The sequence below is a fragment of the Anabrus simplex genome, chromosome 13 (assembly GCF_040414725.1).
Source record: "Anabrus simplex isolate iqAnaSimp1 chromosome 13, ASM4041472v1, whole genome shotgun sequence".
Lineage (NCBI taxonomy): Eukaryota > Metazoa > Arthropoda > Insecta > Orthoptera > Tettigoniidae > Anabrus > Anabrus simplex.
In genome coordinates this window covers 69,972,824-70,117,002 of record NC_090277.1, presented here as the reverse complement: position 1 = coordinate 70,117,002, position 144,179 = coordinate 69,972,824, and the positions used below count along the sequence as shown (strand labels likewise).

Below are 144,179 nucleotides of genomic sequence, written 5' to 3'. Positions count from 1 at the left end.
CTGACATTCTGTGGCCGTATTCAAAGAAGGGACATTGAAAGAACTTACTAAAAAGATATTTAATTATGCCCCCTCATTTAGAGTCAAGAATAATTGGATAATCGAAATTGAAAAATACCTTGAAGAAGACAGTATAAGAGGTGACAGGTGTAGCTTTAGAGCGTTGGTGAACAAACAAGTAGAGATCCACCACTACACAGCGAGAGAATGAACAGATTCTGGGGAGAAAAGAAAGCAAATTTATGTGCTGAATAAGTTCATCGCGCTGCTTAGACTAATGATATCCAGGAGAAATTATTCAAGCAGTAGGGATAAATCAGACAGAACAGCTAAACTGCAAAGAACTTACAAAATCACCTCGAATGAAAACGAAGAAGCTATAATGGCCGAAAGAGCCAAAACAACACACCACTCCCACAAATTTTATCAAATGAGTTAGCAATGAAACTCTTCAAATACAAAATAGTCCCAGTATCCACATAGTTTGGGAGCATCACAAAGAAAATCAAATGACCATAAATTTGTCCGCCAGTCATGGCCACCCTTTATCTCCTCACTCCTGCCATTGTTCTCACCTCATTCTCATTGCTCACTATTACTTCTAACTTATGAATACGATATCCTGAGTACACCTAGCTTTCATTCAGATCGGTGTAAAGATAGTTTCGTCCGGGAGCTGACTTCCTTCTTACACAACACTGCATTAGCTTTACTGAACTTGATTCATTTTCGCTTACAATATTACTATCCTGGGAGAACTCACACCCTAAATACTGTTCCAGCTTTGTATCAGTTCTGTTAGGTTTATTCCCTTTGGTCCTGCCATTGTTCCTATCTGTTTATACCACCAATCATTGTCGCTACTTTCATGTCTGTTACTTCTAACTTATGAATAAGATATCGTGAGTCCATCCAAATTTCACCACCATAAAGCAAAGTTGGTCTGAAAACAGACCGATGTAAAGATAGTTTCGGCCGGGAGCTGACTTCCTTCTTACAGAACACTGTTGATCGCAACTGCGAGCTCACTGCATTAGCTTTACTGAACCTTGATTCAATCTCACTTACTATATTACCATCCTGGGAGAACACACAACCTAAATACTTGAAATGATGTACCTGTTTCAGCTTTATATTCCCAACCTGACATTCATATTTCTTAGGTTTCTTACCTACTGACATCAATTTAGTCTTCGAAAGGCTAATTTTCATACCATACTCATTGCACCTATTTTCAAATTCCTAGATATTAGACTGCAGGCTTTCAGCACAATCTGCCATTAAGACCAACTCGTCAGCATAGGCCAGACTTATTACTACATTTCCACCTAACTGAATACCTCCCTGCCATTTTATACCTTTCAGCAGATGATCCATGTAAACTACGAACAGCAAAGGTGAAAGATTACAGCCATGTCTAACCAAGAACTCATTCTGCCATCAATTCTCACTTAAGCCCAATTGTCAACATAAATGCCTTTGAGTGATTTTAATAATCTACCTTTAATTCCATATTCCCCCAGTACAGCGAACATCTTTTCCCTCGATACCCTGTCATATGCTTTCTCTTGATATGCGAAACAAAACTACCTATTCCTCTCGTAGCATTTTTCAATCACCTGGTGCATACTGAAAATCTGATCCTGACAGCCCCTCTGCGGTCTGACACCACACTGGTTTTTATCCAACTACCTCTTAACCACTGATCGCACCCTCCCTTCCAAGATGCCAGTGAATACTTTGCCTGGTATCCTAATCAATGAGATACCTACCGGTACCTCGATAGTAGCTGCAATCCTTCCTGTTCTCTTGCTAACAGATAGGTGCAATTACTGCTTTTGTCCAATCTGAAGGTACCTTACCCACACTCCACGCTAATCTTATTACTCTGTGAAGCCATTTCATCCCTGCCTTCCAACTATACTTCACCATTTCAGGTCTAATTTTATCTATTCCTGCTGCCTTATGACAATGGAGTTTATTTACCATCCTTTTCACTTCCTCAATCTTAATTTCACCAACATCATCTTCCTCCTCCCCATGAGCTTGGCTGTTTGCAACACCACCAGGAAGATTTCCTTTTACGTTGAAAAGATTTTCAAAACATTCCCTCCACCTCTCCGGTGATTCCCTGGGATCTATTATTTCACCTGAATTACTCAAAACACTGTTCATTTCCCCTTTCCCTCCCTTCCTAACATTCTTTATTACTGTTCAGGAAGGGTTCCCTGCTGCTTGACCTAGCCTTTCCAGGTTGTTACCAAAATCTTCCCACGACTTCTTTTTGAATTCACCAACTATTTGTTTCACTCGGTTTTTTCATCTACGTACCAATCCCTGTCTGCCTCGGCCCTTGTTTGGAGCCATTTCTGATAAGCCTTCTTTTTACGTTTACAGGCTGCTCTCACTTCATCATTCCACCAAGATGTTAGCTTTTTCCCATCTTTAACACAGTTGTTCCTAGGCATTCCCTTGCTGTTTCTACTACAGCATCCTTGTATGCCACCCATTCACTTTCTATATCCTGAACCTGCTTACTGTCTACTGTTCGAAACTTCTCACTAATCATATCCATGTACTTCTGTCTAATTTCCTCGTCCTGGAGATTTTCTACCCTTATTCGTTTGCAGACAGATTTCACTTTCTCTACCCTAGGCCTAGTGATACTTAGTGCACTACAGATCAGATAGTGGTCTGTATCATCGAACAGTCCGCGAAAAACTCGTACATCCCTAACAGATTTCCTGAATTCAAAGTCTGTTAAGATATAGTCTATTATGGATCTGGTACCCCTAGCCTCCCATGTGTAGCGGTGAATAGCCTTATGCTTGAAGAATGTATTCGTAACAGCTAAACTCATACTAGCACAGAAGTCCAGCAAACGCTTCCCATTCCCATTAGCTTCCATATCTTCCCCACATTTACCAATCACCCTTTCGTATCCTTCAGTTCTATTCCCAACTCTCGCATTGAAATCACCCATTACGACTATTCTATCCTTGCTGTTCACCCTGACCACGATGTCACTCAATGCTTCATAAAACTTGTCCACTTCATCCTCATCTGCACCCTCACATGGTGAATACACGGACACAATTCTTGTCCTAATTCCTCCAACTGCCAAATCTACCCACATCATTCGCTCATTTACTCATTACCATGTTGCGTGGAATGATATTCCTGATAAACAGCCCTACCCCTTCCCTTTCTAACACTCGTCAAGTACACTTTATAATGTCCTATCTCTTCCTCGTTATCTCCCCTTACCCGAATAGCACTTACTCCTAGCACATCCAGATGCATCCTCTTTGCTGACTCAGCTAGTTTTTTCTTTCTTTCTTTCTTTCTTTCTTTCTTTCTTTCTTTCTTTCTTTCTTTCTTTTTCTTTCCTCCATCTTCTTCTTCTTATTTTCTTACAGATTTTCCCGCACCGGAGGGGTCGCGGGTGCGAACTGCGTCGCACATGTGGATTTGGCCCTGTTTGACGGCCGGATGCCCTTGCTAACGCCAACCCTATATGGAGGGATGTAATCACTCTTGCGTGTTTTCTGTAGTGTTTGGTAGTGTGTTATGTTGTCTGAATATGAAGAGGAAAGTGTTGGGACGGACACAAACACACAACTACCCAGTCCCCGCGCCACAAGAATTAATCAGAAGCGATTATAATCTCCGACCCGGCTGGGAATCGAACCCGCGACCCTCTGAACCGAAGGCCAGTACGCTGGCCATTCAGCCAACGAGTCAGACTACTTTCTTTCTTCCATAAGCCCCATTAATATTGTTATCTCCCCATCGAATTCCATTTCGTTCGCCAAGTTGTTTCCAAGGAGTCCTTCGCCTGTCTAATGGGAGTGGACTCCGTTACTCCCACAGGTCCGAGGCTTGCTTAAAGTGTTCTGAGCTCGGTAAATTCATGAAGCAGGATGCTGCCCTACTTGCACATAGTCCCTCTCCTCTAACGGGATAGGGGCCAACGGTGGATCGTATAGTCCTAGCCGCCTGAGCACAAGGAGGGCCATGTCCGAGATGCCCACTCCCATTCCGTAGCAACTGGTATCCCGACTCTCAGGACCACTCACTAGGCCACATGGTTAACGAACTAGGACGTGACTCACACCATGATCCAACCAAATTTATCCAAATTTATGACAAATATAAAAAGTGCTCCAGAATTTATAATAACAGGAATTGGTGGAATGAGGAAGGTAATTAAATTCAAATATCTGGGAGAAACAATTCAGAAAATGGTTTAGAATAATCCGCTGTAGAAGAAAGGATAGAGCAAACAGTATTACAACACTCAAACACAGTAGTAAAACCGGAATGCCTATACGCGACTGAATGTGTAGTACTGATTTACAAGCTGAATAAGAAGAAATACACGGAAAATTCTCGGTTCGCTAAAAACTACAGAACTGTAGAATTCAAGAAGTAATGATGAAGTATACTGGAACATAGAAAACATAACAGATACAATGCGAACAGGCGATTGACATTTTTTGAACATTTATACAGAATAGATGACAACAAGATAACCAAACAGATTTTCAACTATTTTTGGAACAAGAAGTCAACAACAACACCGGTTCATGAAGTGAAGAAAGAAACAACACAAGAGAAGACGACAGAGACTTTAGAAAGAAAGTGTTCAAAAGGGAAGGATTCCAAGGTCGCCAGGGAAAGGAAACAGGCTGAAAATGGTCCGAGGAGTGGGAAAGGAGGCTTAGTGAGCAGATGAAGGAGTGTTGGAGGAGGAAGAAGGAGCAATAAAGTATGAAGCATTGAAATTGTCTCGTGGTTCCTAGAAGACACTAACGGAGTGATAATAATAAACCTCATTTAAAGTGCTCGATTTTACTCCCAATGTGGAATCATCACTCCAGACTGACAGGATTCGAGCAACCTTAAATGCCAATCCACTGAGTCAGAATTCATTCTCTCTGCCTTAAGTATAAGAAAACATGCTCTTGAAATCCAGTGCTGCTTCTTTTTCATATTTTTGTAGTTAAGACGAAAAGGAGAGCGTTGTGAAAGTTGCTGAACTTCCTGTTCGTGCCAGAAGTTTCTCACGTACGGTCGGACTCCCACTCGCACCTGTGTCGCCTTGCCAGAACAATATTACTGCCAAGTTACTGTGTTATTGACATTAAACTCCAGGTTGTACCTCAAGGAGCGGGGATAGGCCCACTCGCACCTGTGTCGCCTTGCCAGAACAATATTACTGCCAAGTTAGTCTGTTATTGACATTAAACTCCAGGTTGTACCTCAAGGAGACGGGATGGGCCCATTCGATTTCTACCACACGCAGTATGCAAGCACGGAACGTAGTCCTTACGACATATTAATGAAGTAATCATTTTCCGGCTGGTCGAAGACTTTTAGTCCTTATCTTGAAACCAGAAGAGCGTCCATGGCTCAGGCGGCAGCGCGCCGGCCTCTCACGCTGGGTTTTGTCGTTCAAATCCCGGTCACTCCATGTGAGATTTGTGTTGGACAAAGCAGAGGTGGAACAGGTTTTTTCTCCGGGAACTCCGGTTTTTCATGCCATCTTTCATTCCAGCAACACTCTCCAATATCATCTGTCAGTCATTAATCATTGCCACACAGGAGTGCAACAGCCTTCGGCAGCCGGCACGCTGCTAGATGGGTGCTTCACTCATTCCATCCGTGACCCGGTCGAGTGACAGGCTGTGGATTTTTATTTTCATCTGGAGACTGGAACATGTGCCATTAGATCAATAGAGGTGCTCCATTATTTGATGTGCAGAGAAACCGATTTTTAAGACTACACAGTTCGACTGAGATGCCATGATGGGGTTGGTTAGTGTGTGAATTTCAGATCGATTGGCAGACTAATATGTAATAGCAACAAATGGTTGGATGAGGAAAGGAACGGGAAACTATTCGGCACCTCATTTTCCTAGTACGCCTCTTTAGTGACTCCCAAGCCATGTATGGCAGGCGATGATGTAGCTATTGAGGACCCAATCAGCCTTCGAGGTGAGTACTCGTGATTCGTACAAACCGTAAATGGGAACATGCTGTAATCAATGGCAGTGTGGGTTTACTCTGCTATAACATTCACCTCAAACAACATCTAAACTCTTAAAGGAACTGGATAGCTTTCAACTAAAAATAATAACCATTTTATCGGTGAGAACCATCTTACAGTGCTAAACACTAGCTTCTCATAGACCGTTTGTCAATACATTATGAACGTAATAGGCCAAAGCTCTTACAGGGCAAGTTCATTAACAAATTAGCACTGCCATTTTCTCACAGCGGGCCGCATATTTTGCTGTTGCTCTGAATCTCTCTTACCTTGTGTTGATGTGAACAACCGGCGCGGTAGTATAACATTTCTAATCTCATTCCCAAAGCGTCAATTCAATTCCAAACCTCTCGGAAGAGAGGGCATATGAAGCTATTCGTCCGTCGGATGGAGAAGTTAAGCCTTGGTGTTACTGGACAGGCCTCTGCACCTATTCAGAAATATAGCTATTTTCATACTGATAGCTTGTATTTGCGGACTTGAAATAAACACAATCTGTTGCATCGTTCTTTGTGACATTACTACATGTTACCACCTTTCCCCTTCTTTAATGCTTCAACACCTTTCTCCCCCACTTTTTACCTGGATTTTACACGGTTAAACAGGATATGTTTTCTCTTCAACACTTCTTGGGCGAAGACTTTGATAAAATCGAATACTTGATTTGTGCCCTAGTCTCAACGAACGCGGAAGACATCAAAGAGGCCCAACAACAAAGACTATGCACGGTATGGCTACAAGTATTTGCCTGATGTGATTCAGAGTTTGGAAGAACCTTGATAGATTTGGTAAAGACAAATTCGAATTAAATTTGAACAAACTCCCTTTGCGAGTTTTGACATGATATCAAGCGCAGCTTCTCTCTCTCTATAAGAATGAATCGAGCTAAAAGCACCAACGACTTACTGTCAAAAACATTGAAATGTTGCGTGCAATCCAAAATAACAAGTTTATTAATGATGAGAACCCAGTAAATGGGATAAGGAAAGTTCATGTTCACCTTAATAACGTGATTTCACCAACACCTTTACGGACAATATCTTCCACCCGAAAATCATCATCATCTCACCAGGCGATCCGTCCTTTTCCTCCAACACTCTCAGCACTAACATTTGTTTTGTTGTAAAAATTCCACGTGTTGACGTTTAGTAGTTATTTCTATGTTGGTCCAGCCAAGCTCTGGCGTTGTCGTTTCGTAGTAAGACGCGAAAAGGATATCCGCAACACTCAACGAAGTGTGCGTGTTGTAATATTCGACGGCGCAGAGAGTACTGTGACGTCATAGTCCCACCGTAGTAACCCCTGCCCTACAGAACGGTGTGGTCCAAAATAAAACTACGTCTGCTAGATTTCAACCCTTGATCTTGGGGTGTGCAGTCCAGCATTCTATCACTGATTCATAGAGTGAGCTACCGTATAGTTGATGTTATCAACGCGGAGGTTGGTTGGATCCTCAAAAAGGCAAACCTTAAACACCGTAAGTCATTTTTATGCAACATCTGTCATTTCTAAAGAAAAACGTTCTAAACGCAGAATCATTCGCGAGGCGATAGAAATGGATAAACGCCCGAATCATGCTGTATGGCTACCGTCCATAGTTAAAGCCCTGTAATGAACAGCGTCTCTCTATCTTGAGTCTGGTCACTGTCGCCATTGCGTTATTTGTTACTGGTGTGGTCGCGACCTAATATCCCCGAAATAACATAATGTCATTGAGTGGTGGTGAAGCTTTCTCCTCCAAACATTCTACTTGTAGCGATACTCATGAGTCAGCTGCCGTTTGAGCTGTGGTCGGTCCGGTTAATGTCGCCAGACCGGTGCCAGTCCATCTCCCAAGTCATGCAAGCACCACTTGGGAACACCGCCGCCGTCAGAGGTAATAGACGGGTCTATAGTGCAGCTTATCACTTCACGTCAGAAGGCCGCGTTTGGACTTTCCAAGTATGGAAGAAAGGTCAAATGACTCGAGTTGCACCCGGCACATAAGACATTGTTCTCGAATGGTGACAGTGTCCTCCTCCTGTAGGAAGAAAATGTACCACTTCAGCGATTGGTTCAACTGACACTCTACAGGTCACACCCGACCTCAGCGCTATCGAGAGAGGGACCCCCGAGATTGTGGGGCTCCCTACAGCCACAAGGTCCTTGTCACCGCCATCGTCAATCGCTCAGGTCGCAGAACATTTACAAAGAACTTGGAAATTTATCGAACATTTTCATTGTTAATTTATTCCATTCCCCACTCCTCGAGCTATATATAAACGAATATTTGTCGAAATTTGTTCTCTTGAATTCCAACTTTGTCTTTCTTACTTTTAAAATATCCTCTCAAACTTATTCGTCTACTGATGTCATTACACGCCATCCCTCCACTGAAAGCTCGAAACATACCGCTTAGTCCAGCAGCTCGTCTCCTTATTCTCAAACCTTCCCAGCCCAAAGTTGGAACATTTTAGTAACACTGCCATTTTGCCGGAATTCACCGAGTAGAAATCGTGATGCTTTCCTTCGGATCTTTTCCAATTCTCCTATCAAGTAGTCCGGTGAGGGTCCACACACTGGAGCCTTACTGCGGTCTTACCACAGACTTTACGCCCTCTTCTTTGCATACTTTCTACAACCCTTAAAATACCCTCATAGCCATGTACAGAGATCTGTAAACTTTCTTAGGAACCTCGTTAATATGATTACCCCAAAGAAGACCATATTATCTCTATACTCTGTACTTACAGTGTTCCCATCACCCCGCTAATTAAAACTGAGAGCACTCTTCTTCTTGGCGAAACTGATAACTGACATTTTCATCATCGAGGCGAAACTGAGCCCTACACGCTACTAGCCAGAGTTGCTGATCGTAGCCTGCAGATGATAAACAGGATACTTCTTCAAACACTTCAAATCTTCAGACTCTCAGCAATAGTTGGATTGTTCTCCAGCAGTTCCCCGCTTTCCGGCACAAACAAGGACGTGAGGGACGGTTCAAGTTTTGTTGCAATGATGGCAACGGACTTCTTAGCTCCTGTCGTGGACACTGGAGACTGTGGATCTGTAACCAGTGATAGCTTGGATTTACAACAGTAGAAAGCTTCTTGAAAGCCGCACGACGGTCCTTAGTTGTATAAATATTAGGGCCACGGCCCTTAAAATACCCTCACATTTACGGAACCTTTCCTACTGAACTTGCGTGCACGTTGAAATCTAACCAATTGCTGCATGGAAATCAGTTCCATAATGATGACATTACAGTTAATTTCTATAGCAATCACCCATTGAGTTAAGCGATGTCCTACCGTGGTGGAAATGTAGTTATTTGATTGCAGCCAGTCTGGCGAAGATGTTTAGGCAGTAACAAGCAGAATGCAAACAGTCCGCTCTTCCGTCATGTAGCGAGAGTAACATAATTTCTAGCGGTTGTCATGGGCCGTATTTATGCAAATGCCATAGCACAACTGTTGCACAGGATAGACTACTTGTTACTTGCTTCAGGAAGTTTGTATTCTAAGCTATCACTGTCTCCGCTCTGGCGATATTCCTCCACCACGGTGCGGTGAGGTTTTCCGCGCCTCAGAGAAGTAGAGCCCGGATGTTCGAGTAATAAGCATGCGGTAACGTGCACAACAGTTACGCTATGAGCTTTGCATAAACATAAGGGTGCGAGCCACCAGAACGCCTAGAATGTATGTTACTCTCGCTGTGTTACTGAAGAATGGGCTAGTCAACACCTCGTTATAGCCAAATTTATTTGGATTCTAACCTATTATTGCCTGAACATCCGTGCTCCAACCATCATAAAGAGGAGAGTTTCCACGTTCTTTTTCCGCCTTTTCTCAATAGATACAACATTAAATTCATTATCGTGTTCATACACAATAAAGAGGGTGACTAAATTTTGGATTTGACCTGTAGCCTAAAATAGTATACCACATGAAGGATCTTCCTGTAACGTCATTGTAGTATGACGTCATTGGCCCCCTCAGTGACAGCCGGTCCTTCCTTTCACTGGTCACCTTGACCTAGGCCTTGAACCATTCCCCAGCCACGCCTAGAGGTCCAGTCCACTCGGGCAGTTTCCGCGGACAAACAGGATGTCTGAAGGCCGATTGGAGGATGTAGAATATCGCTCACTGTGCTGACAAGAGAGCGTGAGAACATGATCAGCCCGTGTTCCAACCTGAGAGCAAGACAACCATTTTCTAGGTTCATGACCTCCAAACTTCCTTCACAGTCCATAATGATCTGCACTTAGGACTGTGGCAGAATCCCTATCACTGGTTTACTTAGCCTCTTCTTAAATGTTTTACGAGAACTTCGACATTTATTGAACCTTTCCCTTGATAAATTATTCCAGTCTCATTCTATAATTAAATATTTGCCCCAATTTGTCCTCTTGAATTCCAACTTTATCTTCATTTTATGATCTTTCCTACTTCTGGAAGCTCTGCTGAAGCTTATTCGTCTACTAATGTCATTCCACGCTCTCTCTCCATCGACAGCGTGGAACATTCCACATAGTCGTGCAGCTCGCCTCCTTACTGCCAAGTCTTCGCATCCCACAGTTTGCAACATTTTTGTAACACTACTCTCTGTCGGATATCTTCCGCAAACCATCCACTACTTCTATTGCAGTTCTCGCATCAAGCAGTCCTGTTGTGGGAACTTACACGCCCTCTCCTTTACTCTCACAACCATGTGAAGAGATCTGTAGCCTCGTTAATATGATTATCCCAATGTCACCAGATATCAACTATCTATCTCAATTAGTGCACCAACAGGAATGGAAGAAGCAACAAATGACATTGTAAAATTCAAATTTGTATCACTATTTTAGATAAGGTACGACAGATCCTGAATTTTACTAGTTCAAATGTGATCAAGGGAAAAATCAAGATATCTCATTCTAATTTTGGCGGAGTTTTAATGATTGGGCACCTCAACTGTTTCTTTAGCGGGTGTGAACTGAAGCCCTGTTTTACGGCCGGATAACCTTCCTGACGCTGTGTTTCTGTGGTGATTGGTAGTGTGTTGTGTTGTCTGAATATCACTGTTGGGATAAACACAAACACCCAGTCCCCGAGTCAAAAGAATTAATTAGACGCTATTAAATCCCAGACCCCGGCAGAAATCGAACTCGGAACACTATGAACCTCAACGCTAAGCATTCAGTTATGTTCGCCCAGTTTCCTTCATTTTCTTGCTGAACTCTTTTTCGCGTTCCTCCGGTCATTGCTGGTGTCCTTGTGGTTTGCTTCGGTAAGGCTCTGGTTTTCATACTTACTTCTGTCGATAACATTTCCGGCCTACTTACTATTTTTACGGTTTTCAGAGACGGCCAGGTACGCGAATTTTTTCCTACAGGAGTTATTTTACGTGCCAGTAAATGTACCGACATGAGGCTAAAGTACTGGTCTGAGCCACTCAGCTCGACTCACTTCTGTTAGTTCTGCGAGATCCTTCTCTACCTGCAGTGCAGCCTCTGAGGATCTGTGGCAGTGAGGAGTTCTTGGTGCTGGTACAGTTGTACCATCGCTTCGTCCTGGTATCTTAGTGTACGCCATAGCCCGTGTTCAGCTGACATGAACTTACAGCCGGATGCCCTTCCCGACGACAGCCTCAGTTGAGGAAGTAATGAACAGATGAAGGAGGTGGAAGGAATCAGGTGTGGCCTACGCATAGGAACTGCGCCGGCATTTGCCTCAAAATGGGAAACCATTTTGAGAACCGCGGACGATGGGACTCGAACCCATCCTTACTATGTGCGGTGACTTCATTCCATGGTCCTGCTCTCTTATTGATTTCATTAATTACAACTTAATATTAACCGACATGTGATGGCTATTTAATGCATTAGCATGTGGAGTGTCTCTGTACTTGGTCTGAAATAGCAAAGAGATGACGGAGTAACTCTACTTTACGCAGAGTTAAGTTTTTTTTAACGTACGCTATGGAATACACTAATTTAAACGCGTATTCCCCGAGTCTGGTTCCCTGAATCAGTCTGCAGGGCTGCGTGGCTCAGACGGCCTTCTGAGCCTAACTTGGCAGGTTCGATCCTGGCTCAGTCCGGTGGTATTTCAAGGTGCTCAAATACGTGAGCGTCGTGTCGGTAGAGCCTTCTCCATTACTGAAGGTAGGCCCCAATCACAGCGAAGTCTGTCCTGTCCAATCCCGCGACCTCTGCGTCCACCCTGTATTCTTCATAATATGGCCAAGGTAGGCCGATTGTACACTCGTCACGCGTCTGAGCACGGCAGCATTGGAGACATGGTCAGTAACATCCTTCGGCAGATTTAGTGGCACATAAAAGAACTCCTACGGGACAGACTTGTGACACCTCGGCGCCTTCGAAAACCTTCAAAAGGTAGTTAAGGGACTTAAACATAATAAAAGTATTACTGAGTAAGTGCGGATGTCAATAATTTGAAAAATAATATGAATAAATAAACCATCAAAGAGATGTGGGGTAAGTGTAAACTATTGTACAGTATATCCTTCCCCCTGCGCCTGTAGGCCACACTTATCCCAGGTGGTTAATGGCACTAGAGGAAACATTGACAAATTATACAGCAATATTAAATTATGCCAATTAATACTTTCACGGCCGCAGGTCGAAATAAGCGTTCTGGTTTATCAGCGCAGGGTGTACCAGTAGAGCTCGGCATCGCATCCACAAGCTTATCTCGTACATGTCGCAAAGTACAGGAGCCCGCAATGTCAGCAAAGCGAGACACGCCTAAAAGCACTCACTGGTCACGCAGAGAAGTTCATTATAAAACTCAGTAACACAAAAACTGTGAGCAAGGCGTGTCAGTGCTTGAAACAATAACGGATCGGGTTTTTCCTTCGATTGTCTTTTACAGGCAAAACAAATCGAAACACAACAAAACAGAATAAAACTAAGTAAAGAAGAACAAAACAAAACAAAAAACAAAAAATAGGCCAAGTAAGAAAAAGAACTAAATGCAAAGCATTCCAAAAGAAAGTGAAAAACTGAAACTAATAACTAAAATAAAAACAAAATAAAAACATAACACCGAAGCAAAACAAATTAAATTAAAAACTAAGGAAGAAACACACACCAGAAAACAAAAGAATACTAACAGACAAAATAAATCAAGTATTAAAAGCTAAGAGAAAAGAAGGACAGAGCCTGAAAGCAAAACACAAACATAGGTAAAACATTAAACAAAATTAAATAAGACGAAACAAGTGTAAATGTGGTGAAATGGAATCGTGCAGAAAGGAGACTCCCTAGAACACGGCCGTCTGCATTTCTGATCAGGCTTTAAGATGTTTCCCATGAAGTTGTTTACCTTTCAGCAAATGATCCACACGTGCAACCCCTCTAACTAATTTGAACAATAAACTCATTAATTATGAATTAATTAATTCTCACGGCCTTTTCGTAATTTAATTCGTTAGAGCGATCTAAAGTCCTACTTAAGAGCTCCTCGCACGATTTTACGTCTATCTATTGTAATAATTGCCATACTTGGGACCGTCTTATTTGCTATGGTAACTTCATCAGTTCCGGAAAGGATCTTCCTCTGGCCAGGCGCCACCCTCGTCAAGGCGTTTCACATTAGACATAATTATGTGAGGGGATTTTCGTGATAACGTCGAACCCAAGTGTGACTGGACACGTCGTTAGACAGTCAATACAATACAGTGTTATTTCGAGAGACAGTGGTGGTGGTGTTTATTGTTTTAAGAGGACGCACAACTCGGAAGCATCCTCCATTAATACTACTCAGAAGAAAAAATGGAAGGGGCCCGACACTTCGGAAACTGAAGTTATCGGCTATAGAAAGATAAGGGTCACGAAAGACTCCCTCGGCGCTGACACCTAATATCACCACTACTGAGTGATATCTGCTGCACTTTCACTGTTATCTAGATAAACAGAAGAACAAGTTAGATCGTACAGCTGTTTAAGAAACTGGGACAAGTCTCAGCGAGAGAGTTGGCGGTGCGCAGGTGTGAGCTTGTATTCGGGAGTGGTGGGTTTCAACCCCACTGTAGGCAGCCCTTAAGATGATTTTCCCTAGTTTCCTATTTTCATACCAGGAAAATGCTGGGTCTCTACCTTCATTAAGGGCACGGCCAATTCCTTCGCACTGCTAGGCCTTTCCTATCCCATCGTCGCTGAAGACCTGTCTGTGTGGATGTGACGTAAATAAAGTCGAGACAATTTAAAATAATCTAACACTTGTGTCATATTTCTAAACGTTATTCTTATCAGATCCTCAGCAGCCAGGATATACATTTCCTCCGTGCCACTACCTTCTCTATCTTTCTGGTTATAAATTTTGCTTTTGCGTTCTTCCATCCGAATTACTTTCTTTCAGGAAAGATTCAAGTGCATTTTCACCCTATTTTTGTTTTACGTCGTAAGCACGCGTGGACAGCGTTCAAGTCGGGATATTTCTTCATATTCCTAATTCAATCAAGACTCTTATAACCGCCCAGGCGATGCAAGCAGAAGAGAGGCGAACGGGATAGAGAACGGCGGAAACGGAACGTGAGTAAACATATGATTAAGAGTGACATTCCACGCTGTTTATTGCCTAACTTGAGCCAGAACACAGAAAAATGTTATATCTGCTGTATATATAAAATACGAGTTTCGTCTGTACATTCCTCAGAATTTAAAAAGAATGGTATTTCTGTATCGGTCATGTCCACAGTAACCAGGACATGCACTTTTTAATTCTCCGTAATTTCTGTCTGTCTGTCTGCCTGTACACACATTACGAAAAACAGCTGAAGAGAATTTAATAAAAATAGGTATGCAAAGACGGAGAATAAATCGCTACAGTCTAGGCCATAAATAATTTCATCCACGCTGAGGGAAATGGTAGTTTAGGTGAAGGCCGACAGTTTATTTCTCAAATATTTGTTAATAGTGGTTCTATCGATAAATACTACAAAACTAAAGTTATATAGTATTACATTTCCGATCATTTATTCTTACGCATTGTCACCGTACCGGCTATGAGCACAGAGATATTGATGAATTTGTATTTTTGTTACTAAGTCCACATCAGCGCCGAGTCACGAGAAAATGGGTAAACAGAATTTAATGAAAGTCGGTACGCAAAGTGGGAGAATATGGAACTACAGTCTACGCTATAAATAATTTTATAAGACGCCCTAATATTGCAAAGTCGAAAGAAAACTAAATGTGAAGGGCTACAATATAGGAAGCTCATCAAACTGATCAACAATAACATTACATTGACCATTGCTTGTTGTGATGTGCTTTGTGTCTCTGATGCCACTCTTCTCCGATAGATAGGATTTCTGCTGCGTACCGGGTATTTTTAAAAATTTGGTTTACGTCGCACCGAAACAGATAGGTCTTATGGCGACGATGGGATAGTAAGGGCTGGGATTGTGAAGAAAGCGGCCTTGGCCTTAATTAAGGCACAACCCCAGCATTTGCCTGGTGTGAAAAAATGGGAAATCACGGAATATCATCTCCAGGGTTGCCGACAGTGGGGTTCGAATCCTCTATCTCCCCGATGCAAGCACACAGCTGCTCATCCCTAACCACACGGCCAACTCGTCCAGTCGTACCGAGTGTAACAGCCCTCCTGAATATTGGCGGGGAGTTAGTAACTTTTATTCTTTAGCATGCCATTCCTCTGGTTCATACACTTTCTGATATTACTGGTACGTAACACACTGGTTTACCATAGCATTCGATCTATTCAATCCCTACTCTGAGGCACTGATTGGAATGAGCAGTGTGCATATTTAACGGAATAATGGCAGATGAGTGTTCACGGCTGTCTGCGGCCTGGCCATTCCAGTTCTGGAACTTTGGACTGTTAGATCGGTAGCGTAGTACTGTTCGTTAAAAGTGAGAAAATGTGCAGTTTTTCATTTGATCGAGTATTTTATATCATAACATTGCTTTTAATCGCTACTTTCGTACTGACGTTTTTGTAATGACCTATGTTGACTTCAGTAACGAACACCACAAAGTCGGTCTTTCTGAGAATCGCATAGCGAAGTACAGGTTTTTTTTTTTGCTAGTTGCTTTACGTCGCACCGACACAGAGAGGTCTTATGGCGACGATGGGACAGGAAGGGGCTAGGAGTGGGAAGGAAGCGGCCGTGGCCTTAATTAAGGTACAGCCCCAGCATTTGCCTGGTGTGAAAATGGGAAACCACGGAAAACCATCTTCAGGTCTGCCGACAGTGGGGTTCGAACCTACTATCTCCCGAATACTGGATACTGGCCGCACTTAAGCGACTGTAGCTATCGCGCTCGGAAGCACAGGCTCATCAGCTAGTATATATATATTGTAGCAGGAAGGCATAGGCCCTGACACATACGAGTTACAAATTTAATTAATGGGCGTAGAGTTAAGTTCCGATGCACGAACAGAATGTTCTCGTTCTCACTGCGCTGCGCGAGGGAGACCGCATGTCGCGCAAGGGCAAGTGACGTCACCACTGCCTGTAGCTTACCTCCCCTCAGAATTCTCTCGAAATTATTTTATGAACTTTTTAACGCCTGGATCAGTTAACATGAGACCAATGCTAAATTGTAACCAATATTCTGGAAGTGAAATCCTGCAAATTTGAGATCAATCCGTCCAGTGGTTTCCAAAATATAACAAGTTAAAGTTTGGAAAATATTATCACCCCTTCATCACCTGATTCCGAGCGCTGCTCGCAGGCAGGTATAAATAGGTCAGTGAACCAAGGTTATAGTCAGTGTGTGCAGTGTGTGTTCTGAACTTATGACAGAAGGACAGTATGCTCCGTCGCGATCCGCGAGGACGTAGAGGTCACACTCGGACACTTTGAAATAGTACGAAGACGTCGCAAGTCAAGTTTCTGCCGCGCCGCGACGAAGGAAATATTCTAAAAGTTTCTCCGACTAAATCGTCGTTAGATAATACTTAGAAGTGTGTTAACCGAGTGAAGCTATAATAGAAATTGTGAATTAAAGTGTCAAGTCTTTCATTTATCAGTATACGACATTTTCACGTAATTCTGACCTGTATCATTGACGGGACAATATTCTAAGACATTGCGTATGGTGAGACCATTTTTAATAGTTATGAGACGTATTTCTCCTACAATAGTACAATTGTGAACTGTGTGAGACACTATTACACTAGAAATTCATCTAATAACAGGGGTAGAATTGACTTTTTTGTGTGCATTTTCTCGATCATTCGATCGCTACTACGAGAAACTAAATGAACATTAAGAATTTTTTATGACAATATTAAGTAGTACAGACTCGTGTGTTGCAAATCCAGTCATAAAATCGTCTTAATCTATGAACAGTATTATTTCACAGACTGTTGTTAATGACATTTTTTTAAGTGCTTATGAACTGTGATTATTATTATACGGTCGAACCTCAGACATAATTAGTGACTATTATGAACTGTAACAGTGTTAAACCTTAATCCCATAAACTGTGTGTATACAAAAACTGTGTTTTCCGTAGTGAAAACGATTGTAAGTCCTTACTCCATTAACTTGACTTACAAATCATACGGTAGCAAGGACTGTGATATTCTAAATCACACATTCAACATGAGAATAGAACTGTGCATAGAGACTTGTGTTGGTGTATAATATCAATCTTAGTGCCAATTGAACTTTCCGTGTTCCGACATTACCTCAAAGAACAACGGAAATCTTGGTAAAGTGTTCTGAGATCCTGCTGCATCGAATGTGGGATTAACGTGGTTTCTTCAATTATGGTACCCATCGAGGGACGTCGACGAGGGAGATTAACGCGGTATCTTCACTGACCGGACTTGTCACGTCGCCGGTGCTGAGTTCGAGCCTTGGCTGCACGCTGCGGAATGTTCCAGGCACCAAGCCGCCGTACAGCAACACTTGTAAGCAGATCCCAGGTGATACTCTGAGTGAGTAATCCAACTGACCACAAAGCACTCAATTAATTATAGTGCTCCAACAAGTGCTTCTAGTACATTTCAGCTTGTAATTTATAATACTTCAAGAAAGGTTCATATTTTGCTTTCGAACTGTAAGTTCCTTTTTAAAATCATTCATAACTTGAAATAATACACAGAGATGAACTTTAGGATTGCAAGCGTTCAACTTGAACTGTAGAAGCAAGTGATCAAATATGTTTATTTTGAACTATCAACTTATTCATGACAGTGTGTGTTAATTTTATGTTCAAAACATTAGAAAGACTGTAGGTCTGCACCATAAGTGATGAACTTGATGAAATTTAAGGTGCAAAGTGATATTTTGGTATTTGATTCCATATTAGATGAACTGTAGGGTGTATATGATATCTAAAAGAGTGATATTTACTTTGGACATTCTTAAGCAAATAGACGTCTCAGAAGATAACAGCATCGATTTTTATTTTGCATCTTTTTGAAAATATTGGCTGGAAATTTGAGTTTGAAATTTCAACTGCAGGATGATTTTCTATGAATAATTTTAATAAATACCATCAAAAATATTTTACCATCTATTATTCGCTCTGCGATACTATCCATCTCTGTACCTGCTCCAATAAGAAACCAAACACTACCTGAGATCCTTCCCATACTCTGGCCCCACAATCATTTCCTGCTGCAATACATTTTCTAAGATGACGTCAGTTCATTAATTGTGAGTGACCATGAGGATACTGAATTCTAAATGAAAGCCAAAGATACATACTATACAATAAAATGACACGCAATAATATTGTGAATAACACAAATCATTATGAGTAAAATGCCGTGAATAATGTGTAACAGAAATGGTAATTTAGGATACTGAGTGAGTTTTATGATATTTACTATGATTTCTCCATCGCTCGATGATGTATACCCAACTCCTTCATGTGTACTTGGTCACAGTGTCTCTGCAACCGAATAGCCCATCTGTCTGGAGATGTGTTCAAGTGTTCTGTTCAATAATAAAACGCTCGTTTCCTTACCTTCAAAAAACTACTAGTCTCATTATTGTAGATATGGGTGCACACAAGCAAGAGAATTCTTTGGTCGAATACTGTCCCATCAAGTGAAATAATTGCTGAAATTTTGGGACACTCACCCTAAAATATTGAATTAATTTGTCTTTATTGTACGAAATGAAATCAAAGAGCTCTGCAAATTTGTTTTAGTCCCCCTTCTATTTTGTGTGTTTTGTTTTCCATTTTGCTTTACGTCGCACCGAAACAGACGGTGGGATAGGTGGGAAGGAAGCGACCGTGGACTTGGCATTTGCCTAGTGTGGAAATGGGAAACCACGGAAAACAATATTCAGGGCTGCCGTACAGTGCCGAATGCAAGCTCACAGCCACTTGCTCTGTGGTATCCCTTCTTCACAGTACCATATCAGGTTGGTGATCACTGTGGGGAACGTTGTGCGATTTCTTGGTAGATGAAGAAGTCTTTGAACACTGCGGATTCCAGTCCATTCTTTGATGTTTCCAATCCGTGGCGTTCGCCTCCAGCTTGTAATATCAGGTAACAGTCATTTCTGAGGAAGAGTCTTGCGGCGCTTTACTGTTCGAATGAGTTCCCGAGTTGCCCTTCTGAGTACTTCTTGGTTCGTTAGTGAAGCACGCTCCGGTGGATGCACATGCTCTTTAGGGTCCATGTTTCCACTGATCATATAGCACTTAACAATCCCTTGTCTAAGATTTAAAATTAGGCAGTCATTGCAAAAGAAAGATTTCATTTTTGTTCGTGCTGTTGCTATCCTCTGTTTCAATTCTTTCTTCAGGATCAATTTGTTCAGTGACAATGGCAGCGAGATATTTGAAAGTATCCCTCGTTAAAGAAATAATAATGTTATTTGCTTTACGTCCCACTAACTACTTTGACGGTTTTCTGAGACGCCGAAGTGCCGGAATTTAATCCCGCAGGAGTTCTTTTACGTGCCAGTAAATCTACCGACACGAGGCTGTCGTATTTGAGCACCTTCAAATACCACCGGACTGAGCCAGAATCGAACCTGCCAAGTTGAGGTAAGAGGGCCAGCGCCTCAACCGTTTGAGCCACTCAGCCCGGCGTTAAAGAAATATCCTCAGTACAAAATGTGTCTCTTGTTTCGGTACGACCTCTGTAGGACCATGCCTACTTTGTCATGCTTTGGGTTTTCTTCTTCTGCTTCCTTATTTCCCGTCCTTCAGCATCCTCTTCTGTTCTCTCCCCCACTGGTGCTTGTTTCTGCACCTTTCTCTGTCATTGAGCTCCAGTTCTTTGTCCCCATCTCAGTCCAGACAACTCACTTGTTTCCTCTCGTCCTGATCACATGTCCACAGTTTGTCCCTTGATCTTCATTCCCGTCTTTCACCTCCTCTGTTTTGCTCTGCCTTCCCAGTGTCATTGTCTCGTAGTGTCTGAGTTGTTGTTCTTGTTTGATGTATGTTACCCTATCCTATCTTTTCATTTCTACAGAACTGCTACATCGTACGTCTGCTCTAATCTGCTTGTCATACTCACACCTTGCTCTACGCCTAAATTTCCCCCCAAAACAACCTGACACGTTCTGCGTGTCTTAAAATGGGCCTTATTATTCTCTCTCTTCTTCTCGTCAAATTTAGTCAAATCGATCTCTTGTCACCAATTCCATTCAGTATTTCTTAGTTGGTGATTCGATCTATCCATCTGACCTTCGCGTCTGTTGATATGTTTCTCTTATAGTGTACTTCTCTGATTTTTCACGTAAATACTTTAAGACTATGAAGTGATGCATTACGTCCACTTCGTTTCTCTTTCCTCCACTTCAGATAAGTGGGGGTCGGCCTCCTGCTTCTCATATATTAAATTATTAGGACTGGGAAGTGTCACATTCTCACCTCAAATGGTAGTTTTTGCAGTTTTCATGATGTTCCACAGAGAGCAGGTGTGTGACTGTTTCGCACGCATTACAGCTGATACTCATTAAGAATATTGTTATTGAAATGAAGCGCCAAGAGAAAAGTGTAACACACAGAGAAAGTGACTTTCAGTTGGCGGTAAGTTCAGGGACAAGAGACTTACTTTCGCTCCGTCACGCATCACACAACGGGCCACAAACACGCGGAAATGTCACGGCTGCAGTCGCTTAAATGCGGCCAATATCCAGTATTCGGGAGATAGTGGGTTCGAACCCCACGGTCGGAGTCTTGAGGATGGTTTTCCGTGGTTTCCCATTTTTACACCAGACAAACGCCGCAACTGTACCTTATTAAAGCCACAGTTGCTTCCTTTCCACTCCTAGCCCTTTCCTGTTCCATCGTCGCCATAAGCCCTAACTGCGTCTGTGCGACGTAAAGTCAATAGCAAAAAAGTAAACAAATTAATTTATTTGACGTAAGACGGTCAAATAACGCAGAGAAAGTAAAGTTGTAAAAGAGTTAAAACATGTGAGCTATAGCTCACAGCTTCTTCAGCCATTCAACGATCTCAGAATTTGCCTGCCTAACACCGGATAGGACATTCATATGTGAAAGGGCTGTCATTTCTGCAATCACATGCTTGAACTCCCACTTCACTGCCGATGCAGCACGATTAGTTCGTAGTCCAATAAGATGAGCCAAAGATGATGACGATGATAATAATAATAATAATGGTCAAAAACCGACAACCCTCGGGTTCAGTGGCTCAGACGGTTGAATGCTGGCCTTCCGATCCCAACGTGGTAGGTTCGATCCTGGCTCAGTCCGGTGGTATTGGAAAGTGCTCAAATATGTCAGCCTAGTGTCGGTAAATTTATTGGCACGTAAAAGAACACCTGCGGGACTACATTTTGGCACCTCGGAGTCTCCGAAAACCGAAAAAGTAGTTATTGGGACGTAAAGCAAATAATATTATTATTAAAGCGACAACTCTGAAGTTTGGAACTGAAAGAACGAATGATCCTGAGAAAAATCATGGGCCCCATTAAGAGGGAGGCCAATACAGTATCAGGCATAACAACGAGCTTTATCAACATTTATACATCAGCCATGAGGAAGAGGAGACTTGTCACATAGAGATTGACTAACACCACTTCTAGTGGGAAGGGAACAAATGTTATTTGGGCGAAACTAGTTCGAAAAGAGCTAGAGTTCTTAGAAATTGATCCCAAGGATATTTTCGACAGGGATAAATTTAGAACGCTGATCCGACACTACCCAGTCTCTGATAGGTGAAGTGGGAGTGAAGCGGACTCAGGAAAGGAAAGCAAAGATGAAGGAACCTCACCAGAGTTAGGAACCACGAGGAAAAATGGGCCTCCACGAAATAATAATAATAATAATAATAATAATAATAATAATAATAATAATAATAATAATAATAATAATAATAATAATAATAATAATAACCGTACCCAGAGAGTTAGTAAGCGTGAGGAATTAGCTGCGAACTGAGTAAGAGCTGCGTGAGACACTGGGGTGGGGCACCTCAACCCCGACACGGCGCGTCCCAATGGCTGATAGCGGAAGCTCCTGTAGATATGCAGGACAGGTGTGAACAAGGCTTAGCCAAATAAGCACTCGCGGATCAACTGAGGCAAAGAGGAAAATGGTCAACGGCCTCGACGACAGAAGAGGGATAATCCCAATGGCAGAGAGGGCGGAAGAACCGATTCAAAACCACTTAGCGTCTGACTTGTAGCAAGTGGTTAGCGTTTGTTCACGAGAGGTGCGACTGAAAACATGCTCCAGGAACTAACAATCCCTAGTACTACACCACTAGCGAAAGCTAGAAGATTGATTACAAGCAATCATGGCTCGTATAAGTAAAGACAGCATTACCTCAGGTGGGCGATCCACCCACGATAAAGTGGCAACCAAGCATTCGGATTCTGTGGAGCTTGGACTTCTGCGAGAGAGCAAGTCGGAGTGCTCTGGTAAACTTCCACACACTTACATTGACACTTTCAGAATTCAGACAGATTCAACCAGGAAAAGTATTCAATCTCACAACAGAACTCATCTGGCCCTGCAAGAAACACGTTTCACAGACTTTAATAATTACAGAATATTCAAAAGTGGAACAAACAAACAAATTGGCAAAGCAGCAGCGCTATTTGGCATGGCCTTCATTGTAGACAACGAAGTTTTAGAATCCGTAAACGCGGTGAAACCCATCAACAACAGACTTATGACTTTAAGAATCAAACACACCTACAAAAGCTACAGTATACCTTTGTTAATGTCCATGCACCAACAATTGATGAAATAAAAAGAGCCAGAAAAAAACGGAAAGATTCTGGGAAGAACTTGAAACAAAGATGGCCAAAATCTCAAAAGATAATGTGAACATTCTACTCGGTGATTTGAATGCAAAAATTGGCAGGGAAGGCAAATACAGGAAGACAGTGGGAGACTTGCCCGCACACAGCTTCACCAATAAATTGCACACGTCTCATTGGGTTGTGCCAACAAAACAACTTGATAATTATGTCAACTTCACTCCAGAAAAATCCCGAAAAACAAGAGACATGGCGATCACCATTGAGGAGAATCATGCGGCAATATCGTAAGGAAAGTGCGCAGATTATTTAACCAGGATCAAAATTACATTCACACCCAAAAGAACATTTTAAAGGAAAACGCCGGTGATCCTTAAATTTGATCTACACAAAGAGTCCAAAATATCAGAAGAATGGGAAGAACAAGCAGCAGAGAATTGGGAGAAATTTCAAACTCAGATCATCAAAACGGCGAAAGATCTCATCCTTCTTCACAAGAAACCAAATCACCCTTGGTGGAATCAAGAATGTGAGAGCGTGAATGTGAAGGCATTTCAAAAGTAAAATTGCAATACATCAGAAGAAACCTTTCGAAGTTCGGAAACAAACATCTAAGTTTCTAAGACAAAATAAACAGAAATACGTCAACGATCAACTGAAGTCAACTGAAGACGATTTCAAAAATTACAACACACCCCATTTATACAAGACCTACGCGAAACATGAACCTATGCTTTCGGAAACAAGATGATAAACTGGCCTTAACAAATAAAGAAAATTGCCAAGAACTAGCCACGTATTTTTGACAGTTTTTAAACTGTCCAGAATCTACCGAGAGATTCCCGAAAATACAGCCACAAATCAAATTAGAAAATTCGTCACCGCCAACACAAGAAGAAATTTCTTCGCTCACCATAAGACTTAAAAACAACAAAGCATCAGGCGAGGATGGAATTATAGATGAACGTTTGAAAAATTTAGGCCCATATTCACTCAAAGAAATTACACAAATAATTCAAAACATTTGGCAAACTGAAAAGCTCTCGGATGATTGGAAAATTGTTCTAATCCATCCACTCATAAGAAAAAGGTGACAAATCAGATGTAAATAATTATAGAGGGATCTCTCTCTTGTATCTGTCACATACAAAATTTTATCAGCATGTCTCTTGCAAAGAACACAAAAGCAATTAGAACACAAATTAGCTGAATATCAAGCAGGATTCAGACCAAATAGGTCATGCCCCGAACAACATTTTAAACCTCAAAACCATACTCAGAATGCGCGCTCTCAGACAAAGACCCCTCGTTTGCACATTTGGAGATTTTAAAAAGGCTTATGATTCGATCGACACGCCCTCATTGTTCCAAATTATAGACGACAGAGGACTAGATTCCAAAACTCGAGAAGTTATGATGGACTCTCTCCTATTCTGTTCAAGGTCGTCCTAGACAAGGTTATGAAAGAATGGGAGAAAGAACTCAAGAAATGTGAGTCTTGGAAGCCAATCCGACTGGGCTTTCCCAAAGATAACCTCTACATTCCATACCTCGCTTTTGCAGATAATCTGGCGATACTGACAGAGGATGAGGAGACTGCCGTTAAACAGCTCTAGATACTTAATGGCAGTGTAGGAAAGGTGGGACTACAGATATCATTCGAGAAAACTATTTTTTTAATATTCAAAGTCAGGTATCAAGTGTCTAAGAACAAAATATGGTACAAATGACAGAGTCCCTTACTTTAAATACCTCGGAGAATTTAGCGAACCGACAGGCCTTGAAAAGATCTCACAACAAACTCGTCTCAAAAAAATTAAAATAGCGTTAGGGTTAGTCCAAAACTTCTACAACAAAAAATCCATGTCAAGTCAAACAAACATTCGGCATTACAACACAGCAACAGTGTTTTATGCAAGTGGCACTCAACAGAAAGCAAGAACTTGAATAAATCAGAAAAGAAGAGAGGAGGATCATTAGGAAAATCTTAGGAGCAAGATACACCCAATCAATCAAAACAAACGAAAAGTTCTCAGACATCGAAATTGACAGTAGGAAAAGACGAATGAAATTCTTCGGCCATCTGACTAGATTACCAGAAAATCGATTGACAAAAAAGGATAGTAGATTATGTAACCTCGCTTAAGAAGTGAACGCCGTGGCTTAACGAACTTTCATAGGACCTCAAAAACGCAGACATAAGTTCAATAGACATCCTAGAAAGAGACATTTTTATACACAAAGTAAACAGCTGGAAAGTTACGGCAGAGCAGCCACAACAAAAACAGACCAACCTGGTAAACAAGCCTTATGGAAAGAATGAAAGCCTATTGGAAAAACAAGAAGAAATGATTTGAGTTATTTGCTTAAAGTCTTCCAATATTGGGAGAATTAGCTAATAATAATAATAATAATAATAATAATAATAATAATAATAATAATAATAATAATAATAATAATAATAATAATAATACTGTAGATTAGAGAGTTCAGAAGATATTAGTGAAATGGTTGCTCTGGAACAGCGGAGAATTGCACACCACGCCTGCAGAAAACTGTACTCCTCAAGCTAGGACATTATAATGAAATAGTCGCATCGTCAATCCTCTACGCAGCCTATCTGAGGACCCCACTAAGAGCCCTCTAAGTACAAGAAAACAAGTTCTGAAAAAGGACGGTAAGACCAATGATCCTCTCAGAAGATAGGGGATGGTGAACTCTACCAATAGCCGACATTTTAGCTGCAAATAATATTAATTTCATGTGCTTAGTAAATTAAATATGTTTGAATACATCTAAAACAAATTCAATCAATCAATCAATCAATCAATCAATCAATCAATCAATCAATCAATCAATCAATCAATCAATCAATCAATCAATCAATCAATCAATCAATCAATCAATCAATCAATCAATCAATCAATCAATCAATCAATCAATCAATCAATCAATCAATCAATCAATCAATCAATCAATCAATCAATCCAATCAATCAATCAATCAATCAATCTTGTGGTGCAGCAGATGGACGAAGCAATATGGCAGAGGTTGACTGATGTCAGGGGCGTGAGATGCATGGGGACTGTATGGGACATTAAGCGATCTGCAAAATGTTGTTACAGAAGGGCAAGTGCCCTCCTCACGCTGAGCGGTGACATTCAGTATTGTTTATTATATCTTATGGCCGGTCGTCAGCTGAGAATATTCGTCACGAAATTAGCGGTAAAAATGTGAGACGCGATGTTACCTAGCAACCGTGCTGGCTGTGATGTGAAGTACTGATGGATGGCCATGACTGAGAGACATATTATCAAAGAGGCCTCATTCCCAAACTAAGGTCCGATAATCCAAAGGGTCCCCAATAATAATATGAGTTGTAAATACTTAAAGAGCGAAATGTTATTGTACACTTAGTATATCTTCACTGTTGTAATTGTTGGCCGGTAAATGGTGCAAGTTGTGAAGACTACTCCACATCTCTGATCGACCTCATCCACTATATCCTAGACAGGAAATACTGCGCTTGACAACGTACCTTTTATGCACGCGCGCGCACACGCACACACACACACACACACACACACACACACACACACACACACACACACACACACACACACACACACACACACACACACACACACACACACACACACACACACACACACACACACACACACACACACACACACACACACACACACACACACACACACACACACACACACACACACACACACAAAAGGAACTAATCTTCGGTTCGAGTGACTACGCTTGGTCTCTGGATAACAGCACCATCCGTCCCACTGATCCAACAACAGTACCAGGTGAATTTTCGCGAGTAAGTTTCCAGATCCAGACTGTGGTAATTATTAGCCAAGTGTTTTATCATTTCTATGCATATATAAAGCTTCTTTGGGTAAATGAAGTTCTTTTTACATACATACATACATACATACATACATACATACATACATACATACATGCATCATTATAGGCCGTTATGCCTTTCAGCATTCAGTCTGCAAGCCTCTGTGAATTTACTGAACGTCGCCACAAGACTCTATTTGCAACTAGTGCTGTGGTCTCACTGAGTTCTATACCTCTTATCTTTAAATCGTTAGCAAATGAGTTTAACCATCGCCGTCTTGGTCTCCCTCTACTTCTCTTACCCTCCATAACAGAGTCCATTATTCTCTTAGGTAACACATCCTTCTCCATTTGCCTCACATGACCCCACCACCGAAGCCGGTTTATGCGTATCATTTAAATTTGAAGGAAAGTAAATATTAGTCCTAGGAATAAAATCAAACATGGTAACATTGTGTTTACTGAATGCAGTGGCTAAGAGGTGCTCAGGGGAAACCCTGCTCTAGAGACCTCTGGATCCTACTCTAGTTGACGTCTCTTATAAACGATACGTTAGAGGCTAATAAATTACTCATTATCAATTTGAGTTTCGTTCATTGAAATGCATATCTTTGATTATTCGATTTTCCCGAAGTGACAGGAGTTTTATGTGCATGCTGTTCAAAGCACTTGAATAATGTCCAAACATAGCCAGCTTCCATCCTACTTCTATTCGTGAGTAGAAAATTGTTGCCCTGTTGGAGCAATAATCATTGCCATCACCACCAGCACTTCTCTTCTTGTGTGTCATTGGCGGTGTTTCTAATTATCCCCAGTGTAGATTTGTGTCTGAGGAAATCCGACTGGCCGCTATTCTTAGTTTTCTAGACTTCAACTGTTGTTCTCACGTAGGGTGAGAGCCAGCCCTCAGATTCAGGTAAAATGCCTGACCTGGCCGGGAATCGAACGCGAAGCCCCCAAGTAACCACTTACGAATTATTCCTAAGATACAGCCCACGCGCTTCCGTGCCACATGTCCGTCAAGGTCTGTACGAACCAGATCTTTGTTCCAGTTCCTGTTTAACGCGGCAATTGCCGCCGATCGTTGCTCGAAGCAATGGAATTGGTACAGCTTGCCTTGCTTAACGCTCTATAAGGTCAAAGTGCCAGTCACATTCACGACATGTATCTACTCTCCTCAATATTAACACAAGTACAAAGTGAACAAAACCGTGTACAACAGACAGGTCGTACAAATGTAACGATTAGAAGGAAGCTTGCTGTTGTACGTGACTCGTCATAGCCAGAGCATTTCCAGTAAAATACCCACCGCAGTCTCACTGATGAGATAGTCACTTAGCTTGCAAATAATAATAATAATAATAATAATAATAATAATAATAATAATAATAATAATAATAATAATAATAATAATAATAATAATAATAATAATAATAATAATAATAATCTATATATATATATGTAATAAGAGTTTTGTCTGTACATTACTCAGAATTTGAAAAGAATGATATTCCTGTATCGGTCATGTCCACAGTAACAAGGAAATGCACTTTTTACTTTCCGTAATTTCTGTCTGTCTGTCTATTTGTCTGTCTGTATGTACACGCATCACGAGAAAACGGCTGAAGAGAATTTAATGAAAATCGGTGTGTAAAGTCGGGGGGGGGGGGGGTGAGCCGCTACAATCTAGGCTATAGATTATTTCATTCACGCCGAGTAAAATGGTTGTTTAGGGGAATGCCCAAAATGTAATTTTCAAATATTTATATTATTAGTGGTCTTATCGATAAATACTGCATAACTAAAGTTATATATAATTAAATTTCCGATCATTTATCTCATGCATTTTTACCGTACCGGCTATAATAACACAGATATTCATGAATTTGTATTTTTGTTGCTAAGTCCATATCAACGCCGAGCCACGAGAAAATGGGTAAACAGAATTGAATGAAAGTCGGTATATAGAGTCGGGGATAAGAAACTAAAGTTTAAGTTATAAACAATTTGATTCACCTGTATGAAATTGCAGTTTAGGGGAAGGCACCTAAAATTTAATTTTTAAATCCCTATGTTATTGGTCCTATCGAAAAGTGCTACATAACAAAAGTTATAGAGAGTACAATTTCCGATCATTTATGTTTTATTCAGTTTTGCTTTACCGACTATGATAAGGTTGGAAATTCCAGAGTCTGAAGAAAACTAAATGTGGAGGTGTACAATATAGAAAGCGCTTAACACTGGTCAACAATAACATTACATTGGCCAATGTTTCTTGTGATGTTCTCTGTCTCTTATTCTGCCGCTCAACTCCGATGGATAGGACTACTGCTGCGTACCAAGTATAACAGCCTGCGTGAATATTGACGGGAAATAGCCAGGCAGTTAGATAACATTCTCCGTTAGCATGTCATTCCTTTGGTTCATACATATTCCGATACTGCGGGCACGTAACACACTGGTTCATCATGGTATTCAAGCTATTCGATCCCTACTCTGTCCCACTGTTTTGAAGGAGCAGTGTGCACACTTAGGCTCACTTAGTAATAGCAGTATGACCTGGTCTACAATTACAATTTAGCTCTATTCCAAATTATAGCGCCACAATTCACTAAATAACTCAAAATTCGACCCTAAAAAGAGCCGTTTCTTAAGGAAAGCTTCTTCCTCTTCACTTTCATTATATTCTACATTCATTTTATTCCAAATTAGCAGTGAAGAGGGGGTTTTCCTTTGGCTTGGAAGAAAAATTTCCCTAAGTCAGATAGATTTTCCGCCGACAGTGTACTGAATTTAGATTTTCCGACTCATCGGGTACTCCTAGGAAACTGATTAGTAAAAGGGCATAGTTTTTGCCCTGGGGATCTCCACTATTCGAGCCTCCCACCCCCGCCGAAAAAAGAGGAAGAGTGTTCACGAATCACGGCTGTCTGCGGCCTGGTCATTCCAGCTCTGCAAGTTCAGACTGCCAGATGGGCGGCGTAGTACTGTTCGTTAAAAGTGAGAAAATGCGTGGTTTTTGATTTGATCCAGTAGTTCATATGAAAGCATTGCTTTTAATCGCACCATTCTTACTGACGTCCCTATGTTCATTTCAGTTGGGAAGACCACTAAGACAGTCTTTCTGAGGATGTAAAAAGGACAGGTGGAGACTGCGTGTCTGCCATTATTATGTAAACTCCCCAACGTGACCGTGACTGATGGTAGGTAAGCGGGCCTACCATTACGATGAAAATTCCCTAACCCAGTCTTCATATGAGAAAAGACGTTTGGCGACTTCCCCGTCGCGTTTCTAGGGTAACGTTAAGAGCTAAGCGATCTTACTCACTTAACCTAGAATCCTGTATACAGTGTAGAATTCCGTAGCGAAGCACGGGTACTTCAGTTAATAATAATAATAATAATAATAATAATAATAATAATAATAATAATAATAATAATAATATTTGACCCTTTTGAAGTACACACGGATGTTCGACAAGAAAACGGATTCTCTCCTCTTTTGTTTAACTTAGTTTTCGAAAGTCATGAGAGAGTGGGAAAAGGATATCACAGGCATAAATATTGGCGGTGGTGGGAACAAAGTCAAAGTGAAATGCTTCGCTTTCGTAGATGACCTCAGGATCGTCACTAAGAAGATGGAGGAAACTATCGAGTCGTTACACAGAATAGCATCATTCGAGAAAACCAAGTATATGCAGAATATGCAATATCCAATTGAAACGGCATATGGGACAACTTCACGCCAATACAGAAAGGGCCTCAAGACTTCAGAGGGCATTTAGATTTACAATAAGCGAGTAATGCTGAACACTCATCTTACCGGAAGCTCTATATACATCAGAAACCTCAACTTAAGAGGTCATTCAAATATTGCAGATATTGAGAAACAAGAATGTGAAATTCTTACAGGATTTTTCGGCCTCACACAATAAAATGCAATTTGGAAGGAAAGGCGAACTACACACCTGTATATTCATCAATACTGTACGGAGGCGAACTTAGAATATTTTGGACACATTTTAGGACGGATATTAATAGAACCACAAATAAATTATTCAATGTAATAAATTCCCAAAACAGGAGAATAAATTGGCTGGAGAAAACAAGAGGGGACCTGAATGAATTGAACATCGGGAAGTTATCATGATAAATCGCAAACTCTTGAGGACCTCAGTAAATGAACACAGGTGAACACTGGCAGCAGAACAAGTTCGAAGGTGCTCTAGCAATGGGCATAATGAAACACTACTACTAAAGCAACCGGGCGAGTTGGCCGTGCGGTTGGGGACGCGCAACTCTGAGCTTGCATCCGGGAGATACTGGGTTCGAACTGCACTGTCGTCACCCCTGAAGATAGTTGTCCGTGGTTTCCCATCATCACAGCAGGCAAATGCTGGGGCTGTACCTTAATTAAGGTCACGGCCGCTTCCTTCCCACTCTAGCTGTTTTCTATCCCATCGTCGCTATAAGACCTGTCTGTGCCGTTGCGACGTAAAACAAATTTAAAAAATCACGAATTCATTGCTGGTCATCATTTTCCTGCTCCTTTCCCTTATCTTGATACTGCGGGGTCGGGGTATTTATGGCACTCCTCCACTTTCCTCTCTCCTTCCACCATTCCTCTTCCATCATTATGTCCCTGTGCACGTTTCTTCTTGCACTCGTCTTTATTGAATCGATCCACCTTGTTCTAGGTCTTTCACTCTTTTTCTCTAGAACTTCATCTCCGTTATCTGTCTTGGCAATGTTTCCTCATCTATACGTGTCCAAACCGTCTTAGTTTCTCCTATCAATTCTGTTCTCTCATTGAGGTTTTCCTTTCTAATATCTTTGTTTCTTAACCTGTCTTTCCTATCATACTTCTTGGGTATTTCATTTCGTAGAATTCAGTTCTACTCTCCTCCCTACTCGTAATTATCCACATTCTCTACTCAATATCGGTGTATATGTCTTCCCGAGCGGACAAGAACATCCTTGGCTTTGACAACATGAAAGTGACCGAGGTGTGTAACGGCCGTCCCTGTTATGAATGTTGCTCATAGGGTCGGTTGGTGCAGGCATTTCAGTGGCCTTGGAAGTCTGATATGTAATAGCAACTTGTGGATCGGAGAGGAGAGAAACGGGAAACTACCTCACTCCTCATCACGTCTTTTACGTCTAATTATGACACCGTTATAGCCAGGGCGCGTATCTTTAGGGATTTATACAGTAGAATGCAAACGTTCTGAACCGAGTGACAAGTATATTCTACCCAGGACAACAGTTCTGGTATGCGATTTGCGTGAATATTATAGGCCGGCTATCAGAACCCCTGCAAATTATGTTACTCCCGCTACAGCACAGAAGAGCGGGCTAGTCGACACTTCCTACAAGCCAAATTAATTTGTATTTTAACATGTTACTGCCTAAACATCTGCGTTTTAGTTATGTTATAACTTTTGGTGCCCGAAGATTTGACGAACAGATAGAAACAAACATAATGCTGGCATAGGAATTCATCTGTACATATTATTATTATTATTATTATTATTATTATTATTATTATTATTATTATTCTAACGAACATAATAAATAACCATCTCTTTTAAACATCAATCAGACGGGGAATGGGAAGTGTTCCAGCCCTTTGAAGTATTTGTTCTTGCGCAACCTTTTCACAATTAACTGGGCCCAGGTTTTATGTGGATTGACCCTACGATTTTGGCCGGAACCTCTGCCTGATACTAACCCTATGAGGGGGAGGATGTAATCATTAGGTTGGTAGTGTGATGTGTTGGATGCAGATGAACGTGTGTTTTAATACAAGTATCCAGCCTCCAAGTTAGAAGAAGTAACCAACAATTAAAATGCATGACTCGGCCGGGAATCGAACTTTGGAAAAATCCATTCTTATCATTTAATAGATTAGCGCATTCCTCTTACTATAGTGTCTTACTTTTAAGATATTTATAATACATGGCCACTTTAGTTTAACGAACAGGACCATTGACCCGTATACCCTCGAGCGTAGCCGTTGTGCTGAATGAAAGTAGGCAGTTTTTTGCTGTTTGCTTTACGTCGCACTGACACAGATGTACCTTATGGCGACGATGGGGAAGGAAAGGGCTTGCAGTGGGAAGGAAGCATCCGTGGCCTCAATTAAGGTACAGCCCCAGCATTAGGTTGGTGTCAAAATGGGAAACCACGGAAAACCATCTTCAGGCCTGCCGACAGTGGGGGTTCGAACCCACTATCTCCCGAATACTGGATACTGGCCGCGCTTAAGCGACTGCAGCTATCGAGCTCTGTGTTGAAAGTAGGGAGGATGGGGCTTCGATACCCGGGTTTGTTTTTCCGAAGCTCTTCATCCATAACATTTCCAACCGATGATATATTTGTGAAGCAGGTTTTTGTACTTAGTGCTCTGTCGAGGCCTGGGACAGGTACAGTACAATGTGTTTGTAAAGTACCCCGCTTCTCTTTCTGCACGTGTCGATGACAGGGCTTGGGAATGACCGATTAACAATCTCATATGTTACTTCATGCGTATATTTTGCAGAGATTAGAGACAAGGAGTGGAACAGGCTCCTCACTAGAGCTCTAACTGTGAGGCGTGTTCTAGTTTCAACAGACCTCCAAACGGAACTTGCATGACCATTAGAAAGGACTTCCCTCTGGTGAACTTGTGAACAGAGACCTTGAGAAACTACAAGCTACATTCTGTTGTCGTCTGGCGGACATCTGTATAAATAGTCTCCATACTTCAATTCTTTACTTCCAACTTCGTATTTACCACGGATTTGGGAAGCAAGAGTTGACAGTGGATTGAGTTGTTGTTGTTGTTGTTGTTGCTAATTGCTTTACGTTGCATGACACAGACCGGTCTTATGTGGTGACTGGATAGCACAAGGCTAGGATTAATAACGGAGTGACCGTGGTTTAACCAAGGTACAGTCTCGTGTGAAAATCAATCTTCAGATTTGCCGACGGCAGGGTTCGAACCGGATATCTCCTGAGTGCAAGCTGGTAGTTCAATTTTTGTATTGGCATCAGAGGAATCGACTTGAACAGACACTCAGTATTTCATAGCCGCAGCGGCATTTGGCCAGGCATTACAACATTCGGTCCTCTATCGCGAATTCCCTCAGAAAGACAAGTTATAGGGGTCTCCGGACTCGCCGATAGGAGACTTGACACCGTAGCCTACAAGGATTCAGAGGCTGTGGGAGCGAGAAGATGCTGATCTGTGAACCGACCATCATTTATTATGAAGATAAATTTGGATTGATGACAAGAGCTCGAGGGACTATTCATCGATCCATTGTGAATTTTTGGAAGCAGTTTAATTTAGAGGTTCCGGAACTACAAACTATGTCCTTGTTAGCTTTACGAGATTCAGTTTCATTACTGAGGAATCATTGCTACTCTTATAGTTTACGGGAATAATGTAAACAACAGAATTATTGTAAACCTAAATTATAATTTCACTTGTTTTGTTATACTTTGTCCATTATGGCAACCTTCTACTCAGGGGACTATTGAAACCAACAAGTTTAGTATAAAGCAGTGGTTCTTAAACTGGGGTTCGCGAGCAGCATTTACGGAAAAATGAAGAGAAATTTAAATATGGAAATAAACAAGAAGGAAGTTCAATATGTGGATATGGAGCTCTGGTGCACTTGAAAGTTTCACCTGGACTACGACACATCTGTGTCGCGCCCATCGTTCTCAATGTCTGAATTCGAGAATGATATTTCAGTCAGTCAGTCAGTCAGTCAGTCAGTCAGTCAGTCAGTCAGTCAGTCAGTCAGTCAGTCAGTCAGTCAGTCAGTCAGTCAGTCAGTCAGTCAGTCAGTCAGTCAGTCAGTCAGTCAGTCAGTCAGTCAGTCAGTCAGTCAGTCAGTCAGTCAGTCAGTCAGTCAGTCAGTCAGTCAGTCAGTCAGTCAGTCAGTCAGTCAGTCAGTCAGTCAGTCAGTCAGTCAGTCAGTCAGTCAGTCAGTCAGTCAGTCAGTCAGTCAGTCAGTCAGTCAGTCAGTCAGTCAGTCAGTCAGTCAGTCAGTCAGTCAGTCAGTCAGTCAGTCAGTCAGTCAGTCAGTCAGTCAGTCAGTCAGTCAGTCAGTCAGTCAGTCAGTCAGTCAGTCAGTCAGTCAGTCAGTCAGTCAGTCAGTCAGTCAGTCAGTCAGTCAGTCAGTCAGTCAGTCAGTCAGTCAGTCAGTCAGTCAGTCAGTCAGTCAGTCAGTCAGTCAGTCAGTCAGTCAGTCAGTCAGTCAGTCAGTCAGTCAGTCAGTCAGTCAGTCAGTCAGTCAGTCAGTCAGTCAGTCAGTCAGTCAGTCAGTCAGTCAGTCAGTCAGTCAGTCAGTCAGTCAGTCAGTCAGTCAGTCAGTCAGTCAGTCAGTCAGTCAGTCAGTCAGTCAGTCAGTCAGTCAGTCAGTCAGTCAGTCAGTCAGTCAGTCAGTCAGTCAGTCAGTCAGTCAGTCAGTCAGTCAGTCAGTCAGTCAGTCAGTCAGTCAGTCAGTCAGTCAGTCAGTCAGTCAGTCAGTCAGTCAGTCAGTCAGTCAGTCAGTCAGTCAGTCAGTCAGTCAGTCAGTCAGTCAGTCAGTCAGTCAGTCAGTCAGTCAGTCAGTCAGTCAGTCAGTCAGTCAGTCAGTCAGTCAGTCAGTCAGTCAGTCAGTCAGTCAGTCAGTCAGTCAGTCAGTCAGTCAGTCAGTCAGTCAGTCAGTCAGTCAGTCAGTCAGTCAGTCAGTCAGTCAGTCAGTCAGTCAGTCAGTCAGTCAGTCAGTCAGTCAGTCAGTCAGTCAGTCAGTCAGTCAGTCAGTCAGTCAGTCAGTCAGTCAGTCAGTCAGTCAGTCAGTCAGTCAGTCAGTCAGTCAGTCAGTCAGTCAGTCAGTCAGTCAGTCAGTCAGTCAGTCAGTCAGTCAGTCAGTCAGTCAGTCAGTCAGTCAGTCAGTCAGTCAGTCAGTCAGTCAGTCAGTCAGTCAGTCAGTCAGTCAGTCAGTCAGTCAGTCAGTCAGTCAGTCAGTCAGTCAGTCAGTCAGTCAGTCAGTCAGTCAGTCAGTCAGGACATGTTATACTATATTTTACAATCAATTAAAATGCCTCCGGTACTCATAAATCAGGTACTCATATTTTTAAACCTACCATTTAGGGTTTTCGTGGAGGTACATTGAACTTTTAGCCATGAGTGACGGGTACCATCTCATAATAGTTTGAGAACCATCGGTATAAAGTATTATTGAGGTGGAAAAACAAGAAACGTAATATTAATGGACAGTCAGGAAAGTACAAATTTGTCAGTCAATCCACAGCTGTCTATCGCCCACAATTTTATCGCTTTCTTATTATCACATTAATTTTATCGCACGTACGTGCGCTTATTGTTATGTAAATTATTCACAATATAATATGGCAGATATTCGCGGTTATTATGGACTGTATCGCGATTGACCTGTCTAAAGCATTTGATAGGGTGGATCATGGGAGACTACTGGCAAAAATGACTGCTACTGGACTAGACAAAAGAGTGACTGAATGGGTGGCTATATTTCTAGAAAATAGAACTCAGAGAATTAGAGTAGGCGAAGCTTCAACTGACCCTGTAATAATTAAGAGGGGAATTCCTCAAGGCAGTATTATCGGACCTTTATGTTTTCTTATATATATATATACACTGACTGACAGAGCAAATGCAACACCAAGAAGGAGTGGTCAGAACTTTATGCCAATTGCAGGGTAGACTTACGTCACTGAGGTATGCTCATGATGTGAAATGCGCCGCTGTGCTGCGCACGTAGCGAACGATAAATGGGACACGGCGTTGGCGAATGGACCACTTCGTACCGTGATTTCTCAGCCGACAGTCATTGTAGAACGTGTTGTCGTGTGCCACAGGACACGTGTATAGCTAAGAATGCCAGGCCGCCGTCAACGGAGGCATTTCCAGCAGATAGACGACTTTACGAGGGGTATGGTGATCGGGCTGAGAAGGGCAGGTTGGTCGCTTCGTCAAATCGCAGCCGATACCCATAGCGATGTGTCCACGGTGCAGCGCCTGTGGCGAAGATGGTTGGCGCAGGGACATGTGGCACGTGCGAGGGGTCCAGGCGCAGCCCGAGTGACGTCAGCACGCGAGGATCGGCGCATCCGCCGCCAAGCGGTGGCAGCCCCGCACGCCACGTCAACCGCCATTCTTCAGCATGTGCAAGACACCCTGGCTGTTCCAATATCGACCAGAACAATTTCCCGTCGATTGGTTGAAGGAGGCCTGCACACCCGGCGTCCGCTCAGAAGACTACCATTGACTCCACAGCATAGACGTGCACGCCTGGCATGGTGCCGGGCTAGAGCGACTTGGATGAGGGAATGGCGGAACGTCGTGTTCTCCGATGAGTCACGCTTCTGTTCTGTCAGTGATAGTCACCGCAGACGAGTGTGGCGTCGGCGTGGAGAAAGGTCAAATCCGGCAGTAACTGTGGAGCGCCCTACCGCTAGACAACGCGGCATCATGGTTTGGGGCGCTATTGCGTATGATTCCACGTCACCTCTAGTGCGTATTCAAGGCACGTTAAATGCCCACCGCTACGTGCAGCATGTGCTGCGGCCGGTGGCACTCCCGTACCTTCAGGGCCTGCCCAATGCTCTGTTTCAGCAGGATAATGCCCGCCCACACACTGCTCGCATCTCCCAACAGGCTCTACGAGGTGTACAGATGCTTCCGTGGCCAGCGTACTCTCCGGATCTCTCACCAATCGAACACGTGTGGGATCTCATTGGACGCCGTTTGCAAACTCTGCCCCAGCCTCGTACGGACGACCAACTGTGGCAAATGGTTGACAGAGAATGGAGAACCATCCCCCAGGACACCATCCGCACTCTTATTGACTCTGTACCTCGACGTGTTTCTGCGTGCATCGCCGCTCGCGGTGGTCCTACAACCTACTGAGTCGATGCCGTGCGCATTGTGTAACCTGCATATCGGTTTGAAATAAACATCAATTATTCGTCCGTGCAGTCTCTGTTTTTTCCCCAACTTTCATTCCCTTTCGAACCACTCCTCCTTGGTGTTGCATTGTCACTGTCAGTCAGTGTATATACACTGGTCTGCCACAAGAACAAAATTTTACTACGTCAAAGAACGTAACAAAATTAAATCTGCTCATATAATGTTAAAAATAATCTGTTAAATACGTTTAAACATATCAAAGACTAACACCACATGTTTGGAGGAGAAGATGCCAAATACTAAATACATGTTACATAAATTATTTTATTTGTACTGGTGACCAACTAAGGTTTAGATTTAGGTGATGCTGGCGATATCAAGAACATATTAAGGGGTTAGTTAGTTAGTTAGTTAGTTAGTTAGTTAGTTAGTTAGTTAGTAATGTTTTATTTTACCTGGCATGGTTAGGCCTTCAGAGCTTCTGTTCCATTTGAGCAGGCACTGAAATATTGCATTACATCAATTAAATTAAATAGAAATTAAATTAACAATAATACAAACTTGATGAGGGATGAAATTACATTACGTTGAAATTAATTAAATATATTAAAAGAAAAAATTCTTAAAACTAACATCATATGTGTATAAAAATGTAGTGCATAAAATTTAACAATATTTGAAAAATAGAACGATTACGAATTTTAAACTAATATTTTACCAGGGCATCTATGACAGTAGAATAGTTGTGTGTAACAGCATCAGGTTTACGCATGTTCCTTACTGGTGCGTAGAATGTCTCCAAAGTGCTTCTTTGAAAGTGCGAATAGCGCTTAACCCTCATCGGGAAGGAGGTTCCACCCGCGGCAGGCAATTACTCTGAATGACGTATCGTAGATGGAGTTCTATGGGTAGGTAAAGCGAGGATGGAATTATTAGTAGATCTGTTTTAAGACTGTGATAGGATGAGACGTATGGGTATGTGGGTATTGCATGGGGTAATGGAGTGTGGGGTATTGAAGTAGATAGAAACATACTAGATTTAATACGTAATACATTCTGAAAAATAATTATTATTCTTCCAGAATGTACAATACCGGACTTAGAAGACTGTGTGAAGTATAAAATCAGATACGGTATAGTTAGAAAAGTAATAAAATACTGGTTGAGATTAAGAAGGGGAGAACCAACACCAGATGAAACATTTAAATGATGATTACTGGCTAATGAAAGTTAAAAGGATGCTTGACAGAATAGGAATGGGAGAATACTTGGGTAAAGAGGTTTAGAACAAAGATAAATTGTTCAAGAAAGCGACGATTAGAGTGAAGCATATTGAGAAGAAGATTCTTATGGCAGAATGGAAGACTAATAGAACATAATCGGAATTCTGTAAAATTATCCAAAACACATCATGAACGAAATAAATGCCTACAAACAGACACGTAACAGGTGTGGCTAATGGGCAGAATAAATCATTGTTTATTTTGCGGAGAAATGATGGAAGTGGCGCATCTATTGAGAGTATGCAGGAGAACGGACGCATTTAGAGTTAAATATTTGGGTAACGAATATAAAACAAAAAATAGACAGAGAGAGAATGAGAGACAATTCTTAAATTCTTAAACAAAGAACGGATAACCCCGGGAAGAAGAGCAAAATACTGTTGTACTTAAAATAATATGTGGTAAAAGGAAATGAGAAAGAAAAGCAGAAACTAAAAGGTTGAATCTTAGGACACATGTTTGTTCTAGAATATGTGTAACTGTACTACATCTAGGGATAAACAAAAAATGGGATGATAATTTGTGCAATGAATATAAATGTGTAGTAGTAGTAATTTAATGTAGAAACTGTAAGAAGGACAATGTAATGCATGAACCAAACAAATGGCTTGCAATCCCAATCCGGAGCTAGGGGATGGGAGTATTGTATTGTATTCTATAATTTGATAATACTATCGAAATGGGAACAATGTTGTGAAGGAAGCTTCACTGGAGGAACGAAGAAAAAATATATCATGAAGACTGGGGGAAGAGGGAGCTTAAAGACCATAATATCGCCAAGCGGGAAGTGTCATGGCTTGCAATGTCCTAAGATCCTAAAACTTGTCAACAAGTACCAACCGCAAACAAACGAGTCCTATGCAGAATTCCGAGGAAAGGGTTCCAGAAACAGGCATTCTACTGCAGAGCAATAATGTGCTAAATTATTTAATGAAATAATATCTGAAGACATTTCTCACCAAAGCACTGACAACAACAGTAGAAGTGAATGTTGTTCCTGCAGCACACAAGAGAAGAGGAATGAGTATGGTCTCTTGGGTAAGTGGTCAGAGCGTACTGGACTTCGGTTCAGAGCACCCTTCGTTCGAATCCCGGCCAGGCCGAGGATTTCAACTGCATATAGCTCGTGGCTGCGTTTCCATGTTCGTATTAAAGCACCTTTCTTCTTCTACATACAACACACACATACAATATTGAATACATCCCTGTACAAAGGTTTGCATCGGAAAGGGCATCCGGCTGTGAAAGTGAACCAAGTTAGTATGAAGTGTCGAACCCAATAAATCGGGGAAAAAGGCTATCAATAAGAGAAGAACAAAATTATCATCGCTGTTTTGGTCCTCCTAATATCACTGCCCTGTGACCTGTATTACGATCTTGTTGGAAGGGTTGCATAACGGTTCCTACACAGTCCCGCGAACGCAGATTTATTTTACACCGACAAAGTTAGGTCTTAAGGCAACGATGGGATAGGAAATGCCTAGGGGTGGGAAGAAAACGGCCGTGGTCTTAATTAAGGTACAGTATTTGCCTGTTGTAAAAATGGGAAACCATCTTCAGGGCTGCGTACATTGCGGATTGAACCCACTACCTCTCCAATGCAAGCTCACAGCTCACAGCAGCAACCCTGACCGCACGGTTCAGAGGAATTAAGCAATGAAGGTTAATATCCCCTAGACGTTCGGTAATCGATTCGAGGACTCCTTGGATTGAAGACCAGCATGAAACGCAGCCGGACAAATCCTCCACTGATAAATGTTTTCACATTACCCATTTTTTCTAAACAGAGTCCTTTGCCAGTTTCCTCTGTGCTCCTGATCTTATCGTCATTTCGGCTCCGTCGTGCAGATGTTGTTGATATGATTTATTCTTGACTTTTAGTATAAGGTCACAGGTTTTGTTCTAACCATACATTATGTTTAAGATCTGGGACATACGACTTGGAAATGTCACGCTTCGTAAATATAGTTTGCCATTTATGTTCGATTAAGAAATGTTACAGCAGTAACACTCTCCTGTCCTGGGGGAGTATACGAGTACTTCGGTCCAAGACGAGGGCGAGAGAAGATAGCTCCCTTGTCAGTGCTTCAAACCCAGAAGTGCTAGTCAGAATGACGAAAACAAGTCCACTCCGCATTCCATGTACACTCATGTTCATAAACAACAGAACACCTTGAAAGACTAGAGATTGGAATTTCATATTCACAGGACATGCTCACTAGTATGTTAAGCAGAAACGATTAGCATTTCAGTCACCTAGGTTCAGCATGTGTCCTATTGCCTAGTAGGCACTGGGTCCTCCGTGGGCACTGATAACTTGTTCCATGCGTGATGGCATCAACGCGCATACGGTGCGAATGGCGTCCTGGGGTATAGTCATCCATGCTGTATTCACCTGGTTCCACACTTAACATTTGGTGGTTGGTTGGGAAACAACGCCGCACCCGTCGTTTCACCATATCCCACACATTTTCGATTGGCGACAAGTCCGGTGATCGGGTGGGCCAGGGCAACAGTCCGACATCCTGTGTCAACAAGAAGGCACGCGTTCGTGCAGCAACATGTGGTCACGCATTGTCCTGCTGAGATATGGCGTCTGAGGTGTCATACAGGAAGGATAAGCTATGGGGTTGCAGGATGCCATTCACGTAAGTCAAACTGGTCACAGTGCCCTGGACACGCACCAGCTGTGATTCGTGGTTGTACCCGATAGCACCCCACACCATAAGGCCTTGAGTTGGCGCTGTATGTCTTGTGCGAATGCAGTGTGTGTGAGGCCTCTCTCCCTGTCTGCGGCGAACCAAAATGCGGCCATCATTTTCAAACAGAACCGGGATTTGTCCAAAACAATATCTGCTGCCATTTATATCCCTCCATACACCATTGCAGTCTAGCATGTTTATGCACATTAGTCAAAGGCAGGCCGGTAACCCAGACCGTAATAAACGGCGACGGACAGTGTACGATGTGTTACACTGTTGCGCCAGAGCCGAGGAGGACGCAGATCTGTCCTGCAATACCATGCGGATGAGGTGTCGATCTTCTCGGGGGTGGTCAGGGTGGTGCGACCAGACTCATCTCGTTGTGTTCTACGGCCTTCTGTGAACCATTCTGTACACACCCGTTGCACTGCCGACACAATTCGTCCCACACGAGCAGCAATTTCCTGGACGGTTGCATCACGTTCCCTCATGCCAATAATGCGCCCTCTTTCAAACTCGCTCATTTGACGGTGCGATTCTCGCATACGTCTGCGAGGCATCCTGCTCGTCTGTTCAAGTCTCACTGATCCATTACCTTCGGTTTATAGCGACAAGGAGAGCCGCAGACACATTTCACCAGTCGGTGGTGGTGCGCCGAGATATCGATGTGTACCTTGAACCTGAGGGCGACATGCTTCAAATGCTAATCATTTCTTCACAACATACTAATGCACATGTTCTGTGAATATGAACTTCCTATCTCTAGTCCTTCAAGGTGTTATGGTTTTTATGAACATGAGTGTAGTACGATTTTGGCATGTGAGAGACCTCTGGCGATACACTCCGTCTTCAGCCACAAAAAAGAAAAAGTCGTAGTTCATCAAAGAGCACTCTGGTTTCTTTGCCAGCTTGTAGAGTGAAGCGGGACATCGAAATTATTATTATTATTATTATTATTATTATTATTATTACTACTACTACTAATAATCATTATCATCATCCAGAACAGGACTCTATATCTCATACTAGAAAACCTACTACATGGAAGGATCTTTTCGGTACCTAGATGGGCAGCCAATGAAAATCCATTATGGAAAAATCTCAAGTGTCCAAACTGAAATACCTGCGGGAAGTCATCGAACCTTCAGGTCTGAATCGAGAAGAAAAGAAAGAAAGGATCTCTAACTAGGAAGTGCGTGCTCTCTCACTTGGAACATCCATATTCCGTGTGCATTAGAGCACCGTAATGAAGCATGTGAAACACTCACCGTTGATTAAAGAGGTAGAAAAACAAGAAAGGAACTTTTGGACCAGCCTGTACAGGGGGAATTTGGATGATATGGAAGTTTTATGACTTACATCAACACTCAGAGAAAACTGGAGTCACACTTAGAAAAAAAATGAAATTTTGAGGGATATATTGTCAGAATGAGCAATCAGAGATTGAGCAAAAGAATTAGGAACTTTGCCCTATCAAGGAAAGTAAAGAACAAGCGGCTGCTCGATGGTGTTGTGTAAGACAATCACCACCAATAAGTCCTGGTCACAAGTTCGCAAGGAGAGCCACAGCGAGAAGATGAAGAGATTTTGGGAGAAGGCAACGACATTAGCTAAAGAAGTCCAAGCGAGCTTCTAACAGAATTATTATTATTATTATTAGGACTAGTTTTACTTTTTACGGAGACACTGAGATGTCGGAATTTTGTCCCGTAGGAGTTCTTTGGAATGCCCAACCGCATTATTTCTAAGGATGAGAAATATTCTTTGTTATTAACCCTTAAGTTTAAAGTCCGGCTCGTCGGCCGAATGGCCTGCGCAGTGACCGTCGCTTCAGTGGGTCAAAGGTTCGATTCGCAGTCGGGTCGAGGCTGTGTCTTCGTGCTCGTCTCAATACACACCATTTACTGAAACACACAACAGTGAATACACATGGGGCTTGCGTTAGGAAGGGCATGCGGCAGGAAAATTGGGCTAAGTCCATACAACGTAACCCATTCCAGAAAATTGGGAACAGGGCAGGACTTGACATTTCCTTTGAAATAACCAAATATATGGCCAGTATCAAATCAGCCTCTCGTCAATTGAAGACAGAGCATGGTAAGGAAAAGAGGTTGACAGCTTCAAGTACCTCGGAGAAGTCGTAGAGCTGAAAACTAGTGCGAGAAGATGGCCGCTGCTTTTCGTACGACACTTGCTCTATACAAGAGAAAAGCCATCTCAAGGCGACACTACAATACAGTAATCAAAACAGAGTTATATGCTAGCGAGCGCGTTCGATTGACGGGAATGTCGAGACTAAGAGGAGGAGGGGAATATCGTGAATGGCCTGCATAGGTTACGATAGGTCGATAAATATACAAAGAAAGTGAAAGATTGATTGAGTCAATGAAGAAAAGAAGATTCAAATTTTATGGACATATGTTCAGAAAGGACGACAAGAGGCTGACAAAACAGATTTTTAAAACACTTGACAGTGGACCTAAAGTTTGCGACAAATAGTTCAGGGAGGTAAGAAAGGATCTTGAGCAGCCTGGATTAAATCGGGAAACCATCCTAAACCGAAAAGAGTACAGATCAGTGATCGACAGCTTCAGAGGCTTCCATGACGAACAGAAAATGGACAGGGGATGGACAACAGGCTGCCAGGGAAAGAATGCAACGATGTTGGGCTGCAAAGAAGGCTTCCAGTAACGTGGTCTCAAATGACCGTAAACGAATATAATAATAATAATAATAATAATAATAATAATAATAATAATAATAATAATAATAATAATAATAATAAGACACTTTAAGCTTAAAACACAACATTTTTTGCAATTTGTTTTATGTCGCACCGACACAGATAGGTCTTATGGCGATATTGGGATAGGAAAGGCCTAGGAGTGGGAAGGAAGCGGTCGGGGCCTTAATTAAGCTACAGGTCCAGAATTTGCCTGGCGTGAAAATGGGAAACCACGGAAAACCAACTTCAGGGCTGTCGACAGTGGGGCTCGAACGCACCATCTCCCGGATGCAAGCTCACGGCAGCACTGCCAACTCGCCCGGTCTTAAAATTCAAAATCAGGCTTATCAGATGTTACATCTTCTTCAGAATTTCTTACTGAGTGAAGAGCTGGTTCTTGACAGATGCTTGAGCTTTGAAATGCGAGTTTCCAGACACATACTGCTCATATCATGAGAAATATCAGGCTGCACGAAGTGTGCAGTGAAAAGAAAATGGTATCAGACTTGCCGATGGGAAAATCAAATGATCATGTCTTATGGCTCCTGATTTCAGATGACACAGCCTGCACCGTTGCTAGGTTACATTCCCTTCACACTTTTTCCGATGACTTCCTGCTTTGCCGAGAAACACATCCGGGATAACGAATCTGAAGGTTGCTTGCTTGCTGCTTGTTCTTTAAAGGGGCCTAACATCTAGGTCATCGGCCCCTAATGTACGAAATGAGACGAAACAAAATGACAAATTAAAAACCAAAAACCCTCCACTGACCACAATTCAAAACGTGAAGACGAAGAATGAATGGATAGATGGATATGAATTAAAAACGATCAGTAACCAACTCACAGTGCCTCACATGCACAGAAGCTGACATAAAACAATAGTATGACTGACCAAGGGACTGCTTCTATAGCACGATACTGAACCGATGATGCTTGTAGTCGAAAGGAGTCCAAAATCTAAGTCTTCGGGCCCTCATAATGGTGCTTGTCGCTAGAAGTCATGTCGCGGTACTAATCAAAAGTAGCGTAGACTCGCGCTATTCCACACATTATGGTACTACTCACAGGTAATGTAATGCGCACATGTATTACAGACCTACTGTGTTTCGAACATTGCGGCGCCATTGACAGGCAACGCAAACCTATGGTGTTCATCACCTAAGTGTACTAACCACAGGGACTCACACTATCCCGTGGTGTTCCTCATATAGTGGATATTAATCATAGGCACGCCAGAACCATAGGTTCCCTCGTACCATGGTGTCGCTCATATGGTGCTACTAATCACAAACCTATTTGGTACCTAACATGGTGGTGCTAATCACAAGGAGTTTAATGGTTCTAATATAATCATCCCTTGGTTGCCCCTTTTAGTCGCAGGGGATACCGTGGGTATATTCTTCGTCTGCGTCCCCCACCCACAGGGGGTGAATCTGAAGGACGGGTATGTAAAATCTACCGTCGAACTGTTTCGAGTAGCAGTCGATAAACAACAATCACCTTCATGATGAACAACTGTCACAAAGGGGACACGGCACATTAATAATAATAATAATAATAATAATAATAATAATAATAATAATAATAATAATAATAATAATAATAATAATCATCATCATCATCGATGACAATAGACTAACTAAACGAATCTTCAAGTACCTTTAGGAAAATAAATCAACTACCACCTGGATTCAAGAAGTCAAGAAAGACCTGGAAAGGATCAACATACGAGAAGAAGAATTATTGGAAAGAAAGATTTTTAGGAAGAAAGTCTTACAAATGGAAGGATTCCAAGGGAGGAAGGGAAAGAAAACAGGCACAAAGTGGACTGAAGACAGGAAAAAGATGCACAGCGAAACAATGAAAGAATACTGGAAGAAAAGGAAAGAACAACTAAGGAGGAAGAATTGAAATTGTAACGTGGTCCTTAGAAGGCCGGAACGCAATAATAATAATAATAATAATAATAATAATAATAATAATAATAATAATAATAATAATAATAATAATAATAATAATAATAATAATAATAATAATAATAAAAAATTAATAAATAATAATTATTATTCTCTCTCTTTTCTGACTTAAATGTCATAAAGTTTCGGTACATACGAATTTCTCGTTGGAACATGAGACAAGATATGTAAAATGTTGTATAAGATGAATATCATTAGTACCAAGTTGATCATCAGAAGTTGAAGTCGTTCACAAAGTCTTTTTAGAGGATCTGGCAGATTTCTTTAACTACAAGAAAGAAATGCCACACCACAGACCTACTTGTAGACGCTTTATATTCAGTCTGCGTTGCAAGGAGCAGGAAAGATCTACTTTCTCCGGTATTATAATAGAATGAAAGGCAATACGTTTACTTCGATAGAGCAGATCTGAGATTAGGATTACTCAGTGAATGAAAGTGACGCAATCACCGAGGTGCATGTTTAAGATCCGTTGAGTAAGGGATTGCCTGTGTAACGCTGTTACTTGACATAAGTACGTCACTGGAAACCAGAGAATGATTGCCTAGTTGTACTTCGTCTTAAAACAACAAGCACCACCCCACCGGTCACCCGAAAATTTCTGTAACATGACGCGTCAAAATGTGTGATGGAAATGTAACCATAGCAACCGTGCAAGCTGTGATGCAAGGTATTGTTACCTAGCAACCCAACAGGCTATGTCTTGCACTGGATGTCATCAGGGCGATCTGCTTCTTGCTCTTAACAACTCGCAAAAGAATGCGGGTGTTCTCTTAGACTCCTTAGCCCCTATTTCACCTTCCTTCAATTTTATCTTGTAAGATAAGCTGAAGGAGTGTATATTTCATCACTTCGAATGATATGGCGAAAGTACTCAAGTTGTTGATGATGGGCGTTGGAGTAATTCAATATTCTGTCAATCCATGATGTTCTGAACAGGCGTCGTTAGCACCACATGTCAAAGGTTCTGGTGGTGTTCTCTGTTAGGGCACCACAAAGTACGACATAACACGGAGACGGAGATTGATCTTGTTACAGACAAGTTTGCAGTCCTTGGACCGAATTTCAACAGAATGGTTCCAGTTCGCTGCTCCAGTGATGTGCCAGCTATTGTCAAGTAAACAGGTTTGCTTATGACCATTTCTTTGGTCTATTTTGTGTTTAAACGCAGACCTGCTGCAGCACTTGTTGCAAGCAGAACAGTATCATCGGAAATTAGCGGCCACGATCGAGGGATACATTTATGATCATTTGAAAACATTTTCCTACGTCGATATCTTACATAAGCTCTGAGGCTTCATAACTGTTCATACAGTAAATGTTTTGTGATAAAATCTTACGATGCACTTTTTGGGGTCGAATTCCGACCTTTTCCATTCAAGACATCATCATCATCATCATCATCATCATCATCATCATCTCATCATCAATTTCCGCGCCGGGTTAGGATGTTTATGGCACCTTTCCCCTTCCTCTATCCAACCACCAATGTATTGCAGTCTCTAATTACATCATTCTTGATCGCTTCCAACCCTCTTAGTCTGGATCTCCCTCTTGCCCTTCTATCTGGAACCAAAACCAAACCCCATGGCGCAACAGCCCCGAAGGCCTGCAGATTACGAGGTGTCGTGTGGTCAGCACGACGAATCCTCACGGCCATTATTCTTGGCTCTTTAGACCCGCTACCTCACCGTCAGATAGCTCCTCAATTGTAATCACGTAGACTGAGTGGACCTCGAACCAGCCCTCAGGTCCAGGTAAAATTCCATGACCTGGCCGAGAATCAAACCCGGGGCCTCCAGGTAAGAGACAGGCACGCCATCCTTACACCACGGGGCCGGCGCCCATCTATCTGGGTCACCATTAACTGCTTCAGCATCCTTCCCCGTTCCATTCTCTTAATATGTCCAGACCATCCCATTCTGTCTCACTCACATTTCTTACACTGCCCGTTGTGTTTCCTATTTAAAATTGTCATTTCAATATTTTATTCTCCTCTTTTCTTTTTAATTGTCCAACTTTCTGCTGCATATGTCATTGGGGCTTCCTCCCTCCGCACCGGACTCCCTGCTGAACCTCATGTCCAGTACTCGAGGCTCGTAAGTTGGCCGTCGCGAGAATTATTACTGAAGCAAGCAGTTGGAACAGTCTTCGGCGGTGAAGAATAATTGACCTCGCCACCGAGGATAACACAAGAAGAGGGAGATGGAGGTGAACATCGTTATACTCGAGTTTGAATGATCTAATTATGAATGATGTGGCATTGAACGAGGTCACACAATTAGTTGCAAATGGAGCATTGCCGAGGCGCTTAGTTAATTAACAGAGACTTGCAGACTGAACGTTGGGAAGCATTACAGTCTATCATGAAGTAGTCGATGAATGGGTCTCCCTAAGGAGAAGAGTTTGGTCCAACTTTAATTATAGACTACCTGGAAACTCTTTACGGTATGAGACATGATTTAGGAAAATGTTTTATTTCTGTGACAGAAGGACTTTTTCGTAAGATATAGTCATACAACCTTCACTGGATAGCGTTAGTGGATAAGAGAAAAAAATCCAGGTCGGTACTTTCATCATTGTACGAAACTTGAATGTCATTGTTTCAAGGTAATAAGGAGATTCGCTTGTCACATGCTGTCTGTGTCACAACGAGATTAACGTTCATCGTAATATTCATTTCCCTCCGATATTTCTTTTTTGTTAGACATTTAGAAATACTGACCTCCAACGAAGTTAGCCAAAAAGACTCAATATACACTCAAAAGGGTGTTTAAGAATACTGCAAACTTTGTAATAATTAGAATTCATAGCGATGGTACAGTTAACTAAGTCTAAAATGATAGTGCCTAAGGAGTATCAACTTGAAAATGTGCAAACGAAATTGCTGAAAAGTTTACATTTGTGGTTTCGTACAATGGGATTCTGCAAAATTTACAAATGGAGAGTTTATAAGATCGAAGGCGGGAAGATGAAATAGGCCTAAAGTTCATTTACAAAACAATAAGTTACATTCGTAAACTGATAATTCTTGAATTGCTTTTCCATGTGCCGTGCCCAAATTCAAGATTTGCTTCAACATTTTTAAATAGAACAACTGCCGTCAATTCACAGACTATACAGTATCTGTCTTATTTCAGTACAAACAAGACAGTATTTTAAATTACGAGGGCTCTAAATAAAGTAGTCCAGACATTCAGAAGGTGGCGCTGTAGTGTGCACATCCAGTTGGGAGTGTTGTGGCACTGAAGTGAAGCGTTTTGATTTCACCGCTTTAAATCATGTTTTCAAAAGGTCATCAGCGTTCCTGGGTTAAAATCGAGGTTTCTCATGGTAAAAATGCCCAGAATGTTATCGAGGATTGCATGAAGCCTGTGGCGAGAATGCGTTACCGTATAGGACGGTTGCACGATTCCTGCGGGTCGGAATGAGACTGTGGATTTGCACCGCACAGATCAGAGTGACATCGTGAGTGGCCTCGTTTCCGTAGAGGTTGGTCTCAGATCAAACGGTGCGTCCCGTTGGGTCCCACATCAACTCACCGACGTACACCTGAACAGATACCGGAATGAAGAAGATTGTGGACATTGATGAGGCTTGGCACGAGCCTGAATTAGAGCGCCAGTCAGGTTCGTCATGTCCACAGGAATCCAGGCGGTGAAGCTGATACCACGACTACGTGGGTGGTATTCTTATGCATCCTGTGACTGAGGGATAAGCCGTCAAGAATGAATACTAGTGCCGACTTCTAGAGCGAAATCTGCGTCCTTTATTGCGAGAAGATCGCCCTATCGTGTTCCATGGCAACGCACGTTGTCACGTGACAAACAATATCAAGCTCTTATTGTACGGTGACATTCAGAGGTCGTGGAACATCCTCCGTATTCACCAGACATGAGTCCTCATGATTTGGATCTGTTTCCGAAGTTGAAGGAACCCATCGGAGGCCAAGCAGTAGGGCGCTCCATCGCTGTTTTCAACAGAAAATGCCTTGCCAACGGACCTCAGCGGCTTCCCAACATTTGGCAAAAGGTAAATAGACTTTGCGGTGACTACAATTAAACATTGCGTTCTACAGCCTCCCGTATGTTGGAACAATGACTTGTAAGCCCAAGGCGGTAATAACAGGTAGATCGGATTTGTTTTAACTACGTTAGGCTAAGTAATATTAAGTCATAATTAATTGTAATCTTATTTTGTATGTCAAAGAAGGCGGCTGTAATTGGGAGGACATTCGTTTAGCAAGAATTAAGCTAAATTTACCACAATTTTTCCAGCACAAATATACACCTTCACTTCTTACATTAATGGAGAAGTTGAAACACTTCCAAATTCCTAAAAAAAATTCGAAATAATTTCCCATGCCCTTACTAGGATACCCAACATTCCGACATTAGCGGGATTTAACTTCTTGTCGAATTATGAAGTGGCAGGATTTTAAATGATCTCGTTTTCTTTGTCTACATCAGAAAATTGATCCACGCCTAATTGGAAGCAAGTTATTGGATCAAGTTATTGGTGTTGCCTGCCTAATGCAGGTATTATAGGCTAGATTGTCAACACGTCATATGGACCCATTCTGAGCAACACAGGAGCTTTCGTACCCTTCACTTTTATGAGCTAAAGGAATCGTACAGTGGAGTGTTTTGCTCAGAGCAGACCATTTGCAATGGGACTTAGTGAGATGGTCAATTGTGCCACCATAAACTCAATGATAATAGCCATTCTATCGTGAAATAAAAATCGCGTACTTAAATACTAATTTTTGCTGCAATATTACACGGGAAACTGTGTATCGAAGGCGTCGATTACAATGTAACTAGGTAGTATTTTTTAATTGTATCATATGGCAGAACAGCAGGTAATAATTATACAAGAAATATGATACAGAAATATTTATATTACAAAATATTAACTATTCCCAAAACAGGTATTAAAAACTATTACAAATTCCAAACTTTCAAATATCAGGTCTATCTAAATGCTGCACTTAACAGAAGTTGCAGAGAATTCTTGATCACAAATTCACATCTGGCGACTGCTGAGTTTCCAGCATAAATGAGGTCTTAGAACGATCCATGGTACTTCATCAGAGTGGAATCCTTCACAAGGTATTCCTGAGCTCCACAGCCACAAGGTATAGACTTGCAAGGTTCCCATTCATACATGGACGCATTGGATCTGCCGGTTCTAATTGCACACACCTTCCTCTTTATTTTGAATGCTTGTAGTTTTCTAGTAGGATCTGCAGCACTTTGGTGGTGCCGTGTTTCAAACCAGGCGTCATCTCGTCATTTCGTACACCGTGCCATACGGGGTTGCTAGACTTCAGCCAGACCATTCAGGACCTCTTGGATAAGGAGAGGTTGGTCGGGATGGTATCGAATACACCATTCTGTCGCCTGAAGTGTAGGGGCGGGATATTTACAGCGAGAGAATATGATTCCGTGGTAATTTCTCATACGAACTAGATCGCAACACCAGCACAGCAGTTAGCCCGCTCTTCCGTCATGTAGCAAGAGTAACATAAATAATAGGGGTCGTACTCCTATGTTTATTCAAAACTCATAGCATACCCATTGTGCAGGATAGAATATTACAGCCTCAAAATTCGGGCTCTAATCATCAAATAAGACAACGGAACATCTCTGCACAGGATGTGCACAGTATGAAAAATTGAGTGAATGTGAACAAGAATCCGACAGCTTCTTCGTTTGCGGTAGTAAAGTATTGCGTTAACGGCATACATGTTTACAAGACCAAGATTTCATATCGAATAATATTTTAGCTTCCATTGTAAACGGTACGGAATCATGTGGTACTGTACGTGCTATAAAACAGCTTTACGGAGCTTGAAGTTCTGTTTGTATTCTCAAAATAGAATGATAAAAATAAAGTGTATTGCTGTTTTCATCTCACTAGTCCATTGACTGATTTGATGCAGCACTCCGTTCCAACCTATGTTCTGTTAACCTTTTAGTAAGTACTACAGTCTCCATATACACTCAGCTGTTTGTCATGTTCATGCTTTACTATACCCATACAGTTGTTATACTTCCCTGGTTCCGGTACACGGAGAAGCACAGGATGTAGAAGGACGAGAGGGCGAGTACAGACTCTTTGCTTGTTCCCCTGCTCCTTTCACTCTTCCCAGCCGGAAGCTCCTATAAACGGAATGATGAGGATAAGGATCATTACTCCAGTCCAACCATCGCCAGTATGAACACTGTCTACTTAGGAACCAAGATGATGTGCAATGACCTTTTTTCTGTTGCCAGTCTCTCGAAGGGAGCGCGTTCTAATGACAAGAGACTGGACTGGACCTACTCAAATATTTTTTTCTTGCCATGCGATACCAGCGCATTATATGTGGTCTAGTGGTGAAAATATGAAATATCTTTTTTCTTGCTAATGATGAAAAGTTAATTTAGAATGCAAGACTGTTAAAATGTTCTTGGTAGATAGCGCCTCGAGTTCGAGACAGCAGTGCATCTGTCCATTGCTGACTGAATACCTCTGTTTTGCCAGCGCGGGTTCATGTTTCTGATCATTCGTAGAAATGACGTCATATCCGATTATATTTTATCCAATACCAATGCTAGTGGCTAGTCTAGCAATTGGGAAGAGCGTCTGCCACTCTTAAAGTAGAGGTACTCTGGCGGCTCCCTGGACACATTCTCTTCTCTGAAAGGAATTTCACCTAAGTTCTGCAACTTTTCTACGTCCTCATTTCCTTATAAAGACTGAGTGATCAGGTCTGCAATTTTACCGGATAATGAATTAGTTGTGACAAAATGAAAGATTATCTAGACATCGTAAATATAATGTCTCTTGCTTCCCGACCAGTCCAGACTGAGCAGCTCCAGCTCTTGGTTAGAGGAAGAAGGGTGTCCATCCCAGCAACATAACCAAAGCGAACTAGTCCTGGCTGACTTACCATACGTCCTACTATTGTCCCTCTTCTTCTGGTCACATCATTCTCGTCTCACGAATTTAATTCTGAAATTCTTCATTCATGATTTCATCTACTCATTTCACCTTCATCCTTGTTCTGCACCACCACATTTCAAAAGCTTCTGTTCTATTTATCTTCCAGCTACTTATCAGTCGGAAGGCTACGTCAGTGATCATAGAAATATGTATTACTTGCAAGCAGGCGAAATTTCCTCCTACTTCGAGCAAGTTATACATTCGGAAATCGATGTGATTCTGTCTCCGATTGGTTGAGATTTGTCGTACCTCACATTGATGCCACATGCTTCCGGAGGAAACGATCATTTCAACATGCTGTGAACTCAGTATGGAACTTCGCATTAAATGAAAACATAATGTTGTTCGAACAACGAGTAGCCTACAAATACCAGTTAACGTGTCAACAATAACAATTGAGACGCACAGACAATACTTATGCGGTGGTCGTCCACCTGCTCTTCCACGGTGTAGTGAGTGTAACATAAGTTGTAGGTGTTGTAAGAGGCCGGTCCCAGTGCGTCGCTGTGAACCCGACACACCTTTTTCGATCGTTTTATTAGGAGAGATATTTACACATGATCTGCATTTAGCGCGGTTGCCCAAGTCGCAGATTCCCTATCACTTTTTAACCTAGTCTTTTCTTATTTGATTTCAAAGAATTTCGAAATTTATGCACCATTTTCCTTGGTAAATTATTGCAATCGCTAATTCCTTTCCAATAAACGAATAATTCCTCCAATTTGTCCTCTTGAACTCCACTCAAGCTTATTCCTCTACTAATGTAATTCCACGCCATCTTTACTTTGACAGCTTAGAACACACCACTTAGTCGAACAGCTCGTCTCCTTTATCGCAAGTCTTCGCAGCCCAAAGATGGTAACATTTCTATAACGCTTCTCTTTTGTCAAAAATCACCCAGAAAAATATCGAGGCGCTTTGCTTTGGATATTTTGCAGTTCTTCAGTCAAGTAGCCTACACTTGGTCTATACTCTTGATGGTGCTTGTTGTTGTTTAAAGAGGCCCAACATCTAGGTCATCGGCCCACCCTGTACTGTAATTGGCGTTTTACTAGTGACTCATGTGCCCTCTTACATCCTTACTATTACCCCTAAATACTCGCATAATCCAACTCGTTCATGTGTTTACCCAATTAAGGATCCTTCGTTGCATTAACACCATCGTACTTACAGTATTTTCCATCAGAATAATTTTACTCTGATTTGGGGAAACTTGAAGTGACAGAGACAAAAACGGTGAGGTTGATATGTCGACGTTACAAGGCTGGACCAGATGCGGAATATGGACGTCAGAGGATGGTGATACAAATTTCCAAGGAAGGAGAGGAAAGAGACTTGCAGGGTTTTCGACATATTTTGAGACGGAGTCGAATTTAAGGGAAACAGGAAGTGTGAAACGACAAAAAAATGTAACTTCCGGCTTAGTTATGTATCTCAGAAACTAAAAGGGGAATTTCCTTGAATGATCTTTCGATATATTCAGAATGCATTCATCATTATTTGGGTAGAACATGAAGCTTCTGTGTTTAATAATTTGCGTCAGATAGAGTATTATAAAAATAATAATTTTAAAAATATTTTTAAAGATTCACTGAATTGATGTTTGTTTTTCTGAGAAAATACTCAAACCAAATACAAGACGTTTTGCATGCACAACATTTAAACGTTTTTTGAGCTGGTGAAATAAAATTATTGTTTTATTATTTACAGGAGTTTATTATTTGTATACCTATCCTGGTTGAGTACGAAAATTTTCTGTAAAATTTTCAGTGCTCTTCAAGCTGACCTCCATGATTTAATCACGATATCTGATTAAATTTACTTCCACACGCAGATCTCTGTAGTGTGAAAGAGATTGGAAAGTTCAAGTACATTGATGTGACAGTTTCTCAGCAAAAAGTACATGAAATTTCAAAAAGTATGACTTACGGAAAATCCAAAAAGAATATTTGGCTGGGAGCGTGCAGAGTTATTTCATTGCCTCAAATATAAGTTCAGCACAATAATTGATACACCAAATTCTTCAGGAAAGATTGACATTTTTGTGCCAATCACACTTCCCGGTTCCCGGGTTGGGATAGAAGGATAGAAAGAGCGAAGTGGTTCGATAAGAAACCGCTGAAGAATAGGAAAACTAAGCAATATAATTGTGTTCCGCGTTTAAGGGGGAGTGTACAGGGTGGTTAGAGACAATGTGAACTTAGAGTTGGCCATCCTGATAAACAATTCACTGTCTCACAGCGTTGGCATTTTATCAGCTGTTGCAATGGGATCGCCTGGCGAGCACCGGACAGACCTCCGAGCTGACAACGCTGTGTTCTTGGCATCGCTCTCAAGTCACGTGCAACACGCCTCTGATTGGCTACTTTGAGCAGCTGATGTTCTTTCCCACCACCGTGTATTCTGTTGTTGAAATGCACACGTCATGGTTGCCGTGTATTGTAAGGGGTTCGGACCAAAATTACCGATTCTTTTCTTTTTGAGTGCTTCGGTAAGTTTGGACTTTTCTTTACAAATACATGGATTTGCTTTTCCCCAGACCGAATTCGATAGCTGCAGTCGCTTAATTGCGGCCAGTATCCAGTATTCGGGAGATAGTGGGTTCGAACCCCACGACCACAATATATCTTTTAAATGGATCAATCGCTTAAGATATTATGCTTCGGATTTGTGTTTTCATTGCGCTTTCGCAAATTTTGTAAATTATCCGGTAAGGAGAGCGCAGACAAGTTTCAATGCACTGAACACGTTTGAAACTGTCCTGATAAACCAGTGAGGGATGTGATGAACAGGTTTCTTCTCTCACTTCCTTGTCAATGACTTCTACATTGGTATGTAAACTGGTCTCTCTAAAGTGTAAGTCCCCGTGTGAACTCTGCGCACACCGCAGACTTACCATCGCGAGATTAAGGTAAGCTTGTCTGATTGTCAACTTACTCTACCTCGCCATTCCAGGTCAAATTTACAGTTTTCTTCAGGTCTCTAGATATATTTGATAAAAATGTATCAACGAATACTCCCTAAAGAAAGAGAGTTTTACGCGGGGCGACGAGCGATATAGCGGGGTGATTTATAACGGCTTCCTGTAAGAAATATCGAAGGACCCGGGAAGAACCGCCAATGCCCGGGATAGCGTAATAAGCGGGGACGTCTTCTGGAGGTTGTACTGTATATCGTTTAAGAATGCGTGCTAAGCGGTTTCTGTCACGCAGAGTCCAGCCCCAGATTCGCCGTGCCTTGCTCATTTCACACCAAGAAAATGTACCTTAATTCCATCGTTGCCATAAAACCTGTGTGTGTCGGCGCGACGAAAATAGCAAAATGAATATGATAAGAATAAATAGTGTCAACATCTACTGGTTGGAAGAAATTAAGCAGAAATTCTCGTTGCATTCGTGAAAAAAGCTAAAAAAAGGGAGACTGGAAAACAGTGGACAGAATAACCACGGCGAGTTCAGGAAGAGAAAGAAGAAGAAACTAGCAAGTTCAAACACGCTGTTTAATTAGGCATAACGAAGAATGAAGAAGCACTCAGATTCGGAAGGGGAAAAATCTGTTTCGTGCTGACAAAAGATTCTACGGGTTCCGAAGAAAACAATCGACATCCACTTTGTTGCGAAGACGAGTTCAATGTTATCAGAGGGAATTGCAGGTGCTGAGATCAGTCAGGCGTGAAACCGCACCAGGAAAAGTGGCAACGAAACGAACGAATTAAGTCGTATTAAGCGATTAAGAGATTTCACCTTAATTCGTACGTGTAGTTATTACACGCAATGAGAGATCGCAAATTTATCAGTGTGGAGTTTTGGTGACGCTGCTCTCATCCTGAGCGTCGTAAGCTACTCGAAGCTTGACTATACCCCGGATGTTTCGGCAGTAATTGGTTAGAATGCAAAAGGAACTGTTCAGTAGCCGGTTCCTCACTTATGTATGAAGAGTCTAGGGGTTACGGAGCTCGATAGTTGCGGCCAGTAACCAATATTCGGGAGGTAGTGGGTTCGAGCCACACTGTCGGCAGCCCTCAAGATGGTTTTCCGTGGTTTCCCATTTTCACAGCAGGCAAATGCTGTGGCTGTACCATGATTAAGTCCACTAGTACCCGTTTCCTATCCTATCGTCTATGTGTGTCCGTGCGACGTAAAGCAGATCGTAAGGAGTAAGCATTATGATCGGCCGTACCCCTACAGTTTATGTGACACTCTAACCTATTACTGCGTAACGATCCCGGGTCTAGCATGATATGTATTTAATATTTCTTCCCGCAGAAGGCTGGCGACCGCCATCGAGTGCTAATTTTTCCTCGCCTGGTCTATTCTCGTGATGTGTCCGAAGATCTCCCTCATTCTTTTCTCTATGATGACTGAGATTTTCTCCACAGTTGCTGGTTCGCTCGTCCTCTGTTCTTCGCGCTCCCAATATCTTCCTGAGAATCTTCCGTTCCACCGTTTATAATCCCTTAAGCACTCCTGTTCTTACTAGGTTTAGACTTTATGCTGTGTCCGATAACGTCTCAATTTTGAATTAATCGAAATATTCTTCTTATTGTAGACGTTCACATGAAACTTACTGCACAACATTCATACCGACCTCCGCAGCTTATTCATAATCGGTTCAGCGCCCACATATTCAATAACATGATTAAGCAGGCTGGAAGAAAGCTTCCTAATTAGTCTTAAAGGCGATGGTCAACCAGTTGTACTTCCTCTGTTTATTTATCTTAACTTTCTCCAACTGGAGCTTGCCCCCGAGGACAAAGTAAAAGCAAAAGGTCATTTAAAAGTAATTGTGACGAGCTGATTACAGCAAGTGGCAGCTTATTTAGTAATAATTAATGGGCAATCATTATTAGTTTAGCATGTGCTATTTGGGAGATGCGCTTCGTCAAGATTTGGGTGGAGTATTTAGGGCGGTCAGTGTAACTTCTCTTAAGTTCGAGCAAGACTTAACGCAGAAAACAGAATAGTTCCTGTACCGCCAATGTCAACCCAGTAATAATAATAATAATAATAATAATAATAATAATAATAATAATAATAATAATAATAATAATAATAATAATAATAATCACTACGACCTCCTCCTGCACTGGTGGAGTAAATCTGAACATCAAAACTGATATTCAGGCAGCCTAGTTGGCCTCAATTCAGAATTACTTTACACTCTGGTTGAGGCCAGAGAAACTCATCTGTGGTGCGGTGAAATCTACCCCATTATTCTGGTTTTGAACTACCGAGAAATAACAGAAAGACGATTTTAGAGAAAAATCAATAAAATTCGACTAAATATTCCCGCCTCCCCCGATCTATTTTTAACTGGGTGCGTTATTTCATCGTCGGATGTCCAACAACTTGTATCAAGAGGTTGAAATGTAATGCACGAGTGGCGCTCAGAGCGCTTCGCTGCTGCTCCAAATATATGCAGTCACTGTTGGAGACTAAGGAATCACCTGACGGCTTCTATCTCCCTCGGGCAATTTGGACCTGTCTCAACCACAAAGATGTAGGTCAATACAACACGACAGGGGCATATGATTCTTCCCTACTTGTGACTTCATCAGAGTGTCCGAAGAGGCTTTACAGTGGTCAAGTGGTCTGGGCTTGGCCCTGTGACGAATCATGACTTCTTCTAGAATACTCTTTTACTTCCTTGTTGCCTTCGTAAAATGCACATCAGTTTATATATTTCATACTATTGGCTTCTTTAGTACGAATACCGTAAACTAATCAGGTCACTAAATAAACACTGGAATGCAAAACTAAACGAACAAACTTTCGCCAATAACTTTGTGGAGAAAAACAAAGGTGTTGAAATGTATTGCCCAGCATTTGCAGACGATTTTGATATACTTTCAGAGAGCCTGACCTATGCAATTACACAAATCAACAACTTCGAAGAAATATCCAATAAGCAGGTTTGAGAATTTATGTAGAAAAAGCAAATTTATTACAAACATAAAAAAGTTCTAAAATGTTTTGAAAAACATATTCGTCGAATAGAGAAAGAAATTCAAATACACTCATGTTCATAAAAAAACATAATACCTTGAAAGACTAGAGATAAGAAGTTCATATTCACAGGACATGTTCATTAGTATGTTCTGCAGAAACGCTTAGCATTTCTGTCACCTTGGTTCAGCATGTGCCCTGCTGCCTGGTAGGCACTGGCTCCTCCATGGGCACTGTTCTATGCGTGATGGGATTCGACGCGTATAAGGCGCGAAAGGCGTCGCTGGGTATAGTCATCCATGATGCACTCATCTGGTTCCACAGTTCATCTTTGGTGGTTGGCATTGGGTCACAACGCCGCACCCGTCGTTTCGATTGGCGATAAGCCCGGCGATCGGGCGGGGAAGCGCAATAGACAACAAGAAGGCACGTGTTCTTGCAGCAACATCTGGTCGCTCATTGTCCTGATGAAATATGGCGTCCGGGGTGTCGTGCAGAAAGGGTATGGCTACGGGTCGCAGGATGTCGTTCACGTAGGTGAAACTGGCCACAGTGTCCTGGACACACACCAATTATGATTTGTGGTTGTACCCAATAGCACCCCACACCATAAGACCTTGAGTAGGCGCTGTACGTCTTGTGCGAATGCGGTCAGTGTGATGCCTCTTCCTTGTCTGCGGCGAACCAAAATGCGGCCATCATTTTCAAAGAGAACCTGGATTCGTCCGAAAACACTCTCTGCTGCCATTCCTGTCCCCTGCGACGTCGTTCCATACACCATTGCAGTCCAGCATGTTTATGCACATTAGTCAAAGGCAGGCCGGTAACCCAGGGCGACAGACTGTCACTCCTGATAGTGTACGATGTGTTACACTGTTCCACTGTTGCGCCAGAGCCGAGGAGGGCGCAGATCTGACCTGCAATACCATTCGGATGAGGTGTCGATCTTCTCGGGGGCTGGTCTGGGTGGTGTGACCAGATCCATCCCGTCGTGTTCTACGGCCTTCTGTGAACCATTCTGTACACACCCGTTGCACTGCCGACACACTTCTTCCCATACGGGCAGCAATTTCCCAGATGGATGCATCACGTTCTCTCATGCCAATAATGCGCCCTCTCTCATTTGACGGGACGGTTCTCGCATACGTCTGCGAGGCATCCTGCACGTCTGCTCATGTCACACTGATACATTAAATTGGGTTTATAGCGACAACGATAGCCGCAGTCACACTTTACCAGTCGGTGGTGGCGCGCCGAGATATCGATGTGGACTTTGAACCTGAGGGCCGAGACACGGTTCAAATGCTAATCATTTCTTCAGAACATACTAATGTATATGTTCTGTGAATATGAACTTCCTATCTCTAGTCTTTCAAGGTGTTCTCGTTTTCATCAACATGAGTGTACCTGAGAGAAATAATTCAAGAATGATTTAGAATAATCTGCCGTAGATGAAGTTTGCATAAGATGGAAAGAGCGTGTGGTGTCAATAAGAATTTTTATAGGAAGAGAAGTTAATAGACAGATCTGAGAGTAAGGCGCTACAATAAGGAGCAGGAGCAGGATGTCACTACGCAAGTGAATGTCTAGTTTTGAACTACAGTCTAGATAAAATGGAAGTAACAGAAACAAGAATCATGAGGAAAATCCTAGGTCGAAGGAAAACAATAGAAGAACGGAAAATTGAAGCAACAAGGAAATATACCAGAAGCAATAAGAAGAAGGGATTTCTATTTTTGGACATATCTGTAGAATGGATGATTACAGAACCTTTGGGAGAAACGTGCTGGATACAAGAAAGAAATAGAATAACAGAAAAGGAAAGCATAAAAAGGCAGATTTTTAAAAGTTTTAAGAACGGAAGGATTACGAGGAAGAATGAAAAGGAAACCCGGTCCAAAACACAGTGCAGTGATGAAGGAACAGTGGAAAGAGGGACTGAAATTGATTCGTGGTCCCTAGCAGGCCTCAGCGTAAACAACAAATAAATATAATAATAATGATTAAGGAATAAGTACGCATAATGTGCTGACGTTCCTCGAACGTGGGGGAAGGACCCAGCTATCCTATTGGTTTCTCACTGGAATTATCCAACATTCGGGAAACTTATTTGTGATCCCATATTTTCCATAACAAATATGAATACCACGCAGCGAAACTGTCAGCTCCTCGTAACAGAAATCACTCGTGAGTACAACTGCTGATATACAGCGACGAAGGTGAAATGAGGATCGCATTTTCTCAGGCTCACAGAAGGACCCATAAAGCTCATATAAATAGGGTAATTATCTGCTGAGAGAACAGTTCCGGTAACTTTTGTACCCAGTTTAGTTGTACGGTTGGTAATGCGTGAGAAGTCTGGAGAAAACACGAGAAAGACAGAGAGAAATATAGAATTCACCTTCACAGCGTAGAAGGCGGTGTCAACTAAATTTTCACGCAGTCTTTGTGGGTATAATTATCGTAGCCCATCAAGGCATTTCCTGGCAGGACCTAGTGTTTACAGTGCACTATGTCTTCTGGTATGGGCTAGAGCAATTTTGTTACCTTCATAGATCTGTCTCAGTCTTATCCTTGGCTTTGACAACATGAAAGTGACTGAGGTATGAGCGATGCTAGTATGCAGCCAGTCCCTGTTATGAATGGTGTGAAAATATCGCTCATAGGGTCGGGTCTTAGGAGATCAATGAGTCCTGCGCACTGGGAAGCGAACAGTCACTCTATCCGTCACACTACACGCCTTAAAGGCAGGCGAATGAAGACGCAATTAGTGAACTGGGAGGTGACCTTTAGATACAAGTAAGAGAACAACAAACTTCGTGGTCCTTAAGGTACAAATGATGGAACTGTAAAGTAGAATATCGCTGATTATTTAGATACGAGCAATGTAGAAAATAATAAGTAGAACACTGTGATTATTTAACACAAATATTAGAACTCGTAAATGTCATTGTATTTGTTTAGGAATCGAAGTTCCCTTCTGCTCAAAATAACTGAACAGTCTACGGGTTGGGGAACGTTATTAGTGTCTTAAGACGAAGCAACGAATTACAAAGTTCGTGTTCTATAGTGTGCAAATAATGGAACTGTTAGAAAGGAAATTTCGTCATTTAAAAAATACATTTTTACCGGAAGTGTTAAGTAGAAAATTAATGGTTATTTAGGTGCAAATAATGAACATTTAAGTAGAAGAGTTGGTGCAGATAAACAGAATATTATTAAATATATTTAATCATATTTATTGCAGAAATATTGACACTGTTACGTAATATATTTGGTGATGTTTGGCGCAATAATATTGGCAATTTTAAATACATATTTAGTGATATTTAGTGTAATTAGTGCATTTAGTGCATCAGCGGGTCATGCGAAAATAATAGAACTGTTAAATTATATTTGTGGTCACTACTGAGCTCTTAACTCCGTGACTCTGATATACCAGTTTGAACCAATCACAGCTACTTATAGCCGCAATTTTATCGTTTTAGGTTTACTGCTTTAATTTCATTACACGAACGCGCGCTTGCACTGAAACTTGAGCTGTATTCAGGAATACACAAGCCGCACATCGCCAAATAGACAGTCTGCGTTCCAGAGAATTTAAATGGAAAGATAAAACATTACATAAAGCTGCAGCGAGACCAGGAGATATCCAAGTCAGAACACGAATACCTAGGTCTTTATTTAATTTTGTTGTCAATCTTGAGATTATCACTAGATAAATACTGGAATTTTCGTCATGCCACTACAGATAATTACATTCCTATGACCTCTGACACAACCCCTTGTTTTCTAAAGTGCTTTTACTGAGACCGAGTTTATCCCATCCCAGACATTCTAATATTTATAACTTATAAATTTCATTTTGGGTTACGTATTGACGTATAACTTCGATGAACTAAGTTCATAAATGTAATTTATTATAAATTTTCACCTATTCAACACTTAATCATAATAATTATATTAAAATCGTCTTCAACATCTAGGACCACTTCAACTGACAACATCAACACCAGGAGCTGGAAGACAGGAAGCTCCTTTACCAAGATTTTCAACCAGTGGTACGAATTTCCTCAGGTCCCATATTGACAGCCAAAAAAACATATATTCTTAAACACAAGAGTGGGAGCATTTTGGAACTCCTTCTAGCACCTTTGACCGGCCTCCACCACAACATGCCGGAGAAGACAGGCGCAGTGAACGAGCCCGCGCACTTGTGCTTTAGCGATGAGCGAGACATTGATGTTTCAAGCGGACGGTGCACGTCAACAGGGATGTGACAGAGGGGCCGTGCCCATGGCGTCAAGTTGCTGGACACAGATAGGTCTTACGGCGAGGATGGGATAGGAAAAGGCTAGGAATGTGAAGGACGCGGCCGTGACCTTAATTAAGGTACAGCCCCAGCATTTGCCTGGTGTGAAAATGGAAAACCACGGAGAACCATCCTCAGGGCTGCCGACAGTGGGGTTCGAACCCACTATCTGCCGAATACTGGATACTGGCCGCACTTATGCGACTGCAGCTATCGATCTCGGTGCTGGATTTGTTGGTGTGCCCGGCGTGTCTACAAGACGTGGCCATGAAACACGACGTCAGAATTGTGGTCGGAAGAAGATCCTGAATGAGAGGGAACGGGGACGCGTTTGAGATCCTGAATGAGAGGGAACGGGGACGCGTTTGAGATCCTGAATGAGAGGGAACGGGGACGCGTTTCACGGCTTGTGAATCAAAGTACACAAAAATTCGTAAGTCTGCCATTAACCCTTAAACATGATGTTTGAGGTCATCTACACTGTTGTATACATTCTGCATTACGCTAACCACTGAAGACGCCAGGCCGTCCACACTGATGTATGGAGGGCTGCATTACGCTAACCACTGAAGACGCCAGGCCGTCCACACTGATGTATGGAGTTCTGCATTACGCTAACCACTGAAGACGCCAGGCCGTCCACACTGATGTATGGAGGGCTGCATTACGCTAACCACTGAAGACGCCAGGCCGTCCACACTGATGTATGGAGGGCTGCATTACGCTAACCACTGAAGACGCCAGGCCGTCCACACTGATGTATGGAGGGCTGCATTACGCTAACCACTGAAGACGCCAGGCCGTCCACACTGATGTATGGAGGGCTGCATTACGCTAACCACTGAAGACGCCAGGCCGTCCACACTGATGTATGGAGGGCTGCATTACGCTAACCACTGAAGACGCCAGGCCGTCCACACTGATGTATGGAGGGCTGCATTACGCTAACCACTGAAGACGCCAGGCCGTCCACACTGGTGTATGGAGGGCTGCATTACGCTAACCACTGAAGACGCCAGGCCGTCCACACTGATGTATGGAGGGCTGCAATACGCTAACGCTTGAAGACGCCAGGCCGTCCACACTGGTGTATGGAGGGCTGTGCGATCGCGTCACTGAGCTCATGTGTGGACCGCGCCCTGCTGCCCCCCTCTCTCCAAGGAAGGCCTTTCTCTTCTCAGCTCTCATTCTATAAAGCGAGGCTGGAGACCTCGGCCGAGCCACAGACAAGTGTTGCGGTGAAAACATTACACAGCCGGCAAGATGTGGTGGCTTCTGGTGGCAGGTAGGTGTGTTCTGGCTTCCGGAGGGTTTTGTGCTATAATCTGCGTGTGAAATGTTGTATTACTTTAAACGGGCTTCAATGAATCAAGTGGATTAGTCAGTGATTTTTCTTAAATTCATCGAAATACACGGATTAGGAGCGGGATGACTTCAGTTTCTAATCATTTCCGAGTGGTTCCGGCTTCGAATTTCGTCGACATTGGGTGGAATATTCGCGAGATTCATGGTGTTGCGGTGGGAGCGCCTTCGGTTTTAAAACTCCAGGCCGGTCCGAGTGGCTCAGACGGTTCGGGAGCTGGCCTTCTGACCCCAACTTAGCAGGTTTGATGCTCGCTCAGTCCGGCGGTATTTGAAGTTGCTCAAATATGTCAACCTCGTGTCGGTAGATTTACTGGCAAGTAAAAAAACTCTTGCAGGACAACATTCTATCACCTGTGCGTCTCTGAAAACGGTTAAAGTAGTTAATGGGGCGTACAATACCCCAGGACCAAAGAATTAGAACCAGAAGGGTTGAACTAATATTTAAATACATAATAACATTTACTCGCGATAAATGTGGTATGATTACTTGAGACTTACAAAGCTTCGTTACTATAATACGCATATATGAATTTATTAACGGTAAGCCAGGGAGTTCCAAGTAGGTAATATGAAGTACAATTATATATATATTTCAGTTTCCTAAGTACTAAATAATTTAGATGAAAGAAATATTTTGTTAGGTGAAATTCATTATATATATACATAAATTAATATATTCATTATCTGGTCAATGTTTTCCTTTATCAGAGACTACCAAGTGAGAAAAAGGCTAAGCAGTGTGTTTTTCGGGATCAGAGGCACAGTAACTCCAGTTCTGCGCGGAAATCGAACCACGGAGACTAGAAATATAATTTTAAAAATATAAAGAGCTTTGGTCTGGATCAGACGCAGGATTAACTTGGAGAGAAATCAGTGAGAACGCTACTCGGCTATCATGCCCCATGGTGAAAACGTTTACATTAAATAACACGCAGACTAGGGTAGGAAAAGTGCCTTCGGGGGCGAAGATCAGCCCTTTAACATCGACGACGCTGAAATGAAATGAAATGAAATGACGTACGGCTTTTAGCGCCGGGAGTGTCCGAGGACAAGTTCGCTCGCCAGATGGAGGTCCTTTGATTTGAATCCCGTAGGCGACCTGGGCGTCGTCATGAGGGTGAACACGACATATACACCCAGCTCCCGTGCCATCGAAATTAACCAATTATGGTTAAAATTCCCGACCCTAGCGGGAATCGAACACGGCACCCCTGTGACCAATGCCAGCTCTCTAACCAGTTAGCCATGGAGCCGAACACTGAGGTGGTATTTATGTTTATAATAAGATATAGTAGGTGAATAATAATAATAATAATAATAATAATAATAATAATAATAATAATAATAATAATAATAATATTGAAATTTTATATATCCCTTTTCTGTATTTACCGTACAGGAATTTCTATCACGCAGTGGGCACACGTTCCAAAGGCCCAAGCCCCTGCGTTTTATGCAAACACCCGAACGGAAGTGTTGAGGGGTACAGGAAGTTCGTTGAAAAGACTGGAACCCACCCCATGCATCCTCTACTACCCCTAACAATAAATGTAAACATGGTAACTGAGTAGCGGATTGTCACAAAGGTGGTCTTGCTTTGAATCCATGCCAATGAATATACCTCGCGTTTCTCTGATGTGATTAGGTGCCTCCCCCGTCATGATTATGATCTTGATATCAACAGACACGCAATAATAATAATAATAATAATAATAATAATAATAATAATAATAATAATTTTTATTTGTAACTTATCAAAATATATTTGCAAATGTTAAGTAGGATATTATACAATATCTTTGCAATTATTTACACCTGTAAAGTACTTAATGTGCTTATTTGCTGGTGAAGTTGTATAATATTTTTATACATTGTTGCAATCCTTACTGTTTACAATATTAATAAGTGTTGCACATTTCTATTACCATAATTAGTGTGATCATTTCGTGCTGTGTTCTACGGTTTATCAATCCCCGAATGTATCATTCAAAACACGCAAATCTGTTACATTTTTCATTCATGGGCAAATATTTCAACTGTAATTTTATTCTCTACGATCTATATTTCTAGTTGACATTTTGTTCTCAAGCGTGAATAATAATAATAATAATAATAATAATAATAATAATAATAATAATAATAATAATAATAATAATAATAATAATTTTCTCATTTCGCCTTTATCCCCTACACTATGGTGGCTTCGTGTTTGCAATCTGTGACACACACGCACACTCGATAAAGTTTTATGATCGGATGCCCTTCCTGACGCCAGACCTATTTGGAGAGATATACTGACTATTGCATGTTTCTGTGGTGGTTGGTAGCGTGGTGTTGGTATGAGGAGGAATGTATTGGAACAACACAAATACGCGTTCCCCCGAATGAGAAGAATTAACAATATATGGTTAATATCCTCGATCCCAGCGGGAGTCTACCCACGACCCTCTGAACTGAAATCTACAAGGCTGATTATTATTCAGCCATGGAGATGGATAATAATAATAATAATAATAATAATAATAATAATAATAATAATAATAATAATAATAATAATAATAATTCAACATGTGATTTGTGTGTTGTTTCGTATTCCACTCCATTATCCCGTCAAATCATTGAACCCGCGTGCTGGTCATCATTGTTAAAGTGTGAAGTTTAAATGGTCTGACACCGGTTCGAGTCCTGTTGGTCCAAAGAGTTTCACTTTCATAATGTTGGCTGGCAGGGCAGGACAGGTAGTGGCATAGATTGCGTGCGAGAATTCTCTATTCAGTTCGAAACATTGCTCAGTGTGGGTGTTTAGACGTTAAGTCTTGAGCAGACCTGCTGGTGTTAGGCTATGTGCCGGCACTTGGTTTCACCCTCTCCATTCCATATATCATGCCATTCATTTTATCAGATTGACCTCTCTGTTGAGGTTGACGTCAGGAAGGCCATCCTGTCGTAAAACTCGCTGCGAAGATTCATCCTGGCCTGGGTGCGTATGAACGCTGTAGACAGGTCTGAAAATGATTCGGGGCTTTTGGCACGTAATCTGACGATTAGAAACTGTACTTTCTAACGTCTGTTATTTGTCCCTTTTTTATCTGTACCGAGATAGATGACTTGATACAAGATTAAAATAATGCTTGGAAATGTTTGTGTGAAAAGGTAGCATTTAGTGAGTCCTGGCCAGGTCTGGGTCAGCAACCGGCTGTGGATATTTCTTGTATTCACCTGCTTTCGGAGCAGGCCAAAACTAGATGTAGCTTCCCCGCTAGTCTGGGCCTCATTTACGGCTGTGACAGTGTGGTATGCTGCAACAGCATTTTCTGGCTCAACGAGGAAAGCATCTCACTCCTCGTCTTCACCAGTACGCCTCATTTTGACGCGACCATCGGTTTCTCAGCGTAAACTTTGATGGTGATGTTTGAGGATCGAAGCAACCTTCGGGCCCATGATCTAACATTCAGGGCCAAAAACGTCAAGTTCATGGATGATTCAGAAGCTTACATGCCAGCCCTGCTGTTATGAATGAAATAAACTTTCATGGGACTCCATGAACTACAGTACTGTCATCTGTCAGGACAACAAGGTCCCAGGCACTACTTCCTTAATAATACATATTACACTCCTTTCTGCTCTGGATACTGGCAAACATGTGGGAACAATGACAGGAGGGTACTCGGAATGAGCAGATAAAGGTTTTGTTAGCAATTAACTCTGGATAAGAGCTGGATTCTGTAGTGGAGTCATGTGAGGCGAATGGAGGAGGATAGGATAACCAGGAGAATAATGGACTCGGCCACGGAGGGTAAGAGAAGTAGAGGGAGACGAAGATCAGATGGTTCGACTCTAATCAATTAGTTAATTTTATTTTAAAAACATGAGCTGTAGATGTTAAGGAATCGTCGAAGCTAGTTGTTAATCGAGGAATAATATTGATAATAATAACAATAATAATATATTTTTACGTCAAATTAACTACTTCCTTTGATGTATTCGAAGAATGGAAGAAGAAAATAGCAGATGGTTGGTTGATAGTATAAGGATAGATGCGAGTTATGAGAAAACTATGTGGGTGACAGGATTACACAGAGACCTGCCCTAGGGCAGAACACTAATGAACAGTCTCTTCTCTTTTCGTCCAGTGTCCAAGCGAATCGTGTTTTCTTTCCTGATTACCTTTAATAGTTCTCCTTCTCAACGACTCCTCACTTCTCACTTTCTGTACCCATTTTATCCCCTCCATCCTCTTCGAAATCCACATCTCAAATGATTCCCGTCTCCTTTATTCCTGTTCCCTTGACTGTCCGTATAATGGCACTCTCCATATAAAACACTTTACAATTTTCTTCCTCAGGTCCCTGTTCATACACCCAAGGAGATATATTTATATAAACTAAGAGTTCGTATTCCCTTAGAAGGCATAAGTATCAGTTACTACTGTTAGCAAACAAAGTCATCTCTGCATGAGCCATGAAGGCACTTGGTGAGGTAGAGTGCTTAGCTCTACGCCTGGCCGCCTCTGTCCCCAGGAATTAACCTGGTACTCAAAACTAATTCCGTGGCCTTACAGCACTGAAATGTCTTGGCCTACCAAGCGACCGCTACCTAGCCGGAGGGCCTCGTGACGCAGGATCAGTACGACGAGTCCTCTCGGCCATTATCCTTGTTCTTCTAGACCGCGGCTTGTCATCTCTCAGTCAGATAATTCCTCAACTGTAATCACGTTGGCACTTCAGAAAATCCCTAACCTGCTTGGGAATCGAACTCGGTGTTCCGAGTGAGAGGCAGACACGCTATCCATAGATCGAGTGAATTAATCAGGGAAGAGACTTTTGAAACTGAATGGTTCGAAACGAATTGCGGTGGCTTATGTACTATAAATAATTTCCTCGATCCATTATTTATTACATACTTCCTTCTTTTTCCCTCCATATTTATGCCTTCTGGGCACAGTACGGAAAGGCATGATTTCTTTAAAAAATTCCCTAAATCCCGAAAACGACTATTTTTACGTAATTGTTGTTACTGTGATCGTAGTTATGAAGCACTGGCCTTATGAGGAATATAAACCACACAAATTTTCATTTCAAATATCCCTTGTGCACTGGCCTGAATTCGAACCTCCGCTGCCATGGAAACAACCTAGATACAATGCTTCTTGGTGATCACAACTCCCTCCAGAGTAATTAACAAAACTGTAGAATAAGGTAAGAATTTGAAGAGGGTCTTCCCAAATTTATAGAGGCCGTATTCTAGGCACTTGTCTTTTGGTTTCGAGTCAACATTTAGGATGAAATGTGAAGCGAAAGGATTGTTGGTAACTTATTTTAAGGTAGATAATGTCATTTCACCTCAAGTTTGCTAAAAAAGGAGGGAAAGCCATAGTAATAATGACACTGAACTCTGGTAGTAAAAATTGTCCATCATGAAGTTTAAAATATCCACCATTGTTGAAAGTACTGTTTTACAGAATCTAGGAATTAGAGAAAGGAAGCAAGTAAAAGCAGAATTTTCACATATACAGAAGTATACTTCGCTGATGAATTGGATGCCCTTAGGTAAAATGTGAAGCAATGAATATATTAAGAATCATAATAACAGCACATTCATTGAGAAGGATAATAAAATTATGGAAGTGTAAATTTTGATGTATGTAAAAACTAAGGTGCTACACTGATTTTATAATGATGGTGCAGTAATGTTTTCTTAGAGCCAGTATATTGAACTCCGTGGAAAAATTCGCCATCATCAAGTTTAAAATATGTATTTATGCTCGACGATGCCGAAATATAAATATTATATGCTTAAAAACTGAAACTTAATGAGGTTCATTATAGTTCAAGTTTCATTATGATACAGGTTCTCCACCAATAAGAGTTCAGATTTTCATTGTGATTGGTCAATTAGCTAAGGATACCATCGCACCTGGGCTCAACGCACTAGGTTCACACTTGTTTCCAAAATATCGGACACACATATTAACACCTCCAATATTCCACAACCACATGGCACCACCAACTGTATTTGGAATAAAGCTAGCTTATGATAACCTTCTAACAAAGCTTTGAAAACATGACATTGTCAAGGTCTCTGACCCACTCACGGAAAATCAATAACCCAGCGCATGCGCTCTGCGCAGTAAACTCAACTGTCTTTTAGATCTCGACAGAAATTTATGAATATTTAGAAAATAGAGTTATAATTATCGTCGAGCATAAACAGTCGTATGCAACTCGCCTATAATGTACTATTTTGCATAAAGTATTCTAATGGTAGGAATTACATTTTGGAAGAAAGTACTCTCTGCATGGCAGAAAACGAAAGAATTCTGTGTCATTTCGCGGCATTCAGCTACAGCCACTTTCTTACGAGGTATGATGGCATGACAATAAACAATTCTTTTACATTAAATTGAATGTCAGTGACAACAATGCATATTCTTCCCAGCATACGGCAGTGTTATCTTAAGGAGAACATTCTTCCCACACTTCACATTGTTACCAGTGGAAGGTTTTACGGTACAAGGATTTTAGGAACTTCCTCGGCATACCTAAGATTCTAGAATTCCTTCCATCTGCTTACACTAGGGATATTATTTTGTTTGTAGCTACGATGACTTTAGAACGTAACTTTCTCGTAATTAGCGTTGCAGAAAAATGCGTTGAACTTACACATTGCGATAAGTCAGTGGCGAGAGATGCTCTGTTTCAGCGTCTACGACAGCGTCTGAATTACGAAATACGCTGAGGCTATGAACTATCTGCAAGGCCAGGTTTTTAACCTTGTATTAAAGGAAGTGGTTAAGTGTAGGCAGGGTAGGAAAGGTGTATGAGTGAAGGTGGGGGCATGCCACACGGTCCTTACAGCTGGCACGAATGATGTTTATCGACAGAAAACTAAGGAGAGATAGACTTTTCTAGAAAGTTGATGGCGAAATGGACGATCAAGACCAATGAAACGGTGAGAGGAAATAGTTAAATCTGACCTTCTGAGAAGAGCATGGCGTAACTGTCAGCTAGCGGGACTGTTCAAGTCGTATTTTAAATTAGGACCGAGCTTGCGGATGTTTTAAACATTGCTCTCTGACTCCTGGCAATATCGGCAAAACACCAAACGTTTCTGTGAAGCAGTCTTGTGTGTTATAACCGAGTCTCTTTATATTCGATCGTTCATGTCTCATGTGCAATGTGTTCCTTCAGGTGAATCCCTTGTTTGACGTAGAACGACAAGTACAAAAACATGCGAGTCAATGTTGACTTTCCGTTTAACTCTACCAGATAGCAGAGAAACCGGATCTCTGTTGGCTGATCTATGACCGAGTTTATTAACTAGTTGGATAAACATGAAGTGTATAATGAGATATCTCTAATATTCCGCCATCGAAAGACATGAAGTGTGGAAAATACTTTACTCTACCTTTCAAAAATCGCAATACGTTTGAACCAGGATCCGGGGGTCGGCTCTCTTCCACCGAACCTCAGAAGGATGTGTGACGATGATAGCAATGATTTCGAACCTAGGAGGAACATACGTTTTGACATAAACACGTCTTAGAAATGTTGTGTCATTTAACAAATGTTGTAACCTAGCGACGTGCAGGCTGTGCCTTCTCTTTGTTTCTGTGCTGTTCTTGCGGCTCGAAATAACTCTCTAGACATTTTGAAGGTACAAGTTCTGATATTTTGTAACCAGAATATTCTCTTCCGACCAACACTTCTCTTGCCAGATATCTTTAATTGAAGAAGAGACTGTAGAAGCTGTTATCTACTTTCATTGCTCAAGGTATCGAACCTTCCTCGTTTTCATGGTGATAAATACTTCCTTGTGGTTTTTTATTTCATTGAGACATACATACATGTTCATTATAGACTGTTATGCCTTTCAGAATTCAGTCTGCAAGTCTCTGTGAATTTATAAACAATCCTCTATTTGTAACTAGTTCCGTGGCCTCGTTCACTTCTCTACTCTTTTATCTCCAAACCGTTAGAAACTGAGCCTAACACTCTTACCTTCGACAACGGAGTTAATTATTTTCCTTAGTAACCTATTCTCCTCCATTCGCCTCACATTGCCCCACAACCCAAGGTCTGTTTATGCGTACAGCTTCATCCATCAAGTTCATTCCTAGCTTAGCCTTTATCTTCTCATTCCGAGTTCTCTCCTGCCATTGTTCCCACCTGTTTGTACGAGCAATCATTCTGGCTACTTTCATATCTGTTACTTCTAGCTTTTACTCCCGTAAATCAAAGTTAGTCTGAAAAAATACTGATGTAAAGATAGTTTCGTCTGGGTGCTCACTTCCCTGTTACAGAATACTGTTGTTCGCAACTGCGAGCTCACTCCATTAGCTTTACTGCACCTTGACTCCATCTCACGTACTATGTTTCATCCTGGGAGAACACATCCTGAATACTTGAAATTTTCTACCTTGTTCCAGCTTCGAATCCCCAATCTGACATGCAGTCCTCTCGGGTTTCTTACCTATTGACATCAATTTAGTCTTGGAAAGACTAATTTACGTAACAGGCTAATTGCACCTATTTCCTTGAGAACCTCAACATTTGTCCACGGCACCCTAAACATCCTTCTCTACAGCCACATCGCAAAAGACTCCAATCGACTCTGTGAGTGGTTTGATAACGCACAGCAGCGCACAATCTGACCTTTGTAGTCAATGCTAATCCATGATTTTTGAATATTATTCTGTGCAGCTTTGACCACATTCTGGCAATTTCGCGACGATGCAAAGGACATAAGCCTTGACATTTTATCCTCATGAACTGTCCTGTACAAAATGAATCCCTTTGGCTACGGCGACGGTAATTTCCGTTCAGTCAAGAAAGGTATCCTTGGCAGCGAGCCTTGAAAGGCTGAGTAATTAAGCTTTTCATTTTATTTCAAGAATCGGAGAAGGGCAGTCTTCAGGTGGAGAGAGGCGGCGACCACTGGCAGGCTTCAGTGAAGTCTTCTGCGGGAAGGTCACACTCACATGTTCCGCGTTCTGTATTTGCATACTCGAGGGTCGAACCCGATATAGAATATTAATTTATGATGACATGAAACTGAATATAATAGAGGGCGTGATTAGTGAACTGTTGGAATTCCACGAACGACGTGGATCCTTGGATGGAATTGTCACCGGAAGTTTCAGGGGTATCATTTGCTCGTACAAACGCAGGCAGCTTTTCTTGGCGATGGGTAAAGTTCAGGATTGGGAACTTAGCAGCCGTGGCATTCATTATTTTAAGGACTGGTGTGAAAATGGGACACCACGGAAATCATCTTCACCTTGGAACCACAATGCACAGCGAATTTTCTGGGTACGTAAAATGTCCATCGAGATCTTTTGTGGATGGTGGGACGTAGAAGTTCGTAAGTCCGCACTCATCGTAAGTAGCATGCCTTCCAAAAATTCAAGTGGCGGTGGTGCTTATTGTTTTAAGAGGAAACCTTTCTCATCCCCCAGGAATTCACCTCGAAGCGAAATATCAATCAATCAATCAATCAATCAATCAATCAATCAATCAATCAATCAATCAATCAATCAATCAATCAATCAATCAATCAATCAATCAATCAATCAATCAATCAATCAATCAATCAATCAATCAATCAATCAATCAATCAATCAATCAATCAATCAATCAATCAATCAATCAATCAATCAATCAATCAATCAATCAATCAATCAATCAATCAATCAATCAATCAATCAATCAATCAATCAATCAATCAATCAATCAATCAATCAATCAATCAATCAATCAATCAATCAATCAATCAATCAATCAATCAATCAATCAATCAATCAATCAATCAATCAATCAATCAATCAATCAATCAATCAATCAATCAATCAATCAATCAATCAATCAATCAATCAATCAATCAATCAATCAATCAATCAATCAATCAATCAATCAATCAATCAATCAATCAATCAATCAATCAATCAATCAATCAATCAATCAATCAATCAATCAATCAATCAATCAATCAATCAATCAATCAATCAATCAATCAATCAATCACCTCTGCTCGGCTGGCAGATTGCTTGTTGTCTTTCCTTAAATTATTTCCAAGAACTTGGACTCTCCGTTGGTAAATTACTCCAACCATCGTCGCTCAGATTATCTCGCAGGATATTTTCCTGTCGATACGAAATAAGGAGGCGAATGAGTTTGTCGTGCGGTTAGGGTCACAGCCCTGAGCGTGCATTCCGGAAATACAGGGTTTGAATCCCCACCGCCGGCAGCTCTGAAGATTGTTTTCTGTGGTTTGCCATTTTCTCACCAGCCAAATTCTGAGGCTGTACCTTAATTAAACTTACGGTCGCTTGCTTCGCACTCCTAGACCATCATCGCCATAAGACTTATCTGTGGTTGTAAAGCAAATTATAAAAATAACTTAAAAATAAATAAATTATGCACTGACTTTGAGATTATGACTGTGAAATCGAAATTTGTTCATTGACGTTGGCAGCTAAAACTATGTCAACATCAGTGATAGTTCATAGGAAATTAGTGACATACTTTTCAAACGTCTCGTGTTCTCACCGCGTGTTGATGTCTCCACTGGTGTAGGTCTGCTTATTGATGTTAAGGAAGGATTATATTTACGGAAAATATAAATATCCCATAACATTAATTATGTCAATGATACCCATACTAATGATACTCTTAACATTTCTTGTTTTAGTTACGACCTTATTGTGTTAGAGAGCGACTTCCTTCAACAAGTTCAAAACAACAAGATGACTAAACAGTTTACTTTCTAACATTTGTTGTGTAACAGCATGCCGAGACCGCTCCTCTCTCGGGATCTTGATAATAGATTGGTTCTTCTTCTTCTTAGTAGTATTCTCTACTCGTATGTCCTTCTTTGTTGAATGTTAGTAATGTTCTTCCATTCTGAACTAATGATCTCTTTCACTCCAGTAGTCGCGTTCAAACTGGGCGTCTTTTCTTTCTTCGTAATCAGTTTATCCCATCCCTTTTGTATCTACGTTCCTATTCAGAATCTTTTTTTCGTTCTTAATCTCTTTATCTCAGCATTCTCCTATTCCTACTCTAACAATTTTCATCTTGTCAGCCCTGTAAATATAGTGTATACATTTCATCTCATGTTGATCTAAATTCACGTACGGATACATGGCTGAATGGTTAGCGTGCTGGCCTTTAGTCACACGGGTTCTGGGTTCGATTCCTTCAGGGTCCAGAATTTTAAACACAACTGGTTAATTTCGCTGGCGCAGGGGCTGGGTGTACGTGTCGTCTTCATCATCATTATATCATCCTCATCACGACGCGCAGGTCGCCTACGGGAGTCAAATCAAAAGACCTGCATCAGGCGATCCGAACTTGTTCTCGGACACTCCCGGCACTAAAAGCCCCGCGCCATTTCAACATTACCTAAATTCATTATTTCCGAACCGTTTCCCTTCCTTAACCTCTTATATGTGTTTGCTTACTTATATCTTCACAAATAATTCTAACTTCACTGTTAACTGTGCATTCTTGTAGCCCCATTGTTCTTTTTCAGAACTTATTACCTATTATATCTAGTCATTTACTGTCTTCTTCATTGCCCCATTTCTGTTGTGTTTGGTAGAGTGATATGTTGTATTTGCACGAAAGTGTGTATCCTTGTCGTGGAGGAATTAACCAAATTCGACTATACTGGCTGGCCTGGTCAGGAATCGAACCTGCGATCTTCTGAAATGAAGGCCAAAACGCTGATCATTAGGCCAAAAAGCTGGATGATTGGCAATTAAATGCAGGAGCAAAATAATTACCTCACACTCCTTATACTGTAGATAGATGAAAAAGCATGCAGAAATGAGAGGAACATAGACACTCCTTCTCTTCCTTTGCTATAAACAGTGCTTAATAGATAGCTTGACAGTGGTTAACCACAAACTGTGGTCACGACGTAATGGAAGTAGAGCGGGCATGACAACAATAGGCACGCACAAGAATAAACTCGTGACAGATCTGTGCAGGTGAACGACCTGCTGCTTAAGGCGGACAGGATACTACATTTCAACAGAGCGCCGGAGAAATGTCTGGCTGGGGAACTATTAATTAATAAAGTATGAAGAAATCTCTGCGATCTATGTAGGCCTGATGTAAAGCATCGCTAATTATAAGACAATGTAAATGATGATTTGGGTGAGATAGGAACTGAGGTGGCTCAACTGATTTGAATACCACCTGAGACAAGCTTCTTGACTGCGCATCCCTTTACGAATTATTGACATAAATATGTCTTACGTCTGGGGATCATTTGAAATTTTGCGTTACGAATGTTAGCGCGACGAAAGTGTAACCACAGGAATCGTGCAGGCAGTGATGTAAGGTATTGTTACCTAGCAACCGTGCAGGCTGTGATGTAAAGTATTGTTACCTAGCAACCGTGCAGGCTGTGATGTAAAGTATTGTTACCTAGCAACCGTGCAGGCAGCGATGTAAGGTATTGTTACCTAGCAACAGTGCAGGCTATGTCTTAAGAGTGGTGGTCGTATGAAATTAGCCGCCGTACATGGACGGCCATGACCGAGAGAATTATGATCAATTGATTTTCGCAAAGGGAAAATGAGTTTCTTAATAAGCAAGCCTCCGTATTCAGCCTACGTTAAGTGATTATGACGTATTTAATATCGAAAACATGTCTTCCACATTAATTACCCTGCATAATCATGAATTCATAAAAATAGTGTTTGTGGGTTACTGTAGTCACGTCCTAGTTCGTGAACCATGGGCAACGGCTGAGTGGCCTAGTAAGTGGTCCTGAGAGTCCTGATACCACCTGCTATGGAATGGGAGTGGGCATCTCGGACATATTCTGAGTCATGGCCCTCCTTGTGCTCAGGCAGCTAGGACTATACAATTCACCGGTGGTCCATAACCCGTTAGAGGAGAGATCCTCACTTGGACTATGTGTAAGTGGAGTAGCATCCTGCTTCATGAATTTTACCGAGCTCAGAACATTTTAAGCAAGCCTCGGACCTATGGGAGTAATGGAGTCCCACTCCCATTTGACAGGCGAGGGACTTCTTGGAAACAACTTGGCGAACGAAATGGAATTCGACGGGGAGATATCAATAGTAATGGGGCTTATGGAAGAAAGAAAGTAGAACTGGCTGAGTCAGCAAAGAGGATGCATCTGGATGTGCTAGGAGTAAGTGATATTCGGGTAAGGGGAGATAACGAGGAAGAGATAGGAGATTATAAAGTGTACTTGACGGGTGTTAGAAAGGGAAGGGCAGAGTCTGGGGTAGGGCTCTTTATCAGGAATACCATTGCACGCAACATAGTTACTGTTAGGCACGTAAATGAGCGAATGATGTGGGTAGATTTTTCAGTTGGAGGAATTAGGACAAGAATTGTGTCCGTGTATTCACCATGTGAGGGTGCAGATGAGGATGGAGTTGAAAAGTTTTATGAAGCATTGAGTGACATCGTGGTCAGGGTCAACAGCAAGGATAGAATAGTGCTAATGGGCAATTTCAATCCTAGAGTTGGGAATAGAACTGAAGGATACGAAAGGGTGATTGGTAAATGTGGAGAAGATATGGAAGCTAATGGGAATGGGAAGCGTTTGCTGGACTTCTGTGCTAGTATGAATTTAGCTGTTACGAATACATTCTTCAAGCATAAGGCTATTTACCGCTACACATGGGAGGCTAGGGGTACCAGATCCATAATAGACTATATCTTAACAGACTTTGAATTCAGGAAATCTGTTACGAATGTACGAGTTTTTCGCGGAATTTTCGATGATACAGACCATTATCTGATCTGTAGTGAACTGTGTATCTCTAGGCCTAGGGTAGATATAGCGAAATCTGTCTGCAAACGAATAAGGGTAGAAAATCTCCAGGACGAGGAAATTAGAAGTACATGGATATGATTAGTGAGAAGTTTCGAACAGTAGACAGGAAGCAGGTTCAGGATTTAGAAAGTGAATGGGTGGCATACAGGGATGCTGTAGTAGAAACAGCAAGGGAATGCCTAGGAACAACTGTGTGTAAAGTTCTTGGTGGAATGATGAAGTGAGAGCAGCCTGTAAACGTAAAAAGAAGGCTTATCAGAAATGGCTCCAAACAAGGGCCGAGGCAGAAAGGGTTTTGTACGTATATGAAAGAAACAGAGCGAAACAAATAGTTGTTGAATCCTAAAAGAAGTCATGGGAAGATTTTGGTAATAACCTGGAAAGGCAAGGTCAAGCAGCAGGGAAACCTTTCTGGACAGTAATACAGAATCTTAGGAAGGGAGGGGAAAAAGAAATGAACAGTGTTTTGAGTAATTCAGGTGAACTCGTAATAGATCCCAGGGAATCACTGGCGAGGTGGAGGGAATATTTTGAACATCTTCTCAATGTAAAACAAAATCATCCTGGTGGTGTTGCAAACAGCCAAGCTCATGGGGAGGAGGAAAATGATGTTGGTGAAATTATGCTTGAGGAAGTGGAAAGGATAGTAAATAAACTCTATTGTCATAAGGCAGCAGGAATAGATGAAATTAGACCTGAAATGGTGAAGTATAGTGGGAAGGCAGGGATGAAATGGCTTCATAGAGTAGTAAGATTAGCATGGAGTGTGGGTAAGGTACCTTCAGATTGGACAAAAGCAGTAATTGCACCTATCTATTAGCAAGAGAACAGGAAGGATTGCAACAACTATCGAGGTACCGGTATCTCATTGATTAGGATACCAGGCAAAGTATTCACTGGCATCTTGGAAGGGAGGGTGCGATCAGTGGTTAAGAGGTATTTGGATGAAAACTAGTGTGGTTTCAGACCAAAGAGGGGCTGTCAGGATCAGATTTTCAGTATGCGCCCGGTAATTGAAAAATGTTACGAGAGGAATAGGCAGTTGTGTTTATGTTTCGTAGATCTAGAGAAAGCATATGACATGGTACCGAGGGAAAAGATGTTCGCTATACTGGGGGAATATGGAATTAAAGGTAGATTATTAAAATCAATCCAAGGCATTTATGTTAACAATTGGGCTTCAGTGAGAGTTGATGTTAGAATGAGTTCTTGGTTCAGGGTACTTACAGGGGTTAGACAAGGCTGTAATCTTTCACCTTTGCTGTTCGTAGTTTACATGGATCATCTGCTGAAAGGTATAAAATGGCAGGGAGGGATTCCCTTAGGTGGAAATGTAGTAAGCAGTTTGGCCTATGCTGACGACTCGGTCTTATTGGCAGACTGTGCCGAAAGCCTGCAGTCTAATATCTTGGAACTTGAAAATAGGTGCAATGAGTATGGTATGAAAATTAGCATCTCGAAGACTAAATTGATGTCCGTAGGTAAGAAATTCAACAGAATTGAATGTCAGATTGGTGATACAAAGCTAGAACATGTCGATAATTTCGAGTATTTAGGTTGTGTGTTCTCCCAGGATGGTAATATAGTAAGTGAGATTGAATCAAGGTGTAGTAAAGCTCGCAGTTGCGATCAGCAGTATTCTGTAAGAAGGAAGTCAGCTCCCAGACGAAACTATCTTTATATCGGTCTGTTTTCAGACCAACTTTGCTTTACGGGAGCGAAAGCTGGGTGGACTCAGGATATCTTATTCATAAGTTAGAAGAAACAGACATGAAAGTAGCAATAATTATTGCTGGTACAAACAGGTGGGAACAATGGCAGGAGGGTACTCGGAATGAGGAGATAAAGGCTAATTTAAGAATGAACTCGATGGATAAAGCTGTACGCACAAACCGGCTTCGGTGGTGGGGTGAGGTGAGGCGAACGGAGGAGGATAGGTTACCTAGGAAAATAATGGACTCTGCTATGGAGAGTAAGAGAAGTAGAGGTAGACCAAGACGACGATAGTTAGACTCGATTTCTAACGATTTAAAGATAAGAGGTACGGAACTAAATGAGGCCACAACACTAGTTGCAAATCGAGGATTGTGGCGACGTTTAGTAAATTCTCAGAGGCTTGCAGACTGAACACTGAAAGGCATAACAGTCTATAATGATAGTGTATGTATGTTAAAAACTGCACATATTATTCGAGTAATTACACGTATAATTATAAACATGTTACCCTGGAATAGCTACTGTGAAGAATATAATTGTTTCCTCATCTCATAAATTCCTTTCGGGCTAGGAGTGATCACATCTTGTGTGGCACGCAGGTTACTTCGCGCAGATATGTTATGAGTTCCGCCACCACTCATTAAAGGTGGTGGTGGTGATTATTGTTTCAAGAGGAAGTACAACTATGCAACCACCTTCTATTAACACTAATCAGAAGGAAACATATGGAAGGAATCTGACACTTCGAAAAATGAAGGTATCGGGCAAGGAAAGACAAGGGCCTCGAAGGGCGAAAGACTCGTTAGTCCTCAGATGCTTTAATACCGTCGGAATAGGAAAAGAACAAGAGCTGACCTATGGAGGTCAGAGATGAAAGCGAGGGCCTTGCACAAGTAAGTGGAAGCAATGCCAGGATTCAGCTAAGGGTCCCGTGGTTGCCAACGCACGATCCCAAGTCCAGAGCCCCCAGGGCCCCTTTCGGCCGCCTCTTACGACAGGAAGGGGATACTGTGAGTGTTATTCTATCACCCGCACCCACATGGAGTTGCACATTAAAAGCGGTCCGAATATTTCTGTTGTAGATTACACCAAAATTCAATAATGGTCGTATTCGAGATCAAGATCGCATACTTTACAAAGTCTAACATTGCTCTAAGTCTATTTCACAGACGCTATTTCCTCCAGAGTCGACTTTGGCTGAATTAGACTTTGCAAAGTCAAGATTTTATAAACTGCACATGAGGCTGGCAATAATGATGCTTATAATAACAATTCAATTCGGCCAAACATTTTAGTTACTTCTGATCAGGCCTAACGAATCATAATTTTCGTGTTTTTGTTTTGCTCAACCATGGACGAAAAGAAAAAGATTTTCAGCTTGAGATGACTTGGCAGGTTGAGGTTTTTTCATGGCATTCAGCACAGATTTTTCTGCTGACAATTCGTAAGTCAGCATAAACTAGTTGAAGATTGTTTATAACTAGAACATTGGGCTTATCTACGTAACATAACCTCAGTCAGTTACGTGTAAAAGTATTACAATAAATTATAAATTAGTAAGTCTAGTAATTCACACTCAACCCGTGGCGTAATACCTTAAAGCAATTAGCGGTTGTATCACTGGAGGAATAGATAGTCCTCTTTGATTTTCTTTTACTAGTACATATTCTAACATCACGAAGATATACAATACTTAATTTTGACTTTGTTATCCCTTTAGAACTCCGCGTGTCGTATAACTGGACGAGGAGTATGTGCGGCTTGATATCTTCAAGGTCTTCCACAAAGTGGATTATTTTTAGACTGGCCGCCTTTAGAGTCGACTATGTAAAATCAAAGTACGGGTCATTTTGGAGCAAAGTCTCGACTATCAAAGTTGACTTTGCCTCAAAGTTTTGTTCTCGAGTACGATTATCTGATGTCAGATCAAACCAACTCACAAATATTATTTCAGTGCTTGTGAAAAGTTCTTTCTAAAATGGTGGTCATAGATATTAACTTTAATAGTCCCGTGCGGTATTTTACAGCTGTGTCGAGAAGAACTGTAGTAATATTATAGGAGATAAAATAAAACTGCAGCTAAATTCGGCCAGTGGGCGGTAGTTCTGCACTTGGCAGCTGGTCCAGCTGGTTGAGTTTCAGCTCTGCAATAAAGATCAGTAATTCAACCTGGTGCTGTGTCGTTGACACCTGTCTGTGACTGGTATGGTAATGTGTTCTCACTGGAGCACAGCCAGAACTATATGCCAACCAGTAGATCAGGTCGCCCGGTCTGGACAAGATCAGACTGTCGCAATACCATTAGCATTGCGCACGTAGTCTGTCTGGTATCTGGGTCCGAAACTTTAATATGATTTCAGATATTTATTACAATTAGTGAGCTATTAATCCCGTGTAGAGTAGAAACTGCTCAGTATCGTGGGATCTGGACTAGTGTGACAACATTTAAGGGAACAGTTCGACGGGGGGTTGTACATTCTTAAGAATACGCGGGTAGAAACGTAAGTAACGCGCAGGTCCTTTGCTATGAAACATAAACACAGTTGACATATTCATGTAATTCTTTCCAGGGATCTTTTCAGCATTTTCGGTTAAACCTATCCCAGTTGTCATTTGATTGGGCAATTTAATTTGGTTTTATCAGAATACACTAGACCGCTGAGTTCGTTGCTTGACCGATCATTAGAATCGCCAAAGTATGATGAAAAAATCTGCATTAGGAACCTCTGATTGCAAGATATGCAAGTATGGATTTCCTTCAAGTACGAAAAATTGTTTCATTATAAGTTTTGTTTAAGGAGCAGTTACTTCACACTTCTACCTCAAGGAAGTGCGTTCTGGTTTATCCTTACTTCTTCATATTGTTCAGAATTGGCTTTTCTTATGACATTTGTGACATTATTCTGTACTAGGTGAATACATGCCAATATATGCGAAATATGGTACACAATCTTAGTTACCATTACCAACAGTACCCATGGTCTCGTCAGTCGAGTTGCAGGCCTGTTGCAATATTGTCGTTTAAGCAGTCTCTTTACCAATTTCGATGTTTCGATTACATTGCCAGATACGTTAGGACTCTTCTAAATTATTCTATCCGAACAAGTTGGCCATGCAGTTATTGTGAGTCTGCACTGGGGAGAGGCTGTGCAGCCTTGCAGAGGATTTTCCGTAGTTTCTGTAAGACGTGCATTGCAATATTATTGCCATTGTGACACACGCGACTTCCTCTCCAGGGATTGAATCCGCGTTCTTGAAATCTGAAGATGGGCACTTTGCTACTGACCCACGGAGGAAAGTAAATGTTTGATGGCGACAAAAATAAACAATTAAACCTCTAATATAATCAGGCGGAATGTAGTAACTACAGCACGGAACTTCCAGTTTCATGTGGAACCTGCGAAAGGAAAGATATCTTCTATTTTAAACCACTTGCATTGACCGGATTTGAACCGTAGTTACTTTTACGAGAAACCTGTGACATTTTCACTTAGTTGTCATGCTCTCGATGATAATAATAATAATAATAATAATAATAATAATAATAATAATAATAATAATAATAATAATAATAATAATCAACATCATCATCTACCACTTCCCCGAAAACCTTGTGGGGATAGTGTGTCTCAGAAGTGTACTTGGCCTGTTTTACGGTTGGGTGCCCTTCCTGAAGCCAACCCTATATGAAGGCATGCAATCACTATTATGTGTTTCTGTGGTGTGTTGTGTGAATATGAATGGGAGAGTGTTGGAACACGCATAAACATCCAGTTCCCGAGGTAGCGGAATTAACTAGATGCGATGAAAATTCCCGAACCCGCCGGATCTCCTGAACCGGAGGACTCGACGCTCTCAGCCAAGGGACTGGATATTTAGATAGTTATATGCCCTCACTCCTTATAAGCACTGCAGAGAGGTTTGGAATTGAAACCACGCCTTTAGCACACAGTTTAGTGATCATGAATTGTATATTGTTACCTAGCAACCGTGCATGCTGTGATGTGATGTATTGTTTCCTAGCAACCGTGCATGCTGTGATGTAAAGTATTGTTACCTAGCAACCGTGCAGGCTGTGACGTAAAGTATTCTTACCTAGCAACCGTGCAGGCTGTGACGTAAAGTATTGTCACCTAGCAACCGTGCAGGCTGTAATGTAAATTATTGTTACCTAGCAACCGTGCAGGCTGTGACGTAAAGTATTGTTACCTAGCAACCGTGCAGGCTGTGATGTAAAGTATTGTTACCTAGCAACCGTGCAGGCTGTGACGTAAATTATTGTTACCTAGCAACCGTGTATGCTGTGATGTAAAGTATTGTTACCTAGCAACCGTGCATGCTGTGATGTAAAGTATTGTTACCTAGCAACCGTGCAGGCTGTGACGTAAAGTATTGTTACCTAGCAACCGTGCAGGCTGTGAGTAAAGTATTGTTACCTGGCAACCGTGCAGGCTGTGACGTAAAGTATTGTCACCTAGGAACCGTGCAGGCTGTGATGTAAAGTATTGCCACCTAGGAACCTTGCGGGCTGTGTCTTATGATTGGTGGTCATCTGAAATTAGCAAACGTTGATGGATGTCGATGATCATTTATGTCATCTGATTTTCGCGGAGGGAGAAGTGTTATAATGCTGGGGACATTAAGTAGACATGTCTTGCAGTGACCTATCACGCTGTTAGCAGGCGGCTGTTACACAACAAGTCCCACCGCCTGCTAAGTTACATCACTACAGTGCAGTAATCAGAACACAGAACACGGCTGTAGCGGCTTGCAAGGCCTCATACAACGAACTACCACAGTCTTTTTCTTCTTCTTGTTCCGGCTGCACTTTCGCTGTCATTCTGCGGCAAACAACAAGAGATCACGCAAATCTCTCTTTAAAAACAGCCTTCAGGTGATTATCCTGAGCGATATTGTGTAACCAGTAACTGTTCATAATGGCGGGCAGGCTCTCTACTGACAAGTCGTTAACTCAGAGATCAGGACGGGAATGCAACAAGGCAACCTCAAATGTAACCAATTCCATTTAGAGGAAGATTTGAACATTCTGAAAATGTTAGCTGTCCGTGCGGCTATTGAAGTAGAAACAAAAAGAACTAGATGCAATTAGTAACGGAATGTGCGGCTAACATCAGATATAGCTACTGGTTGAGATTAGATTAGATTAAGTGATGATTACTGACTAATGAAAATGAAAAGGATGCTTAACAGAAGGCGGTGGTGGTGGTGATTATTATTTTAAGAGGAAGTGCAAGTAGGTAACCATCCTCTGTTAACACTGCTCAGAGAGATAAAATAGAAGGTATCGAGCACTTCGGTCAATGAAAGGCAAAGGCTACTCCCTCACATGCTCTAACAGCGTCCGGGTCGGAAGAGAACAAGAGCTGACTAAGGAAGGTCGGATAGGATATAATAATAATAATAATAATAATAATAATAATAATAATAATAATAATAATAATAATAATAATAATAATAATGTTAATGATTTTACGTCTCACTAACTACTTTTACGGTTTTCGGAGACGCCGAGGTGCCGGAACTTAGTCCCGCAGGAGTTCTTTTACGTGCCAGTAAATTTACCATCACGAGGTTGATGTATTTGAGCACCTTCAAATACCACCGGACTGAGGCAGGTTCGAACCTGCCAAGTAGGGGTCAGAAAGCCAGCGCCTCAACCGACTGAGCCACTCAGCCCGGCGTAGGATAGATAAAAGTGAGGAGCGTGGCACGAGCAAGTGGAAGCAATGCCAGGACCCAGGTAAGGGCCTCGTGGTCGCTAAGCCACACTCCCTAGTTTAGATACCGTGAGGCCCATTTCTGTCCCCTCTCACGACAGCCAGGGCATATGGCGGGTGTTATTCAGGGCGATGGGAGACTACTGGGGTGAGAGATTCAAAACAATAATAAATTGTGCAAGAATGAAGGATAATTATTGAGAAGCAGATAATTATGGCAGAATGGAAGACTAAAAGAATGTTACCGGAGTTCTGTGATCATCCAAAATTGCCAATAAAGAAAGTCTATCAAACAGAGGAGTGGCTGATGGTGATATATAAAAATAAGGGTGCGAGAGATAAACAACGAAAATTACTGCTTATATTGTGGAGAAATAATGGAAGAGTGCATCTGTTGACAGTTTGTGGAGAAACAACATTATAAAGAGAGGAACGATTCTATACAATTGAGATATACTGGTAAGAAGAGCAAACTTTTTTTTGCATTTAAAACATGTGGCAAAAGAAATAAGGGAAAATGAAACAATCACTAAGAAATAATGACCCGTAAGATGCACGTTTGTCGTACTGCATTACATGTAGCTGACCACACGACACCGCGTAATCTGCAGGCCTTCGCTTGGTAGGCCAAGGACCTTCAGGGCTGTAGTGGTGTGGTGTTAGGAGGATAACATCATACAGTACTTGCAATTTATGTCCGGAACTAGGGAATGTTAACAACACAAAATTCACAATGTTTGAACCCGAATTATTAATAGTTTAAGGCATTCGGTGTTTCGAAATGGCCTTTTTAAAATCATTTCACATGTAATACATTGAGGCTCATGGAGACTTACGGTAATGTGGTTACTTAACGGCACCGAACTCGTACCATCATGCCATCAGAAAGCTCTTAACGAACAATGTGTCTGTTGCTTCCTTCTAGTCCCTCGTTAACAATCCGCGAGTCCCAGGAAAAATGTAACACGGCTAGCGAGCTTCTTTCTTACCTGGAAGCCCCGTGTTCGATCTCCAGTCAAGTCGGGGAATTTTACCAGGATATTAGGGTTGGTTTCATCCAGCTTACTTGAAAACAATTGAGGAGCCATGTGAAGGTGAGATAGCGGCCCCGGTCTATAAAGCCAAGAATAACGGCCGAAAGGATAATCTGCAGGGCTTGAGATTGAGTGAGCAGCGGTCGGTTACTAGGCCGAGGCAGATTCTAAAACCGTGAGTTTTCTTTCAAACTATCCTACATCATTTCGAGTTGGGAGCTAACTTCCAGGGCTCTACGGTTTCTCCTCTTGGATATGTTTTTGTCTGAACAGAGGAAGTGGTCATGCAAGATTTCGGAACTTTAAGTGTAAATATTCTATGACTAGATTCATCTCTGGTAGGGCTGGCACAGAAGCCACTAACTGGAAATCAAAGCTAATTGATAAGGAAAAGTATGAGAATAAGCCGCTTCTGTTTGACTTCACAATTAGTTTGTTTTGTTGGGAGGAACTGCGTCTGTGTTTTGTTTACCTGGAGGTACAAGGAAAGGTAGGTGAGCCTGCAGGTCGCTTAAGCAGATAGCAACTGATTAGATATTCCTAAACTATTCCCCGCCTCTAAACGTACTCAGATGGCGGTGTACAAGTGGGAAGTGTGAGGCAAAAATCATATTATATGCAAGTAATTATACTCGCAATATCAAAAGAAGCATTCTGACAGATAGCACCGGAGGGAGGAGCATTACACGGTGTTGCCACATCTTCTTCCGCTCGCTTCCACCCCACTTGTTAGGTCGGACCGCTGTGTTCCGCTGTGAGAGGTTTGGCAACTCCAAGTAACACGAGCAGGCCAACAGGCTTATCTCCATAGCAACCGCAGTGAATCCGCCCTCGTTTCCATGGCAACAATACCCCACCCGGGCAGGCAGCGAACGCACCCCCCTCTAAGGACAGTCAAAACACATCTTTCAATATTACAGCTGTAAGTAAGGAGTGATAATAACCACAATGCCAGGAGAAGTTCACTCGTCTTCTCAAAGAGATGTTTCAAGCAAAATCTGTACAGGAGAATGCAGCTCAGTAGTGATTTACTGAGGCTGTGCGACACACGTTTTATCTAACGTAACAGAAATGTTAGTAAAATACTTTTAGAACCTTTGGAGTAAAACCACACTAATATGGTTTAGAGTGGCAGTCTGTGCCCTGGGACGGGCATTTGTGCTCCCAACGTAACAAAAGAAAATGTTACATTTGTTAGCAGGCAAAGCAGGATTCTCAAATTGTGAGTCTTAGATATCTGTAAGAAACTAAAAATAAAGACCAATTTGGAAGTCACTTCCAGCCTCAATGCAGGCTAAAATCGCTTTCCAGCCAAATTAACTTATTTACACAATTCTTTCTGTAATGTGTTCCTGATTCAATACCGTCAGGCGTTTTTCGATATTTTTGGAAAATGTCCGAATGTAGTTATAAGGGCTTAAGTGAAACTCTGCATTGACTCACATTAGCACTCAGAGTCGCAGAAAAAGGCAAACTGCTAATCTAATTGACCGAATAACGATGATTAAGAAAAGGATTGTAATTTTTACGAATACGTACAGAATATATTCTCATACGTTATTATCTACAGTTCGTAGATCATATTCCTAGGATGTTTTCAACACTGAGTTGCTCGCCTCAAGGGCTAGAACTGTCTTCTCTCTCTAACTGTTATTAAGTGGTCAAAAGCATCGTGCATTCCAGTTACTTGGCTCAAATCGTGACTTTGCCAAGTCAGCTTTAGATTCTCAATACGGGGAACAAGAGTACAATCAGTTTCTTAATTTATCTGCACTTAGGCCGGAACAGCTTGGTAGCGCTGCTCACTGTCTAATGAAGACATCAAGCAAAATACTTGCATCATCACGTGAATCCATGACCATCTTTCTCTGTCTTCCGGCAGCGCGCTTCTAGCCTGACCTCTTGGAGTGAGACGAGCTGGAAGCTGCTTGACCAGCGCAACAATCGCATACAGGTGTAACGACGTGAGGGAGATATTATATTCTAATAATAAATAACGTTACTTGCTTTACGTCCCATTAACTACGTTTACAGTTTTAAGAGACGCCGAAGTGCAGGAATTTAGTTCTGCCAGTAAATCTACCGACACGGGGCTGACGTACTTGAGAACCTTCAAATATCACCGGACTGAGCCAGGATCGAACCTGCCAAGTTGGGGTTCAGAAGGCCAGCGCCTCAACCGTCTGAGCCACTCAGCCCGGCATGGAAAGTAGGAAAGATGACAATATGAAGAAAATGCTGGTACTAAAGAAGACAATTGTGGCAAGCAGGAAGAGGAATTGTGGATTGGAATAATTTACCAAAGTAGATTTTCAATATATTTCCAAATTCATTGCTATCATTTAAGAAAAGACTAGGAAAAGAACAGATAGGGAATCTGCGACCTGGGGAACTGCCCTAAATGCAGCTCAGTAGGGACTGATTGATCGATTGAATACCGGGGATTATTCACTGACAGGCCGGCTTTCGTGCCTTTTCACTTTGTCTCTGGGATGCGGACAAGTTCAGTCTGTCGTAGCTTGAGGGATTCAGCTAACTGGAATCTTCGCGCAGTCAATATTTTAATGTTGGTCGTAGAAAATCGAGTAATTCGGCCTCACTGCTCTGAGCGATCGAGCGGTGTCGGGGTGGTCGCTCACAAGGAGCAGCTCGACATTGTTAAATCTCGGCCCGCTTGTTCCATAGCTTGGCGCCTTCCCCCCTATTTTATCCAAGCTTGGGACAGGTACTAGAGTATGTCCTCACAATACGCCTGAAAATGTCATTATGCTGACCACTTGTGACTACAGTACCTACAGGTTGAAAACTTACTGGGCACGAGTTTGTTCGCTAATTGTCCAACCACGATAAGTTTCATCATACATTCCGTTTGTTTTTCAATTTTCTATTGACCCAGTAGGTTTTGGTTAGTTCGCACAAGTTCACATCTCGGAAAGTCACGCCCGTTTCTTTCTTGATGTTCAACGTAGCACGGAGTTACTGTTTTTGGTTTTAAGACAAAATTGTTCGAGAGTCGTCCACCCCTTGTAGGTGACCGTAGAAGCGAGTGGTCTTTTTTTAGATCACGTTTTAACGTTGAAAACCTTTCTTAGTGGACAAAGTACGGGTCCCCACACCATGAAAAACGTTATATTAAGCAATTTCCTCAATTGTGCCTAAAGTTGAAGAGCTGAAGGGTCTGGAAAGGTTATAAATTGCGAATATTGCATAGCTCTATCAAACTATAAAACAATCGAAAATCACTTCCGGCCTAAATGCAGTTTGGGAAAAGAAGTCTGAAATGGCTCGTTTTCTTTTTATTCAAATCCTCGCCAAATTAACATCACTCTTTCTGTTTTGAAATATTAACATTACAGCCCTAATGGGCTCCATGCTCTACTGGGTATTCAATAATAATAATAATAATAATAATAATAATAATAATAATAATAATAATAATAATAATAATGTGTTCCGTGTTTCAATTTTCTGAAAATGACCACACCGAATGTAGTTAAATTCTGCATTGACGAACATTAGCGCTCGTAGTGATAGAAAAGGTAAACTGCTCATCAAATCCCCCGGATAACGGTGATTAAGAAAATGATTGTTATTTATACGAATAAATAAACGATATATTCTCACACTTTATTATATTGACAGTGAATTATGAGATGTAGGACTCCAGATCCTCGCTAGTGCTCATGAAGACGCAACTTTCTCCGTCTAGCAGACCTTGAGCCTTTCATGTGCACCTTCTCATGTCAAGAAATGAACTCTTGCGTGTTTAGGGAGAAGGTATGTCTTCACAAAGACAACTGGTGTACCAGCGAATACATTCCAGAGCTGCGACCTTGCTCTCATTGCGTGAGAAATGTTGGAGAATGGTGCAGCTGTTCTTGGAATGCAAAACTTCAATTAGCAACAACGATCTTAGTTTTTACATTAGGTTACCTTTCACAATAATTGGAATTCATGCCGGTGCTATACTGAGGTGCGAAGTAGCACTTTGTGCTCAGCTGATCCCTAAGTAAGAAAATAATACGATCCCGATGTAGGCTATAAATTAAAATGATGCAAGTACCTCTGCAGATCACTTTAAGAAAAGATCTTCATTGCGGTAAGAACATCAACGGGATTATAAATAAAGGCTACAGATATGTTCCTACTTGTCACTAGCGCCTGGAGTTTAGACAGTAATATGTTAGAATGCAAACTTGTGTGACTATCTGGGAATGTCGTCCGTAATGTAGCGATGGTAACATGTTCGGATGGGCCGTGCCCCTGATGGTTATACACAACTCATAACACAGCCGTTGTGCAGCATAGTGTATTCTTGTTTCTCGCTTCAGTAGCTTTACATTCTAACCTATTACTGCCCGCTCTAGTTATCACATATTTAGGGGCTGTAGTAAAAGTGTCCGGTAAGACCCCAATTAGAGCATGGTTCAAGTATATGGGACCCACTTGGCACGAGAACTGGAACAGTTCCACAGGAAAGCAGCAACATTTATTCTAAGTGATTTCCAAGAAAAGAATAGTGTTACGAAAATGTTGAAAATTTTGGGCTGGGAAGACGTGGGAGTAAGGAGACGGGATGCTCGACTAAGCGGAGTGTTTTGAGCTGTAGGCTTGGACAGATATTACAACACGAATATGAAGATAAAGCTGAAATTCATGAGGAGGGACTGCGGCAAATATTTGTTTATCAGAAGAGGAATTAGGGATTGGAATAAATTACTAAGGGAGATGTTTCATAGATTTCCAATTTCTTTGAAATCATTTAAGAAAAAAGTACGCAAGCGAGTGATAGGAAATCTGCTAGGTGGGCGACCGCCCTGAATGTAGATCAGTGCTGATCTGGAAAAGTGGTTGAACAGACCGTGGAATATTCATCTCCATCTACTGCAAATATGTTACGTACTTAATTTTCTTTCGTTTTGCCGGTCCTAGTTCCTTTCATAGAACGTACGCACTTTAAAAGTAACCCATACTTTCGAATATACTAGAAGACAGAGGTTTTATAAAGTGTTCTCGACTGTTTGAAATGAATTCTACGTGTGAACGTGAGACCCCTGTACTCCGCACGGCTTTGCTTCTAAGATGCACATGGCCTACTGACACGCACTAAGAGCATCCGGCACTAAAGCGGGCAATGGCTGGCAGTACTATGGCCTACAGAGTCACATTCTTGCCGCTAGTCTTTCCCGAACTAGATACACTAAACAAAACACGCATGTAAATAAAACTACAGTTACAACAAACTGTTAAACCTATATTTTACTAATTTATGCTATGATAACAGAAAACTACGCTACACTGAAGAGATATTGACTAGATATAATGCTATAAAAAGCACAAATTACTGAAGAAACTACGCGAATCGCAACGGATACCATACACGCCAAGTGTAAACATGGTGGTAAACATATACAAGTGGTTTTAGTAGCAAGTTCAAATGGGCAACCATCCCCTATATATCAGTAATCAGAGAGAAAGATGAAAGGGATCCGTCACTTCAAAAATGAAGCTATCGGCCAAAGAAAGACAAGGGCCACGCAGGGCGTGAAAATGAAAGACTCCCTAGGCCTCGCTGCCTAGCACCATCGGGTCAGAAAAGAACAGAAGTTGACCAAGGGAGGTCGGATAGGATAGATGAAAGTGAGGAGCCTGGCACAAGTGAGTGGAAGTAATGCCAGGACTTAGTTAAAAGCCCCTTGATCGCCACGGCTCGCCCGGAAGGACGTGGGTTTGAATCCCCGTCAGGAAGTCGTAAAATTTAAGAAACGAGATTTCCACTTCGGGAGGTGCCTATGGCCCTGAGGTTCACTCAGCCTACACAAAAAATGAGTACCAGGTTAATTCCTGGGGGCAAAGGCGCCCGGGCGTAGAGCCAACCACTCTACCCCATCACGTGCCAAGGTGGAAGCCTTTACCTTCCACTCCTCCAAGGGCCTTCACGGCCTGTACGGAGAAGACTTTGCTTTTTTGCTTTGCTTTGATCGCCAACCAACGTTTCCAAGTTCAGAGGTTCTGGGGCCCCTTTAATCGCCTCTTACGAACGGCAACCGGTACCGTGGGTGTTATTCTACCGCCCCCACCCACAGGGGGCGAATGTACACAATGAGGTTGGAAACTATGTTTCAAGATCGCGCTCAGCCGATGATCGATATGAATGTCTGTGTTTCCGCACACAGCCACCATACAAGAACCAAAACGTTCATTTAGAACGTGTAACGTGTTTGCACGCCCAACAGCTGACGTTGTCTGTGCAAGGAGCTGACGCGCCCTTCTTAGACTAAAACAAAGTGTTAAAAGTGGATGGTAGCCTCTAACACTCACCACGATCAACATTCTATAAAGACGCGAACCACCTTAAAGCCTTCTCTAATAGATCACCACCTCTCACAATTAGACCTTATGTAATCCATTTTCTCTTGCATAATTCATATTGAATGTGGTCCGTGGGAAGTTGTAAAAGGTGGGTGTGTTGAACTGTGTAGATCAGTCGATCGGCATCACTTTCACTGGGCCGTAACCATATGCGAGTATCGAGCATTTTATTACTCCGAACTGACCACAAGAAGTTACGGTTGGTCTACTCGGACGGAGAAAGGGCGGATGGATTAGTTCCATTTGTACATTTAACGAGCAATCACGCTTGAGTCAGGTTAGGGTGTTACATTATGTGGCTCACGCGATCAACTTTCCATACGTCTTAACGACAGGAGAGAAACAATGATTCGCTTCAATTGATTTCGTTGTACGTCACCGGTCTGTAGAAGCAAGAACAGCGAGTTGCAGAAAAGCGTGTTTTAACCCTAACATACTTAATTTATCACTGAACTCTTTAATGGACATGTCATCACAATCATAATTAGGGTTCACACATTTAGCGCTTAAAAATCACCGCCTCTGTGGTGTAGTGGTTAGTGTGATTAGCTGCCATCCCGCAGGCTTGGGTTCGATTCCCCGCTCTGTCACGAAGTTTGGAAAGTGGTACGAAGGCTGGACTAGGGTCCAATCAGCCTTGGAAGGCCAACTGACTAGAGAGGGTTTCGATTCCCACGTCAGCCATCCTGGAAATGGCTCTCCGTGGTTTCCGCACTTCTCTTCCAGGCAAATGCAGGGATGGTACCTAACTTAAGGCCACGGCCGCTTCCTTCCCTCTTCGTTGTGTGTCCCTTCCGACCCGTGTTCATCATAGCAGGTGAGGCCGCCTGGGTGAGGTACTGGTCTCTTTCCGCAGTTGTATCACTCCGTCCCAAAGACTCACGTTGCAAAACACAGCACTTTAGGTGACAGAGGTGGGATTCCTCTCTGATTCCGTGGGAAAAACCAACCCTGGAAGTTAAATTTCTATTAAGAAAATTAAGGTATTAAGAAAATTATAGAAAGAAAAACAGTCTGAAAAGTAGGTAAATAGATGGAACATATCGCTCGTGGACCTCAACAAAGAAAAAAAGAAAGGAAATCGGAGTTATTGCAGACCTCATCCGTAAACTTGTTTAACTTTTATAAGCCACAAATTCCCAAGACAGTTCAAAACAGTCTATTAAAAACATTGCAGCAATAGTGACACATCATTGCTTGGGCAAGGGGAATGGAGGAGCAAGTAACTCCTATCAGTGCCACTTCAACTGCATGACTTTTGCGTTTCACTACGAACGGAAATTCGGTACACATTTATCTCGTAACTTAATTTTCTTGAGTTGTGCTACCAAGAGCCGTATGTACTTCCAACAAATGATTCCTTCCTCTACTTCTTCTATATTAAAGATGCAATTTTGAAATAATTTCCTTACTAGTTCTGTTAACAGAATCCCAATAGATCGGTACGGAAGGTATTTATACAGCCGAATACACGGTGACCACATCGCTGCTCCTGCAAACCAATGAGCATCGCGTTAGTCATGAGAATTACGAATGCGCCGACAGTCGCCGTGGGGATCTAACTGAAGTAAAATATAGAAAAAAATGGATACCTGTACCTGTTACTCGTCTGAGCCTTTTGTGTCGCTTCACAACACTCACCCCACGAAAGTATTTTTCCTTCGGTAGAGAAATAATCATCCCCGAGATCTTCATTCAACACTTCCGCAGATGTACTCATGTCAGCTATACCACTGTTAGTGTAACTAGGCTGCGCTGGCCTTCTGATCCCAGTCCTGGCTCAGCTCTTGTTCGCAGATTTAACTGCCAGGTAAAAAGAACTCCTGCAGGACAAAACTCCGGCACCTCGGTGTCTCCGAAAATCGTCAGAACTACTTAGTGGGACGTAAAGAAATAACTATTATTATTATTATTATTATTATTATTATTATTATTATTATTATTATTATTATTATTATTATTTCAGAAAAACGTGCGCAAAGCGGAACTTGAATAAAGCGGAAATTTGTCCAGTACGGAATATTTTCTCGGTCCTGGCGGAGCTTACGAGGTTATATCGTTCTTACTTTTGTATGATGCGGAATCTCGTCAACGCGGAAACCGAAACGAAAAATGAAAGAATTCTTTAAAATCTACAGTACTTGTACAATGCGGAATATGTAGTGCTACGCACAATATTTGTGCAGTTGTGGTGCTGGTAACAGACGGGTTTGGAGAGAATGATAATGCGGATGATGGAACGAATGGAGTGCATGGGCAATATCCAACATGTGTCAAGCAAGAACTTACGACACACGATATTTCTGAATCAGTTACAGCCCTTCTAGCAATAAGAAAGGTGGAGGAGGAGGAGGAGGAGGAGAATAGGGAAGGTAATGAAGACCAAAACAAGATCTGAACAGAACAGCCGCACTGTGCTTTTGTGACATGAAGTGATGTAACTCTACCCCTACTAGACACGATTGGAAAGAAGAGAAAATAAGTTTCTTTGTTTGATCTGAGGAAGAAAACTTAGTGTTGTGAAGTACTGTACAATGTGTTGTGATTGAAATAAGTTTAACGAGCGTTGATCTTGTGTTGTGAAATAGAGTGATAATACTGTGTACGACCCTGTATGTAATAACAAAGCGCAGTTCATCAATGCCAGCTCTAAAATTACTCTTCACTATTTTAAGGCAAAAATATGTTTTGTGTAATGCGGAAACTTGTCTAATTCAGAATTTATTTTTGGTTCCTTGCCATTCAACTTTGAGTAAGTTTTACTTAATTATCATTAATGTAACAAAGAAGGTTTTAAAATTCTCTTCGTTGAAATTTTTAAGAAATTTGAGGGGAGAAATATAATTTAGGTGCTACGTGAAGTGGTGACAAGCCCTTGTCTCTTAACAAGCGTGATATTCCCCCACTGCAAGTCTTAATCTAAAGGAAGTTATTCTAAAACTAGTGATGTGAACTCAGACGAGATAGAAAAGCGTCGCCAATTAATCTTTGAGGCCCGAACTTTTAACATTTACACAAACCAAAATTGGACATCGGAAATCGAACCGGTCCACAATTAAACTGACAGTATCCAAGCTCGCGTGTAATGAGCGTAGGGGTCTGAAATATCCTAGATATGCTCTAAGCAACACGATTGCGAATTATGCCACGTCTTGCTACCATGAGAAAATATGACACTGAAATTAGCCGTTACTACCCGGAACGGCTCATATGAACGATATCGTGTTTCCGCATCTCAGAGAGATATGAGTTCCTTGTGAAGCGGTGAGTTACCTTTACTGAACGAGTTACAGCAGAACGGTTACGTGTCACATTAATTACGGTGCATCGCGGAGAGGCCCGGCGCATTCTTTACCTAATTGCTCCAGGGTGTGATTCCAACACTTTCACTGCACGGCACGCGTGTGTTGCGGGACTGCGGGATTGGGAGAAAGTAACGTTCTAGTTGCCAAACAGTTACATTCGTGTTCCTTGGGGCACTGTACTTCAAGTCGCTATAGCGGGGTGTCAGCGCTTTCTAGACCGGGCCACAATTTCACTGTCAGATAGCTCCCGAACTGTTGTCATGTAGGCTGAATAAACCTGAGTGTGGCTGAGTAACTCGGAGTGTAGGGAGCTGGCTTTTGGCAGGTTCTTACCGCTTGAAGCTAACTGAAATACGCCAGTCTCGTGTAGGTACATTTAATGGAACGTAAAAGAATCCTATGGGACAAAATTTGAGCACCTCGGCGTCTCCGAAAACCGCAGTCAGCGGGACGTAAAATCTAATAGCAAAAAGAGGTCCCTGACAAAGACGGGAATTGAACATGAGGCCTCCAGGTGATGCTACTGCCAGACCACGGTCCACTCCTAGAAAACATTACCGAATAAATCTCCTACTGGGGTTCTTTAAAATGTGACACTTGTAACTCTAACTAGGTGTCTACAGCAACATGTCGTACCTTCCTTGTTAATCATCTGACAGAAAATCTAACTCACACCCCTTAAGTTGGTCAGCAGAGCCATGAGCAGAGTTACTGCAGCAAGAGTTGAGGCGAATAGTTTCAAACCCGACCAAGTCCATCTTTATCACGTTCTGATATTTTGACTTCCATGGATTCCTCTTTACAAGATGAATACAACGGGAACAAAAGCGGGTTTCAAATCCGGCCAGATCACATTCAAAATTGCAGCCAAAAATGAGGTTTCATATCAAAGTCGGCCAAGTCCCTCTTAACCCGCACGGGCCAATAATCCTGCGCTATCCAGTCACGTGTTTTCTTCCGGTAATATGGCGGCCTGGCGTTTGTTCGAGTCACATGTGGTGGTTTTGTTTGCGTGTATTTTAATAAATATTTTATAAATTATAAATATATACGTAATTAATTGGTCGTTTTTAATAGTATTCATATTTGCTGTGCAATAAAATGGAGGAAATAAATAAACGACATTCCAGAAAGCGGCAACGTGATCCTTCCAGCTGGAAGCGCACGAGGGAAAGACAGCTGAGATGAGTACAATCAACGTGTTGTTAGTGGTGATTTAATCAAGGCTCGGTGAAGTGTTTCGAAGGCGCGATGGTTTTGAGTAGGTATAAAATGAAGAATATACATTGAAGTAGCTACATGAATCCCCATATTTGCAAAATATACACTATTTAAATGTTAATTAGCCTCTACATTGGTTACAATGTTGGGTAATTTTACACAAACATAATGTTTAAAATAATAATCTTTATAAAGATTTTTCACTAAACCTTATATCATTTTTAATCATATTTGTTCTAAATAAAGTCAAGATGAACACAGTTGGAAAATAGGCCTAATCTAGATTTCTTTTTTCTTTAGGTATTAGACCAAATTTTCTAATCTAAGTTTCAAAGATGGCCAAGTCCCACAGTTAGTTTCAAACATGGTCAAGTCCAAATTTTAAATACATTTTTCAATTCATGTAATATATTTAGACTGTAAAAATGGTATGGTAATGAATCAGAAGCCTCTGCTAAGCGACATAAAGATTAAAGTGTCTGAATATATATGAATTAATACCCTAAACAAGTTTCTTGCTTCTCCTGAAAAAAAAAAAAACCATCTCAACGGACTTGGCCATGTTTGAAACTATACGCCTCAGTTATGTTATGAGTTATATTAGAGGAACCGCCTATCAGGGCCCCTAGGATATATGTTACTCTCACTACGTTACTGAAGAACGGGCTGGATGACACTTGATAATAATCAAGTAGAAGTGCACTCCATTACTATGAGAGTCACGGCAGCTCCATCCTGGCCTGGATCCATTCTAAAATTAAAGAAGTTTCGATAGCCATGTACAACAGTCGTAGATCCGTGCCAGCATTCGGACGAGATTAGGCAGGATGCCAAAGTGAAGAAGCTCATTGTTTCGTTTCGTGAGTAGATGGCAAGGACGTGATACCATTCGGGAAGGAGGAGCCAGTGGACTTCTTGGTTGTTTTAGTAGCAAACACATTGCAATTTTCAGATATCCCGGCACCAAAATAGCAACAGAATTGAATTATTTTAGGAAACAAAGAAGGTACATCAAAGTAAACAAAGATGTGTCAAGAAATTATACCGAAACAGGACACTTGAACTGTCTGCATTACGGAGGAGATGAGAGTTGCTGTTAGCTGCCTGTACATCACAAGTTACATACGAGAAGTGTTACGTTGAGGAGTTCGAAGCAAACTCACAGAAATGAAGAAAAAACTGCCAGTTTACAGTAAATGGTTGATATTATGCAATTGTTTTTCAAGTCCATGTTAGAAGGTGAGCAAAGTTTGTAAAGTCTTGAAACAAATTATTTTTTAATTATGCATCTAGAAAATGGGCTTAAAGCGTGTAAACTTGACGCCTAGGTGCTATCAATCAATCAATCAATCAATCAATCAATCAATCAATCAATCAATCAATCAATCAATCAATCAATCAATCAATCAATCAATCAATCAATCAATCAATCAATCAATCAATCAATCAATCAATCAATCAATCAATCAATCAATCAATCAATCAATCAATCAATCAATCAATCAATCAATCAATCAATCAATCAATCAATCAATCAATCAATCAATCAATCAATCAATCAATCAATCAATCAATCAATCAATCAATCAATCAATCAATCAATCAATCAATCAATCAATCAATCAATCAATCAATCAATCAATCAATCAATCAATCAATCAATCAATCAATCAATCAATCAATCAATCAATCAATCAATCAATCAATCAATCAATCAATCAATCAATCAATCAATCAATCAATCAATCAATCAATCAATCAATCAATCAATCAATCAATCAATCAATCAATCAATCAATCAATCAATCAATCAATCAATCAATCAATCAATCAATCAATCAATCAATCAATCAATCAATCAATCAATCAATCAATCAATCAATCAATCAATCAATCAATCAATCAATCAATCAATCAATCAATCAATCAATCAATCAATCAATCAATCAATCAATCAATCAATCAATCGATCGATCGACACCAAAAACACCGATGGAACCACTGTTCCCATTGTCGACTCAGTTAAATGTAACTTAACAGCTTTTCAGCCTGTCGACACGCACTATAACACCAGTCTAAGAAACTAAATTATTAGAAAAGGAATAAATAAAGGAAAATAGTTTAATAATGTGTATTTTTAATCCTTGTTTGAGGCGAGTCAGGACTGAACTTTGGAACTTCTATAATTTACTACTTACCAGAGCCAAATTTAAAACACAAGATAGAACACCATACAACATTATTTTAGAGTTGATTAATTATTTTGTTGCAAAATTATTAACAAATAATATTTATTTTTATATGTTGCACGGATAATGCTCCTTGAGGCAAATTTTTATTATTATTAGGCCATAATTTTGAAGATTTGTCAAAAATACTCATGTACATAATAATAACTCGGAGGTTCACAGTCAGGTACAGACTATTCTTGTCATTGTTTTGTCATTGTTTTAGGAACAACATGTGAAGGGAAGATTCAACTGATACTGACGTAAGCAGCACTGAAGTGTTTCCCCTACTACAAGGTACAGCTAGAGTTTGGAAATGGTACTCCGAAATAACTCTGAAGCCAATATTTTCTGACAGCGTGACGGCGTACCTCTACCCCATTTAAATTCGGCATTTAGAGCTTTAGAGTTGGCAAGACTGTTAACGGGCCTTGAAAGTGGGGGTATCTAAGGTTACAACTGAAAATTCGCAACATTTCAGTGACGGCTCCCCCCTTAACAGTGCTCGTCATATTCAACTTACAAGTTACAATTTGGTCCTGTTACATGTCATTATTCTACTTATGAATGTGTCGGTCAGCTGGTGAATGTCCTCAGAAGGAAACTTCCGTGATAACCCGGCCTGTCGAGGCTTTGGAAAGGAAAGGGAAAGGCGTTACCTGGGAAGGTCTCTCTGCATGGCCAATCACCGATCATGAGTTACCGATAATAGTAAGTGCAAAAACTAGCTCACAGTCTCCTGTCGTCTTCTAGCGCAAGGCACTTTACATACCATTACGTAATCTCCCATTCTAATTATAACTAGTGACAGGGCGTTTCGCCGGCCGAACTTCAGTAACTTTAGCCTATCACTAGAACTTACAGTACAGTCTCAACTACCGTATACAAACTTTTTAATTTTTCCGCCAAATGGCTGTCTGCTCGTCAATTTCAACGTTCCGTTTTACTCTTGCTGCAGATAGGGTGTTGCTCTTTTCTTTCCCCCGTCCACGTCTTTCCCATCTTCAAAAGCCTGGTGGTCCTTTAGTTCCCCCCTGAGTGGGTTGCGAATATCTCCGTAAGTGATCGCTATCTCCTGCAGGTCCTTTCCACCTCCCTGAACCAAGTTGGCTGTATAATATGTAAAGATGTGGTTCGATAATCGCGTGGGTTTCAATCTTAGCAAGTGACCATAAAATGCAATTCTTCTTCTCCGCATGACATCAGAGATCTTGTGAACATGAGTACAGAGCTCATGGTTGTGCCGACGTCTATATTCATCTTTGTCTTTAATTGGTTCAAGGAGGTGGTTGACCTCTGTAAGGAGTTACTCAACAACAAGACAGTACAAACCTTCCAGGACACTATCCTGACAAGTAGAAATATGGGCAATGATCCGCAAACGAAGGCATGAGACTGAAGTGTGGAAGCTAACCGAAGATCGATAAAGGATCCTGAATTGTATAAAAACGCTAGGAAACGTGATGTTACAATTTGACAAAACATAAATATATTATTTGTATGCGCAAATAAACAGCTGCTTGGACTTCTACTTTACAGAATGAGTTTCGTTAGCTGAGTATCACACAAAGAGGGCCACGCAGATTACTCTTGCAACATTGGAAAGTAACAAATAATAATAGTAACAATGTTACTTGTTTTACGTCCCACTAACTTCTTTTACGGTTTTCGGAGACGCCCCGGTGCTGGATTTGGTGCTGGATTTTTGTCGCGCAGGAGTTCTTTTACGTTTCAGTAAATCTACCAACATGAGGCTGACGTATTTGAGCATCTTCAAATATCAGGGGACCGAGCCAGGATCGAACCTGCCATATTGCGGTTAGGACGCCAGCGCCTCAGCCCGGCGAAAGTAACAAATATGACTCCCAAGAAAAGTTCAGCAAATCGAAGACTTAGCTTTCTGGATGCCGTTAGCGGCCAGGGCTGCAGAGTCCGCTTCAAGGTCAAACTCGTTCAACATTTAGCTGTACATCCCACAATCAGCAACGTCGTACACTCCCAAGAAACTCGTCGGTGAGTGAAAACCTGTCACCATGATATGAGCCGAAATATTTGGACAGTACGCCCACTAGGAAGTCTAGTCTAGCCCTCTCTTCCGTAATGTAGCGAGACTAACATAACTTTTAGGCGTTCTAACAGACCGTTCGCCTAATGATTATGAAGATGTCATAATGCAACTATGTTGCAGTATACTTGGTACTCTATTGAGTACGTTTGCATTTCAACCTACTAAAGCTATGCATTCGAACTCTAATCATGATGATGGGTCATGCATTTGTAACTTTGATATAGGGATATGGTGAGTTCGAGCGCATCAATATTGTTTCGATTGGTTTCCCAAGGTTACGAGATGTACTTTAATTAAAGCCATGGCTGCTGACTTCGGAGTCTTAACACCTTTTTGTTGGAGGCTCGTCGAGAATGCATGTTAAAGCGAAGTGGAAATAATAATAATAATAATAATAATAATAATAATAATAATAATAATAATAATAATAATAATAATAATAATAATAATAATAATAATAATAATAATAATAATAATAATAATAATAAGTCTGCACCTTAGTCCGTTTCTCTATACGGGGTTAGGGATGAGGTGAGATGAATGTATATGACATTTTTTACGGCTGGATGCCCTTTCTGACGCCACCCTCTGTTGAGGAGCTGATGAAGATGAAAGGAATGAAAGTGGGTAAGGAGGGGGGAGGAATCGGCGGTGTGTCCTGACATTTGGCTGGAAGTGAAAACGACATATAATAATAATAATAATAATAATAATAATAATAATAATAATAATAATAATAATAATAAAGGAAAAGTAAACTGTTTCCCACAACAATCATTGCGTATAGGTGACCACCCATGCAATTTCCATCACTGGCAAGGAATTTTCAAATGACAGAAGCTGTTTTCGGATTGTTCTTTCTCATATCAACAGGTTTCCATCTGAACTACGTCCTCGAAGCGACCGATCCTTTGCAGTGTTGTTGATCGCAGTCTGATACAAGGCAGGAGAATTGAAGGAAGTTGTTTTGTTTGTGTTTCAGCCCTACTGGCGAGTTGTTCAGGGGCGGAACGAGCCTCCAAGCGGGGCGTTGTACAGCAGCCTCAAACTCGTGCCGTGTTCGGGGCTTCGCCAGGCCAGTACATTCTACAGTCTGGCCAACCTTCAGAACTAGCCAATATTTCTCCCGAGGCGCTGCAAGGTCTGCTGCAACAGCTGCAACAGCAACAAGCGCAGCTCCAGGTCCAGCAGCAGCAGCTGCAACTTCAACCGGGGGCTGCAGTCCAACAGCAGCCTCAAGAACTGCACCAGATTGTGTCTTCCGCAAGGTAAGCTGGCTCTCATGTGAGGTCTGAGGTAATATGTCATGTGAACGTCTAGCGACTGCGTGGAGGAGGGGGATGCCAGGCACTGCTGCTCAGCTCCAAGGCCTGCAGATTACTGGGTGATGCGCGATCAGCACACCTCGCATTTTAGATAGTAACATTTTTATTTTAAGTGTCTAAAATAGGCTATCAAATGACGAATAATACCATTTGTATTTCGGTAAATTGGTAATAACTCTTTAGCGGGAGGTTTTTAAGGACTTCAGGGGATTGCGATTTACAGGTTCCCGATTTTTACATTTTGTTTGAAAGGTATTTTAGTAATATACTGCTCAAGATACTGAAAACAAATCGGCAAATATTTTAGTTGCTAGGAATAAATTAAAAGAATTTTAGTCGATTTAGAATACAAATGAGAATTACGGGAATACCTATAATTTGGCATTTTTAGGCTCTATAGGACAACCGCTTAAAACCTTATAAATACATGAACGGTGTAAATAAAATTTCATTTTAAGTTCTCTCTTCAGGAACAAAATAACTTTTTGCCTAAAATCCGAGCTCGAGTCATCAGTGAGTGCGACGAATCCTCTCCGCCGGCGCTATCTCATCGTCAGGCATCTCTTAAATTGTTGTCACGTACGCTGATGCATCACGAACCAGCCCTCAGCTCCAGACAAAACCCCCTGAAATTTGCAGCCAGGAGACCACAATGCGTGGTAATATCCATAATGCATAAAGATGAAATGACGTCCATTTGTCAGCTTGCCTTCACGTCGATACAAACATTTAAATAGTGTGTTAAGAAAAATTCGGTTGACCCATTTTCCCGTGAAATCGTAAAGAACAATTAAAGAGAACAAAAAACAAACATGAACAACCCAATAAACAAATAAAGAGACAAACAGGTAAACAGACAAAGCAAGCATGAAAGAAACAAATAAACAGAAAAAGACAAAAATAAACTACCCAATAAATAAAAAAAGGACAAACAAAAAATATTAAATATACAACCAAACAAACAATCGAAAATAAATTAATGAAGCAAATCAATCAATCAATCAATCAATCAATCAATCAATCAATCAATCAATCAATCAATCAATCAATCAATCAATCAATCAATCAATCAATCAATCAATCAATCAATCAATCAATCAATCAATCAATCAATCAATCAATCAATCAATCAATCAATCAACCAATCAATCAATCAATCAATCAATCAATCAATCAATCAATCAATCAATCAATCAATCAATCAATCAACCAATCAATCAATCAATCAATCAATCAATCAATCAATCACCTCTGCTCGGGTCTTGTCTTTCCTTAAATTCTTTCAAAGAACCTGGAAATTTATCGAATGTCTCCGTTGGTAAATTATTCCAACACACAAACGCAGAGGAGGATTGTAAGGATCCTACTTCTGGATTTTGTATACATAATCCGAAGTTTTAAAGAAATGTACGGGCTTTAGAAACATGTTCTTTGTCTGGCGTCTCGTTTTGCAAACCTTCTGGAATCACACTGTTTGCAATCATCGTCGATTCTATTCAATTTTTTTGGGTCGGAGAGTATCTACCTCCATAGAAACCAGCAGTCGTGCAGCTCCAGCTCTCTCACACTCAGCCTACGATATTTGGCGCTTATTCTTTCGACTTGTTTCCGTTCCTAACTTTCTTTAAACTATGATATCGACACATATCCGGAAATGTTTACCAAGTTCACAAATTTCCACGCTCCCATTACAGACATCGATAGATCTCAAGTCGACAATACCTGGCAGCTCATCTCACAGACGCGATTATATTTGAAACTTTCTCTTTTCAAATTAGTTATTAAGTTTTTGTTAATTTTGTAATTACTGAAGGAAGAATGTTGTACATTGTTTTGGGATACAGGGACTTTCACCGTGGCAGCAAGTTTTGGAACGAAACCACAGAATTATTCGACGTCAAAGGAAGCGTGTTAAGTGTAGACACAAATTTGTAACTTTGTGTAAGCAGGACCTGTTGGCAGTTACGACACTGCTCCAGTTTTTACTGGTGGAGAGCGGATACAAGGTTATGGCTAGCCTCTAGGCAGCAACGTCCTGAATAGTCACCGAGATAGTGGACACCCAGCGGCTAATGAATGTGGAAGTGCGCGCTTTTAAAACACTTGCTGTACCAGGACCCCTGTGACCGAAGGCCAACACGCTAACCATTTAGCCATGTAGTCGGACAATTATTATTATTATTATTATTATTATTATTATTATTATTATTATTATTATTATTATTATTATTATTATTATTATTATTAGGTCTTTAATTGATTACTCTATACTACAATCAATCTATCTACGAATCAATTTTAATTACTACAGGAAACAAGGAAAAACACGATCAGTGATAAAAGTTAAAATTCTTCTGCACAATACATGAGGATGATTTCATCGGTCATGTGCCTGTGAGCTTGCTTTCTGGACATTGTAGGTTCGAATCCCACAGTCACGCCTGCAGCCTTGAGGACGATCTTCCGTGGTTTCACATTTTCACGCCATGTAAATGCTGTGGCTGTATCTGTGGCTACCTCTCCCTAATCCTAGCTCCTTTGTTTTCTTACGTCGCTGAAATCTTTCCGGGTGTTAGCGCGACGGTAAAACACTAACAAGAAGAAAGAAAACCTTTTTCCTTTTCCGGAAATCAGATGTCTTTCGGTCACAGCCATACTACTTTCAGATGGCAAGCATCCATAAGACACAGCGTGTACGGTTGCTAGGTAACAATATTTTGCATATTGCCATATTTTACATCACAACCTGCACGGTTGCTAGGTAACAGTACTTTACATCACAACCTGCACGGTTGATAGGTAACAATACTTTACATCACAGTCTGCACGGTTGCTAGGTAACAATACTTTACATCACAGTCTGCACGGTTGCTAGGTAACAATACTTTACATCGCAGTCTGCACGGTTGCTAGGTAACAATACTTTACATTACAGCCTGTACGGTTGCTAGGTAACAATACTTTAAATAACCGCCTGTACGGTTGCTAGGTAACAATACTTTAAATAACCGCCTGTACGGTTGCTAGGTAACAATACTTTACATCACAGCCTGCACGGTTGCTAGGTAACAATACTTTACATCACAGTCTGCACGGTTGCTAGGTAACAATACTTTACGTCACAGCCTGCACGGTTGCTAGGTAACAATACTTTACATCACAGCCTGCACGGTTGCTAGATAACAATACTTTAAATCACCGCCTGTACGGTTGCTAGATAACAATACTTTAAATCACCGCCTGTACGGTTGCTAGATAACAATACTTTACATCACAGCCTGCACGGTTGCTAGGTAAAAATACTTTACATCACAGTCTGCACGGTTGCTAGGTAACAATACTTTACATCACAGTCTGCACGGTTGCTAGGTAACAATACTTTATATCACAGTCTGCACGGTTGCTAGGTAACAGTACTTTACATCACAGCCTGTACGGTTGCTAGGTAACAATACTTTACAACACAGTCTGCACGGTTGCTAGGTAACAATACTTTACATCACAGTCTGCACGGTTGCTAGGTAACAATACTTTACATCACAGTCTGCACGGTTGCTAGGCAACAATACTTTACATCACAGTCTGCACGGTTGCTAGGTAACAATACTTTACATTACAGCCTGTACGGTTGCTAGGTAACAATACTTTAAATAACCGCCTGTACGGTTGCTAGGTAACAATACTTTACATCGCAGCCTGCACGGTTGCTAGGTAACAATACTTTACATCACAGTCTGCACGGTTGCTAGGTAACAATACTTTAAATAACCGCCTGTACGGTTGCTAGGTAACAATACTTTACATCACAGCCTGCACGGTTGCTAGATAACAATACTTTACATCACAGTCTGCACGGTTGCTAGGTAACAATACTTTACATTACAGCCTGTACGGTTGCTAGGTAACAATACTTTAAATAACCGCCTGTACGGTTGCTAGGTAACAATACTTTACATCGCAGCCTGCACGGTTGCTAGGTAACAATACTTTACATCACAGTCTGCACGGTTGCTAGGTAACAATACTTTACGTCACAGCCTGCACGGTTGCTAGGTAACAATACTTTACATCACAGCCTGCACGGTTGCTAGATAACAATACCTTACATCACAGCCTGTACGGTTGCTAGGGTACACTTCCGTCACAGTAATTTTGAAATGGCCCCCAGCCATAACACATATTTTAGTTAAAATCCTCAAACTTACCTGTGAAGAAACTGCAAAAACTGGAGTCCATCAAATGTCGTAGACAGTCAACAAGTGGTCCACTTGAAAAATGATGTGTGGTCTGGAAGAGAAAGTAACAGATGTAAGTCACAATGTAGGAGTGATATAACACAGCAACAACATTTCTTGGTAAAATATTACTACAACGAGGACATTCAGGTTACCTTAAAGGAGAAGTTCTGCAATCCATTTTGTTAACTGTTCCCTCGGTATTAGCGCACGACATAAATGCGTGACATAAGCGTGCCTCCAGTTTTAGAATATAACTACATTCTCTGTTTATGATTATAGCGTTAGGCATTACATATCTTACCGTACATCTTAACTTATAATTAATCAGAAAATTAGGAGCCCAGGATGCTGATGAAAGTTAGTTAATGATACTGGTTAGAAGCTTGTCTGATGACATGATAACCAGTCGCCATATTGCGCAAACACTGAGGTAAAGGTTGCGGATTTGCTATGTCATTATTCTGTACTGGATGTAGATTCACTGTCAGTGAATGTAATTCTGTCTGGTCATCGTCTTTCACTTTACTCTGTGCAAGAGGCAACAGGTGCAAGAACAGTAGAAGGATTATACGCTATATTATAATAATTTGTCAGCAGGTTTAAGTTAGTCCTAAATAAAGAGATGTTGAAAGAACTTATCACCAACACTCAATAATAATAATGACTAAAATACAATAATTTCAACTAATTTAAAGGGCGACGCGTACCTACTTCTAATAAAGGAATCCCTCTCCTTCAAATTTATGGCTATGCGAGAGAAAAATAAATGCAACGTTTTGCTCATGAGTCACTTATATCAAAAGAAGCAATGGATTTCAGAATACTAATTTTATTCGGTTGGGATTGATCTTTGTGTTATTATGAACATTTAGAAATACCCGCTTTTCCTTCATCTTTCTCGTAATCATAAGATTGTAAAATTGTAACAAGCGAGTACTAATCCTAAAAAATAGTGCTGGAGAAATTTGATTTCCTTCGAGCTGAGGGAGAATTACCGGAGCGAGCAAATGAAATATCGGAGTGCCAAGCCTAATGCAGAATAAGACGAAGAGGTGCCTCGCTAATGAACAGGGAAATGACTTTAAGGTAATAAGATGTTAGAATGCAAATGTAGTTCAGAAAGTTACAAGTATCATCTCGACGGCTCTACATTTATGTATGTCAGCTGCATCAATTTTAGAGGTTGTGCGGGCGAGATGATACTTGCAACTTCCTTGCCTTTGCATTCTAGCATAGTTGCGCCTAAAAATCCTTTACGAAACCGAATCCCACGGCACAACATTCCCGACGGGCCATGGCCTACCAAGCGACCGCTGCTCAACCCGGAGTTATGTAGAATACGAGGTGTCATGTGGTCAGCACGGCGAATCCTCTCAGCCGTTATTCTTGGCTTTCTAGACTGGGTCCGCCATCTCACCGTCAGATAGCTCCTCAATTGTTATCACGTAAGCTGGGTGGACCTCGAACCAGTCCTCAGATTCAGGTAATCGAATCTGGGACCTCCTGGTAAGAGACAGACACGCTACCCTACAGCCTGGGGCCGGCAAATACGACCGGACTGAGCCAGAATCGAACCTGCCAAGCCGGGCTCAAAAGGCCAGTGTTTTTCCGTCTGAGCTACTGAACCCGGCGGTAAACATCCTTTCCCTTCTTATAAATACGACCCTTATTTCTTCACCGTCCTCGTTTGGTGCGGTGACTGCGTGCGACATAACCCCTCTCCAGTTCTTGCGATCCTTTGTTGCCTGACTGCAGTTACCTGTCAACTCTGTGTTGACGGGGGAGTGGAAATTCGAACTCTACGTCCCTTGGCGTCAAGCGTCGAAGTTGTTAACGTGACGGAAATAACGCAAGCTCCTCTCATTGACAATGTCTTAGATTCGCTTTTGAATTCCCGGTTGTTATCAGTAGAGCCTGAACTTCGGTTACAATGAAATCCTACTGAGGCGAGTAACCGCACAACGGTCTTGCTAAGAGATTTGCAGAAACATTAGGGGCACCGCCTATTAAAACCCCGGGAATTTATGTTACTTTCTGTACATTTCGTCTTCTATGTACAAAACGTGCCCAGGATTCCATGCTTTTTCGTATAGCAGAGCAAATTACGCGAACAAATGTTTTTCCTTATGAATAGCACGGAAGGAAGTGAAGTAATGTTCCCTCACGTATGTTATGTAATTTGCAGCGCCGATATTTCGTTTCTATATGACCTTTTAAACCGCTAAAAACAAGTCCGGCGACTTAGCACGCGCACAGATACAGAGCATATGGGCGGAGCTGCGTAATGAGGCCGTGAGGGCGTATCCAAAGTTGTGACTGCGTACTGTGGCAGACACTCTAAATTCTAAACGATGGAACTCATGGTTTGGTGTTCTGAAGAATAGGCACTCTTTTAAGTTCCCATGATAAGGACACAGTGGATTACAGCTATGAAGCAAGACTGTTTCATTATTCATGAGAAACAATACTGACGATAACGAAATTAATTTAATTTAATACATTAACGGGAGATTTGAATCTGAAATCTGATGTATCGTACAATAACTCGCAGAGACCGTTCCACCTGCACTCTGTGCAAAATAGTTTGCGGCCCTGCTTCAAATTCGCATGTCGGTTTTCCTGACGGTGTCAAATTTGGTTAATTGCAACTTTTCACTCGGTCCCTCGACATTCATAAACTATACAGCACAATATAAAATAGTCGGGCTGAAGCACCGGCCTTCTGAGCTGAAGTTGGGTGTTCAGTTCTGTGGTAGTCGAACTCAGCGTATTGGTGTTAGGTAGAAAGGGGAGCGAGTTCGATTCCTGGCTGGACCGAGAATTACATCTGCGTATGGGTAATTCTTCTTGCTTGGCTCGGAGACTGGGTGTTCGTAGTTCACGTGCCACAACACTCCAACTACTAGCCACCACAAGAACACGCAATAGTAATTACATTGCTCCACATAGGGTTGATATCAGGAAGGGCATCCAGCCATAAAACAGGGCCAAATCCATACTAAGCACAAAGCATTTAAAAGAATCATGGCACAACATCCCCGAAGGGCCATGGCCTACCAAGCGACCGCTGTTCAGCCCCAAGGTGTCATGTGGTCAGCACGACGAATCCTCTCGGCCGTTATTCTTGGCTTCCTAGACCGGTACTGCGCGCCAACTCCAGTAAATTGGGAACAAGACCGGGAGGGAGAAGAAGACGAATATTTTATTACCTACTTTTTCGGCGAGGCTAATATTAGGAGATAATTTTGTTAATGTCCACCTCTCTTGTGTAGTGGTTAGTGTGAATAGCTGCAACTCCCGTAGGCCCGGATTCGATTCCTGGCAAAGCCACAAAATTTGAGAAGTTGTACGAGGTCCAATAAACCTCAGGAGATCAATTGAATGGGGGTTCGATTCTCATCTCAACCATCCTCGAAGTGGTTTGTCGTGGTTTCACATTTCTACTGACAAATGCCGGGATGGTACCTAATTTAAGGCCACATCCGCTTCCTTCCGTTCCAATCTTCCTATCCTCCACAAGGCCCGTGTTTAGCATAGGAGGTGAGGCCGCCTGAACGAGGTACTCGTTCTCCTGCCCAGTTGTATTCCCAACCAAATGTCTCACGCTCCAGGACACTGCCCTTGAGGCGGTAGAGGTCCGCGGAAGAAACGAAGCCTAGACGGTAAACAAAAACAATATTTGAACATTTTTCGGACATGACAGATATTAGATCTTCGTGATCAAGAGAGGCTAATAATCACCCGGTTTTTTAAATCAATCAGGACAAACACCAGTGAATTTCGTTACCATGACGACTGAAAAACATTTCCACATTAGCAGTGCTCATCGTTAATGGACTTTACAATCACATCTCCTTTCATATCTCGTACGGTAAACCTTTATCAGGTATAAAGCATTCAAAATTATAGTTTAATATATACGTTGCAGATAGAGCTAATATTTTCGAAGATATCTGGAAGTTTGTTAAAAATGTGATAATCGCGAATCTCTCCTCACACAAGAATACAGACATACAACAAAATAGGTAAGAGATTATGTTCCTATAACTCTCATTACATACAGATTCTCGATACGGCTAATATTAATATTAACGGTAAAAATTTAAGTTTCCTGTTCCCCCCCCCCTTAATATCGCTGCTGCACCATACAGAAACAAAACACATCCTAAGTGGTGAAACCTGAACTTAAAACATGATTTGCAAGCTATTTTGTTAATTCATTTTCTGGTGAAGTCGTAACATACATATGACTGTGTCTGTGTCTCTCTTGTAGCGTTTTCCCCGCCATTTGGCCCTGCCTAGGTCTTCCACGATGTCCATCCACCACTTGGGCGGTCCCCCTCGTGGTCGGCGCACACCTCACTCAAGCTGGCGGGCCGTTTTTATTATCGAATTGTCGTTGTCTCGCATGACATGGTATTACCACTCTCTCGTCCAACTCGTTGGCTGAATGGTCAGCGTACTGGCTTTCGGTTCAGAGGGTCCCGGGTCGATTCCCGGCCGGGTCGGGGATTTTAACCTTAATTGGTTAATTCCAATGGCCCGGGGGCTGGGTGTGTGTGGCGTATTCAACATTAGAAATCATCCTAGGTAGGGCTCTCATCTTCACAGACATGCAGGTCGCCTAATAGGCCGTCTACTAGAAAAAGACCTGCACCAGGCCTCTCCGGAGGCCATGCGCCATTATTTCTACCACACTCTCTACTTTTACGTAGCTCATCCGAGATATAAACGTAGTATGAGGGGGGGGGGGCACAAATTTTGTAATTTGAATCCGGAAATTTAGGTAGGAATAGATTAGACTGCAAACTAATTTGGTCATTAGGAATTGTTGACTAGCCCGCTCTTCCGTAATGTAGCGAGAGTAACATAAATTCTAAGGGTTCTGCTGCACCGTACCCATAGGCTCCTTTCAAACACTCCACTTGCTTTCGACGCCACGCTACATCACTCCACTCCACTTCTGAGACACTTGCCGTCCACTTCCGTCAACTTACCGGCAACTTCTCGTCCCCACCTCGTATTTGCGTCTCGGTTTGAATCTGGTCCATGGACGCGCACATTATCCTTGGGATTTTTATTCTTCCGAAAAGAAGGTTGAGGTGAAAGAACAGTACTAAGGTTCATTGGGTCCATCCATTGAATTCATATCGCCTAGAACGAGGAACTCATCGTTCTTCTAGATGAACGTACCAATGATCTAAAAATGTTCCTTAATTACTTTCGTATGAGTGGGAATTTGTTTGAATTGTTGTCAATCCTTGAAGCAAGTTTGCAGCGTCAGGACACCAACATGAGAAAATGTATTCCGCTGATATTTTGAAACAAAAACTTCAAACTTGTGACGCACACAATGTTGACCGTTTGAACGACTGATTTAGTGAGCTACCAGTATGGCCTTGCTACCTACACCTACCTTCTGTAAATAAGACTGGTAGTTCTCACGAATAAGATTTTTTTTTTTTTACAAGTTGTTGTACGTCGCACCGACACAGATAGGTCTTATGGCGACGATGGGACAGGAAAGGGCTAGGAGTGGGAAGGAAGCGGCCGTGGCCTTAATTAAGGTACAGCCCCAGCATTTGCCTGGTTTGAAAATGGGAAACCACGGAAAACCATCTTCAGGGCTGCCGACAGTTGGGTTCGAACCCACTATCTCCCGAATACTGGATAATGGCGGCACATAAGCGACTGCAGCTATCGAGCTCGGTCCGAATAAGAAAATGTTATTATGTAATTTGATTGGAAGCAGTTCTTTTGAAATGAAGACTGCTAAAAAGCCTTGATTAATTATTTTTCAATGACCCATGTTATTGTAATATCGAAAATTGTTAACATATAACACATATAGCCTATTACTGTAGATATCAACTTCTCTCTCTTTGGAGTTGTCCAGTTCGGCAGAAAGTGGAATCACTTCATGGGAAACGTCATTCCACATTTGAAGCCTTTTATTTTATTTGAATAGTCTGTCGTTCGTTAATCCCACTGACAAGGCCGATTTCGTATTTCTATTATTAACTTTTCAGTATCTATGAATGGAACCGAAATCTTCGAACTTGTAGCTCATTTATATGTTGACTGTCTGAACGAGCTAATCTGATTCAGCGATGAGTGAGCTTCCGGTCGCCCAGTGTGGAAGACACTTCAGGCCGGTCGACAGCAGCTTGCTGTTGACGAGAGTGGACGGAGGTTGCGCCACGCGAAGTGTCTCGTGTGAACGGTACCGGCATTTTACCACACCTCTGGTGGAGTGCAGTGGAGTGGAGTGGAGTGGCAAGCAGTGGATCGTGTGAAAGGGCCCTAATGTTTATGTAAACCTCATAGCATAACCGTTGTGGCAGTCTAGTACATTTGATGAGTAAAAACTTCACGAATATTGGAGGTAGAAACACACATGATGGCGTTTTATTGACAAAGTACACAAAAAGTCGACCACATTAACGATGCTGCGAGACAACATCCGACGGCAGTTTATCACCAAACCTACGGATATGCTGTACACGACATGGTGAGCATGTGTTATAAAGAACATCGTCTGTTATGCTAATTATTCCTTGAGTATCGTATGAAGCGCCATCTGCTGGTCATCCTGTAAACTTTGTTAGTGTCAATAAAACTCCATGTCATTACCTCTCTACCTTCAATATTCCGTGAAGTATTGTTCGTCAAGTGTTAACGGAGTTTTGGAGCACCCCGTACATTTGTTACTCCTTCAGTAAACTAATGACTGAACGAGGATGAATTATATATCAGTGCAAAAGTTCACAAACGTATCCCTCTGGGTATTTAAAAAAGATTAGAACGGTTTCTGTGAGCTGATGGTAACATCAAAGTCAAGGAGAACCACTGCTGATAGCGGATCAAATTATTAGCAAGTACCTGTCAACAAAGAAAGCCGATATCCGTGACAGTCACACGTAACGAGACAGCATTCTGTTTCCATTCTTCACCTGAGGGAAGAACGCCTTGCTACAGCGCGACCTTCAGTTTATATTTACCACTACGCCCGGAGGTTTCCTGTCGCATGTTAGCCTGATCGCCTTGTCCATGCCTAGGATTGGAATTTATTTACGTATTGATTAATTTTGGCTAGGTTGAGGATATTTAGGGGATTTCGTGGTTGTTACCAATATTCATGAGAAAACTCGTCGGTGCTTTGCAACCTGCTCAACGTTTCTGTACGAAACTTATTTCGTCTTGGTATGGAATATAGAACAACAAAGGCCAAGTGGACACGAAGCTCACAGTCCATTGTTATCCCACTGTTCTGTTGGCATCAGACGGCGGACTGCGCGCTGTGCGTCATCCCAAAGTTCTCACGACCGAATTATACTTGAAATAGATTCTCAGATTATTTTGTTGTGTCTAGGGAGGGCGAGCCTGTCTCTTACCGATGGGCCCCGGCTTTCCTGAATATATGTACTGGTTCGAAATACACTCAGTCTATGTAAGAATAATTCAGGTGATGCCTTACAGTGAGATAGTTGATCGGGTCTAGAAATCCAAGAATAATCCTCGTAATCTGCATGTCTTCGGACTGAGTGCACTGTACCGTTTGTTACTTTCTTACTGAAACTAACATGGTACGATCGAAAATAAGCAACATTGGTAGCAATAGCTCTGTTATTAGGAATTCCATGGAAAATGGGTTCAAATCGTTTTACGAACCACTTAATATCACTTAAGAATGTTATATCCTTAACTGATTTGTGTATATTTGCGGGGGACGTTCTATTGGTTTTCCCCAGTACATTTAGGAATTATACAAGGTAGCTTCAGAAGATGGTAGCAAGAGGTTGCTGGAAGGGACTTTACTTTTCAGGTAGATATAACGATACACAATGACTGGTCAGCGGTATGCATTACCGTTTCCGGTCCAAACACGTTCCAAAGGTACACCAAGGCATATAAGATACCAGCGTCCAGTCCCAGAAGCCACGTTATGACGGCATGCTGTACCACCGTATTGACATTAAATCGCTTATCACCCAGGTGCTTCTTCAACGGGCCTCAGAGATGGAAATCATTAGGTGCCAGGTCAGGGCTGTATGGAGCATGGTGCAGTAGATCCGGCCGGAAACGCCGTAATAATTTACGCGTGGTGTTGGCTGCGTGTGGCCTGGCATTATCGTGCAGCAATACGGCACCTGTTTGGAGAAGTCCAGGTCGTTTTCGGCGAAGTGCTACCCGTAACGCCCCAGTATATCGCGGTAACTGGCAATATTTACTGTCACTTCCGTGGTAAGAAAACAACCATCTGGACCATCGTCCCTGGAGCGCACACCTGTTCAGTATGCCGCCATAACGTGGTTCCAAGGAACAAGAATAGTGAATATAATGAAAAGTAATGGGTATCAGTGCCCTAGTAGTGCGTATCTTTAAATCTACCTGTAAGGTTTCCTTGTGCGAACGCTTGTTACCTTATTTTTTGAAGTGTCAATATTTTATGGTTTGCAGTATTTATTTTCATAAAGAGAGCCCGGATTTTAAAAGCACTAACAGGTTATAATTAATGCTTCTTGCCTAGTGGGGGTTGCCCACTGTACAGGTATGTAGGCGGTTTGCATAAATGTAGGGGTTCTAAAGACCGTATCCGTAGTGTTTATGCAAATCTCACTACAGAACCGCCAAGCAGGCTAGAAGATACTTTCTGATGAATTAAATGCGGATGCTTAAAAATCCGCGATTTAATCACAAAGAATAAATTATAGCCATTAGTAATTATTAAAGTAAATGAATACCATCTATTCAGCTGTTGGCCATGTGTAATTGAGATTGGTGTATTCATACATCCATCATATGTTCTCCTTTGTCTTATATATGTTCTTGTTTGTTTTTAGAACAACCGCCCAGCCTGCCACAGCTGATCAGTACTCCGTCAGTCCGCAGCAGTTCCCGCCTGCACCTCAGCAACTGAGCCCTGCTCAACAGCAAAGGCAACAACAACAGCAGCTCCAACAGCAGCAGCTACAACAAAACCAGCAGCTGCAGCAACAGCAGCTACAACAGCAACAGGTACTCCAGCAACAGCAGCTTCAAGAGGCGCAACAACAGGTCCAGTATCTTGATCAAAGCCAGCTGCAGCAGTTGGTACCATCTTCTTCCCCTGCACCTACAAGAACCATCCCCACTGCACATTTCCAGAACTTCCCGCACGCCCACTCAATCCATGAAGCTCGCCTGCGAGCATCCTTGGCGGGAGAGAACCCAAACATCGCTGCGCAGTCCTTGGTTCAACAGGTACAGCCACAGCTTCAGCTTCAAGCACAACCCTCGCCAACTCCAACACCCACAGCAGGACCCACTGCCACTCCCGTGGATGACAGCGCGGCGCTGTACGAGCAGCAACTTGCCAGGCTCAATGCGCAGGCGCAAGCCGAGGAACAGCAAGTGGCCCAGCTGATCGCCCTGTCCAAGGCTCAGCAACAGCAGAACGCACAAGTGGTCGCTCTATCCAGGACTCAAGAGCAACAGTCTCAGGTCGATGAGGCACAACAAATCCTTCAGCCCCGATTGCTTCAAAGACAGCGACAACAGGTAAGCATCAGTTAGAAACACCGTAAGTCCTTAGAATATTCCTTGCGACATGCTCACACAAGTAACCAGTGAATATGAAAATCCATAGCCTGTTTCCAGTAGTGCGACCGGGTCAGGAATGAAGCCCTCGTCCAGCGCTGAGGATAGGAGTTCTGCCGGATGTAGAAGTCTGTTCCGTTCTTCTTGCGTAATGATTAATGGCCGACAAAAGAAATGAAATGGTATTGGAGAGTGTTGCCGGAATGAAAGATGACGGGGAAGTCGGGAATACCCGGAGAATAATCTGTCCTGCCTCTGCTTTGTCCAGCACGAATCTCACATGGAATGACCGGGATTTAAACCACGGAACACAGAGGTGAGCGAGCGGTGCGCTGCCCCCTGAGCCATGAAGGCTCGCAACGTAAAGTACTTTTATAGAGATATGCGATCCAATCACCTCGACGGGAGGCGCCAGAAGTCTTTAAATTCCTTTCACACTGGACTCTGGGGGTGGAGACTCTGTGCGAGGCGGTGGGTACTGGGGAAGGCATCAAAGATCGAAATAATTTAGAAGAGCCCACCATCAGGCAGGAGTGTCTGGTCGAGGTGGCAAAAGCCTGCTTGTTTCACAGGATAGGACATGGGTTCGATTGCCAGGCAGGAAGTAGAAAAATTAAGAAAGGACATTTCCACTTCCGAGACTCCGAGCTTACACCAAAAATGAATACCTGAGGGGAAAGGCAGCTGGAAGGAGCTGACTTGACGTACACCGATCATCAAGAAGCTAAGATATCCAGGGAAATTTTTTAATCAAAATGTACTGAATATGTATTTTACATACTTGATCTGGAGCGAAATAACGCCCCCACTATGTAGGAGCACACTCCATCCTAGAGGGTCCCCCGACGTGTTAGCCTAGTGCGGGTCTCAGTAGCTGTAAATTATACGGGGCCATAAAAAAGGCCTTTGTTATTTTTATTATTAAAACTATTGTGATTGATGGTATAGGCTGTGTCCATCGGTGTAACTCAAAGTTTCTCTATAACTCAGTAACTGCTGTCCGGGTATCCAAACGAGAACCTCGTCGACCCCTTCAGACTAGGCTACCTGTGACTCAGGCAATATCTGCCGCGCATTAGTCACTTGAATCCTTGGTATAATGTTCAAAGTACGGTAGCGTCAGTTGATGAACTGCTGGTCCTATATATGTTCTACGAATTGATCTGAAACATATTTTGTGGCTTTGATATGCACATTTTGAAAAACAACCGTTAAAATATCGAATGAAGTAAGAGCTATCATTTCTCAAACATTTCGAGAACCTATAAAAATGCCGCACTTTTGGGTATAAATACCATCTTATTTACTGAAATATACAAAGTATGCGGCTAATTTATTTTATATAAATAATTATTCAATACACTGTATATTTGCATGAAAACTGAAAGACGAAAATATCACAGGGTTGTTTTTTGGGGATGTTTATTTTTTTAAATTTTGCAGTTAAATACTGAAAACTAACTCCGTATTTGGAAATGCTTGAAAATTTTTTGACCGGGAGAGTTGGCTGTGCGGTTAGGGGCGTGGAGCTATGAGCTTGCATCCGGAATATAGTGGGTTCGAACCCCACTGTCGGCAGGCCTGAAGATGGTTTTCCGTGATTTCCCATTTTCACACCAGGAGAATGCTGGAGCCGTACCTTAATTTTACGGCCACGGCCACTTCCTTCCCACTCCTAGCGCTTTCCTATCCCATCGTCGCCATAAGACCTATCTGTGGTATGAGCTACAGTCACCGAAGCTCCACTCCTCACGTAGTACACGGTTTGCTCAACAGATCGCCGGGATCGATACATGTTACAGATGGAGAATTATCGCTGACTGGCGTCTGATCTCTGAGGTTACAGTCATGACCCAACCGGGAGGCGAGTGTCCTGAAAAATGCAGGAAAGAAATATCCTGTAATTCTTTCAGCTTTCCACTTTAAAAAAAACACTCCATTGGACAGGTATTTAGGAAAAGTTAAGTAGCCACAATACCTGCTGTAGTTTTGTGAACAGGGTGGCCTTTACACGCAAAAGTGGGGTACATTTCGAGGTCCTCAAACTTTCTGAAAAATTATTACTGTTGAAATTCATTCGATATTTCAAGAGTTCTTTTTCATAAGTTGTATATCAATACAAATACGCCAAAAATATTTGCAGAGCAATTCATACCACAAGTGTAGGATCAGGATTTCATTAACTGATTTTCGCTGCTGGTATTACGTACTGCCGTGTTTATTTTGGATGGTTGAGGAGCTGTCCGAGATCGTCTGTATAAAGCAAGAAAAGTACAGCGCTAGAGGGAGATAATCAAGAGGAATACGGTGATCTGGTTGGCAATTTTAAATTACAGGGTGAATCCAAACCAGTGTCCTTCTGCTGATTCTTGTTTATAAGACGTTTAGCCATACATCGTAGTTCCATCGTTGTACTGTAACCTCCATTTATTATGTTCAACAGCATAACACTGAATTACAAAGATACGAAATATGTACAATAGGTATTAATGTAAAATGAAAAAATGTATAAGCAAGTACAAAGGGCACAAATATACTCTGTACATTCATATATTTTACATATTTACATAAAAAAGGAAATTTCAATTAAATACAAGAGAAAACACGGAAAAGAACAAGAATGAAATTTAAGGCCAGTATAAATGGTGGTATTGTTAAAAAATATGTTGATTTTACTTTTAAAAAAATGGAAAATCATTATTTGGAGTTTCAACTTTAATTTGATGCATGTTTCATTGATTTTGAATGATTGTATTTACGTATTTAAAAGAATGTTAGTGTGCGAGCCATTTCTCCAGCACCTGTTAATTTAAGACAAGATATCTCGGGAAGTACGAGGGCAAGTCAATAAGTATTTTGCTGTAATTGTCTTTAGGTAGGCTCTATGGCGTTGTTTGCTCACCAGCCGCTAGATGGCACCGTTGTCTACGTTTCAGCGAGCTTGCGCTGTTGCCACTCTCTGTTTGCACCACGCCATCAACAGTCGCTCGTCTGTTATCACACACTTGTTCAATATTGGCATCAGTTACGGCTGCCCGGATCTTTCCTCATCCTTCACGCTCGTGCGACCCCTTTTGAACTGTTCAACCCACTGGTGAGTAGTTCGCTGTGGCAAAACATTGTTCCCTGCTGAAAGTCTTTTGTGAATTTCCGCTCCTGGTGCAGACTCAGATCTCAAAATACGGACTGCGGAACGCTGTTCATTCTTGGCGCAAACAGAGTGGCGCGGCGCAACACAGCAAGCACCAGAGACGTAGACGACGGTACTGGTGAGCACAAAACGCCATAGACAATGCAGCATTTGCTCTAGTAGGCAATAGTTTATGCTGATTCATAGTAAACTTCCTCCTGCATTGGTTGTTATCATGCCACTTTCTATCTGGTGTTTATGTGGTAAGCATGGCACCACCCACGTTTTACAAGTGGAATTACACTTTCAATCGTGATTTCTTAAAAAAAACATGTTTTTGAAATGTCTCCCATTTTCTCAAAAAACTACTGAAGATAGAGTTCTGAATATTTTTGACCTCTCATTGACATCATTATTTTTTATATGGATCTGCAGTGGTTGAGATGCCACAAATAGTTTGATCATAAACACTTGTATAAAATTAAACATTTAGAAGTTGATTTAAAAATACATAACTTGATTTCTAACAAACACAGAAAGTACATCAGTATTAAACACGAATATACATGCTATCAAAATTTCGCTTTATTACCTTGGACAGTTCCGGAGAAATCGGTATGTAAATCTGACAGGCTTTTGGTAGTCCCCTCATGATAGGAGTAAGGATACGTCTTGGTGATAGATAGACGGCTAAGAGAAGGCCGACAGTAAGCAATAGGGTACTACGTGGAGGGGAAACTCTCACATATTATGCGAAAAAGAAGGACACATTTTAGGTCGTTCTTTTACAATGAAATCTAGTAGATTAACCGAAGAAATCTTTGACTTCTTCCGTAACAAAACTCAACTGGTAGAAAGAAACTGAAAAAATCCTATAGAAATAAAAATGACAAAAAATTCACTTTTCGATCGAACAGCTAAAGACGAAAATATAACGTTCCAAGACAAATCTAGCATTTTCTCGGAAGACGAGAGAAAATGACGATAAAAAAGGATGAAGAAATAATGGGCACTAAGAAAGGAAGAACATAGCGATAAAGTTTTCATTCGACGCACCCCAAAGAGGGTGAAAGGTCGGCTACTTTCCTCCGAACAGAAAGTGTTCTGAGGTTTAGTTTCCCAATTTGCTCTGGCGATTTCCCCTTTAAAAGAAATCAAACATCGAATTCACCAAAGAAGGAATTTCAAGAAGAGTCATCCTTGTAAAATAAATAGAAGCTACTTAGCTAAGACTCGCGGATCCTGGATGGCCTCTGCGTGCCTCTATTTTCAGTCTGAGGGACCTGGGTTCCTAATCTCATATGGACTCGGTTTTCGGGTCGTAGTGTGAAAGGGGCCATAGGTCATAGGTATGTTGCGAAATCCATCTTTTCGGTGTCTAGTGGGCATGATTCGTGAGAACTGGATGTGTAATACAATACTCCCATTGTAAAGTAGGAAGACGTGAGGAGGACATAAAGTGCAAGCGAGGAAGTCCTTTCTTAACAAACGAAATTTGCTCACTTGGAACGTTGATATGGGGATTAGAAAGAAGATTGTCGTATGGAGCGTGGAATTGTATGGAAGTGAAGCATGAACGGTAAGAAGCTCAGAAGGAAAGAGAATAGAAGCTTTTGAAAGGTGAGGTGGGTAAATCGAATGACAAATTAAGATATAATGAATCGAGTTGGTGAGAGGAGATCGATTTGGCTAAATTTGACCGGAAGAAGAGACAGAATGGCAGAACACATCTTAAGATATCCAGGACTTGTTCAGTTGTTGTTTGAGGGAAGTGTAGGCAGTACGGGTATGAATATTACAAGCAGATTAGAGCAGAAACGTAGAAATGAACGGTTAGCATAGGATAGGTTGGCATGGACAGCTGCATCAAACCAGTCTACGGACTGATGACTCAAACAACAACACCAGATGTGGAAGTGTCACAGGTACAGTTAAGATTTTTTTTTTTTGCTATTTGCTTTACGTCGCACCGACACAGATAGGTCTTATGGCGACGATGGAATAGGAAAGACCCAGGAATGGGAAGGAAGCGACCGTGGCCTTAATAAGGTACAGCCCCGACATTTGCCTGGTGCAAAAATGGGAAACCACGGAAAACCATGTTCAGGGCTGCGGAGAGTGGGGCTCGAACCTACTATCTTCCGATTACTGGATACAGTAAAGAAAAAGAAGACTATCTTACGAGTTGTTTTACGTCACACCGACACAGATAATTCTTATGGGACAGGAAACGCTGAGCAGTAGGAAGGAAGCGGCCGTGGCCTTAATAAGGTACAGCCCCGACATTTGCCTGGTGTGAAAATGGGAAACCACGGAAACCCATCTTCAGGGCTGCGGAGAGTGGGGCTTGAACCTACTATCTCCCGATTACTGGATACAGTAAAGAAAAAGAAGACTATCTTACGAGTTGTTTTACGTCAGACCGACACAGATAATTCTTATGGGACAGCAAACGCTGAGCAGTGGGAAGGAAGCGGCCGTGGCCTTAATAAGGTACAGCCCCGACATTTGCCTGGTGTGAAAATGGGAAACCATCTTCAGGGCTGCCGAGAGTGGGGCTCGAACAGAATACTGACCGCACTTACGCGACTGCAGCTATCGAGCTCTGTGTAAAGACAAAGGTATGCTCGAAAATAAACTTCACACTGTTGTTAGGTTATTAAACAGAGAATGTAGAACAGCAAAACTATGTGATATTATAAGAGGAATATGGGAAAATAAGTCTAAAGATGATGAAAACCTATAAGAATATGTATGTGGAGGTCTCCTGGACTCTGTGACTTAGTTAAAGGGTAGAAAGATTTTGTTTTGTGTTTTGTTTCTTATTGCCTTTAAGTCGCCCCGACAAAAAGGGTAAAATAAATATGTTCAGTACTAGAGATATTTGAGATGTTCGTATTCCTTACCGAGTAATAACTGGTTTCTTGCGTTCTGCATTTCCTCCAAATTTCGCTGATTAATTTGTAGACTTCGTCTTTTTCCGCCATTATTGATTACCAATTTTTCGGATGATAAAATTAATCTATGTTTACGCATGAAATACAGCCTGAACGTTCCGTAAGCCTTATGGTCTAAACGACCGGAGATATTTGTGACTGATTGTGCGGAAACGTGCTCGAAATAATAGCATGGCCGTGGACACGGTACATAAGGTAAATAGCGCTAGGGGCGGGGCTCACAGACGCTGTAATCTGTACTCATAAGTTACATAATCAGGTTTTCGTATAGCATTTAAATTTGAACTGGTAGAACATGGAAAATGACGTGGTAATGTGGCCGCAGAAAGACAGTTTAGACCATCCCCTAAGGAAAAGAAAAATACTTCGTAATTTCCTTGCGGCGAAAACAAGATGATAAGTTGTTAGATCTAGGGAGGTGAATATTCGAACAACAGTGTTAAGAATGACATGAAAATGAATATATGTAGGACTAGAAATTATTGTCTGTGATTTCATTTTACAATATGATATTTTGTGTTTGCGAATTAACTGAAATGATCATTTATAGATTTTTGGTTGAGAAATAAGTGTCAATATTTTCACATAAATACATCCTGTGTGTGACGTGATGTTACCTAGCAACAGTACCTGCAGGGCCATCACGTCATACATTTTAATGTTAAAAACATTTCTCCCCATAATACGAAAAACGTAAATTGTTCCGAACGTCGAAGGGCTAACGAGTCCGGAAATATTTCAAATTATGAGTCTTGGAGAGCTCTACCAAACCCAAAATAACAAATTTTTTTGCTAGTGGATTTACGTCGCACCGACACAGATAGGTCTTATGGCGACGATGGGATAGGAAAGGGCTAAGAGTGCGAAGGAAGCGGCCGTGGCCTTAATTAAGGTACATCCCCAGCATTTGCCTGGTGTGAAATGGGAAACCACGGAAAACCATCTTCAGGGCTGCCGACAGTGGGATCCGAACCCAGTATCTCCCGGATGCAAGGTCACAGCCGCGCGCCCCTAACCGCACGGCCAACTCGCCCGAAACCACTTCCGGTCTAAGTGCAGTTCCCGAATCACAGCCTAAAATCGCTCTCATTTTCTTTTTCATTCAAATTCTACCTAAAGTAACGTATTTACATAATTCTTTCTGTAATGTATTCCTTGGTTCGAACCCTTATGGCTTTTTATGATTTTTGAAAAATGTCCACACCAAATAAGGGCTTAAGTGAAACTCTGCATTGTCTCACATTAGCGCTCGTAGTGGTAGAAAAAGGCAAAGTACTAATCTAATCGACGGGATAACGATGATTAAGAAAAGGAAAGTCATTTTCAGGAAGAAATAAAGAAAATATTATCATTTCATTATATTTTATTTACCTGAAATTCGCAGCTCATATCCCTTGGATGATTTCAACACTGACGTGGAGATGAAAAAAATATTTATGATCATTTGGTTTTCCCAATCGAGGCGCATCTCCTCAACTCCTCAGCCTGTGCTACCGGTTGGGAAACTTACTGTCGAATCATTTCTAACGTTCTTTTATTTCTAGTTGAAATGCAGATATTCGTGTAAGTAGTTGTGTTAGTGAGTGGTTTACCTCAGATTCGATACATAATTACATTTCTTTTTTCAGCAGGTGCAGCAAGTTTCATACGCTCAGCCAGAGGCAACTCAAGCTCCGGTCATTATTCCCGTACCGCAGCCGGCACCACGCCGCCCCTTGGTGGAGCAGTACTTGAGGGAAACCACACCTGCGGCTCAGCGCACTGTGTCAACCAGAAGACAACAGCAGCAACAAGCGCTCTCCGACGATGGCACAGTGTACGTTGGCAGGCAACGGGCACAGCCTTCTCCCTCCACTCCAACATCATCCGCACAGGATGACGCATTCGTCTCTTCCCTTCTTGCCGATCAAGGTCGTGGTGGACTGTTCGATAAGTCAGGAGCTCTCGATATCATCGAGTCATCCACCTTATCCCCTGCTTCACCCTCTAGGTCATCAATCTATGTCTCTAAGAGCACATCTAGGCCTAGAGTAACAATTGAGTCGGTGGATACACCTCAAGAAGACCAGACCTCTCTACCTGTTGTCCGCATTCCATCCCCTGAGGGTCAGCGACCTCTGACCCAAAAGGAGTTACAAGCCCTGATTGACGCCGGATTTTCTGTCACCCCAGTAAGCAACCCTCAACCGATCGAGAGTTCTACCCCGGCTTACTTCCCACCATCTACTAAGAGACAAAGGTCGTACTCTACACCTGCACCACCCTCTCAGAACGCCTACAGGGCACCAACCAAGGGCCGATCCCGAGTGAAGGCCCAGCCAACCCTCGCACCCCCTCCAGTACAAGACGAACAGGCTGTATACCAGAGGCAAGAGGCACTCGCGAAAGCGCAACAAGAACAACAACAGCAGGCGCTGCTTCAAGCACAGCAACAGGCTCAGCAGGAACAAGCAGCATACCAGCAACAGCTCAAAGCTCAACAACAGATACAGGAACAAGGAGTTGCTTACCAACAACAAGTTAATGCTCAGAAGGCTCATCAACAACAAGCAGGTGTTGAGCAGCAGCTGAAGGCTCAACAAGAACAGGCAGTCTACCAACAGCAAGTAGTTGCACAACAACCACAGGCATTGTTTCAACCACAAGTTCAACAACCAGCCCAACCAACAGCTCAACCAGCACAGCCAACAATTCAGCCTGAGCAATTGCAGCAAGCTTTACTTCAGCTCAAATTGAACCCTGACCTGTTCGTGTACACTCAACTTAGAGCTCAACAAGAGCAACAGCAACAACAACAGCAGCAACAACAAGCGCAAGCGGTAGCAGCATCCTACGAACCCCAACAACCTAAGACTCAGCCTCTGCAGCAAGCATATCAGGCAGAGCAACAGCAACAGACTTACCAATCTAGAGCTAAACCTCAACAGCAAGAGGAGAGTCCAGTCGCCTACCAACAACAACAACAACAACAACTGAGAATACAAGTGGACCAGACATTCCAACCACAACTCCTGAAGACTGCGCAACCTGGCCCAGTATTCCAAGCTCAACAGCTGAACGAGCAGTTACAGCAGTCTTACCAACCTCAGCAGCAGGCTCAACAGTACGAGCACATAGCATACCAGCAAGAAGCAGCCGGACAGAGCGAACAGGCGTACGCTCCGATCGTCGTGGATGAGTCCCAGACCACCGCTGCCCCAGTGAGGAGGCGACCATCCCACATCAGACGAGGGCGAGGTCGGGCTCGTAACGCTTCATACAGGGCGACCCAGCAGGCAGACTCGTACGACAACTACCCCGAGACCAGTTCCAGACCCAGAGTAAGAAGCCGACGTCCCCAGCCTGCCGATACCGAATAGGTTTAGCAACAACACAATGAATTAAATTCCGGCAATTGAAGAATGCACTAAAATATTTATTGTTCTTTGAACAAATTCTAAGTGCAGTCAGTTCCACAAGGGATGACGTATTTCTGTTCAGATAGTAAGACTACAACTTATGTTTAGGCTCGAATAATTTAGAATGCACACATATTTAAGTAAATAGGAAGTATCATCTCGCCCGCACAATGGCTCTGCAATGAGGTTTACATACATGTTAGGGGTACAGAACATTAGACCCCTAAAGTGTCTGCAACCCACCAACATAACTGAAGAGCGAGTTAGTTGCTGCTTGCGACTTTCTTTGAATACGTCCGCATTATAATCTGTTCGTGCCTAAGAATTGTTTCCCTCGAGATTACGCTGCCCAAACAAGAAACCATCCGGTATTTGTATAGGATTATTTCAAGAATTTTATATTTGCTCCCAGAAATTCACCTGATACTCAAGTCTAGTGTAGGTCATTTGCCTCTCCGGTAGTGGAGACATGCTTGTTGAATTCCTTGATTTGTTAACAATGAAATGAATCCCCAATCTCACAATCTTAATAATCGTATTTAATCTTCGAGTAATTAATTATTTTAAATATGCGTATTTGAAATATCGGGGAAATTTACGATGCTGAAATGAGATATTTTTATATAAACAGATTCATAAAAATCTGTTTTCAGTGTTTAAATAAGTCTATTGCATACTAGTTGCGAAATAATTCCCAGTATAAGATTAATCAATTTTCTGATTTTTAAAATTTAAAATTTTCTTTCAACCATACACCATGAACAGAAAATTTGTGGAAGTTGAATTTGTGATGTGAACTGTACGAAAGACGGACTGATATCAAATATATATTGTATTTCATATTTAAATTGGTTCACTGGTTTGGGTAGACATTGCTTTCCACAGAGAGTTTATATCAGGGTTATTTTGATCCGTGCAATAATACGAGGACAACTCGGAGAATAATTTGTTGGGCTTATCGTCTGCTTGCAGAGCTCATTAAGGTTTGTGACGACAAGTAAAAGGCCGTTTTGAACACTATCATCAACTAGATGGGGGCCGACTATCTATCATTTATAGAATGAATTTGGCTGACTGCGTGAATAAAATTGATGAACTTTTGTAAAGGATTTTTAAATATATAATGTCGAGCTCTGAAGTGCAATGAATAGTGATACGGTAGCGAGAAGAATTCACTCAGTATAAGATTTCAGTTTCATTCACATCAGAGAAACACTGTCTTATGACGTTACAATATTCTGAATGAGACTCAAGTCTTGTACAGCTTTGTATGAATGCTATAGTTTGAGAGTTACTCTGGGTTAGAATCTGGCAAATAACTAAAGAAGACCACGGTTTTGTTGTGGAATAGAATGCAAACTAATTTGGTTATTAGGAAGTGTGAACTAGCTCGTTGATCCGTTAGGCAGGGAGAGTGACATAATATTTAGGGGTTCTTATGAGCCGTAACCCTAAAGTTGATGCAAAACTCATAACCGCTGTGCATACTTGTTACTCGCTTTAATAAGTTTGCATTCTAACCTCAAACTCCGAGCTCTAAAGGGAGTAAATTATTCCTTTTCGAGTTCTCTAATACAAATTTTATTTCTACCTTGTGAACGAAATCCAGAGAATTTTGCCAGTTTCTTACCAGATTGCCTGATATTTACTGCTTATTTTTCAGTGTGTGAGGTAGAAAATGTATTGATAAATAAATTGTACATATTTAAACAAGACTGTTGTTATCAACAGTTCATAATAATTATGTGTTTGTGTTTCCATTTTGTAAGCCCATTTGTTCCTGAATAAAAAATGTAGGATTTGAAAAAGTGATTTTTCCTTTGGAAGATAAACAATTTGCTTTACGCCGCAGCGGCACAGATACTTGTTATGGCGACGACGGGAAAGGAAGGAGACGGACCAGCATTTTCTGCCGATAGTGGAGTTCCTACCCACTATCCTCCGTATGCAAGCTGATGATGAGTCGTACCCCTGATGTTAATGCAAAACTCATACCATAACCGTTGTTCAGGATAGCCTATGCTTGTTACTTGCTCCATACTAACCTATTAGTGCCTAAACAATCCGTAAAAATACGTGATAGAACTGCGGAGCCAATTGCTCTTCACGGCACGAATATGTTCAGGGACTTTGGAGCGCCAAAGTTCGACGATAATAACATTTTTCGATTTTCAACAAAGAGCAGCAAGATTTTGGTCTGCTCGTTGCCTGAGTGGGCAAGCTAGTTACCGCGGGTTCAATACCCAGCAAGAACATTCGGTTAATTCTTCTGGGTTGCGCGCTTCGGTATTTGTGATCTCTTTAATACACACCTTCATTTGCACACGACGCACGGCACTACCAAGAGACACGGGAGCACACAACAGTAGATACAGGGTTGTTATCAGGAAGTTCAGGGGTTAACCATATTAGCGTTCTGTGAAAAAGACCAGGAAATCAAAGGAATATCATTTCCGATTAAAATTTATTTTCTTGTTTCAAAACTGTTTTGAAAATCGTGATTCACAATTGTGAAGTTCAAGTTATTCCCTTCTTTTGACTTTACTATATCGACATATCTGCACTTCTAAAACCATCCTTCACAAATGGCTGAGTTTTGCACTAATTTGTTGAGTAAACTTCATTTTTAGGTTTTCAGCATTGGGTGCACGTGATTCAGCATTTAGTTTTGTATTATGCATAATATTGTGTTGAATTACTGCTATCTAGCGTCTCATAGTTTCAATATAATATGTCCCTATATCAGATACAGTTACCATCCTTAAATTCTTTGCCATGTTATACAGTATGATAAGGAATTTTCTCCGTGGCGTCCTTAGATTACCAAGTTATCCTTGACCTACTTTTGCACTCGGATCTGCAAGGAACATATTTGTAGAGTGGAAAAGCTAAAGGCGATAAGCTGTAGAAGAGAATTTGCCTGGCTATAGAAGCTATTTTTCAAGTCCAATAGTCAACCTAAACAGTTTATATGTTTAGGTGTATATATCAGCATCTCCTGCAGATAAGTTTCAGCACCATTTATGTTACATAATTTTTTATCTCGCTCTGTGCAGACAACTGAATGTAAAGGTAAGTACACCCTCCTCCATTTACAAATGGAAATACATCTACACACTTTCAGAAAAAATCAACATCAACCCAGAAAAAGTATTATGGCAGATATGATAACAAAAAGCAAGCAGAAAATTCCAGCGAAACAACTATCTTCGAATGAGGTAAGTTGAAGGTATCAAAAAATATCTTAGCTGAGGTGGACGAAAGATTATCCCTTCTCCTGCCAGTGTTCCTTGGGTGTGAGGAAATGGAAGGTAACAGGGTTAATACACACCTCAATAAAAGTCTGGAATGAAAGAAAAGGAAAAACCGAATCAAACTAAATATTGTTTTTATGCAGAATAATTACTCTGAAATATTAAATATAGATACGGCTTGATCTTACTCCTGAGAGTACATTTATGTGTTAACCCGCAATGGATTTACGGCAACTTTTGTTGAGGTGTTTATTTTGTGCACCACGTGTCTCAGTACTGAGTCTGTCTCTGTAGCGTAACGCCTAGTGTTATTGCTCGGAGGCCCGGTTCGATTCCCGGTACTGCCAGAAATTTAAGAATGGCAGGAGGGCTGATACATGCAGCTCACCTGCCTACAAAGACTGCACCACCACACAAGGTTACTTTATTTTAACCTTTTTGGAGACAAATACAATATAATCAAAACTGAATCTGGAAATCCAGGCCAAAAGTGATAAACTGCAACGAGAACTTGCCTCATGTGTCTCTGAAAGCCATCATGTGAGTTCCTGTTCTTGACGTCGGTAAGGTTTTTGTACACACTTGAAACTGCACAAGGTATTTTGAAACACATCTGTGCCAGATCCCACTTCACTGTGTGTGCAAAGGAAGTACTCTTAGATCTTCTCGTTAATCAAGTCGAAGCGGACAAGTGCTACTGCCAAAGTAATATGAAGTACTTTTGTGAGAAAAAAAAGAAATTGAAGTGGAATTCAAAATGTCATTTTAGCCTTCCTTACTGAAACAAGTAGTTCGACGCTATTTTGTTTGTAATTTCTACTTCACTTCTCAATAGAAGCGTCGCTCTCATTAAGTATTATGCAGGGAGTCGCGTTACATTGCCATTCTTAAAGAACAAGCTACACACATAAAATTATTGGATACAATTAATGTTTTAAAATGTACTGTAGTATTATAACTTTCAACACAAAGTTAGGAAACACCCTTTTACCTTTAGCATAAATGTAAGCAGAAAAAAGAGATCATATCTTACAATGTATTGCAGTAATTCAATCTCGATTAATTTTACCGCGAAGTTGATGCTCCATCACATTTCTGAGAGTAACAACTCCACAACCGCCTGCGACATGATGCGCCGTATTATCCATTCATTACGCCGCCGATTTAAACTTTGTGCGGAGAATAATCGCCAACACTTTCAACGCTGAATGTTGACAATGTTATTCCCTACAATACGGAATTCTTACAAGAACAAAGTTAATGAAATACTGACATGTTCATGTATATTTCTCAACAAACCGTTCTGAGAGTACTATGATGCATCATGATTGCTCTTCCTTCAAGCAATGTTATCTGAGAAAAACATGATAGAACTGCTTTGAAGGCCAATTCTCTATCTTCTTCAGATTCCTAAGAATTTGTACATTCACATTTTTCTTTAGTTAGTGCTGACAACTGCCTGTATTAACAATATTCTCAAACTACGATAGCTCGTAAAGTACTTGTACTAGACTCCTGAAAACTACCCACCATTCCCATTGTAATTCACTTAATGACGATAGGCATTGTTCCATTCCAAAAAGTTTAACGTTATAAAATAAATACATCAAAACATGTGCATGACCTGTAATTGTTTTTTTTTTGCTAGCGGCTTTACGTCGCACCGACACAGATAGGTCTTATGGCGACGATGGGATAGGAAAGGCCTAGGAGTGGGAAGGAAGCGGCCGTGGCCTTAATTAAGGTACAGCTCCAGCATTTGCCTGGTGTGAAAATGGGAAACCACGGAAAACCATCTTCAGGGCTGCCGATAGTGGGATTCGAACCTACTATCTCCCGGATGCAAGCTCACAGCCGCACGCCTCTACGCGCACGGCCAACTCGCCTGGTATCTGTAATTGTTTTGAGTCCTCGTTTACACTTCATTTCTGTTAAAAGAGTACGTCAAAAACACCTTCGGTTTTAAAATTATGTGGCGTACAAGTTTCAGGTCATTCATAGTGTATAGTCAGCCACCCGTAGCCACATAGGGCAGATAGTTTGAAATAAACAACATCACGGCGGTAAAATTAAATCAGTTATTTATTTAAGTAACCACCGGACGAGATGGCCGTGCGGTTAGGGGCGCGCGGCTGTGAGCTTACATTCGGTAGATAGTGGGTTCGAACCTCACTGTCGGCCGCTCTGAAAATCGTTTTCCGTGGTTTCCCATATTAACACCAGGTAAATGCTCGGGCTGTACCTTACTTAAGGCCACGGCCGCTTCCTTCCCACTCCTAGGCCTTTCCTATCCCATCGTCGCCATAAAACCTATGTGTGTCGGTGCGATGTGAAACAAGTAACAAAAAATTAAAGTGACCAATGACCTCCACTACGCCATTCTCCTCTTACTGTACTTATCCTCCGTTACTTGTAAATATCATTGTATTGACCTGAGTCCGATTTGTATCGAACGACGTTGTCACGAAACTCAGTGAGACAGTCTCTCACCGGTATTATTTAAATACATCTTACAGTTATTGGAGAAAACCCCGTAAAAGGTAACACACTGCTAATAAACTAAGGGATAAACTTACTAGTGTGCTACACGACTTCTGAGTCTCCTGTAGAAAATTTTAGGTCATAACATGGACGTTATTGTTGGTAGCAAATCAATTCTTGCATTGAATGGATAATAATAATAATAATCTATGGCCTCAGCTACCGTGTGCAGACATTTCAATTTGACGCCATCTGGCTGTCTGCTCGTCAATTTCGACGTTCCGTTTTACTCTAGGCCCAGTAGATGGCAGACCGAGTAAAGCGAAACTTTCTTGGGTGTCTGTGGCTGAGATTTAATGAATTTTGTCGGGTAAACACCAGATATCTTTTACATGCCGACATCGCACGACATGGAGTGTCGAATGGACTTTTTCCCGCCCTTCAAAAATCCGACTACCTCTGCCGGGTTTGAACCCGCTATCTTGGGATCGGGAGGCCGATACTCTACCACTGATCCACAGAGGCAGCTATTGAATGGATGAAAGAACGGAAATTAAAATTAGCTTCAATACTGGCTACTATGTGTTCCTTCTTATGAGTATTTTAATGTTGAAGTACCGCACCCTCAGTCACGGTATGAATAAAAATGCAAAACTCTCTTTTAGTTTTGCGAAACTCTAACACATTCTTTAGTCAAGGTTCCTGCCATGGCCACACACACTGCAGCTCGAGGCATCATATGCACCCTGACATTCACTGCCCAGGCATAAAGTCAGAAAATGAGCATGGCAAAACTATAGCTCGCAAACTTATATAGCTAACTTTATTCCAGAGAGTGTTATCCTACGTATTAAGTATTTGGAAATAAATTACCTACTGCAGTCTTGAGAATGATTCCTTTCTTGTACAAATAAGAGAAAAACCGGTGGTGCATATTTCGAACCTTCTTCAGTATTTCAAACCGTCAACTCTACAGTAGACAGGAGACACTATAACGCAGGAATCTTTTAAAGAAAGAATTACGGGAGAAAATGAAAACGTATGTTCATTTATTTGCTAGCAGTTTCCCGGAATGTTTGTTGTTGCTCATTTCTATTGACTTGCAAAGTTTTGAGGTAAGGAAATAATCCCCTTGAACTGCTGTGGTAATATTAGATGTCAGGTACAGGAACTATGGTACATACCATTGAAGCAAATACAGTAATCCAATACGAAGTTCGTTGGAATAAACCGATTGAAGGAAATACGTCTAACACTCAATACATTTCTACATTGTATCTGCCACCTACAATTATCTCGTTCGTCACCTTGTACTTTGCATAGCACTTTGTTCAATTGTCCTATAAATAATCACTTGATACTCATTTATGGGATTGAGGTTAATTTTGCAGAGAATAAATCTCCATTTTATCATAGATTATGTTACTCTCAGTAAATTACGGCAGAGCGGGTGTATGAATATTCCCACCAGCCATACAGCCTAGTAATCCGAAGTCTACCGATTAGGCTAACACAGATAACAAATAAACAAACGTACAAATGGTAGTATATTCGAATTTGAATACCCAACTCAAGATAAAGATGAAGTGTGCATCTGTTATAGACAAGAGGACAATTGTATTTATATAATCACTATTGAATTTTCACGACCACATTGTAATCGAAATCGACTTTCAAGCTATTAGCTCGTGTAGTGCGTGCTGAAGAGAGCAACCCACGCCAACTCGGGAGGTTGTGGCCTCGGATCCCACTGGTGTATGGTTGGAAGTTTTGTTCTGTAGTTAACATCAGTACGTAACACGACCTAATAACTTGAAAGTTGATTTCGATTGTATTTATATAAATAATGGAGACGAATTGCCTTCCACTTCAGAAGTTTAGAAATATAATTCGAGGATCTGTTTGAGGAGACTAAGGCGGAGGTGGCCGATTCAGAAATATGACTGTGATATCAAAGTCAAGGGCAACAAGTGCTGGACTTGAGATCTAACGATAGCAGATCAGTTTGTGCCAGAAAAAGAAGAACAACACGTAAGTGAATGGAGCACAATTAGCTTTATGGAAGGGAAAGAGGCTATTTACAGAACACGACCTTCCTACAGAGATATGTGAGGTGAAGGGTCTCCTCTTCACAGATCCAGGAACTCCTTTCATGTACGTGGTGATTATAATAAACAACACGGCAGCATTTACAGCAAACAAGCCAGAAAACAGACATGACATGTTCTCCCTTTCATTTCATGTGTAAGAAGACAAACTGCAAGGACATTTCATCTCTCGTTTTATTCCCCTTCATCAGAAGAGAAAGACTATTGATGTAAAATGTCGAAAGATTTGCCTAGTTTTACACGAAAATATCACATCTATTACTGTACGCATCAACAGCATCAACCTTAGCTATGAGGGGAGTCAATAAGAGAAATACGAAGTCTTAAAACATGCCACGTGACAATTTCAACCATACAGAGATAAACAAGCCATCTACTCATCAATATCAAATTCTACCAAGTGTTGAAGAGTGTTCTCGCCTAAGTTATACCACGTGTCCCACCAGCTCCTTACTTTCTACTGTCCCACATGCACTAGTAATGAATGGGCTGCCTAATCACTGGTTTGAAAAGGAGCACTATTTCTATGCGATTTTTTTCTTTTTCGCTGACATTCTCATTTCCCATTTTCAGCACTAGATTCCGAACCTTGCTTGTCTTGTGCCGTTAAGCACTGTGCCCATGCCAATATTCCTTCTGTATCGAGTCGTTGCGAGCCGTTGACATGCGACGCACTCCGTGGGATAAGAAGCGTAGACCTTTGTCCAAGAGATGGCGTAGAATGTCCACGATTTTCATATTGGATATTAAGGACTTTACAACAAATAATAGTGATCAAAGAGCATTTATTCGGGTAGCGATCACTATTTTGGATCAAGATTACAGAGAGAGATTGCGTTTTAAAATGGCAGACCAGGTGGATCAGTATATTGAAGGTGCTTGTAAATCCTTAACGAATGACCTCACAGAAAGCAAGAAGAAATCAAGACAGGAAGTCGGTAAATAGGTTGCGAGAAAACTTCAATAAGATGGAGGCAGAACTGGCAGAGAAAGACGATGAAATTATAAACGTGTCTGCTGAACTGAATTGCGCCGCAGATCAGGTATATACACGAGAATGGTCGATTATATCCGAACAGGCTGCGCCATCTTCTGAAGCAGCACACGAAGCTAGACAGAACGTTGATGGAAGATCGGTTAGACGCACGATTGCGACAGACTGCACGACATAACACAAGTAGACTAACACCCCAATGGCCACAGAGTGCGACACTTGAAGACTTTCCACAACGAGCTGTATTTCGAATGTGAGCATTCATTTTACTACGCACGTGTGTATTTTCAAGCACGCCGAAAATAAAATTTAACAACTCATTAATTTATACAGACATTCGACAATTGCTCGTACGTGCCTTGAACGATTCATTAGCTCTTAATTAGAACTCTTTTCGGCGAAATTCATGTATATAACGCAGGCGCTTATTTGGAATCTCCTGTGCATATTGTTCGCGAGCTCCGACCAGATTTACCATAGATTAACATTATGTATATTCGTCGTTACTGAATGCACCAGACATTGTCGATATGTTGACAGTGCTCTAGTACCAAATACCAGCCTAGTACTATACGTTCGAAAACGAGGCTTAGTAACGCAAGGGGGCGCATTTGTCGGGCAGCACTGAAGATTATGTGTCCGGTTGTTATCTCTTCATATTCTGACGTAGCCTTCTGCAGGCAGCAATAAGCCGGTGAGAATCAGTTAATAGGCATCCCATTCATCACTAGTGCATGCAGGAAGCTTATAACCAGATAGTATGACGATGGGAGGCGAGTTTCACAACTTGCATACGAGAATTAAAAACAATTTCTTCTGCAGCATTACAAACATGTGATTGAAAACATCAGAATAATTCTAAATGTGAATACGGATGAGGGCGAAGAAATGTGTGCAGAAACATTTGCGATAGTAAGTTGATTTTGTATGTAAAAGAAAGTACCTATTAAATTGTTGCCTAAACGTGTATAATCAGTTGCTTTTTAGCGTTGTTAATTCAGAGACAAAACATTTTGTTTTATTTGTTCTAAAAGATAGTGAACATTATTTTGCAGCATCCCCTGGAATTTGAGTTTCAAAACGGACAATAAGCAATTATAAAACTGAAAATTATTGGAAACAATAGCTTCAGATCTCCCAATAAGATCAGAAGTCTTCTTTGAAGATAAAATGTTTGGTGATGGTACCCAATGCTTTAAGTACCCTTATCAGGGCCAAGAAATCCCTCGCGGTACTGAAGCTCTCTCAGGCTGAACACACACTGGTAGGGGAGTGTAGAATTCGCAAAACCACTTTCAGAGGATGACTAATGAAACTTGCCAGCCTGCTCTCACTCCTTCTTTGGGCTATAGAATTCTGTTTAATTGAAATATATGCAAGACGTTCTCCAACGGGCCGTGAGCGTATTTAGCACGTGTCTTGTGTCTCTACAGTTCGTCAATGGACGCAGTAGCGGGGTTATAGTAACACAATGGAGGTGAGGACGCTGTATGTTTATTGTAAGTTTATGTTCATTTTGTTTTTGTAAAAATTCCATGGTGGGTGGTTCTAAACCCCTAAACTACGACAGAATTTTTAAATGAATTATCATGTTCTGTACCTAGCGGTTGGATACCATATAAGAACAAGATTTATGACATTTTTAATATTAAACCAGGGAATTATGATTATTTCCGGTGCATTGATCGGCGTTAAAGAACAGTGCAAACGAAGACCTAGTCTCTGGGGTATAATTAGAACGTGTTTTGTGATCACGTTCTGTGGGACTAGCAAATATTATAAATACGAAGTAAATAATGAAGAGGTGTGTTTCTGTTTACAGGTATGCTGTGGTACTGGCCTTCGGTTCAGAGGGTCCCGGGTTCGATTCCCGGCCGGGTCGGGAATTTTAACCTTCATTGGTTAATTCCAATGGCCCGGGGGCTGGGTGTTTGTACTGTCCCCAACATCCCTGCAACTCACACACCACACATAACACTATCCTCCACCACAATAACACGCAGTTACATACACATGGCAGATGCCGCCCACCCTCATTGCAGGGCTGCACTCGGCTAGGAATAGCCACACGAAATTATTATTATATATTTCTGCTTAACTTGTGTGTTCGACAGACTGAACAGCCTTTAACTTATATTTTACTGAGTCAACACCGGAGACTTCGGCTTCCTTCTTAACAGATCATTTAATTCGCATATTGAGAACATTTGTAATGCGATATATAAACTATTGAGATTAATTATATGAAATATGAATGATATCTACTCCATATCAGCGCTAGTATTTATTCCTTACCGGGCGAGTTGCCCGTGCGGTTAGAATCGCGGAGCTGTGACCTTGCATTCGGGAGATAGAAGATTCGAACCCCACTGTCCACAGCGCTGAAGATGAATTTCAGTGGTTTCCCATTCTCACACCAGGAAAATGTTGGGGCTGTACCTTACTTAACGCCACGATCACTTCCTTACCACTCTTAGACCTTTCCTATCCCATCGTCTGCATGAGACGTATCTGAGTAGGTGCGACGTAAAGCAAGCTTGAAAAAACATTGTATTCCTTAATGCAGAGTAGTTTGGGTGCCATTCTACAACTCTTACATCAATAAATAAGAGACCCAACAGAATTAATTTGTATGATATATACATTTTTGAAGTAGTTTTACGTCGTACCGACACAGATAGGTCTCATGGCGGCGATGGGACAGGAGCGCTAGGAATGAGAAGGAAATGCCTGTGACCTTAATTTAGGTACAACTCCAAAATGTGTCTGGTGTGAAAATGGGAAACCACCGAAAGCCATCTTCAGGGATACCAACAGTGGGGCTCGAATCCACTATCTCGCAGATGCAAGCTCACAGCTGTGCGCCTCTAACCGCATGGCTAACTCCCTCGGTTGAAAATCCACAGCCTGTTTCCAGTCATTTGACCGGGTCAGGGATGGAATGAATGAAGCCCCCATCTAGTGTCGAGGATAGGAATTGTGCCGGCTGCCGAAGCCTGTTGCACTCCTCTGGGGCAATGATAAATGACTGACAGATGAAATGAAATGTGAATGGAGAGTGTTGCTGGAATGAAAGATGACGGGGAAAACCGGAGTACCCGGAGAAAAACCTGTCTCGCCTCCGCTTTGTCCAGCACAAATCTCACATGGAGTGACCGGGATTTGAACCACGGTATCCAGCGGCGAGAGGCCGGCGCGCTGCCGCCTGAGCCACGGAGGCTTAACTCCCTCGGTTATATCAGTAAATTACAGGGATTACAGAATATATTTTAAAGATATTTATATCTTATACAGTACAATGGCTCATTGTATAAACACAGAATAGCACACAGAAACTTCTTAATGGGATTGTAATATGTGTCGTGAAAAACCGTACAGAAGTGAAAATGAAAACTTACAAGCTGTTTTCCAGACAGTGACCGGGTCAGGGATGGAATGAATGAAGCCCACATCTTGCGGCGAGGATAAAAATTATGCCGGTTGTCGAGGCCTGTCGCACTCCTCTGGGGCAATGATTAATGACTGACGGATGGAAGTAAATGATATTGGAGAGTGTTGCTGCAATGAAATATCCCAGAGAAAATCGGAGTACCCAGAGAAAAACCCGTCCCACCTCCGCTTTGTCAAGCACAAATCTCACATGGAGTGACTGGGATTTGAACCGCGGAACCCAGCGGTGAGAGGCCGACGCGCTGCCGCCTGAGCCACTGAGGCTTCAAAAACCGTACAGAAGTATGTAAAGAAATGTTTCTGTGTTAAACTGTAAATGGCATACTAATCAATAACTCGTTTTTGGAATTTGTACGTGAAAAGGTATAATTTACGGGTATAATAAAAATGCTATTATGACGTTGAGAATGTATCAGTGACTATAATGTTGTGAAACATTAGAGAATACAGATTGATTTTGACTTGACTTTTGTTTTCGTGTTTGATTAAAGAAATGCCACTGTGCTATTACTAGGGACCGGGTAATGCAAACTGGCCCGCTGTTCCCAAATAGAGTAACATACATTTAGGGATTCTAATAAGCCCTACTCCTAATGTTTGTGCGAATCTCGTAGAAGGACCGTTGTGCGGTTGGAGCCTACTTGTTACTCGCCTCAGTTAGCCTGTGTTACTGTCAACAAATCCAGGCTCTACCCATTACTTTATCTTTGTATCGCATTGCTATCATCGCCGTTGAAATTATTACTCTCCACAGTATGAAAGATAACTGTATGAACAATTTATTCTCAGACAATGTTGTAAAAATATTATTCTAATATTTCTATTTGTATTTAACGCGGCGAGTATATGCGTGTTCTGTATTGCTTGGTGATTTTAAAATGCAGTCTTTCTTTCTTATAAACTACATGTATATTAAAAATAAATTAAATCAATTGGAATATCCTCTTTCCAGCGAAAATTAAAATATGGAGTGTGGAAAGGTAACCCAACCAACCGGCTGCATTTAGCTGCATTTAGTTATATGATACACACAGTAGCCTTGGCCGGAGAGAACGAGACTGACCCGACGTTTGAAATTTAAACCTCCGTGGCTCTGGCGGCAGCGCGCCGGCCTATCACCGCTGAGTTCCATGTTTCAAATCCCGGACAGCCATGTGAGATTTGTGCTGGACAATGCGGAGGCGAAATAGGTTTTTCTCCGGGTACTCCGGTTTTTCCTGTCATCTTCCATTCCAGCAACGCTCTCCAGCAGCATTTCATTTCGTTTGTCATTCACGGTCATTAATCATTGTCACAGATGAGTGCAACACACCTCGGCAACCGGCACAATTTCTATCCTCGCCGCAAGATGGGGGCTTCATTCATTCCATCCCTGACCTGGTCACTGGCTGGAAAACAGGTTGTAGGTTTTGATTTTCATAATCATCGGATATGCTCCTGTATATGCTATGTTCGGTTATTAACTCGTGGGGCGTGGCATTTCATAATTCTCTCAAGCATCACAACAGCGGTGAAGTTGTCAAGAGGCCGGAGGCGGCATCACTCTTCTACGACCGCTTACGTTCTGTAAGGTTCATATCAATAAATACAATGAATTTTGGTTAACATCTCTATACTAAAATGGTCATTCATTTTGCTTTTAGTGGACAGTTATTTTGGTGTTTTGAAGTTTTAATAAATACATTTCCAAGATTTGACACATTGTTAGGCCTAAAATTCCGTTACGTGAACGAAAGGATCACACCCCTACAACTGGTTCAATATCCAACTTCCAACTTACCGAATAATACGGTATGGATTTATTTTTAAATCTCTTAGGAGAGAGACCTTACCTGACTGGGCCTGTTTAGGCAATACGTCTTACACATGCGCATGGAGTGGTGCTTTCAGAAGGTGCAGCGCTCCTTCTGCCAACCACATGAGTTTTTATCGATCAACGTTCACAGTTTTCTGTGGTTTCTAATGGAAGGTGCTACGTTATGAGACTTATAGTCCTACAAAGAATCCTAACCATACAGATACAAATTTTCATTTAAAGACACCTTCATATATTGTTAGGTAATGTAGATAGAGAATATTAATCGTTAAGAAAATAAGTTACATAATACTATTTTTATTCCATTAATATAGGTAGTTTCCACATACTCTACACGGTCTTAATGACTTTAAACTTATATCAATATGTACCGTTTGTTGTGGTTTAGTGTAAGAGTGGGCCGTGAGCCCCAACTTCGAAAGAAAGAAAGAAAGAAAGAAAGAAAGAAAGAAAGAAAGAAAAAAGAAAGAAAGAAAGAAAAAAGAAAAATAAATAAATAAGTAAATAAATAATTGAGTTTCAAATCACGGTGCATTTGATGAAATCTAGATTACATGATTAGGTTAAAATACAAACGTATTCAAGCAAGTCACAAGTATAATCTACCCCACACAACGCTTCTGCAGTGAAGTTTGCATAAATATAGGGATATGTTCTGCTAGTACCCCTAATATTTATTGCAAGTGACTATTAAGCACATGTAATTAAGCCATGTATACAAAGATTTTATATTTTATGATTTTCTAATAGAATAAGTTTTAAGTTTGTCAAAAATGTTCTAATAGTTCTTAAGTCTTTATTTACGTAAATAACAATTATTTGAGATTCAGATTTGGCTGATGATGCTCTATAAGGGAGCGAAACATGTCCCATATATAACTTTTTAACTAATGAAGTTATTTTAAATGTAACAACATTATAATGTATTGAACAGGTGGATTCATAATAAAACTTTATTATTGTATACCCCTAATATTTATCTAAGCATAGCTGCCAACTTTTAGAAATCAAAAATAGGAAGATTTTTTAATTCTTGTATTTTATCATATATATTGTGCCATGGTCTAAGTGAAAAAAAAAAGACAGGATGGAAGGCATGCATACCTACAGTTACAATGTGATTTGATCATTAAAGTTAAAATTTTAAACTAAAAAACATTAAAATGGTTACAAGAAAATGTACCCCAAAACCAAACCAAACCCCATGGCACTACAGCCCTTGAAGGGCCTTGGCCTACCAAGCGATCGCTGCTCAGCCCGAAGGCCTGCAGATTACGAGGTGCCGTGTGGTCAGCACGACGAATCCTCTCGGCCGTTATTCCTGGCTTTCTAGACCGGAAGCGCTATCTCACCGTCAGATAGCTCCTCAATTCTAATCACGTGGGCTGAGTGGACCTCGAACCAGCCCTCAGGTCCAGGTAAAAATCCCTGAGCTGGCCGGGAATCGAACCCGGGGCCTGCGGGTAAGAGGCAGGCACGCTACCCCTACACCACGGGGCCGGCGAAAATGTACCTCAATCACTCTAATTTATGACACATTAATAATAATAATAATAAATAATAATAATAATACAGTCGAACCTCGATATCTCGAAACTACTCGAATTTTCAGTATCTCGAACTTAGATTTTCCGGCCGTTTGTCCTATTCTTCCGTGTATTTATTTCACTATTCTAGAAATTAGGTTAAACGAATTTCTCGATTTCCCGAAGCAAACATTTCCTCCCTTGAAGCAAAAAATACTACGTAACTCGAATTTTGCGCAACATCAACTGCGCAATACGGCATTTGCGGTTTGTGAGGAACAGTTAACAAGTAAAGAAAGGGTTCCGGTGAAGCTGGAAACTAATATGACGGGAACCGAAAAACTCGAACTTCTAGTGATCGCCAAATCGGCAAAGCCTCGCCGTTTCTCGGGTGTCAATTAATTACCGGTCACATACGAAATCAAGCCCAGAAGTCGCGGATGACAAGCTCCATTTACGAAACTCGGCTGCGTGGTATTGACGAAGTTTCAACGTGTAGGGAGGAAAGTTTAACCGCAATAAACAGAAGAGACTAACGGATATTTTCCAAACGTGTTAACGGAGCTATGTTTCTTATTTCACTACTGTATGTACTGTATCCTGTCTTCTAAAAACTTACTATAATAAGGGTTATAATTAAAGTGATGCTGTAAAAAGAGTTTCTTTGTATATTTTTAAGTACCTGCACCATTAAACATAACGTATTCAGTAAAAGCCCGTAGATACATTTGATTGAATTATGTGCTATACATGCTCAAAAACGGTATTCTCTATATTTCGAAATTTCGATAACTCGAAATGAAATGTATCTCCCGAGGTGATTCGCATAATAGTTTCTTTTATTAGACTGTAAAATGAACGATAATGTAATTTTATAGGTATCTCCGAACACTTGGTGATAACGTTTATGTTTTGTAGCCATAACGTGAAGAGAAAATACCAGAAACTGTCACCGACACAACTCCCTGAAATACATTCAACTCATTAAAATTATTAAGTAAGAATAAACAAAAATGCAGTGAAGTACCGATACGCGAAACTAGCACGTACAAGACAGATCGGCATGCTCATATATTATTAACATACAACTTTGACACGGAGA

The 144,179-nt window shown here is 41.6% G+C and overlaps 1 protein-coding gene across 1 annotated transcript; it reads left to right on the top strand.

Annotated features, from left to right (window-relative positions):
* The first annotated feature begins 65,195 nt into the window (after window positions 1-65,195).
* On the top strand, window positions 65,196-129,239 carry LOC136885011 (putative uncharacterized protein DDB_G0271606). The gene is made up of 4 exons (XM_067157392.2): window positions 65,196-65,235; window positions 103,804-104,089; window positions 117,228-117,924; window positions 125,679-129,239. Exons 1-4 carry the CDS (start codon window positions 65,214-65,216, stop codon window positions 127,407-127,409), a joined length of 2,736 nt encoding a protein of 911 aa, XP_067013493.2. The 5' UTR covers window positions 65,196-65,213; the 3' UTR covers window positions 127,410-129,239.
* The last annotated feature ends 14,940 nt before the right edge of the window (window positions 129,240-144,179 follow it).

Coding starts and splice junctions, on each gene's coding strand:
- LOC136885011 (XM_067157392.2), top strand. CDS start 65,214: ATGTGGTGGCTTCTGGTGGCAG. Junction 65,236..103,803: donor GTGGTGGCTTCTGGTGGCAG/GTAGGTGTGTTC, acceptor TTTGTGTTTCAG/CCCTACTGGCGAGTTGTTCA. Junction 104,090..117,227: donor CAGATTGTGTCTTCCGCAAG/GTAAGCTGGCTC, acceptor GTTTGTTTTTAG/AACAACCGCCCAGCCTGCCA.